General features: G+C 38.6%; 1 protein-coding gene and 1 pseudogene across 2 annotated transcripts; one reads left to right on the top strand and one right to left on the bottom strand.

The window, feature by feature from the left end:
- Nucleotides 1-42540: 42540 nt before the first annotated feature.
- Nucleotides 42541-43251, bottom strand: LOC100758907 (annotated as a pseudogene).
- Nucleotides 43252-57901: 14650 nt separating this feature from the next.
- On the top strand, nt 57902-108569 carry Smc2 (structural maintenance of chromosomes 2). 2 transcript variants are annotated; one of them, XM_027403087.1, is made up of 25 exons: nt 57902-58054; nt 58950-59175; nt 59896-60045; nt 63055-63177; nt 64959-64997; nt 66047-66157; nt 66358-66402; nt 68119-68352; nt 68544-68693; nt 75536-75769; nt 76823-76982; nt 77381-77498; nt 78537-78675; nt 79502-79621; nt 81103-81307; nt 83558-83693; nt 87111-87235; nt 89087-89280; nt 90083-90226; nt 93745-93939; nt 95648-95848; nt 97294-97410; nt 101996-102156; nt 104415-104562; nt 106812-108569. In XM_027403087.1, exons 2-25 carry the CDS (start codon nt 59008-59010, stop codon nt 106968-106970), a joined length of 3576 nt encoding a protein of 1191 aa, XP_027258888.1. In that variant the 5' UTR covers nt 57902-58054; nt 58950-59007; the 3' UTR covers nt 106971-108569. The 2 variants fall into 2 exon arrangements, with proteins under 2 accessions (XP_027258888.1, XP_027258889.1); XM_027403088.2 differs by having other exon boundaries at nt 57992-58132.
- Nucleotides 108570-144179: the final 35610 nt, after the last annotated feature.

Here is a 144179-nt window from a genome sequence, read left to right as displayed (position 1 = left end):
ATAAACCTGTCACAATTACTTTTTTTCCTATTTTGATCTAGAAGGGAAGAAGTAAACAAAAAAAAGAGTTATGTAATTTCTGGCTGGATTGTAGTAGTAAGTGAATTTCTTCGTGGCTTCAAATATCATTTTTTTCCAGAGAAAATTTCATGTATTGGTTTTTCCATCTAAAATCTATAAATCCTGAGGTTCTTGTTTGAGCCAAAGAAATTGTGCTATAGATGATGTCTTTTCATGATAGCATACCTTTACCCTGCCTCCACATGCTTAGAAATTGGTGCAGGCAGCATTTGAAAGAGATACATTTCCCAAGGAAAGGCACAGAAATGGAGGCAATCATCTCCAACTGACAGAAAAGAGCAGTGAGCTAGTCAGTGCAAGAGGGTTGAGAATGTAATCAATACCGAATCAGCCTAGTACAATGAAGTAACAGATTATTAGACCGCAGCCTCCAAAAGTATGATACTTACAACCCGGGAAGGGCATAGGCATGCCGAAAGCTTATCTCAGCATTTGTTAGCCCTCCCATTGCACACATCACAAACTGATGGAAACTTATCAAAAGTTTTCTACCACAAGACACAGTAATTGAGTATGTCTTACTGTGTGACCTGGAAAAAGGAATCACTCCCACCAGCACCTATATTTTAAAGTTACTACCATAGCTGTCCACAGAAACAACGCTGCTACATTGGTTTTATTGCTGTTGTTTTTTTTATAATTATAGATTTTGTTGCTGGTTCTTTTAAGTCACTCAGCATTAAGTTCGTAGTAAGAACATAATTTAAAAAGCTTAATGATTCTCTAGAATCTTAAGAGTTTTTATTTTGATTTGTTTTATTTTATTTGTTTTGTTTTTTCTCTCTGATCACAGGAAACATGTAACATATCCAGTTTCTGTTTCAATCTCTTTTTTGCCAGAACTTTTTAAGTCACTTTGGAATATAACTATAGAAAATATGTGAGTGAGTATGTGGGAGGGGTCTTTTTTTTTAAGTCAGAGTCTCACTATGTAACTCTAGCAGTCCTGGATCTCACTATGTGGAGATTGGCTGGCCTTGAACTCAGAGATGCACCCTGTTCTGCCTCCCAAGTGTTGGGATTAAAGGTATTTGTGCATAATCATGTCCAGCTATGCACTCTTTTTTTTTTTCTGAGACAGGTTTCTCTGTATTGCTTTGGAGGTTGTCCTTACTTACTCTGTACTTACTACAGAGTAAGTACACACTTACTCTGTAGACCAGGCTGACCTAGAACTCACAGAGATCCACCTGCCTCTGCCTCCCAAGTGCTGGGATTAAAGGCATAAGCCACCAACACCCGACACCAGCTATGCACTCTTGATATAAGCTTATTTCCTTTTTCTCTTCTATGTATGATCACTAGTCTCTATTATCATTTTGAGGAATCAGAATCATGTAAGAAATTGAGGTTGTTTTTGTTGTCTGTAAAAGTTTTCCAGGGAGGATTGACTAAGAGGAAATGACCCACCCTGAATTTGGGGAGCTCTATACAAGGATCTGGGTGCTTTGATGAAATAAATGAGAAAGAAAAGAAAACAAATTAGCACCAGCATTCTCTCTCTCTCTCTCTCTCTCTCTCTCTCTCTCTCTCTCTCTCTCTCTCTCTCTCTCTCTCTCTGTCTGTCTGTCCCCTTTCTGATGTGTTCATATATGCTATATCAACATCTTTCTTACTATGATGGAGTTTATTCTTTCAAAACAGGAGCCAATGGAAATTCTCACCTAAATTGTATCTTTTCAAATATTGCATCCAAATGATGAGAAATGTAACAAATACACAATTCTATAATTACCTTTTTTCACATTTTTCTGTAATTTTTGAAGTAAGGCTTCATGTGAACAATGTAAACGGTGGAAAATACATTTGTATAAGTTGGACTATGATGATAGAGCCTCACAGTCATGTGAGGATGTGGTTGATTTTTAAAGTTGTTCGGTTGCCCTAACCAAAAAATGTAAGTCTGGAGAAGAGCAAATACTCTGAGCTACATATGCTGTTAAGGGATGCATAAAAAGATCCATTAACACAAATGATTATTACATATAATGAAAGAACATTTCAGAATGGAATTACAATCAATTCATCAGACAAATTCAACACTTAGGTTCTTAGGTTACCACAGGAAAAGGGAAACGTTAGATAACCTAGTTGAGGTTCCTACCTATATCCAAGAAGAAATGATAAGTAAAGGAATAAGGATATGGTGGAATTGATAAATTCAGAAGTAAACGTATAAGGACTCTTAGAATCCATGATGGAGACTCAAATTTTTTGAACCTTTTCAAGGAAATTAAAGTCTGTCAAACAAAACGCTAACAGAATAATTGACAGAAGTATCTCTGAAGACATATGCTAACTGAAATTTTCAGAGTGAAGGGAGCTCCTTAATCCCAGTACTCAGGAGACAGAGGGAGACAGAACTCTGAGTTTGAGGCAAGCCTGGTCTACAGAATTAAGTTCCCAGACCCAGGGCTACAGAGATAAACCTGCCTCAAAATTAAAAAGAGAGACAGAGACACACAGAGAGAAACAGAGAGAGGAGGAAAAGAAGGGAAGGGAAAGGAAGGGAAGGGAAGGGAAGGGAAGGGAAGGGAAGGGAAGGGAAGGGAAGGGAAGGGAAGGGAAGGGAAGGGAAGAGAAGGAGGAAGGAAAATGGGAGGTGGAGGTGAACACCTTTTTAATCCCAGCATTTGAGAGACAGAGGCAGGTGGATCTCTATGATTTCAAGGCCAGCCTGATCCACAGAGCAACAAAGTTGCTCCAGAACAACAAAGACTACACAGAGAAACACTTTATTGAAAAAATATTATTATTATTATTATTATTATTATTATTACAATAAATATAAAGTAAAAGGAGACTATCTGTTGAGGAGAGAGGTTAGGAAGAGAAAAGCCACAGTCATAGATGTATCAAGGGAGGAAAGAACATCAGTAATTTGAATGTCAGAACATACAGAGAGGGCAGAAGTGTAATGAGCAAGACTAAAAAAAAATGTTCATTGATTTTGTTCATCTGTGATGAAATAACTGACAAAAATAAGGGAGTAAAGATTTGTTTTTGCTCAGTTTGGAGCTTTTAAACTATACTTAGTTGACGTTGTTGTTTGTGGGTTGTTCTAAAGGACAGTAAGCGTGTGTGGAGACACAAAGCTGTTCACAACATGGCAGCTAGGAAGCAGAGAAGAAGAAAGAGAAGAATGATGAAGAGGATAATCCAGATATGCACTATACACTCCCAGAGCATGCCCTACCTTTTAATAGTGCATTTAGCAGGATTTCAACAGTGGGAAGCTCACTAATAAAGTTGGAGCCTCATACTCTAGTCATATATCAATACTCCATCTCTGAACACTGCTGCATTGACAATTATGTCTTTAATATAAGAGTCTTTGGAAGGACATTCCATATCAAAACCAGAAGAGGTGAAAACTCAGGCAAATATAAGGTCTAAAAATATGGCCTAATCGGAGCTTGCATTTTAAAGTAAAACTGACTTCCATGCATAGAATAAATTTTGTATGTGCTAAAAAATTTTTCATAAATATATTGAGATAGAGTCTCACTGTGTAACTCTGACTGGCATGAAACTCACTGTGTAGGTCAGGATGGCCTCATAATTAAAGAGATCTGCCTGCCTTTTCCCCCTGGGTGCTGGGATTAAGGATGTGTTCCACCATACCTAGCATGGATTGTGTTACTTAATTTGCTAGGAAGACTGAGAATGATAACCATAAAATAGAAAGAATGATAGGTATTATACTGCTACTTTCAACAAAAGGAATCTAAAATGTATTAGGCAGTTAACAGGATGCATATCTGAAGCAAAAATATACATTGCAGAGCTAATGGCAGACACATATGTTTTAAAGTCACAGGAAAAAGGAAATCAAGAGCACAGGCCATACATCTTTGGCTCTTGTCATCTTTCTACATCTTCACTCCTAGGAATAGACCATTTAAAGAAATGTGAGTCCCACCAGGATCTGAAATTTTTATTGAGTAGATAACAATTCCTCACCACACAGCTTTCAGTTATGCTAATTATGTTTGTTTAATGAAGAATCTGATTGACAGCTAGAATCTACTCTAACAGTTTTATCTCTCATAGGAGAGTGATATTTTTATGTTGTGTTATGGCTTTGTTTTTGAGTTCTATTTTCTATTTATTTGAGCATGGGAAATACCAAATTCTTTCTGAATTTCCCATTGTTGTCACCATTGTAACTGATATAAATGAATGAAAACCATGGAGTCAATTGTTATATTGAATGAGTCCTAATTATACAAAGGAAGCAGAACAGAAGTAAATTTATGTAGGATCTAAATATTTACTGAGTATATTCTCATTTTTCTACAGCAAGTATTTGGGGGGGAAGTACCTAATTCAGCTCTGCATACCAGGTAACAAACAATAGCCTTGGTATCATACAGACTGGAAATGGGAGAAGTCCACAAAGAGCCTACCCTGTACTTTATAGTGCATTGTACTTCCTGACCTTTTAAAATAGCAAATGATAGTGATTTGTCAGCTTTGTGTTTTCTTCATATGCCCCATTTTAGAACAATAGGGAAAATAGTTAGGTTTAATTATTGGATGATTAGTGGTGCATCCACATGTGCAAAGGCACACATGGCAAAATCTGAAGCTATTTTATAGAATGAAGTCTTATTTTTTGTACAACTAAACAGATTTCTCAGTTATAACCAGAGTCGTTACAAACTAATATCCATAACCATTTTAAAATGAGCCCAGAAGGTTGAATCACAAAATGTTTTTAATCTTTCCTAAAGATATCAAGAGTTTCATTTGCATCTTCAAGAGATTTAAATGAGAATTCATATCAAATTTATAATTGAAAAAATTCTTCTATTTAGACAGGATATAAAACCTGTTTATGGAAAGAGAGTCCTGAACAATTAAGTTCAGTACATCACCTGACTGCATAGTTGAAGTCATCTTTTAATAAAAATGCAAAAGTAGAAATATAGGCTGGTTTTAAAATAATGGCTAAGTGTTCAGTGGGGATGGATGTTAAGTACTCTGGATTATTACATTTTGAATATCTTAAAATGACAACCTAATATAGTTGAAATTATAAGAAGCATATTTTGTGCCTGATACTCTTTAATGAAAGTTGGTGAGATATCACCAGAGATCAGAGGCTAAGTCTTTTTATTGCACTTATAAAAACAAGAAGGAATTTCTAAAAATGAAACTCCAAGCTATGAAAACTTTATATTTGTTTTTAACAGATTTCCCTCATGCTATGACACACACTTCAAGTCATTCCCCCCACCCCTGCCAAAGCAGACCTTTAAGGCAGAAGATGTTAAATCACAAACTTAAGAGACAATTGATGTGTTGAAACTTCTACAGGCATAAATATACCCTGTAGGTGACCTTAACCAGCATGGAGACATTGATCAATCATGGAACACAGATTCATTAGAGGGCAAAAACCATCATTAGAATATCAGAGCCAAGAAAAACATTCATAGGATAAGATTTTTTTGTGTTTTCTATTAAGAAGAATAAGTGCAGATGGTCATTTTCTCCTGGCTTTGTAAATAAGAGCAGAAACATAAACCAGTATTTTTAAGCTCCCATTGTAATAGAACAATTCAATGTAAATAAGTATGTATTGTTATTATTTCATTTTAAGGCAAAGAGGGAGAGAGGGAAAGAGAGAGAGAGAATAAATTAAAGTTGAGTGGTGGATAAAGACAAATAACAAAGATCAATCAAGAAGCTGAGAAGGGAAAAGGAGTACATGCTTCCCAATAAAAGATCATCTTCCTTATGTAGAAAAAAGTCTTCCCAAAGGGAACAGACCAAACCCAGAAGCATAACATTAATTTGAACAACATAGATGTTGATTTCCGAAGCAAAAGCTCAAACAATCAGAACACTTCCAGCATGAGAGCCCATAACTTTGGTGACCATGGCTCATTTATTATGTTGCCCTGCACACAAACCTGTGAAGCACTGAGCCCCATGACAGCTGTTCGTGTGCTCTCTTAAACCAAAAGCATAGTCAAAGGAAAGGCCTGCCTACTTTTATTGGTTAAACTTGCCCCAAATTGCTGTAGTATAGTTATTTATTCCACACTGAGATATTCTCTTCTGGAGAGGGAGGGATACGCAATTTCTAAGAAAGTTCAAGAAACATATGGGACCCAGGAAGCTCATGACAGTTACAAAACTCACAAGCTCCATCTCAGCATTATACAAGCAGGAAACAATTGTTGAAGAGACTCTCCCACAGATGCTGCCTGCAAGCTGGAACTGTAATGGCACATTTTTCATGATACTGATATCCATGCAGAACTGGGCTGAGCGGAGCTTCTTGTTGATGCAGTTGCCTTTCAGATACCCACACTCCTGTGAATAATTCCAATGAACTCACTGGTTCACCAAGATAGACTTAGGTAGAACAAATTCATGTGTCTATCATCAGTGCTATCATGCCTGAACAGAAGTTCATTCCTGTCTCCTAAGGAAAATCCACACAATAGGTTCCTTCTCCCTGTAGTTATCACATACAAAAACACAGATGTAAGGAGTCCAATGAATATAAATTTTATTACAAGTTAAGTTAGAATTTCTGTTAGGATTCCAGAAGAAAATGTGCATATCATTATATGTGAGCAGTATTCATTTCTAAATTGACTATGCCTCTTCAAATCCTTAGCAGTTTATTCTTTTCACAACTCCAATCTAGAGTGGAAATCTATTAATGTGATGAGCTTTGGCATCTGAATTTTATATGCTATTTTAGTAAATACAAAGTGCTACATGTAATATTTAAAAACACAACATAAAATTATTTTAAAATATTGTCTTAATCCATGTGCTTCTATCTATTAGAAAATGAGGCTGTTGTAATTTGATCTGTGTTGCTGTGATCAAACCTTTTGACCGAAGGCAACTTTGAGAAGAAAGACTTTGGTTTGTTTCCAGGCCATGGTCCTTAATGAGAGATGTTGGGATGCACACTCAAGGCAAGAACCTTAAACAGAAACCATGGAGAATCACTGCTTGCTGGCTCCCTTTATAGCTTACTCAACAACTCTTTCCTGACCCTTGCTTGCCTTTGCAGCAGGAAAATCAGTACACTTCACACAAGAGAGCTGGCCCCAATGACCCAGACCCTGGGTCTTTCTCAGCTTTCTTCCACAACTCTGGACAACCTGTCTAGGGATGATGCTGGCCACAGTGGGCTGGCCCCTCCTGTGTCAATTTGACAATAAAACTAACAAGAACAAAGGGTACTGTATCTATTTTGGAAAACTGTAAAATTATTTGATTTGCTTGTATATAATATGAAATACATCATTAACTTCTGAAAAATGGCATGCTTTTTGATAACAAACCTAGTGTTCTGGCTTGTTTTATGTCAACTTGACACAAGCTAGAGTCATCAGAGAGGAGGAAGCCTCAATTTAAAAAAAAAATGCCTCCAGGGTGCCTTGCTGAAGACACCCACAGGCCCACCCAGTGATGCTCAACCCAGGCAGGTGGAAGACACCCACAGGCCTGCCCTGGCACCTTGAGGCACCAGTCAGGCAAGTAGACACCATTAAGATGAGCAAATATATGGTGGAGAAACGGGAATGAGACATGGAGTGGTTCATGTGCTTTGGAGAGAGGCATAACTTAAGGAGCAAAGGCAATGAGGGACAGGTTGATGGGGGTGGACTGCACTGCTACCTGGGGCCAAGGTAATGTTTGGACCCAGGCTGCTGCTGCTGCGGGCCATGTCTGGGTCCTTGGCTGTGCTGTATATCAATACAGCACTGTGGCTCCTGTTACCACCAAAGGACATACAGATGCCCAGAGTCTAGGCCACCACCCGAGGCCATATTGGTGTTTAAGGGCCATGCTGCAGCCCTGGGTCATGCAAGGCCATGGTGATATCCAGGCCTGGGCTTCTGCTAAGGAACATGTCTGGGTCAGTGGTCCTGTTTAAATCTCAGGATTCTGTTGAGCTGGCCCCACACTTCACTGGCCCTGGGAGATCTGGTCCTGACCCTTGCTTGCCTTTGCAGGAGGAAAGTTGGTACATTCGACACAAGAGATCTGGCCCCATGACCCAGACCCTGGGAGACCTGATCTCACCCCTCAGTGGAGAGCTGGCTCTGAACTGGGGAAATCTGGTCCCAGCCCTCATCTCAGATGTGGGAGAGCTGACCCTGATGGCATGGGCATGGGAGAACTGGCTCTGACCCCCACCTGAGGGCAGGGACATGGAGGTAGATGCCAGGACTGACCAACTCAGCTAACACCCAGGCCCACATCCAGTGATTTGAGTTGGACCACCTCAACATCTACCCTATATATGACCTGCTGGAGCGTATGTACTATGTGACAAATGGCAGCTCCCAATATCACTGAGACAAAGGAAGAGGTGATGGAGAGTGAAGTGGGTTTTTGTTGTTGTTTTTGTTTTTGTTTAATATTTTTATATTTTTTGTTGGGGGGGATGCTGCAATGGTGAAGGGAAGACAGAGACTGAGAAATGAGTGGGATTATGGTGCACGATATGAAATTCCCAAAGAATCGATTAAAAACAAAACAAAACACTTCATTTAAGAGAAAAAATGCCTTCATAAGATGGGCTTCGGGCAAGACTGTGGGATATTTTCTTAATTAGTAATTGACGGAGGAGGGCTCAGCCCACTGTGGGTGGGGCCACTACTAGGCTGCATTCTATAAAAAAGCAGGCTTAGATAGCCATGTGAGCAAGCCAGCAAACAGAATCCTTCCATGGCCTCTGTATCATCTCCTGCCTCCAGGTTCCTGCCCTGTTAGAGTTACTGTTCTGGATTCTTTCTATGATGGACTACAGTGTGGAAGTTTAAGCCAAACAAACCCTTTCTTTCCCAAGTTGCTTTGGTTATTGTGTCTCATCATAGCAATAGTAACCCTAACTAAGACTGCTAGGCTGTAAGGGGGGTGCCAGTATTTCTATCTTGTTTTCCCTTAGTGCTGTGGTGTGACTCTTTGTAGCCCTGAGTTGCAATTTAAGAAGTCCAGAAAAAAAAAAAAATAAATCCAGCTAGCTAGCTACACCATCATTCTCCTGTGGCCAGAAAAGAAAACTAGAGACAAAATCAGATGTGCAATAATCTGTAATGGTGGCATATGACAAAATGAGGTAGGTTGACATACCTGCGCCTTTTCCAGAAACACGTGTCATTTAAGAAGAGAGAGCACTGCAGTTTGATCATGAGTGTTCCCCAGGCATGTGTGTTACAGGATTGGTCTAGAAGGCATATTGTTGGGATATAAACTATAAGCAGTTAGTGCCAGTGGAAGGCCTCTGGGAAGGTGTGCCTTTAAAGATTTTTGGGAGACCCTGGATCCTTTCTCTTTCCTTATTTCCTAGACATAGGGTGAGTGGTTCTGTCCCACTGTACATTGACAACTTAGTAATCTGCCTCTCCCAGGTCATATGGCCAACCAGTCCTGGACTAGAACTCTTAATATAGTGAGCCATCCCACACACACAAAATAAAATTATGTTAATTATTCCAGGTGTTATTTATTTATTTATTTATTTATTTATTTATGCCTGTTTCTGGGAGTTGGCTCTCTCCTTCCACCGTATGTGTCCAGGAGACCCAACTCAGTTCACCAGGCCTGGTGGCAAACACCCTTACCCACAGAGCTATCTCACAGGCCCCAGGTTCAATTACCGGAGGTGTCCATAACTGTCTTCATTTTTCTATTCTCAAGATATGTACTGACCCTAGATGACATAATCTAAATTGTGGATACTAAATACTTTCCCTGTGCTAACTTTCAAATCTGTATTTCTTCTCTTGTTCCTCTTGATAATAAACCTTTTTCTTGTGCTCCTATTTATGTGTCTTTGTGGGTTTTTTATTAGAACTGTATCATATATACCTACTATTGGTTTTTCCACTGACACTTTAATTTAGTATGTATGAGCAGAATGACTGATCTTTTGCTATAAATTTCCATCCTTGATAGATGTTTCTTCTTGTTTCTTCTTCTCAGTAAATGATACCATCTTTTTTCAAACCTATGAAACAGGAATCTCAAAAGCTGTGCTATATTCCAGTAGCATATTCACTCCATTCCATCTGACTGTATTCAATAAATCTCATAGTAATGTTATACGAATACTCATACCTCATCTATTTGCCATCTGTCAGACATTTTCCCCATGACTTTTCTTCTCTATAGTTGGTACAGTTTCCAGGGTGACTTGCTGACAAGAAAAATCATTCTCTGAGTTCCAGTATATTCTAGGATTAGGAAACTGAAGAGACGTGCATGACTTGGCTTACCTTCACCCTGTTCTTTCACCCAGCATGATTGTCACACACACATTAGTTACCAGAGGTATAAGATTTATCACGCTGGCCCTTTTCAGGAAATGGTATGCAACCACTGGCGTTTCCAATGAATGCAAAATAAGGCTAATTCATTAATTAGTATTTTCACAACTTAATTATCTGCTGTCATCTTTCATTTCAAAATAACATGATTCTCTAGCCTCTTCAAACAAATAACAAAGATCCTAAGAGCATGAATTGCATATTATACTTAATTGTCTTTTCTCTGCATCACTTTGTCTGGTTTTAAGAAACACACACACACACACACACACACACACACACACAAATGTTGAATAAGTAAAATGCTATCTTTGAAACAAGCCTCCCATTTTAACAATTTATTAGTGATTATCAGTTTCTGATGAGTTCAGTTTAAACATCTGAATTCTTGCATCAAAAAAGAAAAAAAGAAAAAACTTGTGAGGAAATGGAGAGATAGCTCAGTGGTTACACATGCTTATTGCTTTTCCATAGGAATGCAGTTTGCTTCCCAGCTGGCTTGCAACTCCAGATCCAGCTCACCCAACTTCCTCTTTGGGCACCTGCATTCAAACACACATACCTGCATGTGTGAGCACACACACACACACACACACACACACACACACACACACACACACACGTTTACTTTTAAAAGGAAATTTAAATAAATAAATTAAAAAGTCTTGTAAGATTCTTTGATTTGGATCACAAATAGCCTTGGCAAAAAAAAAAAAAAAAAATCTCCTTTCTAAACACTTGTAAAGAGAGACGCAATAAAGTGCAGATTGCTAAGGAGTCAGAGCAAATTTGACAAACAGATGTTTTAATAGGAAAGTACTCACACAACAAGTGAGTCCTCTAAACCAAGCGAACCATGGAACAGAGAGAGCTGCCTGCATGCAACCCTCATATTTAAGGTCTTGCTATGCCACTCTGACCACACCCTAGAGTCCGTGCTCTGGGTCACCTGAGCCAGCCCCCAAGAGGGTGTGGCTAAGACTTCCCCTACACTCGTGAAAAACTAGGAATTTGAAGTTTATATTCACTTCTATGATCTGGTACTGTTTACATATTACCACATCACTATTGCTGAGTATGGCAATTAATTTATTCACAAACTTTACTAAATACAGAAAATCAACAAGACTTGTGGGGTGTGCAAGGGGTTATAAGAGTTAAGAAAAGCCAGGCAATGGTGGCACACACCTTTAATACTAGCACTCAGGAAGCAGAAGCATGCAGATCTCTGAGTTCTGAGTTTAAGGTCAGCCTGGTCTATAGAGTGAGTTCCAGGACAGGCAGGGCTACACAGAGAAACCCTGTCTTGAAAACAAAAAAAAAGAGAAGTTAACAAAAGCAGACACAGCCCATGCTGTATGCAAATCTCATGAAGAAGTCAAATTTGATATTCAAATATAGCATATAACCAAGTTTAAATGTTTTAAGCATCATGATGGAACTGAACTAGGTTTAACAGAAACATAAACATGAGGCAAAATGAGACACCAATTGAAAATCATGCAGTAAAAAGTGGATTTCCTCATTTTAATACACAGAACTAAAATGTGTCACATTCTGCATGGTACAAAGTAGTAGAAAGCCATTTCTGAAACAAGAGTCCTAGGACTAGAATTGGGACTAGAGAAGGTCTAAATTTCAGGTAGAGATGCGGTTTCAAATAAGACTGTAAAACAGGAAAGGGGGTTACACATGTGTACACAGAGGGCATTCCTGCCCCATGCTCTCAGTTTCCTCAGAAAAGCTGAAGGCACCACAGAAAGGATTTGGCAGTAGCTAAAACAACAATGGGAGAAATAGGTTTGTAGGGAAGAAATACAAAACTGTGTGTGGAAGGGGTTGTAGGGTAAACAGGCTGTGGATCTTCTACTTGGGGTATTGGCAGATTTGACCCTGTCAATCATGGTAGACAGAACACACAAGCAAAAGTGCTGGGCTTGAGTCTAGGAAGCTCTCTTGAGTCTGTACTTCAAAGCCTTGTTTATTCCTTTGGAAGACCAGAGTGGGCTTCTGGTCTGAAGATGTTCAGCTAAGTTAGTGAGTACAAAAAAGCCTCAGGATGATGGTTATTTAACAAATTGCATGAACTTGTTTCATTGCTATAACAATTGGTGCAGCCCTGTTGGTTCATATTGACTGAATGTCAGTCAGTCTTTAGTGTTGGTCAAGTATAACAAAGTGAATTGGGCCTGCAGCTGGGGGTTATGAGCTGTTTTCTCTGCCTATGAGCAGAGACACTTGTACAGTGGTAGGTAAGTTGGTATTTGTGTACTTTTTTTATTATCCAATGCCAGTAACTACTTCACACATCCCACACACTATGCATTCTTTCAAAGCCCCTCCCTTCCTACTTTAAGCTGATGAATTTATTTTTCACTTCCTTGGTAAGTCAACAAGTATGGAGGAAATTTCCTATAGGCGAACAATACCCAAAGTTTTCTTGTAAATTTCCACACTGGGATGGCTACACACTCTACTTAATAAATCTAATATGAGCAGTTTTTCTGTAACATTAAAATTCTTCCTTTTGGTTAGTAACAACTATAGTCTGCATTCACAATCTATATAATACCCCAAATGTCTATATTTATCTTTTCCAATGCTTGATCATCATGCCTTGAGAGACATATTGGAACTGATATTGAGTGATCTCACATTCACTCAGAGACATCAACTCATTGGAGGGAATAATAGGATAAATACTTGTAATATATAAATTCATATTTATACCTTTAGTTTCTCATTTTTGGATGATGAGAGCCGGTAGATATGAAGTGCTAATATGCATTATAGTAAGACGCATTATGTGAGCCTACTGGAAAATATGATGCAATTTTCTACTTATTAAATTTGATAGTCCATTTAACATGCTTAGCATAGTGCAGGGCATAGTGTAAACAATAAGCATTTGGCTATTACTAGCAATACTTTTAGTATTAGTGCTAATATTGAAGAGTTTCCACTACAGCCAAGTGGAAAAGACAAATGTGTATAAAGATAAATAGTGGTGTGGTAAGTGCTAAATAACATCTTAGGTGCTCAGAGCAGAAGAGGGCACCATCAGCCACAGCCTCCAAGATTAGCCTTGAAATGTTTTACATAAAAATGCCTGAGCTTACAAGAAGAAAGCCAGAAGCTGTGAAGCAACAGTTCAGATAAAATATAAGACAAAACTGGAGGTAATTTTCAGGCCATTTCCAAAACAAACCACAAAATTGAAGTTTACATGCAGGTGATTTACGGCTTATAAAACATTCTCACTTTTGTTATTTCATTGAGTAGTATGGAATTTAGCTAATAGAAGATAGGTAATCCCAGTCTCAATTCCATAGTGAATTTGTCCCTTTGGCATGTAGTGAAGTTGCTCAAGCTCCTTCTGCACAGGTAGGGCCTGAAGAAAAGCTCTGAGCCCAGGACCCTATTGTACTCTTCCTGTTTTGCCTGAAACAGTAATTCACAGAAAATGAAATACACTATGATAGTAAGTGCCAGAGTTAATATATTGTTTAAAGTATTTTGTTGTGTTGACAGAGTCCATTTAAAAAAGAATGAGAAAACCTTCAAAAGTGGTGAAAGCATCAATACTGTTTTTCTATTAACCAGACACACTGGTATCATCTTAATTCAAATATTTGTAAGCAGAAAAGAGAGGCTCATTTTTATTCACAATGCCTTTCCTATCCCATCTGGCACAGCAATTTCCTTTTGTTTGCCTTTAAACTGTGTTATAAAGAAATTAATTTTACCCTACGGGCTTTCACTACAAATTTCACAACTTCCACTCTGCTTATTTCTCAATTTCATCATCAGTAACAAATTGTTCTTGCGGGTGGAATTGTACTTGTCAATTTTTCTACTTTAACCCATCAGATTTTTCACTAGGTCTTACCACTAACAAAATTCTTTGTTTTCTTCTGAAAGTTGTCAACAGCTATTATAATTATTTTATCATAGGCACACATATTACATTGGCATATACATGCTAATTGGAAAATTACCTTTCTAAATTGGTTTCTAATGAGAATGATTATGAGCCCTGTCACTGAGACAAGTGGTCCAGTGAAAACAGAATCAATTTAGCCAAATATAAAGGATTAATAAGTGAAAAAACATAAACATGTACTTTGTAATTATTTAACCATCCTTCTTGCAGTGTTCTTCATGGTTTCAATAAGTGTCTAGAAAAACCTGCCTGTGTATAACTTCTGCTCACTGAAGCCACTGGCATTTTGAAAATAAAAGACAACAAAACTATATAGAAAAATTATTTTACTTTATTTTCTTGATATCTGCTCTCAGTTGAGCTTGAATTCAGCCAAGGATAGAAAGACTGACAAGAAGAATCTCCCAGCCTCAAAGAGGTCCAAGTATAAAAACACCACACTCAGAACTGCTAGTGGGTCAGCATTATCTTTATAATGGGCAGACTATCTGGCAAGTTGACAAGCCACATTGATATTTTCTCTTAGTAGAGATAAAAGTATAAATTATACTGGGTTTCAGGCACATGTACACATGCACATGCCATGGTAGAGATCAGAGGTATACATTGGGTGCCATGCCCTATTTACCTTAAATTTTTGAGACAGGGTCTCCCATTAAATATGGAGCTCACTAATTGATTACAATGGCTGACCAGCCAGCCCATAGTGTCTCTCCATCTCTGCCTTCCCACTTCTGTCACTGTCAAACCCTGGTTTGACATGGGACTGAGGATTCAAGCTCAAATCTTCACGCTGTGCACTGAGCACTTTACTCACTGACTCATCCTCTCTACACATCCTTAAGAATTTTAAGGAAGCACATACCTGACTCTGGTGAGGATGAACAGCAATGTAGAAATTTATTTGGAAGAAGAGTCTTTTGTTTTTTCCCTTAATATAAATGTTCAAAGAGTCAACATTTTTAGATAACCTAGAATGTTTAGCTACGGTGCCACTGAGTGATGGTATTGATAGGATATTAGCACAGATGATACCATTTGAATATTTCAAACAATCCATAGTATTTATCAAAAACAGTACTAGAGAGGTATGATGGGGAATGTACTGTGTATGTTTATCTGATTGATTGTTAAATAAAATACTGTTTGGCCAATGAGACAGGAAGTTAGACAGACTAGGAGTCAAAGAGGATTCTGGGAAATGTAGTAGAGAAATGTGATCCAGGCAGGAAATGACATAGCAAGGAGACTCATATTTAAGCGAAGGAGAACCAGGAAGTGCCCCTTTTTCCCGTATGCCTCCTCCAGTGGCAGGATGTTAACCACCGGCAAGGAGGGACGCCAATAAGGCGTCCGATAAGTCTTATAAATATATAGATTTATGATAATTAAGACTGAGCTAACAGATGAGAAATCCTAATCATTGGCCAAGCAGCTTTGAACCTAATACAAGTTTCTGTGTATTCATTTGGGCCTAACTCTGCCGGTTGGCTGGTGTAAAGCTCACATGTGGCGTGGGGCTCAGGCGGCTTTTGGCAGAAAGATTTATCGTAACAGAGGTATCCCCTAAAAGTACACACAAAACTTTTATTGCATCAGTGCAAAACATTTACAATTTTATTTTAGACTAAACTTCCTCATCTGGAAAACATAGTACTAATTACACCTACTTTTCATGTACATGATGCTTGGATGAGATAGTGTGGGTTAGGTGCTTAAGACAGTACTTTTCATGTATTACTTAGAATTTAAATTTGCTGGACAAATGCAATTCACCTTTGGACATTCTGAATGAATGTGAAATGTGAGCTATCAAGCTGTGGAGCATCACTTGGGATGGGCAGAGCCAGTACTTTTGTGTAGGGAATGGAGCATAACACCAGAATAGACATACACTATCCCATGGTTGATCACATGTCAGAAGATGCTGCTTTGGGTAGTGATCCAAGTAAATATTATGGAGTTGTAGCCTGGGAGAAGATGTTGAATCTTAATTTTATTTCTTCATTAGCATTTCTATTACTGTGTTGAAACACCATAACCTGTAGTTGTCCTGACCCACAGGACAGCAACCTAGAGCAAGAAGTCCAGGGAGGAGAATGGGGACAAGAGACACGAGAGAATGACCACAAGACAGGATTCTGATCAAGTGGCAAATGTTATTTTTTTCAGGCTAGCTTATATAGTCAGTAGTATGGGGTAAAGGGGAGGGGGAGAAGAGGCCAAGAGCCAGTTGTTAATTTAAGCAGGATGTTAGAAAACTATAGAAAGAGGATGTTGGCAGGGTAAAAAGTTCATGGGTGGTGGAGAGAGGAAGGGTTGCCTAGGTAAATGATGGGATGCCAGAGGGTTGCTTAGGTAAGTGGGCCTGTGGTTGGAACAAAGGATTGACGTCTAGGTCATGTTGTTCCTTCTGGGTGCTCATGCTTCTAGAAGCCATTTATAATCAAAAGACAGGTCTATAACTATGTGGCTTGCCAAGTTTGGCCTAAAGGTTCATGCCAAGCTGTATGGCTCCCAACAATAACCAAAGCAACTTGGAGAAGAAAAGAGTTTATTTGGTTTACACTTCCATATTACTGTTCATCATTGAAGGAATTCAGGACAGAAACTCCGACATAGCAGGAACTTGGAGGCAGGAGCTCTTGCAGAGGCCATGGAGAAGAGCTGCTTACTGGCTTGCTCCCCATGACTTACTCAGTCTGCTTTCCTATAAAACCCAGGTCTACTACACTAGCCCAGGAGTGGTGCCACCCACAGTGGACTGGGCCTTCCCCCATCAATCACTGATTAAGAAAATGTACAGACTTGCCTAAAGCCCAGTCTTATGGAGGCATTTTCTCAATGGAGGCTCCCTCCTCACCAGTGACTCCAGCTTGTGTCAAGTTTCCATAAAATTAACCAGAACCAAGAATGATGCAGCATGTGAATAGGAAGTACAGAGGGTGATGATGTCAACAGCAGGATCGCTGATGCCTGTTTTTCTTGGGGATCTGGCCACCAGCCACTGGTCTTCATGGAACACTGACAGAGGTCAAAGTTTCCTGGTCCAGTCCTAGGCTTCCATGCAGGAGTCACAGGAAGCAAATAGTATGAAACACTATCTTGCTAGGTGCTCTGGAACAGGCAAGTAGGAGAGAAGGGAGGGGTCTTGAGGAGTCATTGGTGGCCATTCATATCATATTACTTTGCTTTGGCTATGCTTACAAGGCATGTGCTGCTTTCCATATGGTTAATATTTAAGCTCAGTCCACCCAAGCTCAAGTACTGAAATCTAAACATCCACCACCACCCCCCCCATGATAAAGAGGGCAGGAGCCTAAACCAGCTGAGTGTTTTGGGAGAGGTGATTTGGACTGGATACAGTTGTTAGGGTCTGAGCATTATGGCTTCACAACAGGTTGCACACACATGCTCTCCATCTCTTGTCCGGGGCTGCACTGTAAAATCTTGAGACTCAGGAAGAAGCCTAACACCAGCCCTGGTCCCTCAACTTCGCTGTTTCAGAATCAGAACCCCAAACAAACTTCTTTACAGATTTTTCTGTTTTGCCAAGAGAAAGCAAATTGTTAGAAGGCAGGATCAGGACACACAGGGATGATAAGTCTGTCATATGTGTGAGTGTTAATTCAATTGACCTAGTTCTGGGTCCAAGAAACTTCTGTTTCATGGTGTGTATTCTCACAGAAAAGAAAAAAAAAAGTGGACAAGTGACTGTACAAGGAGCTCAAAGCACCACACAATGGAAGCCATCTCTTCCTATGGTCTTTTTAACCACCCTAGACTCTTCCTCACCTTCCTCATTCCCAAGGAGAGAACAGGTCTCCTCCACCTCTCCAGCTTGTGAATACAAGCCATTCACATGCATATATGGGTGGCTTATCTTCAAGGGGGTTTCTGTTGGCAGGTTGAGGGAAGCTCCTGCCTGTGGAGGGTAGGCTGAGTGGGGTTTTCTTGCCCTACCATCCACTCCTCTGCTCTCCCTGAATCAGCAGAGGCCCTTCAGCCTCGTGAATATGATTGTTTTCCCAGCCAGTAGCTTTACTATATCCAGCCTTCTGGAACTCTTGGGTTTTTTGCTTGTTTGTTTGTTTTTTAACTCATTCATTCATTAATAATTTATTCATTAATAAATTCCAAAGGAATACTTATCCCATGCCTGCCAGGTGCTAGAAACTAGGATGCAGACACAAACACTGCCTCTGTCTAGCTCTTCGGTTATTCGTCATCTTGAAATGTGCAAATACGCACATGTATTGAGCATTCCCACATGCTGTTCCAAATATTTCATGTTATAATTCAATGACTTGACACAGAAATCCTTTTAACAAATAATATTATCATCTCTGTTTGACACAAGAGGAAGTACAGTACAGAGGAGAGAAGTGCCTTGCCCTACATCACACAGCTCCTAGAGGAACCAGGAACCAGACCAGCTATTTTGGCCTTTGACTCTGAGATCTTAGCCCCATTGACCAGTGTCTGTAGGGGTTCTAGGACAAGTTAGGAACATGAGTAACATGTCCCAAACACAGCAAAACTTGGGAAATTACTTCTTCCTGAAGTTCTCAAAAATAGAACATAGGGTAGCACTAGGCAGAGGAAGCTTCAGTCCCAATGGAAACTACAGCAGACACTTCAAGAAACATACATACACACACACACACACACACACACACACACACACACACACACACACACTCAATTTCATAAGATTGCTTTGCTTTCTTCATTTGCCCAGGATGGTGTTATGTGAAACCACATTTCACTTAAAAGTGAACTTACAGATGTAATAACTTTAAATATATAAATGGAGAAACAGACCTGTGGATGCCTGTTGGCTTCCAGGTCACCTGGTTAGAGGGAGCCAGATTTATATAAATAAATAAATGTTCAGAATGGATGATTTGCCTTCCCCCCACATTTGTTTCCCACCCCCTGCCATTAGGTACAGTTTTGTGATTTGCACTCCATTTACCTGGGGTTTAGGGTGTGTTTATCTTTGTACATGTGTGCTCATGAATGCTTACATGTGAATAAGTGTGTGTGTGTGTGTGTGTGTGTGTGTAGGTCCATACTGGTCCAACCAGATTCAAGTACATCTACACTAAAACATGTGAACATGGACATGGTGGTGGGATAATATCAGATAGAGAAAAATGAAAAATCAAGTCTAAGAGTTTGCAGAGGGGAGAGATAGCATGCTGGAAAGGTTTGAAGAATGACTATATGAGATACTACAGAAGTTCCTAAGGAATTCAATCCATAGGATAAGTGAAAATAAGGTAATGGTTTAAAAAGACATATGAGGAGTCAGTGTTCCTCCCCACACATCCTGCATGTGACAATACATCTTGTTCCTAGAGAACTTGAACCGGCCTGTGGGCGACTCAGAGATCTTGTGGGGGAGGAAACAATGCAAAGGCAAGGTTAAGCCAAACATATGTGCTTGAATTGCATCGCTCAGCTGTTTGAATTTAGATTTGAAGTATAATCAATTCCTAGCCTAGAGTCCCATCCCAGGCTCCCAGGCCATTATTATTCCCACAACAGCTTTCAATTTCCCACCTGTCTTGAATTTGTGACAATTTTCTCTGTAGGATAAAAATATTGTGACAATAGAAAATTTGTGCAGACAACTATTGTTAAATAGAGGATACATTCCCTGAATCCATATACCAAAGCACTGTGCTACATAGATACATGATAGAGTTAACAAAAATCCAGGAGACTACATGGACTGACTCATAAGAGAAACAGTACAGACACTTTCAAGTTGTTTCTTCAAACAATGTCTCATGTGAGATAGATTAATATGGATGATTTCTGCTTGAACTGGGGGCAGAAACATGATGGAAGGTAGAAACAGCTCACCAAAAAAAGAAGTCATTGGCTATTGTCTAGAACTTCTTATGAAGACGATGAGACACTAGCATTTGCAGTGTGAAGAAGCAATGAAAATACTGTCAGATGGTAAGCCACCAGTGAAAGTCATCCAAAGACATGCTCTTGGTTTTCTACCATCTGAAGGCACGGGGTACCTATAAAGCTTTGTTTTCCCTGAACTCAGAAATCCAGCCACTGTGACATAACCCATGAGTGGCCTCTGCAATTACCAGCTTATACAGTGCTGTTTCTATTCAAGCAACTTTATAAATAAACCTGGCATTTCTTAAGATTGTAGCATTTTAATCTGACACTGCTGCTCCATGGCTGATGAGGACATAACTGGTAAACCTTATTCTTCTGGTAGAAGGCTAGTCAGAGAGGAATCTAAAGTATTGAAAAGAGTGTTTGTGAAAACCGTACTGTTTTACTCCTAAGGAAACTTGAAGATAGAATATGAAAACTCTGGTTGAAAGGAATGCTTTGGGGGAAATGGTCTCAATGAATAAATAAAAACAATTGTAATTAGCCTATCATCTAAGGTATTTATATGCAAATGATGCCTCTAGAGTACTTGAGGTTGCCTGCAAGTAATTTCTTCTCTTAGTCATAAACTTTAAGCATTGTGCTCACTGTGGCTTTGCTCTATTAATTCACCTAATAAACCTTTTCTTTATCATTAGCACAAAGGTAAACTTCAACACAATTAAAAAAATTTAACAATGTGTTGTAATCTATAAAAAGATCCAATAAGTACAAATTGTAATGTCAGAAGCAGACCTTGAAAGTTAGCACAGAAACTTTTGTTCTCATATGTCTGTCTGATCACAAAAGATCTTCAATTAATTGACAGTAGTAATAAAAAAAAACAAATCTCACTTTGAAGACTATATGATACAGAACAGTTCTTAGGACTGTTGATGTCAAAAGCCTGAGTCTGCCTATATAAGTTGCATATTTTATACTTCCTATGTGCATTCTCATAAAGGGATCCTGTGACATGCTAAAACACAAGGCAGACCCCAGGAGAGCCCTCTCTGAATCGAGTTTTGGTGTTGGGGGACTGAGGAGGAGGTAGGAGACACAAAGCAGAATGAGTTCCTGTGGCAGAGACTCCCAGTTCAAAGAGGTAAATGCAAAAATGTTAAGAGAAATCCACATCTCAGCACAAAAGCTAGGAGGCCCTTGAGGATAGATGATGCCAGAAAAATGTGAGATTATTATGGCTGCCAGAGTATATTAATACTATAAATATAGATGATTTCCTGAGGAAAAAGGCCCTTGAAAATGTACCAAATGTATGATGCTGAATATCAAGTTAAACAGCCAAGACACAGAGCATCAACAGAATACCAGTTCCCTGCCCTTCCTTTCCCAGGGTCCTGAATTATGCCTGCATGACTAACATGCAACCAGGAAGCAACAGGGAGCCAAGCTGAAAGCCTTAATTCTTTTCATATTCTCTCCTCTTTCTAGGTTCTCCTGCTTCATTAAACATACAGCTGGATACCAAGCGCCTCATGGGCTCAGTGACCAAGTGTGTTTGAACATTACAAAAAGCATTTATCTCATCTGTTAACTTGGGATTTTCTTAATTAATATCCTAAAAATTCTGAATTGCTATAAGTAAAATTTAACTCTTAATTCAAAATAAGATACCTATGCAACTGGTAAAGGCAGTCTGGTTTGAGTGAAAATGTCCCCTACAGACTCATAGGGAGGGACATTATTGGAGGTGTGGCTTTGTTGGTCTAGGTGTGGTCTTGTTGGAGGAAGTGTGTCACTGTGAGGTGGGCTTTGAGGTTTCAAGTTCTCCAGCCAGGCCCAATGTCACTCTTTCTTCCTGCTGTCTGAGGATCTGGATGCAGAACTCTCAGGTCTTTCTCCAGCACCATGTCTGACTACCTGCTGTTGTGCTTCCTTCCATGATGATAATGGACTAAACCTCTTAACTATAAGCCAACCCCAATTAAATGTTTTCCTTTATAAGAATTGCTGTGGTCATGGTGTCTCTTCACAGTGATATAAACCCTAACTAAGACAGAAGTTGGTATCGAGGACTGAGGTACTGCTGTGATAGGCCAACCATGCTTTTGTTTGATGGATGTGGACTTTAGGACTTTGGGTTAGAAAAGCAGTTTCTAGAAAAGCAGAGCTTAATGGGTTGTACTTGTCAGAGCATAGAAGACAGTGGTACTGAGGGTTTTTGTTTTGTTTTGTTTTGCTTTTGAACTGTAGGGACCCTGCTCAAGAGGATTTAAAGTAGAAGTTTTTTAGTATGTGGTCTAGAAACTGTTTTTATTATATTTTGGTGAAGAATGTGGTTGCTTTCTGCCCTTGTCCAAAAAATACTCCTGAGGCTTAATTGAAGAGTCATGGATTGACAACTTTATGAAAAGATTTCAAAACAGTCTAGCATTGACTGTTTTGTGTTGCTTAGTGGACAGTCGTTAATTTTAGTTTTTTTGAGACAGGGTTCTGTGTAACAGCCCAGGCTGTCCTGGAACTGGCTCTATAGACCAGGTTGGCCTTGAACATACAGAGATCCTCCTGTAGTAGCCAGTCTTACTCAGATATATAATGAAAAGGAGCGAGCTGAGAAAGGAAAAATAAAAAGGCACAGTTTTAGGAGAAAGGGGGCAGCAGGAGATGCCCAGTTTCAAGGAGATAAAAAGATTAAAAGAAAGTCTGATGCTAAATGGAATAAAGGGAGTGGTGACCTCAAGGGAAAAACCCCACCCAGCTAAGCTTCCAGCTTACGAAAAGAATTTAAAGAAAAGTTCCCAGCACTGGGGAGGCAGAGGCAGGCAGATTTCAGAATTCAAGGCTTGTTTGCATTACAAGGAGAGTTCCAGGACAGCCAAGTTTAGGGAGTGAAGGCAACTATCAAAAACAAAAACTGATGAACATGTATTTGAATAAGGAAGCCATTTTCCAGGCCCAGTAAGCAGCAGATGATGGTCACAGAGGTCTGAGTATGATGCCTGACCAGTCTGAGCCACTGGCTATGTAAGAGAAGGGGTTTTATCGAGGAAAATATATCTAGTACAAACATGTTTCCCTTTTCTTCTTATTTCCTTTAATTCAACAAACAATGAGATTTTGAATTTTAAAGAATTATGAAAATATTTTTACATTTATTTGGTGTGTGTGTGTGTGTGTGTGTGTTTGTGTGTAGCTCAGAGGACACTTTGCAGGAGTGCCTCTCTCCTTCCATTATGCTGGTCCCAGGGGTTGCGCTGAGGTCATCAACTTTGGTGACAAGTGCCTTTATGCTCCTTCCTAAATCAGCTACTAACCACAGGAATGGGATGTCCACATTGGCTAAAGAATTGATGCGTATAGTGACTGCTAAACCACACTGAGAGGGAATGTAAGACAGAAAAAGGCTTTTCTTTTATAAATTGGGGAAATGATTGTTAAGTAGGCTATTTTACAGTTAATAGATTCTGCCACAGTTAACATCCCGTGTACCCTGGTTTGTCTGGACATTTCTTCTTTGTTCATACTTGTGCCAGGGTAACAATAGTGTTTCTACCACTCCTAAAAGCCTACCTATTGACAATTAATTTCATGACTACTACAACTAAAATCGTGATTTTCACTAATAATTAGAGTATAAAATATATGATTTAGCAATTAACTAGTTAGTAGTGTTGTCAAGAACATCCATAGATGGACTCAGGAAGATAGCTGTCATCAAAGTGCTTGACATGACAGCTTGAGCATCTAAATTCAATCCCTAGTACCCTTGTGGGAAAAAAAAAGAGGCTTGAGCATGGTGACACATATTTGTAGTCCCAGTGATAGGTAAGTGGGGACAATTGGGTCCCTTGGGATTGTTATTTAGGTTTGTCAGGCTAGACAGCCTAGCATAAACCACAAGCTCAAGGCCAGTGAGATAATATGCACCCCTATTAAAACATAAGGTGGATAGCACCTGAGGAATGACACTGTTAACCTTTTGCTTCTATATGCATGCACTCATATAAATGTACATGCACACACATGTTCACCCCCCAACACACACACACACAATAATAAATATAAGGCCAGTGAGAAGATGATTAGAAGTGACTTTACCAATGATGACTGAAGAACTGTCATTATAGGGAGGGAAAGAAAGACAATATTCTAACAGAAGTAGAAATTCAAAATTGAGCATCTGTTGGTATAAGATATGACAATAATATAGAGTAAAAAATGAAAAGAAGCTTAAAATTTTAAAATTTCATGACTGGGGATTATTCACTAATAGAAACTATAAAGTTAAAATGTTCAGTGAATGTAGGCTTGACATATTAAATTCATTTCTTCTGTGAAAGCTGGGTGAAAAGTATCAGGCAGGTGTATTGGGGCTTCTATCAGAGGCCTCTGTGGTGATTTAATTAGCTATATAATCTTAGTAGTAGATTTTCGTAAAGCTTTGAAGTGAAAAAAGAAGTAAACAATTTTTAGATTTACTATCTACTCAGCAAATAATTACTGTCTCAAAATGTTCTAAGAGCTGTAGAATCAGAGTGAACAAAGTGGGTCAAGTCCTCACTGTTTTGAACTAGTGTTGGAAATCACATAAGAAAAAATATATATTGTTGTAGCATATTTTACTGAAGGCTGTGGCAAAAAGATAAAAAAATATTCAGTTGTTCAGGGTAGTCCCTTTTGACAAGGAGATGTTTAAGCAAAGAGCTGAGGAAAATAAACTCTCCAGGGTTAGAATACTTAGTCTACAGGATAAGCAGGACATAGTCTTACTGGAAATTTCTCATTATCTATAGAAACAACAGTGAAATGGGTAGGTCTAGGGCCTAGGGAAAGAGAAGGCTAGAAGAATGTTACAAGAGCAGACAGGGATTTATATATATATATATATATATATATATATATATATATATATATATATATAGAGAGAGAGAGAGAGAGAGAGAGAGAGAGAGAGAGCTCTCCTGTAAGAACATTATTATGGGAGGGGGAATAATGAAAATCTTTAGTTTCAAAATAATATGTTTCTATTGTGATGGTGCCTGCCTTTAATCCCAGCACTCAGCATGCAAAGGTAGGCAGATATCTGAGTTCGAGGCCAGCCTGGTGTACAGTGAGTTCCACGACAGCCAGGGCTATACAGAGAAGCTCTTTTTCAAAAGAACAAACAAAAAATGGAATAGTATGTTTAAATGCTTATATTAATACTGGATTGAAAACATTCACATAATAGTTGAACCGATAGAATTTGAAGTTTGAGGAAAGTTTGGGAATAGAGCAACAAATTCCAAGCTTATGAGAAAAACATATTTAAAATATTTGGGTCTTCCCTAGAGAATGAGCACAGATGAAAGAAGAAAACTGTGTAGAGACTGATAGCCCTGAGATATTTCAGTGTTGGAAGATCAAGGAGATGTTTTTGAAAGGTAGGGGATCTCTAAAATACAATTGTACTGACTTAGCAGTGTTCTTATAAATGTTTAACAAATGGTTCTCAAAACTTAAAATCCTTAATTCTCAGTGCTTGTCAAGTTTAGTTGACCATAATCATTTTCCAATAAACTGTGCCACATGCTCCTTAAAGAGCAAGCCAGAACAGGATTACTAAATGATCAATAGGGGATAGGGAGATGACTCAGAAGTTAAAAATCTCTTATTGCTCAGTCATGAGGACCAGATTCAAATCCTGAATCGATGCAACAAGCCAACAGGGCTAGCAGTGGGGATATGGGTGAGAGGGGACATGAATGACTATCAAGTCTGGTCCAGTCAAAACTGGTCTGGTTTTGTTCAAACCAGCAATAGATTTTACAATCTGAGCTGAGAGCTTTACTTAACTCTTTTCTGGACTACACTGCCCTGGTGTTTAAAGACATGTTTAACCTTCTCTTTTATCAGTCTCAGTTAACAGCCCTTCCTCTGCATTGTTTCTGTCAGAAACTTCAACGTGATCTTCAACAACTGATGCTCTTTCCTCACTGTGTCAAACTCATTAATCTCATCGATTTCACCCAAAGCTGTCTCCAAAAGCTATTCCATCTACCCTCCCTCTACTGCATTTCTTTGGTTTGGACCTGCACAGAAATCTTTTACTCATCAATGGCACTTCTTGCCTTCAATCTGCTACTCTAGCACCAAAGAGACAGGACACAAGATTTTTATCATCTGTTCTTCGGAGAACAGTTTTGAGTCAAGAAAGTACCCGTGATGGTTCACCTTAGTTGTCAAAGTGACTACAACCCAAGCTTCTGAGCATTCTTGTGAGTTATTTTTTGAATCAGAATTATTGAAGCAGGAAGACTGACCCTAAATGTGAGCCACACCTTCTGGTGTCAGCCCACATAACAGGACATGGAAGAAAAAAAAACTGCATTTTTCCTTCTTGTGCTCAGGATAACAAGTTCATCTTTCCTGTTGCTGCCACCAGTACTATATCCAGATTCTTCAGGATTCTGATAAAGTCTGAAGACCAGTAACACTCTGGGACTCCAGCACCAGACTGGCATTAAGAAGACATCCATCTCCATGGACTGAAAGACTACTGGATTCTGAGCCTTTCTGTCATGCTGTTGTTGGACTATGTGGACAAGAGCCTGTATTTGAATAGTCATTCTATCAGTTCTATTCCTTTAGAGGACCCTGACTAATTCATTACCACCTTGTTTTCTGCTCTCCAGTCACAACTACATTCAAAGACCTCTCTGTCCAGGTAACTCATTCCTTCACCAATCACAAATATAGAAAAGAGAGTTTTAGGTCTGGAGAGATGGCTCAGAGGTTAAGGGCACTGACTGCTCTTCCAGCGGTCCTGAGTTCAACTCCAAGGAACCACATGGCGGCTCAAAACCATTTATAGTGAGATCTGGTGCCTTCTTCTGGCATGCAAGCACACAGACAGGCAGAACACTGTATAAATAAGTTATTAAGTGTTAAAAACTAGAAGAGAGAGTTTTAACTTTAATTAATGTCATTAACTCAGCCCTCAAGCTTCTACTTCAAATGAAACCCTTGTCTTCTGTAATGGAATTAAAAATGAGAGTGGATAAGGACATTGTTGTTTTGCAGCTAACAAATATCCACAAATCATGAGATGACAAAATGATAGCTTTTGTCCGGGTATTACTTCTTTTTTTTAATATAGAAAGAAACTCTTAAATGTAATAGTCAACTGTGATATGCATCATTTTATTTTGAGGAATGTTTTCTCAACACTCTGGAAAATGTGCTAAAATCCATACACTGAAATTCTAATAATCATACTTGTATAAAAATATGGCACAATGGATTCAGATAGTGACACATTTTATCTGAATAAATATAATTATGACATCTGCATATGACAAGTCATGTACTTCATTTTAAAATCCTGACCAAGCTCATTCTAATTTATGTTCTGTTACCATCTGCCAATTTAATGGCAACACAGAAATGACAAAACAGCAGTCAAAGGTACAATGTTAAAGATAGGTGAAGACAAATCAAAACAGGAAGAACTTATTAGGGATATAAAGCCTCAAATTTTGTCAGGCAAAATGGACCAGTGTATAAGGGTGCCTGCTGCCAAGCCTGAAAACACAAGTTTGATTCTGAGAACCCACATAATGGAAAGAGAAAACCAATTGCCTCGCATTGTCCTCTGTGTCCTCTGACCTCCACACATGCAAAATCACACACACACACACACACACACACACACACACACACACACACACACATGCAGAGAGAGAGAGAGAGAGAGAGAGAGAGAGAGAGAGGAAAGTAAAAAAAAATCATTTCAAAATACATCACCTTTGTCATACATTTTGAATACCATATGTTTTAACTTGGTCCTGTGCTGTAACTCAGTTCATGTTTCTGATCAATACACTACCTCATTAATTGTTTTACTTTCATGTGAAGCTTTGAACATATTCCACATCTTTGCATGCAGATTGTAAATAACAACCGACAACTATTACACCAAAAGGCTTACATTTCTTGTAGCAAGTTAACAGTGCAATCCACTAAATGCTCATTATTCACAATCATTTCTCTTTATGCACATTCCTCTTGGGTTTGTCTATCCTAGAGTTTGTGCTGATAATGAGCTTTTGAATACTGATTTGCTATGACACTGGGTCATATTTGAAAGCTTTTGATCAAAATAACTGGAAATGTAATTTTAAATTCACCTCACTAATACAGCTGTCTTTAATCTCTGGAGATAAATAGTGACAAATGAGGCTTGGTTTTTGACCAGTTTAGCTTCATTTAAAAGAGAGTGGGTGTTTTAATGGAGACTTTAAGTGGATAATAGGCATGCAGTGAGCATTCTGAGGTATGATAATGAGCTCTATGTATGGATACAGAACTATTTTTCACTATGCCACTGCACAAGAAAGTATTTGCAATTTATAAAAGAATCAGAAGTCTATTTACATGGCCACTGGGATGTGTGCTAAATTTCCTTATGCATTTAAATATCCCTATTTTCACACCCACTACAACCATTATTTAGTTTGCAGATTCATTAAACTGCACAATGTGTACTTATTAGCTGCCAAAGAAATCATGTCAAATTAGGTGTGCAATTTTATTACCAAAAAAAGAAAGAAAAGAAAAATGTATGATAATGCAACATGCTCAAAGATGTTTCAATCACAAAACAGTAATAAGGACAAAAATGTTTGGATAAAAATCTTTCAACCAAGTCTTAAAAGTAATGTGTTTAGTGTGAATGCACTCCAATTAAAGAAATAATAGCTATGATTTCAGCATTGACTTGATGAAAACAAATGTAATTCTCTACTTGCTATAATGTGACAGACCACATAAATGGTCTGTGATGATAGCCAGAATATAGGAACCATGGAATCATGGCACCCAGAAGAAACTCCTAGTCTTGAAAATCTATGTGTGGTTAACTCAAATGTACATAAAGGGTAAATTAAAAGGCTATATGCCCTTACAATAGAGAGCCCTGATTCCTAATGTAACCAAGAGTGGTTTTCTCAAATACGCTAATATAAGCACCTACAGGAATGAGAATGCTATTCATTATACCTTAGATTTATGCTTATCTGTACCCTATAGAAAATAGAAATGTGGTTTTAAGGAAACAGCTTGGACTGTGGTACAGACAACTCCGATTCATACCCTATCTCTGGCACTTCTTGGACATACAGTTGTAGGCAGACTACATATCCCCTTGATTTGTTTTTCCTCACTAGGAAAACATATCAAGGAGGAGCTGGGATGCAGTTCAACTGGTGCATTGCTTGCCTACCATGCACAGAGCCTGGGTTCTACACCTAGCACCTCATAAGGCAAGATTGGTAGGTGGCACATATATGAAACCCCATTGATTTGGAGGTAGAGACAAAAGATCAGACATTCAAAGTTGCTCTCCACTTTTTAAAATGAGTTCAAAGCTAACCTGGGATACATGAGACCAAGGCTCAAAATAAAATTTCAAGGAGTAAAACTTCCAATTCAAATGATGAACTGACTTTATAGCCCCATGGAGTCAAAATATTCTGGAGTCCTTTCAGTACTAATTAAATAGAGCTTATATATGTGTATATGCTTTTAAGGTATTTCTGGAATAACAGCAATAAAGTTTAATAATCATACTTAAAAACTGCAATATGCCACAAAAATGAATTGTTTCCTCATAATAATAGGAAGGCATGGACAGGTCCTGTATTTAGCATCTCATCTGAAGAATTTACCTTAGACCAGCTGTATAGTACAAGCATTAAAATTAAGAATTGCATTAGGCTAAGAACTTGAAAAGGAAGCAAAATTGGCTACACCTAGATTGGAGGCATCAAGTTTCACACAAACGACCATGTCAAGTGTTTCTTATGTATGCTTATCATACATAAGCCCTTGGGATTTCCATGAGCTAACGTCAAACAAAAACTAACTCACACTCAAAGATAGCAAAACAAAGGCCTATATGAATGTGTGTAGGGAAAAACAACACACTCGCAAATTCATTTGGAGGCCAGCATTATGTTTGTAACAAAACTTTAAAAAGACCTTAAAAGAGAACAAAACTATAAATTAATATTCCTTAACATATAAATAAAAGTTATTAACAAAACATTTGTAAACAGAATACAACAATGCCCACATATAAATGTAGATGCATTCATATACATAGGTACGTAAGTATATAAATACATAATATATACATATCTAGGTGTGCAATGGATAGTAAGTCATGTACCAATGGCTGGCTATATTACACTGATAAAAGCTATATGACCTTTAAGATGATCTCATAGATGTAGAGGAAGCCTTTTCCAAAATTCAGCAATTAAAAAGAAAAGAAAAAATTTAATAAGTTAAAAATCATTTGAAGGTGAAAAAAAAAAGCTGTTGAGTTGGTTCAGCAGACAAAGGCAAGGCCTGAGTGAAATCCTTCAACCCATAGTGGAAGGAGAGAGCAGATTCTCAGAAGCTGACTTCTGGCCTCCACATGCACACTGGTGTGGGTGTAACAGCAACAACAATAATAGGATTTTTAATAAGTAAAACCTGCTAGTAATATGCTTAGTATGCTTAGTTATAGATAGCTAAATATTTTCCCCCTAAGAATGTACTTCTTGGATTATTTTAATGAACATGGTACCTGTTAAAATTGACTAATTCAGTAAGGCAAGAACTATAAATAAGAGCATTTTGTTGATAAAGATTATTCTTTCAAATGTTCAGTCCATAGCATTGCATTAGCTTTTTGTCTCTGATCAAAACCACTGAAGAAAAGAAAGATTTATTTAGGTTCATGGCTGCAGAGGTTTCAGTCATTCCTGGTGGGGAAGGCAAGGCACGTCCAGGCAAGGCTGGGCAAGGTCGGGCACTCATCTCACAGTGGCCAGGGAGCAGAGAAAGACAAAGCCTATGCTAACTGGGTTCTTCCTTTTTTCCCTGTTACTCTACCAAGGTCCTCAACAAACTGGGTGGTCCTGCTTACAATGAGGGGCAGATCTTCCCTTCCAATAGAATAATCCTCCTAAAAAAACACCCCCACATCATGACTAGAAGTGTGCTTTACAAATTTAGGTGCGTCTCAATTAAGTTGCCAATCAGCATTAGCCACCAAAAGTCCTTACATAATAAATTGAAAGAAATATGAGAATATATATTTTTTCCATTAGGCTTCATATATATATAAATTATATAACTAGATGAAATCCATATAACTAATATTATTAAAAGAAAGTATCATTTAGTTTTCAAAAAATAACTGTTGCTGGGTGTCAGTGGCGCTCGCCTTTCATCCCAGCACTCTGAGTTCGAGGCCAGCCTGGTCTACAGAGCAAGTGCCAGGATAGGCTCCAAAGCTACACAGAGAAACCCTGTCTCAAAAAAAACAAAAACAAAAACAAAACCCTGATGCTGAAATCATCATTTTTATGAAATTTGTCTTTTGCCTGTCTGAAATGAAGTACTGAGAAAGAAACTGGTTAGGAATTATTCTATCATTCATTATAATTTTACCTAATTCAGACTATAGTGTACAGTCAAGATAATTATTCTTGTAGAATTAATTTCAGGTTGATATTAGTTTACTATTTCTAGAACATTTAATTGAATGTTCAATAAGGAAGATAAAGCATTTATGTAGCTGGGTAGTTATACTGATATTGAGAAACTAAATAAAACATGGAGGTAATAATTTTGTATATTAATTTATCATTCTGTTCACAAGAAGCCTTATATCAACAAGGAATAAAATGAACTGTGAAGAACAGGCTGGGCCTAGAATTCTGCTTAGTGGTAGTGTCTGTACTTAGCATGCTGAGGCACTAGGTTCAGTTCCCAGTATTGCAAAGAACAAAAGATAGAAAGAGGGAGAGGGAAAGAGGGAGAGGCAGAAATAGACAGACAGAGAGACAGAGAGAAAAGGAGGGAATAGGGTTCTCATAACAAGTCCTTTGTTTACATTTTTTTTATAAACAGGTCTGTTTTATCATTTGCTGGTGCACCATACACTTTAATGTGTCTTCTCTTGGCCTATATTATAGGCTTTCTTCATTTCCTATGCTGCCTTTTCCATAGCAAAAACTTTAATAATCAATTTCAGTCTACAAATTGATAAGTTTTTAGTCACTGAATTATTTTCCCGTTTCTAAATGTTAATTTCAATTTATCAGCATTATATGTAAGTTACTGAGAATTTTGAATGTGTTTTTCTTTATCCTGTTCCTTAAAACTAATGAAGAATTTTGGTAATCGTCATAAGTCAGAACACTTGAACAATTTCAGTTTTGCTACTGGTTTGAAAAGTTTACCATAATTTATATTCATACTCATTTACATGAAGATATCACTTTCAAGATAACTTCATTTATGATATGTAACAGTTGTGATGGCAAGTTGTTGACTTGGGGGTAGGGAGGCATGCTGAGGAGAAAAGTCAGGTTATTGTACCTGCTAGGTAAGCATTCTGCCACCAAAGTACATCCTAGCCTACATCATCTGGTTCTACTTCTTTAATTAGCACATTAAATTTGTATTTCATATTTGTAATCTCTGTAGTATATGAGAGGAATTAAATCTTTGGAGTCAAATAAATATGACTCAATACTCAGCTCTAGTTACATCCAGTTTTCTGAAGATTAGAATGTGTTCTAAAAACAGATTATAAAGATTCTTTGATATAAATACATAGCTAATTAAATGCAATATTGTCACATAGTATATGTAATTTATGTACTGTAAAATATTCAGCCAAATAAATTCTGATGCTATAATTTATGGTAACTTAGCTATTTTTCTTCAACTCCTAAGTTTCCTAATTTATATTCAGACACAGAAGAAGTGGAAATTTTAAGAGGAGATATTTGATCATACTCAATATGTAATTTGTGCAGGACCATTATTGTGGGCAATAGATTTTCTTTATAGTAAGAAAATCGAGTATATAAATTCTGCATCGTGTGCTGGGAGTGAGTCAGTATGGCTACACACTTTTCATGCTTCAAGGATTTTTGCTATAATAGAAATCTATAGGAACATGACACATTCGAACTTCACTACCTCAGTAGGTCAGAGGCAGGCACGGTAAGAATTCATTCCCATAAGTTCTACATGCTGAAACAAAGCACATAAACTGTGTCATAGTCAAGCAGGTATTAGTACTTTGTTTACAATTTTAGAAGCCATTTTTTTCCTTGTCAAAGAACTTTGAAACCATATGTGCATTTTTAAAATGAGTAGATTAAAGTAGGTTGAAGATACTTGTGTTTCTATATGCAACAACACTCAGAGCTGAAGTTTGAGATGAGAGAATATAATCATCAATAATAACAAAACATCCTGCCTCCCTAATTAATTTACTACAGGTTAAGATGTTCCTATAGAATGCTGAAATGCCCCTTCAGCCAGGTGTAGTCATGCACACCTACAATCCCAGCACTCTGAAAGCTGAGGCAGGTAGACTGCCATGAGTGCAATGCCAGCTAAGTCTAAAGAGTGAGTCCAGGCTAGCCTGGATTAAAGTGTGTTCCTTAAAAAAGGATACAGTGTAAGAGTCTTTAAACATGTAAAACTATACCCAAGTTTGAATGTATATGAATAAGAGCAAAGCTTGAGCATTTGAGCCTTTCGAGTCACTCCTTCAAAATCATTCAATATTTCAAAAGCTGAGACAATACTTTAGAGTTGTATAATAAAAATCATGAGCTCAGTTGTTTTTCTTATTTTTACATTTTCCTTGTTCTTTTGTTATTCTTATATTTATATATACATTATTTTGTATTTTATAGTCATTTAAAATATAGTTGTTCTTTCTAAAAGCTTTCATGTTTCCACAACCTTTGCTTCTTCTCAAAGATAATCTACTTTCATTAGTCACATGCTTATCATTTATATTTGTTTCTAATATTTAACATATATAAATATATGAATTGTATATTGATCTTTAAGAATTAATAATGTACAAATGATGTCATACTGGATGTGTAACTTATTTATCCCTATATTGATGGACATTTTAAATATTTCCAGTGCTTCCTTTTTCAGTAATGATGCTGTAAAGTTTTGAGTGTATCTTCTTTTGTGTGTATGGAAAAGTTTCTCTACAAAAACATGTTGTGAGAAATACACATCTCCAACTTTACTATGTATTACTATAATTCATCAGTTGTAAGTAAAAATATCTGTGTTTTTGACCATTTTTCTTCCTAACAGAAGTTAGGTCGTACCTTTCTGTCATGGTAGAATGATGCCTCAAGCCTACTAATAGTCTTTCATCCTCTGTACTAAGAACTCAGTGAAGGACTCCACTATGACACTTGTCCAGCTATCTCATCAGCATTGTGAGCCACTGTGGTACATCAACAGTAAGGAACAATATCAGCAAGTGGCCCCTTACTTCACAGCAAAGGAGTTTATTTTATGATAGGTTGATATAAGTAATGTGAGAATGGGCACTCGTCTGTGTCCCCATATGGAGGAAATGTCTGATTAAAGGCTGACTATAACCAGGTAAGACTCAAATGGGCTTACACAGGCCCAGAGATCACAGAAAAAACCTTCATCATCTTTTGTAGCCTAGAGTTATTGTTGAGAACCTCTTCCTTCACCCCTGTGTGTCTGAGTGATGGGGGATGTCCTTCTGTATATATGTTTCTCTTATTGGTTGATGAATCAAACACTGATTGTCCAGTAGCCAGGCAAGAAACACAGGCGGGGCTACCAGACCAGGAGAAGGCTGGGAAGAGGAGGCAGAAGGAGGCTGCCAAGAGGCGCCATGCTGCCAAAGGAGTAACATGCCAGATTACAAATAAACCACAGCCTCATGGAAATACATAGATTAATAGAAATAGGTTAATAATCAGCTAGCCAATAAGAAGCCTAAGTCACTGACCAGATATTTCATAACTTAATATAAATCTTTGTGTGTTTATTTGGGGCAAAGCGGCTGTGGGACCAGGCAGGAAAGAAAACTCTATCTTCATCTGTGTATTGTGGGAACTTAAGTTACCCGTGTTTGTCATACTTATAGTTATGTTAGGTTCTCTAGATGCACAGAGATGTACTTCACATAGATGGGTAATCTTCAAACAGTTCAAAGACCTACAGAACATGGCATTTAAATGTTTTAATAATTTAGAATTTGTTGATGTGAGACATGATTGCTCCTGACAACACCGAGCTATTCCAGAAATAATGATGGGTTCTCTCTCTCTCTCTCTCTCTCTCTCTCTCTTCTCTCTCTCTCTCTGTGTGTGTGTGTGTGTGTGTGTGTGTGTGTGTGTGTACATGTATGTATGTATGTGACAGAGAGAGAGAATGCACTTGGGTGTCCTCCATCTTGGTTTTGTTCAGATGGAGTCTGCATTGGATTAAGTTAGGCTGCCTGGCCATCAACCCCAGAGATCTACTTGTCTCTCTCTCCCCAGGACTTTGACTACAAGCACATGCTAACATGCTAACATTTTTGTTTGTTTTGCATGTGCATACTGTGCATGTGTGTATGCATGTTCACATGTGTAGGGGTGTAAATGTGTGTGCAAGTGCACCCATGTGGAAGTCAGACATTGATATTGGGTATCCTCCTTGGGCACTTCTCTCAATTGAATCCAGAACTCACCAATTTGGCTAGTTTAAGCAGGCAGCTTGCTACAAGGATTCCTTGGCTTTGTCTTCTGTGTCCTAGGGTTACAGGCAGATCTCTAAAAAGCATTGATGTGCATCCTGGGATATAAACTATGGCCCTCAGATGTACATGGAAAGCACTTTACCTATTGATCCATCCTCAGCCCACATGTGCCTTTTTGTGTCAGGCTCAAACTCCGGTCTTCATGCTTGTGCAGCAAACACTTTCCAACTGAGTCATCTCCTAACCCCTTGTTAAGCATAATTAATTTTCTGCCCTGAATTCTCCTAAGAAACCTATTTACTGGGAAGCTTTTCTATCTTGTGGAAGAGATACCTTTAATTTTGGCTGTATTATAGTTCAATATCTAGCTTTCCCCTACCCTCTGTTCTCCTTCATTCCCCACAAAGTGATAGGGTTATTTGTGTCTATGGCTCTGGTGCTGATCTTCCAAATAGTATCATCTCTGTCTCATAAGTAGCATGATCATAACCTCATCACCCCCAAATGATCCATTTATTATAGGTGAGGCAACTGAGAATAAGGGAATAAAAGCAATCACTCAAAACAGCTGTAAAGCAATGATGGTTGGGACACAGCTCACTCTTTCTGCTTCTTAGCAAAATGAGGTTCCTACTACACTTATCCAAAGTTACTCCCTTTAGTTCTTAAACGTCTCTCCTGAAATTCTATTGATATTGCTAAATAAATCAGGTTTTGAAATATATTCTTAGTAATGTTTTGTAAGTATGAACTTTAACCTCAACATTGTATAAAAGTGCAGGCACTATCCTAGTCAGAAACATTCTTTGAACCTATTGACTCTTACAGCAACAGAATTTTAGAGAAGAAACAGACCCCCCTACAAAGTTGGTACAACATTCTTAACTTTCAGATGAGATAATGTGGATAAACAAGGTCTAAAGAGGCCATGTCACTTGCTTAGTGTCATGAGGTTTGTAGTTAAGTAGAATAAATAACAAATAGTAAAGAAAAATGTAAACTGTAGTATTCACACTGAAGATGTGAAAGACAGGAATCAAAGACATAACATGTAATGTAGAGACATGAGAAATTCACAATTAGTCCAAATCAGGCATTTGGTTTTAAGCAAAGTAACTTTGGAGATACTGACAAGATAGTAGAAATAATGATCAGGCAGTTGGACACAGTATCCTGAATTTTGATGGATAGGTTGGAGTATAACAGGGTCGCCACTATAACCAGCATGCATTGACAGGGTGGGTAAATTGATAGATCATCTTGCAACAAACAGGCTATTGGATAGGGACTGCTTGGCTTGACCTATAGTCTGTACATGCCAACTCTTATTACTATAGTTGTGTGAAGACAGGCTAAATTTATATTTGGTGAGAATCTATAGACAAATGATGTTAGTAGAAACATTGTGATATACTGGGACAATCCTGTATTTTAAACTAGAACATGACGGTCTTTCATGGAAGAGAATATTACTTTAATTATGCAAATATCTACTACATTTGTTTATGCTGCACTTGTTTAATTATGTAAAGATGTGTTGCTGTTTTACCTTGCCTGCCAAAGGCAACTGACTGGTCTAATAAAAAGCAAAATAGCCAATAGCTAAGCAGTAGAAGGATAGGTGGTGCAGGTGGGCAGAAAGAATACATAGGAGGAGGGATCTAAGCTCAGGAGAGAGAATGACGGGGGAGAGAACTAGGGAGAAAGGCTTTCTTTATTTTGTTTTATTGTAGGGTTTTGGGGTTGATTTTTGTTTGGTTGGTTGTTATTTTCTTTCTTATCTTTTTGGGCTTTTTTGTTAAGAGAGAGGAAAATATTAAGTAGAAGCAGGAGGACCAGGATGGAGTTGGGGAGAAAAAAATATAATCAAAATATAGTGTTTTAAAAAAAATTGATTGAACCAATGCAAATCTCCAGTGAGCAAAATGAATTATTGTGTTAAGCAATTGCTTTAGGGTAGACTGCTTACAGTTACAAAATAACTACAATGATAATTTAATGACATTAATCTCTCATTCTCAATTTATTGATCTATTACATGAGAATATTTTCTAAGCCCCCTTAACTAGTCTTATATTCAACCATATTGAAGAAATAACATTAATAGTATGTGTAAACTTGTTTTACAAGCTGTAAAGAGGCATTAAAAGAACAATTTATTATAATTATCACCATAAACCCTCATTAGCTAAGAGCTGATTGTACAGAATACCAAAAAAGCAAGTTGCTTACCTCAAGGAGAATGATATTAGCTCTCAGTTTACAATTATTTTCCTAACCACAAAAAATTTAAATAGAAATTTCTTGAATGGCAAGTAAAAAACAAGTGAATTTAAAAACAATGATGCAGTATTTGTCTTTTTTAAATCTACTCCTTTTATAGCTTAGCTTAAAGGGTACTTGCAAGTATAACTTTATGCTCAATATTGAACACTCCCCACCACCATCCACTTTTTATTCCCTGCCCTATATATTTGGAATACCCATATCTCCAACTAGAAGTAAATGTCTTTAAACAGCCAGAGTATGGATTCTTCAAAGTCATGTCCTGAAAGTACGGTATTTTGTAAATAAAAGTTATTTAATAATATTTATAAAACAAATTCAAAAAACACAAACATGATTCAATTGATATGGATCAATAGCTATTTATTACTAATCTCCTGTTTTTTTACCTGATAATTCAACTACCTGCTTACCCTAATCTGTCCTCAGTTTCTCAGCTCTTAAAACTTTCTGTTTTCCAACACTCTGCCAAATACTCCATCCCTAGGCCCCTCCCTACCATCCAGACGCATACACGACTTGGATTTCTGAGCTCTATGTGATGAACAGTTACAGTGAATTAGAAGTTGAGTCATGTGTATCACATTGGTTGGAGCATTTAATTTCCAGTTCAAAAGCCTCCTAGAATTCTTGTCCTCTGTGGCAGACTCGCAGGATCCTTGGTGGCTAACCCATTAGCCTTGCTTCTTTCGTGTTTAACCGGAAAGGCCTTCTCCCTCTTATGACCTGACACAGAAATCTAGCATCAACAAAAAACAAATTATCGCTCCCTTTGAAGCCCCTGATATTTAGTCATCTGCCATCCCCTGCAGCACTTCCTGAAATAGCCTTGCTGATACACTTAGTGACCACAATTGATTGATGAGTTTGGCAAAGCTTGATAGCAGACAAATCACAGCTCAGGTACAATTTCTCTCCATTACAATTCTTTATCAGCAGAATCTAAATTGCCTTAGCAATTCAGCACAGAAGTTGGGATGCCAAATTGTTACCATAGAGACCATATAATGCTTCTAATGGCTGAATCATATGCACTCTTTAGGCTTTCCAAATTCTATATTAAATTATGTTAAAATTGTGTCCCAAATTACATATGGAGTTGTCTTTGATAATTTCCTCAGGGTAAACACTTGATGAGAAAATTTCATTCAGAAAGTTTGTTAGGGAGAGCCATCCAAAACATTTGTACCCAAGTGAAGAAGATATAATTGGTCAGCAGGAGAATTTGAACTACGGTGCAGTCAGAGCAAAGGCCTCACCTGATGGGGATAGACTCTGTTCAGAGGATACTTGAGTATTGCAGTGGGTGAAGCAGGGCTTTTACATGCCTACATCAGTCTCAGGTGTGGATCACCACCGAGGAGGAGGTGAAACTCCCAGCTGGACATTATCTCTCAGTGAAGGCAGGGTCTTGGGAGGGACTCAGTAGCCAGGTGTCAGTTAATACATGTCCAACTTGAAGGAACATGTCCCAACAGGGTTTCTACATGCTATAGCACAGTTTCAATTATATGAGTAATATAAATTTCTTTTTCCATTTTATCATTTTTAGATGCATGTGCACATGTATGTGTGGATGCATGTGCACATGTGTACACATGGGGGTGACAAAGGTTAACACTGGGTAGTATTCTCTATTGCTCTATATTTTATATTCTGAGAAATGGTCTCTCATTCAACTTAGGCCTTGCTGTTTCTACTAGATTGGCTGGCCACCAAGCCCCTGGGATTCACTTGACTCCATCCCTGGCACCAAAGTTACAGGCACATGCCACTGAACCCAACTTTTTACATGGGTGCTGGACACCCTACCTCAGATGTTCATGCTTGCACAGCAGACATTTGTCATCTCCCCAGCCCCATAAATTTCTAATAATATGATGGGCAACTCAATACCACATCATTTCCTATTAAAATTATTACTTCAGTTTTTGTCTGCCATGTTATATAAGTTTGGCTGCTATTTCCGTCTCCAACTAGAAAAAGTATATCTCTCATACACATATAGCTGGACTATCACCTGGGAAGATCCTCCTTGTGGACATGCTTGTGCTCTATACTAATCCCATTTTAGATGTTTGTTTTGTGTGGGGAAAAGGCTCTGTAAGTGGATGGTAGTAGAGCTGACTGCTCCACGGCTATGAGAAAAAAAACAAAATGGGAGACAGACTGGAGCAGGGTAATAACTTGAGGGATGAACAAGAACATTGTAGGTCTTAGGTGTTTTCTGGGCTCTTCCACGGTAACACTAATCCTGAGCATCGCAGGTAATTTTGTCACCAGATGCAAACTGTGTTTTGTACACTAGATTCGCCTCTCTTTTCATCCTTTTCTACACACTTCCCCCACTGTTACTCACCAAGCTTTAGCAAGCGCTTGTTTAGTCTTATTCTTTACTTCAGTGTTTTAAACAGTACGGAACATTTCAATTCCTTCTCAGACTTTTGGTCTGCCATCCTTGACTTAATCTCTAGCCATGGCTGCAGTGTGGTCATGGTATCAATTGTTAAGAACCTTTACCAAGGAAAAGGGCAACAATGGGCAGTAAGTCTGGCCTGCTATGTCTCTCTTTCCTATTCCACACCCTTCCTATAGAATCAATGTTGGGTTATTTAAGTTTTATTTTCTAGGAAAGCAATTTCTTTACACTTACAATTAAAATTATTTGTATACAAGTTTTACTGCCTCATTAGACCTGAAGTAACTTGAGATAAAAAGCAAATTTAGGGACATCACCAGAAGTCTTAATTTCCCCATTTGTGGAAATGAGTGCCTATAATTCTTCAAAGGCCCTTCTATCTGCAGAACTTGCTCATTTTGTGTGCGTCAGCCTGAAATGATAGGATGTCAGGGTTCTAGAAGGGCTAAGAATACCTTATCTGTGGTTTCCACATTAGTTTGCAGGCGGAGAGACTGCCTACATCATTTTTGCTGCTGTCAGGAGAAATAACTGCTCTGAAAAAAACAAAGTAAAACAAGGCAACTTCACAAGAGCTGTCATTAGAAACTCAGGGGCAATTTGACTTAAAGCAGCTTGAAATTTCAAAGGAAAAGCAGCAACTGCAATCTGTTTTCTCATTTGCTTCCTGCTTCCTCTTTAAACACGCAGGCTGTCTCCCCAAAGATCTTCCTCTAAACAGCAAACACATTGCACAGCTTGACCTGTAATTTAAATCACAATTAAGCTTCCAGTTAGAATGTATCTTCATCATAAATCTGCTATGGATCCCCCAGTGTTCTGTTTAATTCCCTTATCCTCTTAAACAGCATGACCCTGGTTTTATTTTCCTTGACATAAAATGCTGAATGATAGCTTATTTATGAGTTTCATGAATAAGACTAATTTCATTGCCATTTGTTGAGAAATTCTCACCAGGTTATTATACTCCTAGATCCCATTAACACATAAAATACACAAAATAAAAATTACTCCAAATTAGTCTTCCAAGCAGAATTGCAAACAACATTTCTTTATATAAAAAGATGCCACCAACCAGCAATAATAGGAACATCTCTGCATTTCTCCCTTGCTCAGCACTGATACCTATACTACATTCAGTGGGGTTTTTATAAAGATTTGTAAAGCTGCCTATTAATTTGTTATGGTTTTTATTCTTAACGAACACTGCTTTTACAATAAGAATTCTACAGTGTATACAATAATTCCAATTTTATGCTCTTGTCTGAAGCCTGGGCACCAACTATAAACACATACTAGATTGGAAATGTCTGACCAGCTGGTGAACTATAACAGTTGGGGCTTCAATAACTTGAGGGCTTTGGTAGTCACATGGGAAGAACAGTGGCTTCAAGTATCAAAGCTAATAACCACTGCAAGGGTAGCCTAAGATTACTGTAAACATCTGTGTTTTAAATCAATAAGAACTGATATCCACTAGGCTGTAAGATGTATGTGGCAGAAATTGTTAAGGTTCACTAACTTTGTAAGGTTTCAGATACTTTGTGAGTGAATGGATGGACTTTTAGTCTTGGCAGTGCTTTATGTTCAAAGTTTAGATCAGGGATGTTACTGCCACATCTATAAAACAGATAACAACAACATAGTGCTTCATGAAGTGGTTTAGGGAAAGTGATTGGGACTTAGTGAAGCACAAATCATGATTTTAAGCAATAAGATTACTATTAATAATAATCTTAAATAAGATAATTCTAACAAGAACATTATTTAAGTTTCCCAAATTGGGACAACAGGGGAAAACATTTAAAAAATGCAAACATCATTCTTTATCCTAAAGTGTGGAAATTTTAACTTTTAGCCTCAAAAAGATTTTGCTTTTGTAAAAAATTAACTGAAGAGATATTTAAGTTTACACCATTTATAACAACATTCTGGTTGCAAAACAAATGATTTACACATGTAGGCAAATAAGTGAATTACCTTCTTTTTTTATGTTGAAAAGGTGTATATTTGGAATTAGCCAGCTGGACTCAGTTTAAATGATCCCAATTTTGTTGGCAACATCCAGAGCATCATAATCAGGAGCCAACCGAACATATGCCTTCTCTCTGTCAGGCCTTATGAAGGTGTTGACTTTGGCCACATCAATGTCATAGAGCTTCTTCACAGCCTGTTTAATCTGGTGCTTGTTGGCCTTGACGTCCACACTGAACACAAGGGTGTTGTTGTCTTCTATCATGGCTGACTCAGTGGTCAGGGGGAATTTGACGATGGCATAGTGGTCAAGTTTGTTTCTCCCGGCACTCTTTCACAGGTATTTGGGCTACCTCCGGAGCCGCAGGGTCTTGGCCTGCCAGAAGGTGGGTGACGTGTGGATCTTCTTTTTGTGGTTTCGTGGACGCCTTTCAGCACTGCCTTCTTTGCTTTCAATGCCTTCGCTTTGGGGCAGGAGCTTCCTTCTTTGCTTTTGGCGCCATTTTGGCGAAAAGGTGAATTACCTTCTTAATATCATAATTCATTGTCTTTTATATGTACCTAGGTCATACTAAGTCTGTACATTATTAGTTATTTTCATAAAAAATAAAACAAAACTTGTGTTTCCCCCCCAAGCAATTTCCAAGGAAGATTAGCAGAAAGAACACAAACACATGATTTTCATTAACTATTCAAAAGTGATATAAGAACTAGGCATTGGTACTCACACCTCACCTGAACCATACTATGTCATACAAATGGCAGGCAACACTTTTTAAGAAAAAAGAAAACTCTCAGACTCAAAAAAAAAAAAATGTATTGATGGCATCCAATAATGTTCTGAAGACATTAAACTCCTAAAGATTTAAAGGTTTAAAGGCAAAAAACAAGTGTAGGGATTACCAATCTGTCATCCACCCACAGCTGCGTAGAGTTGAAGCAGAAATCTGTGTAGGACATATACCGGGCTGACCCCGGCCCCTGATGACGGGTAGGGGGAGGAGGAGGGGCTCGCACAGGGACTCTAAGCCATCACTACATCACTCGTCACACTTTATAGGCCTGTGTGAGGACTCTGCACATGCATGGAACCTCAGGGCACATGTGCTGTCTTCCCCTTAAAAGTTCCAACTTCCTCCCTGCCTCTCTCTTTCTTTCTGCCTCTTCTGTCTTCCTCCTTCTCTTCTCTTACGCTGTCTCTTACTCCTCTCTTCTCTCTTACTCTGTTCTTCGATTTCTCTCCCTCTTGCTTTCCCGCCCTATAAAAAACTATGGTTAATGTATCTCTTGTTATCATGTCTCATCTTGCACCTTCTTTCTAATTTAAGCAAAAGAATAACAGTAGTGACCAACAGGACTTCTAACTTTCCATGCCCTTTGTTTTTTGAAGAAGCTTGGAGATACTCATTAAGAAATGTAAATGTGGGAAGAAAGGAAACCAACCACCATGTGAATAATGTGGACAGGGAATGTGCTATGGAACAATCTTTGTACGGTGTTAATAAAAAGCTCATTGGTTGATAGCTGGGCAGAAAGAGATTGTGCAAAACAGCCTGACACAGAGAGAATGCTGGGAAGAAGAAGGGCAGAGTCAGAGGAGTCACAAGCTAGACAGAGTAAGCAAGACTTGGGACAGCACATAAATTAATAGAAATGGGTTAATTTAAGTTGTAAGAGTCAGTAACAAGCCTGAGCTATCAGCAGAGCATTTACAGTTAATATTAAGACTCTAGGCTGTTATTTGAGAGCAGCTATAAGCACAGGAATACTCCACCTACAGGAATGGGTGCTCCGTGACTTGGAAGGAATGGCCATCATTATGTATATGTTTATATAGTTGTTTGCCCACTCAACAAACATTCATCAGCCATAATTCTAAAAGGAACTGGCTTTATTCTAGATTTCCAAATACTAACAAGGCAAGACCACTGAAGACAATCAATGTACTCACAGGTAGACTTCTAGGATGACAATGGGGAGTTATCTTGATTACTTTAAAAGGAAATGGGATTATTGGCCCACTGTGGGCAACACTCCCAAGTTGTTATCATTGACTGTGCCATTGTTCTAGAAAAGGAGCTGAGCAGCATATGTACCATTTCTGTATTTCCTGTCATGTATGCCATGTGACCACCTTCTTTAAGCTCCTGTTGCCTGAACTTCCCTACCATAATTGACTTTATACTTGTACTCTGAAAGTTGAAACAAGCCTCTATATCCTTTGAGTTGCTTTTGTCCATGTAACTTATAGAAAAAACATCATGAAAGGAACCTAGGACTGTGGGGGAAATAACCTAGAGGGAACATTCAGCAGGAGTCTGCATACATAATAAAGGGGCACAAAGGAGGGCCGGGGTGACCCAGTGACAGCTGCTAATGAAGTAAGCCTTGGGTTCCAGTCCTACTTTATTTTTAAGACAAGGTCATGTGTATCCCAGGCTGGCCTCAAACTCACTCAAATGTCACAGAGAGTGACCTTGAATTTCTGAACCTTTGCCTCTACCTAAGTGCTGGGATTACAGGTTTGTGCAACATGCCCGATTAAGAATTTTAGTCTTTTGTTCTGAATCCACAGCTGTCCTATAGAAGAGGATTGTTTTTACTTTATAGCTCGCTGCCCCCCAAAATGACACATGGAGAGGGTTTGGGGCTGGGGCTCTCTGAAGCACACCCATGGTAGATGCATCTACGGTAGATGCAATGTTATGAATGTTGCAGTAGCCACTGATGGAATTACAGAATCAGTTCATTTAGACAGTGAAGAGCTTTCAAGGTCTTCAATATGAGATTCAAGGTCGGGGCGCCTCAGAAATATTGAGGACAAGGCCACCAAAGTTAGATGAGCAGGAGCAACTTTATTCATCCGCTCGGTGTCAGAACTTCTAAGTAGTTAGGGTCACAGGCAGAGTTCAGGATCTGGCATTGTGACCTGGAACAGAGGGAGTAAGTCCTTTTTAAAGCAAATGCCATAAGCAGGGGTTCAGGGTGATATAAGAAAAAGAATTTTTACAATTTGAAGTTAAGTCCTGGGTGACAGTAAGTTCCAGGAATTTACAACTTGTGATAACATTTTACAATTAGTAGTACAATTTTTGATAACAAGGTGTTTGTACAAGCTGAAGAGGGGATTTGTAGGAGCTTATTTACACAAGTCTATGAATATTTTGACTTAGCTTTTGACACAGCTTGGGTCTTATCTTAATTTTTAACCAAATGTTCTCCTTGGGACTGAGAATATAGTGCAAGGGTTAAGCAATAGAAGAAGCTAGGTAGGTGGGCTAAAGTTCAGACTTACTCTGGGACGTCATTTAAAAAAGGGACACTATTACTAAGTTGCTGAACATTCAAATATTGCATATTTTGTGGACCATATTGTATATTTCAGTATTCAGTGTATTTTAAATCTTTACTTTTTGCACAAAGTTGACCCCCAGAATAGCAGTGCCACAGACAGTGCCCTAAATGGCAGTATGGGCTCAGCCCAGGCTGCACTCTGACTGGGTAAACATGATCACCAGCAACTAAACAAAACCTAAATCTCAGCATTCCTCAAAAGTCTTCTCAAGTGAGAGTTTCTGTTTGTCAGGAAAAGCCAATACTCTGATTATATTAAGTCAATACTCTTATTATCCCCCACCCCCCAGCCAACTACTGGCAATGGGCATCCAGTTTCCCATCAACTCAAACAGGGCTGAATAGAAAGCCCCAACCACTAGCCCTCAGTCTGCTCTGGTCCACACCCTACCACCCACTGCTTTAATTCCCAAGCTATTCTGGTGCCCATGCCCCACCCTTGTCTTAAAATAGACAAGGCTTGCCCTGCTTTTTGCTTTTCTCCCTACCCACCCTCCCAAGAGACATCCTTGTGGTTTGATTTCCCAAGAAAACTATCTCTCTACCCACAGAGTGGTCTAATTCAATCATTTCACTGAACCCTGGCTTACACACACAAATACTATGAACTTGTTCATATTAACCAATGTTTGGTACATTTCTACTAGGTGTTTATCATTGGGGTGTGTCAAAAAACAAAGTCTACTACAAAAGGAATATATGTCAGGAGAAGATGTATGCAAAGAGTTAAATGACTACACAAGTGGCTATGAGAAGATAGATGGAAAACAGGCAGTCATGGTACATGCCTTTAATATCCCAGTACTTGGGAGGGAGAGACAGGCAGATCTTCATGAGTTTGAGGCCAGCCTGTTTGATAGAGTGAGTTCCAGGACAGCCAAGGCTACACAGGGAGATTCTGTTTCAAAAAAATAAAAACAACAAAAAGAAAGATGGATATGTAAATATCAATACATCAGAATATCAAATTTAAAATTAAATGGCACATTAACTACTTCAATATAGCACATTAACTACTTCGAAACTGGCTTCTGGACATTCTATAAATGTCTTCTAAATTTGTTCATTAATTCATCTATTCATTAAAAAAAAAATTGAAGCACTTCTGTCATCAGCTGGTGCTTGGTTACAATCATGAATAGGAAATGATAACCTGGAGAAAAAAGACAACAGAAACATAGTTTGAGAAGAGACAATAATAAGCATTTAAGCACACAGAGGTCTAAATGTTCACCAAAGGTGTTTTCAGAAGAGAGCAAACCAGCCTCTCCCCACCTTAGGCTTAAAAGCCATTTTATTTGAAGTAAAAACAAACTAGTTTCATTCCTGTTTATGATTAAACCTCTGTTTTCCAAAGATTGGTCTATGGCCAATATATAATCTAAAAAAAAAAACCAAAAAAACACTTCTCTATTGAATCTTTGGGGATATCACATCATGCACCCTAATTCTGTTCTCCTCCCAGAACCATCATATCCCCCTTATCCCTGTTGCATGCCCCCACAAAACAAAAAGTAAGCAAGCAAGCAAACAAAAGCAAGAACAAAAAAGAAAAAGAAAAAGAAAAGTAAAAGAAAAAAAGGAAAACGCCATAAACCAAAACAAAAAACCAAAACAGCAAAATCTCTGCTTCTCCTTCTCTCCTGCCTATCCATCACCTCTTTATCCATCCTGATGGTATTGGAGGCTTCAGTGTCATAGAGTATACTCCTTTGTTCCATCAGCTTGAGTCATTGGTTGGGTTCAAGACCTCTGGTTTTTGACACACAGTCCTCACTGGGAGTTCTTAATTGGTATAGATAATAACCTGGAGTCAGAAATAACCTGGAAAATGCTGAGAGATAAGAGAAAAGGAGCAAGCCATGGCACACCTTACCTCCTTAGTGTCTCAGCAGACAAGAAAGTAAGTTCCTATTTCTCCCTGCTTATATCCTGTTTCCACCTAGGTATCTCACTTTCTGTCTGTCTCCAGACCTCTATGGTCAGCTAGTGGCAAGCTCCATTCTCTGACCTTCAAACAGGCTTTATTTCTACAAGCAAGATATCACCACAATCAGAGCTCTTCTGGGGTATCCTGTGTCATAGAGATCTTGCAGATATCATTATGCAGGACTAGTTCCTTCAAGAGCTTCAGAAGGACCCAGAAAGGGTAAATGCTAGGGTGGGTCAACCCAAGGCCCAGTTGTGGGCCTGGGTATTAGCCAGGCAGATCAGATGGAGCCACTGGGGCCACCCTCCTTGGATGCAGTGTCAAAGTCAGCTGCCCTACATGCATGACCTCAAGGTAGGTTCATCCTCGAAGGTGTTGAGGAGTAGGGACCCTCTCTCTTGAGTGCAGGGGCCAGTTCTCTTGCTGTAGTGGGCAATGAAGGGCAAGGAAGGACTGGCTCAGTATAGCCCTCTGATTTCATCTTACATGATTCCTAAGCCTCCTGAAGTACCACTGGCTACAGACATCAACACAGTCCCCAGCTATGGCTGGATCATGGATCCTTTCATGCCGTTGGGCATAGCTTAGGGCCAGACAATACCCTAGCTCTGGGTGGAGGGAATGGCTACTCAGGTCACCAGATACCAAGGCCTCAGGTTGAGGCCCCAACCCTGGGCCTCTATGTGTGGCAGTGTAGGACCTGGACTTCAGGCCAAACCTCCAGGCCCACTAGGATCAGGGAACCCCAACATAGTCCTTAGCAGCAGCTGGGTCTGGATGTCACCACTGCTGCAGTGGCAGTATGGCCTGGAGACACTAACTTGTCCCTTGATCTTGGGTATCTGCAAGGCCTTCAATGGTAGCAGCACAGGGCTTCTCTGTGTAGCTTTGGAGCCTGTCCTGGAACTAGCTTTTGTAGACCAGGCTGGTCTGGAACTCACAGAGATCCCCCTTCTTCTGCCTCCCAGATGAGGGATTAAAGGCATGTGCCACCACTGCCTGGCTTCAGGAAGTCTTTAAGAACGACATCTTATGCTTATGTCTTGCTCCTGTTACCATACCTATTTTGTCCACCAAATCCTCTATTTGGAAATCTCCTACTCCTGAGCTATAAAGCCCTTGCTGTTCTCATATCTAATGTTGATTTCTTGAACCCCAACCTAGTGGGAGGCAGCCTATGCAAACAAATAAAAAAGATTGCTTTAATTAATTTGGCCATGATGATTTGGGTCTGTGGTCTTTCTCCTCCCATCATTGGGATGGAAAAAAAAAAACAAAACAAATACTAGGACCACAGAAAGGACAGAGACTGGCAGCTACCAAGTCTTGGATTTTAAAAACAAAAATGAAACTAGAATGTGAAGCAGAGCTATTTTGACTATGGAGGCCTATGAAATTGTGTAACAAATGGAAGAAGAATAATTGCATATCTTGTGGGAAAAATTGAGTGTGCAGTCTATTTGGGATCTGATGAGACCTGAGCTAGGTAACAGAAGGAAACCAATCAGTGGAAGGACAGGTAGGTATGACACTGATTTAAAAGAAAAATAAACCAAAGAAACACAGCAAGGCAACACCATGACAGGGGGAACAATTAAAAGAAAATAACATGAGCAAGAGGCAATAAACAGTCCAATACAAGGAACGGTATGACAAACAGGGATGATACAGTAGCTCTGCCTATAAGCCATCAAAAAGTGGAAATATGGAAATGATAAATATGAAATGGGTAAGATCAGTCTAGATTTTGTTAGTACTGCTTAAGAACATTTTCTTAAGAGATGGTACCAGACTTCCATGTTGAACACAGAATGTGAGAATCTGTAAGTTGGGGTCAGCCAAGCAAAACAAATACCACCAATGTTCTTTATAAACACAATCCCACCCATCATGGTCCCTGGTTTGGCCCCTTTGTGACAGACCTAATGAAAGAGCCAAAATAAAAAATTGTAACAAAAGAATAGGCAATTAAATAGCAAAAATAAATAAATAAAATGACAGTTTTTAATACAATATCATCATTGAAATTATAATACATATGTCTAACCATAAATAAAAGAATGCACTGTTAGGGGGAACAGGGAAGGTAGTAGAGCTTCACTCTGTTACCCTCAGCCTGAGGAATCCCATTATGTTTTAGGGACTGAAACTCAGGCCAAATTGGTATCTGAATGAAATGGAAACACGGCCGCTCAAAGGTATGTCTGAGGAAGTTTTTATTGTAGATAAAAGGGAGAATATAACCAAAGGTTGTAGGGGACAGTAAGCCACGCCTGTTAGAGGCTGGCTACAGGTGTGCCTGACCACGCCTGTCAAGGCTTGATCAAGGTGAGGTCAGAATGACAAGGCATAGGTTCTTAAGGTACACCTGGTGCTCCACGTTGGGCGCCAGGTGATTGGGAGAGCTTGTAGGTTCAAGATAACTTTATTCACATAAATACCAGCCAAACGCAAGCTAGAGTGTGCCAGGGGCAGCCGAGCAGCGAGCCAGGGAGAAGGGGAAGTAGAAGGGGCTTCCATGTGCTCGCTGTACCTTAAGAACCTATGCCTCATCATTCTGACCTCACCTTGACCACACACACCTGTAGGCAGCCTCTAACAGGCCTGGCTTATTGTCCTCTACAAAAGGCATCTGGAAGAGTGCATAGTAAGGAGAGAAAACAGCAGACAGAACATTGTAGACTGAACCAGCCCACGAAAGGACAGAGACGAGACCAATAGAAAGCTAAGGGAACCAAGAGAGCCAAGAGGCCCAAAAGGACAAAAGAGAACATGTAGCTAAAATGGTGGGTTTTTATAGGAAAGAGGAGCTTGGGAAAGGGAAGCCAAGCCACTAGAATGGAGAGGTTTAGGGTAGGGATGTGGTAAGAAGAACTGAAAGGTGCCAGGATACCGAGTGGCTATGGGGGCCAGCATGTACTTTCGTGTGGTAATAGGCATCTCAGTCAGCCATTTGTCCTGGGTTTCCTTATATTCAATGTTGTTGCTTCCCACACAAGAACTAGAAGCCTACCAGTACTTTAGGATTCTGCACTTTGAAGCATTCATAAGTTTTTAGCTCATGGTGAGGAAACAAGAACAATGACATTTACATTGTATCCACTCAATAGTCTGTTTCCAGCTGTCTCCTCCACAAATTAAGGAGTATCATGGCTTTGTGCCTTTTTATCCTCTGCTTGCGATCTCAGAAGGCAGAACCACATATTTTCTCCCCTTCAATGTTTTTGTCAAGTCCCTCTGAACCACATTTAGTAGTATTCTTGTTTCTGGAATGTACCAAGACTAAAACTGACAGAGATCACAACTTTTGTGAGCAATTTTAATAAGTAGTTATGATGGGAGTGAACACCTCAATGTTCAGAAAAAGTGCATTCATAGCACCACAATAAACAGATGTCAAACTTTCTTTTGTATGTTGACTTAGACTTCTTCATGTATAAGAAAAATGAATCATGTCATTTGCAAGAAAATAGATGAAACATTAGATCATCTGAATATTTAATTTTCTTGTATGCTTATATGTGGAATCTAGATCTAAAAAAAAAGTTCTTTAAAAGACTATTTGAAAAGAAGGGAATTAACACCAGAGCAGAGGAATAGACAAGAGACATTAAGGGAAGGGCAACACGTGTAAATACATACTATAATGTATAAACATATCACAATGAAACCTATCGATTTATGTAATAAGTATAACCTAATAAAAAAGTACACTTACTTTTAAGTTTTTATTCATTTGACTTGAGTATATCACTTAGTTACTAATCTATTAAAATAAAAACACTGATATCTGTTTGCCTTAATACTTAAATAAATCTACATTAGATCTGTTCAAAATTAAAATTTCTGCCAGATGGTGGTGGTGCATGCCTTTAATCCCAGCATTTGGGAGGAAGAGGCAGGAGGATCTCTGTGAGTTTGAGGCCAGCCTGGTTTACAGAGCAAGTCCCAGGACAGGTTCCATAGCTACAGAGAAACCCTGTCTCAGAAAAAAAAAATCCTTATTCATAAGATAGTTATCAAAGGAAAACAGCAGAGCTGAAGGTAAAAATTTATAATCTAACAGAGCCAATATAAGTAAGGGAATTCACTGGAGTTCAGGAGCTATAGGAATTACAGTGGCAAAATATCTTCATTAAAGTGATGTCAGCTAATTTCACAGGACAAATTGGCTGATACCATGGAAAGGTAGGTGGCATACTAGTATAGATAAATGTACTGTTTCTTAAACAAAAATCCATAAAACTTAACTAAAGTTGAAAATAAATTTCAAAACAAAAGACCTACTCTTGGTCATTTAAAACTGGTTCAAAATTGCTATAAGGCCAAAAAGGCAATGTTAAATACATACCCATAATGCTATGATTTAAACCTCTTGCCTCAGTGTTCACATTTTGACATCCTAAATCCAAAGCAATAGTATCACCAGGTGTAGCCTTTGGGGCAGTCGATTAGAGATTCACTGGCCTTTATAAAGCAGGCCTGGTAAAGCCTGTATCCTTACCAGTGGTTCTCAACCTTTGTAATGCTTTGACCTTTAATACACCTCATGTTGTGGTGATCCCCCCAACTATAAAAATTATTTTTGTTGCTACTCTATAACTCAAATTTTGCTACTGCTGTGAATTGTAATGTAAATGTCTGATATGCGACTCCTATTAAAGGGCCATCGACCCCCCAAATGGGGTTGCTACCCACAGGTTGGGAACCACTGCTCTAGACAGTAAGGATACAGTTAAGTATGGACTACTACCCAGAAACTTGCCTTCACCATACACTGACTCTGCTAGGACTCTGTCACTGGAATTACTAGATTCCACAAACCAGGCACAGTAAATTTCTATTGTTCATGAGATGTCTGTACGCTGTATTAAAATAGCACACAGGCCTCTTAAGTTCTTATACCTTACTATGTTGGCAAGTTTTTATGTCAACTGGACACAAGTTAGTTACCTGAAAAGAGGAAACCTCAATTGAGAAAATGCCTTCATAGGACCTGGCTGTAGGCAAGCCTGTAGGAAATTTTCTTAATTAGCAATTGCTATGGGAGGGCCAAGCCCATTGTTGGTGATACCACCCTTGGGCTGGTGGTCCTGAGTTCTATAAGAAAGCAGACTGGGCAAGCCACAGCAAGTCCGTAAGCAGAACTCCTAAGTTGCCTTTGCATTTGCTTCTACTTCTAGGTTCCTGCACTATTTGAGTTCCTGCCCTGACTTCCTTTGATGATGAACCATGATATGGCAATATAAGCGAAATAAACTCTTTCCTACCCAAGATCATTTTGGTCATGGTGTTTCAAAACAGCAAACAAAAACAAAACCTCCCCCAAACCTCCAAAGATAGTCACCTACAACAGAAGCCCCATTATAAAGCTAGACCCTAGCAGATCACCTGCAGAGACCTGTATTCCCTAGCTGCCTCCATTCCCTGGGGTCCACAGACCCTAACCAAACTCAGCCTTACCACTTCACCCAATCCTTTCGTAAGACTCCAATATGGAGGGACATTCTTAACCCAAGAACCTGCTGAACAAGGCTGGCCTGGGAATCAAGTAGGTGATGGTCACTTTCCTCCCTGTGCACTCCAGGAAAGACCCCAGTTTCACCCTATTCTAGCACTTCCCTCCTTATCCTCCCTGTCAGCCCCTAATACCTAGAAATCCAATCCATCCAGGACCCCCAGTGGCCACACCTGGCAGGGACTCAGGCAACCCACACCAACCACACTGTTTTAAGATCCAGAAAGGGTAACACAAACCAAGGAATAGAAAATCTACACAACAAAGACAAGACCAGGTATCAAACCCTAACTCAGATATCTAGACACGAGCATAAAAGCACAGTCAATAACCGCTAGAACAATATGTCTTCACCAGATTCCAGAAACCCTATGACAGTAGACCCTAAGAAATGTAACATAGCTAAAGCACAAGACAAGGACTTCAAGTAGGTATTATGAAAATGGTCAAAGATCTGAAGGAGAAAATCTAATAAATCCACTATGAATTCTATGAAAACACAAGAAAACAGCTCAAGACATGAAAGGAGAAATAGAATCATTGAGAAAACCCACACTGAGGGAAATAAAAAAAATTCAGAAGCTCAGACAGGAATGTCAGAGGCAAGAGATGGGTGAGAGAATCTAAGGTATTGAATATACAATAGAAAAAAATGAATCCCTCAGTCAAAGGAAACATTAAATCTAAAAAAAAAATTCTTGGCACAAAACATCCAGGAAATCTTCAACACTATGAACTATGAAAAGACCAAATCTAAGAATAATAAAGGTAGAGAAGGAAAAGAAACACAAGTCAAAGGCACAGAAAATATTTTCAACAAAATCATAGAAGAAAATTTCCCTATTCTACAGAAGGAGAAATCTGTCATGGTAAAAGAAGCATACAAAACACCAAATAAACTAGACCAGAAAAGAAAGTCCCCTAGGCAGATAATAATCAAAACACCAAATACAAAACAAAGAATATTAAAAGCGGCAAAGGAAAATGACCAAGAAACCTATGAAGGCAGACCTTTTAGAATTATACTGGACTTCTCAGTGAAGACTTTAAAAGCTGGAAAGGCCTGGACAGATGTGCTGCAGACTCTAGGAGACCACATATGCTAGCCCGGACTACTATACGCAACAAAACTTTCATTTACTATAATTGAAGAAAACAAGACAGTATCATGTTAAAGCCAAATTTAAGCACTATCTACAGTCTACCTCAACTATGTTCACTGCTGTTCTAGTCATAGTAGCCAGAAATTGGAAACACCCCAGATGTTAATCAACTGATTAACAGATAAAGAAAATGTAATATCTTTACATAATGGAACATCAACAAGCTATTTTTAAAAAAAAGTGAAATCATGAATTTGATAGGTAAATGGATGGAGCTACACAAAAATCATCATGAGTTACGAGACACAAGAAGACTAATATGGTATGTATTATCTTCTATGTGGATGTTAGCTGTTACATCCTCGATAAAGAAGCTACAATCCCTATAACCACAGAGGTTAAGAGTAAGGGGCTATATGGGAAGGAAGGTTTTCTCTTGGAAAGAAAAACAGAACAGATAGTTATGGATGGACAGGGGGTGGAGGAGCACTGAAACAGGAGGACTAAACAGGGATGAAGAAGAAGGGAGTAAGGGAGGGATACAGAGTGGGACAGCTAAAACACAGGGCTATTTGATGGGTCTTATGGAAACCCAAATACATTAGAAACTTATTAAAATAAATACATATATTTAAGATATCTAAAGTGGAATCACCTAATAACCAGGGAGACAAAGCACCAATTAGACATCTCTCACCAACAAAAGAAACCTCTAGTGCTGGGAATAGGTTACATTGAATGAAGAAGTTGGCTAAAGGTCCCCTATAGAAACCCCCAAGCAACACAGGATATTGGTTGCACTCTACAAACTGATGGTGAGGCCCAAATGCTGAAGACCCATACCTACACAACTCAGCAAGTGCAGAGAAGTCAAGCTGGTGCCCACCTAGAGCATTCACCACTACTGAATAGAATTCATGGCATGGGAAGGTACTCTGCATACAAGATAAGAAACATAAACACCAGCCTGTAGCACAATAAATAAAAGACCCAGAGACAGATATTGGAGGTCAAATTTCAAGTTGAAGATGAGAAAAGCAAAGCAGCCAGCCACTAGCTCTTACCTCTACCTCAGCCCAGACCAAAGGGGTGATCCTCAAACTGCTCCTGACTTCACTGCTCCTCAGATTCACTCAGACTACTATGTTCTCTTCAACGTGTCTAGACTCCTGAGACTGAATGCCTTCCTATCCTCAATGTGGCTGGAGAATAAATGCCAGCTGTGAGACTTGTCCTGTCTTAAATACCTCTCATGAGTTCTCGTATTAAAGGCATGTGATCCCAAGTGCTGAGACCATCTTTGTCTGAGCTGTTTCTCTTTAGGACTGGATCAATTCTGTGTAGTTCAGTGTGGCCTTGAACTAACAGAGATCAGTCTACCTTTTAATCCTGAGTCCTGGGGTTAAAGGTGTGTGCCTGGCTTCTATGGCTTGTGGCTGATTTTGTTTTCTGAACCCTCAGGCAAGCTTTAATAAATCATAAATAATATATAACCACACCAACCCAGCTATAAAACTTTGGTCTAAAGGTGACCTGCCTCCAAAATAAGCTGGTACAGTAGTGGCACAAAAGTTGTGGGAGTAACCAACCACTGAAGCCCATTCCATAAGATAGAATTCATGCCCAACATTGCCTGGGTGGCCAAGAACCTTAGACAGGATAGGAAATCAGTCTTGGGGAAAACCAAGTATTAACATTCTGCTAAAAGAATGCAGCAAGAACAAAACTCCTAACAACATTCAGTTATACTCATAGATACATATATTGCTCAGCCATCATCAGAGAAGCATCCTCCCACGAGATGGGAACAAATACAGACTCACAACTGGACAATGTGAATTGAGACCCTGGAATACTCAGTCCTAAAAAGAATATCTCCATTAAATCCCTCTTCTCAGAGCTCTGGGAACTCTGCAGAAGAGAAAGAAGAGAGATCCTATGAAACAGTAAGGATTGAAAACACACATATGAACTCCTATGACTGTGGTGGCATGTACAGGGCCTGCACAGATCTAAGCCAGATGGGGTCCCAGTGCTGAGGTAAAATAGAAACAATCCCTCATCCTACCCCAGAAGCTATATTCAATTGATAAATGCCTGCAAAGGACATATTTTCTTCAGTGAAGTCTCACTGGGTATACAAGCCACACATACGGGCAGTCCCCATGCCCAGAAATAAATGCCCAACACGAAAAAAAATCAGTGGTATTCTTAAAGGGGTTTTGTCTCACAATGTTTGTCTGGAATTTTTTTTTAACCTTACAGAGCTTTTGCTCATATATTATGTTTTCTGCTTCTCTCTCTCTGTTACTGTGTCTCAACTTGTGTATGATTCAGGTGCTTTTTCTTTTGCTCTCCCCCCCGTTTATTTTGTTCTTTTCCAGTTTATTTTCATCATTTTATCATCATCATCATCATCATCATCATCATCATCATCATTTTAGAACCCTGTTTGTATTCTAATGAGAGAGAAAAGAAAGGGCGTGGCGTTAGGTGAGTGAGGCTCTGGGAGGAGTTGGGGAAAGAAAACTGATCAGAATACACGGTATGAAAAAATTATATTTTCAATAAAAATAAAGCCAAGCCCTTCCCAACTTAGTAGCGATACTCAAATATAATTAACCCCAATACCCTGTTGTTAAAAACTATACACACTGTTGACAGGATTAGCTATAACTAGCACTGTAAAAATAGCAGTTGTAGATACTGCTTTAAGAGTACATGCTCCTCGAAAAACAAAACAAAAAAACCAACCAAACAACAACAACAAAAAGAGTACATGCCCTGTAGTTACGCTGCCTGGGAACAAAATCCGTCTCTTCACTTATAAGTCATCTAACCCAGAGACTCGAAGTACTCATCCGAAACAAAAACACTAGGATTCCCTGCTTGTGGAGTTTTGTCAGCCTTTGAAACACAGCTATCCAATACATAGAAGTCTATAAATACCAACTTTCATAAGAAGCTCAGCAAAACTTCCTGAACCGTCAGGTCAGCAGTTGCTTAACATTAATCAGCTTTTCGGCATAAGGAATCGTACAGCCACTTGCCCAGCACCTGCTACCCAACTTAATGTTATTGCAAGCAAAGGGTCCCGTCTGAAAACTTGACTTTTTTTTTCCCCATAGCCGGCGCCTTCCTGATTCAACTAAGTAAAGCCTCCATTTTCCAGGAATTTCAGCAGTCCGAGAAAGCCTGACAAGATACTTCTGGCCAGCCTCGGATTTTATAGAGTAATCGCCTGGAAAGTCGACCTGGAGGAGGCGGGGCCTGAGGAAGACGCCAGTGGCCGGAAAGAGACAGAAAGTGGGCGGGACCGGGGACGCGCGAGGCCCGGACCAGGAAAAGGTGCTGCCCGGAGCATGCCTGCCGCGGCTGTGAGAGCGACCCATTTTCATTTGCACTTTCCATGCCCACAACATTATAGTTACTCCCCGCCACTGTCGAGAACATTATTTACTGTCGCCACGTTGTTTCCTATTTTTGCTGGGGACAAAAGATGAAGCGCTTCAGTAAGGCATATACTGGGCACCAACAGAGGACAGACTCCTCGGAGGCGGGGTCCTTTGCTCGCGCCGAAATTCAAAGGAACAGTTCCGGCACGGTTGTTGGGCTTCGGCGGATGGTCTACCCGGGATGCTGGCGTTCGCCCGGTAGCACCCCGACACAGGTCAGGTGGCCACGCTCTCCGCCTTCGCGTTGCATAGGAACCCAGCAGGTTTCCCAGGCCGGGATGGCTTTGTGGCGGGTGCGCAGTGCGGCTCTTAGCCCGGCCTGGTGTCTGGGCGGGAGATGGGGCGCCCGGGAGGGTCAGGTTCCAGGAGGGACCTTACGCGGCAATTACAGATGTTGACTGTTGTTCATCCGTAAGATGGATCTAGAAATACCTGGGGAGGCGAGAGAACGCTGGAATCAGAATTTCAAAAAAGAAGCCGTAGAATGGATTCACTTCGTCCTTAAGATCCACTAACTGCCCGGGTCCTGAGAGTCTTGCGTTCAGAGATTCATGGCAAAGAGCATAGCGGAACTTAGGATGAGTTGGATAGACAGATCAATGCTGCTTATTTTTTACTGCCATGGAGGGAAAAAAGGAAGGAGAGGATGTGTGTGTGTGTGTGTGTGTGTGTGTGTGTGTGTGTGTGTGTGTGTGTGTTTTCACTTAGGGAGAGCCAGAGAGAGTCGTCTCAGGTGACATTTAAGTAAAGACGTCTGCAGTAAAGGGGTACTCACTCTAGTACCATAAAAGCGCTGTGTGGCTCGGAGAATGAAAAAAAAATAGCCTTTATTAACTGCAGTATTATTAGAGTGCAACATAAGCCTAGAAAAGTGGGCAGTAGTGATAAAGTTAGTGACTTCCAGGTTGATTGGTTTAACTTCCAGGCAGTGGGTAACTGTTGGATATGTAAAATCCCAGGAAGCTGTTCTTAAAAATAAAAGTAGTTTAGCAAGTGTATTTTTCCTGGTGATCTACATTCTTATGTACTCTTGTCATATTTACTGTGATTTGGGGTTTTTTGTTTTTGTTTTTACATCTACTTATGTGATGTTATTTCTGTTTTATACAGACCTGGCTTGTAATTTGTTGCCCAACAGAGGCTTATTAGCCCAAGACAGGATAGAAAAATGTATGTTAAATCAATCATTCTCGAAGGATTCAAGTCCTATGCACAAAGGACTGAAGTCAATGGTTTTGACCCCCTCTTCAATGCTATCACTGGTTTAAACGGTAGTGGCAAATCCAATATATTGGACTCCATCTGCTTTCTCCTAGGCATCTCCAACCTGTCTCAGGTAAAGTGTAAAATTTCTGATTTGTGTAAAGTTTGACTAGGGAGTCTTTGTTAATCTTTGGAGCCTAATTGAATTTCCTTCATTTGCATGTTTGTTACTTGGTGTAAAATTTGTTATATTACAGTGTAATCATTTAAGCAAATACTATTATTATTCCATTCTGTAGATGAAAAGATAGAAACTCTGAGGCCTTGCCTCAGCTTCCTTTTCTTTTAAGCTGTTGGGAGTAATGCCCACACCAGCACTGTTGTTTCAGTTTGGTCTCAGTTCTGAGTCTGTACCTCATCTTCTGCCTTACAGTGCCCTGTTAGGGTGTACTGAGAGATGGGGTGGCTAATAAAGTTCATGGCTTCCTTGAGTTTTGCTAAGTCATTAAAATTTAGAATAGAATTGGCTGTGGTAGGGCATTCCTTTAATCCCAGCACTCCGGAGGCAGAGCAGATAGATCTCTGTGAGTTCCAGGACAGCTAGAGCAGTCACACAGAGAAACCCTGTCTTGAAAAAAACAACAACAAAAAAATTCAGAATAGAATGAAAATTCTGTTGAAAAAGGTACTTATAGGTTAATGTCTGTAGTCCTTGTTTTTCTTCCTGAGGGTGTGACTGCCTGTTTTTTGACTTAATACTACATAGGGGGGTTTTCCAAAGCAAGGCATGTAATTTTAATGCTGCTTTTGTACAATAAAGTTTTGTCAATGAACTTTCCTTCTTTAATTATAGGTGCGGGCTTCTAATTTACAAGATCTAGTCTATAAAAATGGGCAGGCTGGTATTACTAAAGCCTCCGTTTCAATCACTTTTGATAATTCTGACAAAAAACAAAGTCCTTTGGGATTTGAAGCTCATGATGAAATCACAGTAACAAGACAGGTGAGTAGCTGTCAAATATTTGGGTACCTTATATTGTGTGGCAGACGCTCTTTCTGGGGAGGTCTGCACACCCCAGGTAGGGAACCAACAGCCGACCAAAATATGTGTACCACCAAAGTTCAACTTGATGGGCCAGTGAATTGTACTAGAGTTACTCACAGGATTTTGGGTAAGGAATTACTACTTACAGGAGTGGAAGTGACTCAAAGACAGCTGTGTCATCCACCATGGGTGACAGACAAAGCTAGGAGCCTGGAGCTCACTGCACAGCCTGCAGGCAGCTCAGTCTGTGGAGAGTAGCTTTTCTAGGTACCTTACTGGTCTAATGGCTTTTGAGGCAGCTGTGTGGTCTCAGTCTCGTTTGCAACTTTGCCCCTCTCAGAGTCTGCAGCTCAGCTTCCTTCCCTCTGAGGGAGGCTTATTGTTTACTCTCACAGGGAGAGGCCTAGTGAATCTGGTCAGTTTGAAGGAGCTCCTGAAGCTGTCATGAATTGTTTATGTTCCTGTTTGAAAAGCCTCCCTGCAGGATGGAACATTCCATTCAGCCTTGGAGGAAACTGTTACATAACACTGCCCCAGACCATGGTAGATTAGAGCAGTAGGGGTCAAAGGACCATAAAAACATTGGAAGACACAGCTATCTACATTACGATTCATAACAATGGCAAATTTACAGTTATGTAGTAGCCATGGAAATAATTTCATGGTTGGGGTCACCACCTCCCATGAGGAACTGTGTTAAAGGGTCACAGCGAACCACTGCATTAGAGAGTTTCTCCTCAAGGCAGCTCAGCTGATTGGAACATCTTTCAGACAGTTGCTGGTTTGCACTTCTTCAGGTGGCTTGTCTTAGGCAAGAGTGTCTCTCAGGAGTAAGATGGATGGGACATAGGGGCGTGCAGTGACCTGGTCAGTTCCAGAGATTTCCTGAAGGTTTGAATTTGTTTGTCTCCTGAGTTTGAAGGAACTACCCTGAAGGATGGAAGGTTGTATTTAGAAAGAACACCTCTTATTTCAAAGAACTCACCAACATAGATTGTTTTCTCTGGGAAGAAATTTTGTAACACCTTGTAAATGTTTCAAGTCTAATGCCTTCCTTCACAGGATGGCTCAGTAAAAGCTGCCTGGGACAGTGTTGATGAGCAAATCTTAGGAATACTGACTAGAATCCTTTAGGGTACCTTTCTTACAGAGTCCTGAGCTGCATAATGGTGCTTCTGTCAATACTGAACTGTGTGCTTGATAATGCCCCTCTAAGATGTGTCCTCTGAAAGAGAACTTGAGATTCTTCATCTCATGTAAGCACTCACCTGTGATTAGAACTTGAGCTATGCCATGCTGGGATCTTTCTTACCTGTGAGCACTTCAGTTACTTTAGATCTTGCTTCTGATCTCCTTTTATAAAGAGATTATTAAAAACTAATCTTAAATTCAGCAGAAGTCTGCTAACTTAGTTTTATGCATTAATTTTGATTCTGTTGACAAAGTTCAAACATAAAATCGGACTTTTTTGTATATTTCAATATTTAAGTTGTCTGCAGGTCTAAATGTTTTCTAAGTGGAACCACCAGCCTCTCCCCTCCCCTTCCCATAGTTTTTTTTTTTTTTTTTAATCTAGGTGGTCTCAGATTAGTGTGACAAAAAGGGTTAGTAAAAACAGGTATGAACAGAATTAGCATTTCTTCGTTTTAGATACTATACTGGTTTTCTCAGGTTTTCATTTCAATGTCTACAATGTAACTTAAAGCTGCTGTGAATTTGTTATATGTATTATTACTTAGCTTCATTACTGCTATTTCTTTTAAAATCATTAAGGGACTTTCACTAGTCCTTAATATTTTTTCTGTGTTTTGGTTTTTTTCCAGATAGGGTTTCTCTGTGGCTTTGGAAACTGTCCTGGAACTAGCTCTTGTAGACTAGGCTGGTCTCGAACTCACAGAGATCCTCCTGAGTGCCGGGACTAAAGGCGTGCGCCACTTCAGCCCAGCTAGTCCTTAATATTTTTTCTTATAATCAATGCTTTCAGCTTCTCAGTTTTGTTTTAGAATTCTATTAATCATCTCTATTTTAGCATTTGTGTTAAAACAGGATTTTTTGTTCTTATCAAGCTTTTGATGTTATTTATTTGGCTAGGGCAGGACAGAAATAAGTTCTTGTTAGATTTTTAGTAGCCGTAAACAGCTACTTTTTGGGAATTGTCTCTACATACCTATTTAATAATACATAATTTTTCTATCTTTATTTGTGTAATGAGACTGTATTCTTATCAATTTCTTTTTTGTATAAAATCTTTGCTTTATTTATGGACACACCTCCCAACCTAATAATCCTCTAAAGAAAGTAAACTAGCTTTTCGGTATTTATTCAGTATGTATTAATTACTGGTGTGTATTGGAGATTCTTGAATGTAGTGCGGTATACATTACGAGAAGCAAATCTCTCTTAATTCTTTCAATCTTTGCTAAATGCGACAGTCATACCCTAAATGGCAATTTTGAAATTACAGTAAAATCTGAACAAGACCGGATCTAGAATGCTGTGATGACCCAAGCTGAAGTACCGTTGTTCTCTTTCTTTGAAGTTTTCAAATGCCATTTTAGTGAATGCCTTTTAGAGTTCTGTCAAGAATTCATACCAAAATCCATGTCTTTAGCTTTTATCTTCTGTTCCCATTAAAAAATGGAAGACAGTTATTAACCTCTAAATGTGGTCAATTTCAAAACATGATCATTTTTATACATATTGGAAAAATAAAGGTAGATGTGACCTGAGATACGTAGTTAATGCAGGTTAGGAGGCTTGTGCATAGTTAACATTAATTAGTTATTGAAAGTGCTTGAGTTGTCCTCTCTCAAATCAGTATTCTTTGGGACTGTGCCACACATTTTCCACTATTTACTCAGGATTGGGTGTGCTAACACACAATAGTGGAAGGTAATAGATTTGTCATTTTATTTTGATACAAAATGTTCCTTTATCTTTAAAGGTTGTTAAATGCTTCCCTTTTAGGTGGTTATTGGTGGCAGAAATAAATATTTAATCAATGGAGTGAATGCCAATAACACTAGAGTCCAGGATCTGTTTTGTTCTGTGGGCCTGAATGTTAACAACCCTCACTTCCTCATCATGCAGGTATGTTGGGATCCTTTCATATCTTTCGTAATAGTTGTATTTTTCATTTGTTGCATAAGAGAAGCATGGGATTTTTTATATCTGTTTTTTGTGTCTTTGCATTTTCTGAATTTTTGCTGTTATGTGGTGCTTTTTTGTAGTTAATTTTGTAAGTGAAGCCAATATGAGATAAGTTAAATCACGTGTCAGGTTTTTATAGCTGAGAGACTGGGGGCACACCCCCCACCCCCCACCTCCCCACCCCACCCCCGCCCCGCATACCCCCACACACCACTGGAAAAAAGAAGAAAGTCAGAGGAAGAGAGATTTTTTCATCCAGAGTTTTAAGGTTTCTTGCTCATTGTTGACCAGCTCCACTGCTGTGTGCCTGAGGTGAGGCTGAAGTATCACAGCTGAACTGCATGGCAGAGGCAAGCCGCTTACCTCATGGGCTCCAAGGAGCGAAGAGAGATGTGCTTTAGAAACCCAGTTTCTCAAGTGAGGCCTCCACTTCCCATAGTTTCTTTTTTTCTCCCGAGACAGAGTTTCTCTGTGTAGCCCTGGCTGTCCTCAAACTCACTCTGTAGACCTGGCTGGCCTCAAACTCACAGAGATCCACCCACCTTTGCCTCCTGAGTGCTGGGATTAAAGGTGCACATCACCACCTGACTTCCCATAGTTTCTAACCTCCCAGTCCAGCAGTAACTGCATCAGTGGTTTAGACCATAGATCAGTGTTTTCATGATTCGGTCTCTGAGTATTCATTGGGGATGATGCCTTCAACTCTTGAACCTCTGGGGAAATACTTGCTATCAGCACCATAGAATCATTATCTTTTATAAATGATTAATATTAAAGCTTCTAATTTTTCAGGGATAAACTGAATGATTAAGTCCTTCAGAGACTTAAGCAAATGAAAAGGGAAGTAATATACTAGCATTATTTTATTTGATTCATCTAAACTTTCCATTAAGGGAGTCAAAACAAGTGTCAAAGTCACGATCCTGATAGAACCATGTGTTTGTCCATTTTGTGTTGCTATAAAGGGAATAGCACAGACTGGATGATTTCTAAACAATAGAATTTTTTTTTTTAATTGGTTCATGACTATCATTGCAGGACAATGAACATGGTGCAGTTGTATCAAGGGCAAGAGACTAACCGAGCAAGCATGGCTGAACTCACTTATTATGTACTCAGTAAACAGCAGGCCACTATAAATATCGTTAGTCTCTTTACTAGCCACCTATCAGTGCATCCCAACTCCCCAAATCATGGAATTGGTGATTATAACCCTAATGCATAAATTATGAGAAACATATCCAAACTAACTAAAATAAAAATGTTTTCACTACAATCTGGCTTCTAAATTGACAGCTTACCTTCAATTGACTCAAATTATGACTTGTAATTTGAGGCCTGGGTAGGTAAGTTTTGATTTTAGAAGTGAATATTTCCTGCCACTGGGAAAAATACAGTTCCACTCTAAGACTGTGATCAGGTAATCTGCTTTCTGAAGATATATTTCAGGGTTTAAAAAATAATCAAGAAATGATTAATAAGCTCACATCTCTAGTGCAGAATCTTATACTTCTATATTTTTATTACTGCCTTCTCAAAAATGTCCTGATTTAACCTTGGGCAATTTGTATCATTATCCTTTGTATCATTTAGTAACTTAATTTGTGTCACTCAGATGAGTGAGTTATAGCAGCCTTCCACTTAAATATTGAATGACCTACTTAGGTAACTTTTTTTATAAGCTCATTGTAGTTAAACTAAATTTGCTGTTTTCTTTTCAGGGCAGAATTACAAAAGTATTAAATATGAAACCACCAGAGGTAAGAGTACTATGTATAAAAAGCAAAAATGGTGATTATATAATACTCTTAATTTGCTAGGCAATCATATTTTAAAAGTAGTTTCTTCTATTTAAAATTTTGGAAGCCTTGTGTGAGAATGATTAGCAAAATAACATATAGCACTGTGTCATAGTTAAAAGGTTTTGGCTGTGTGAAGCAGTATAGCTAACTAGTGTTCTATGTTGGGATGAATTACCAAGGAAAAACCTCATAGAAAAAAATCCATGTGAAATTAACTTCTTTTGTAGAATGCATTAGGTGGGGCAAAGGACTTGTAACTGCCTTGAAAGTAGTTGGTGTCATGAATTTTTTACTATTACTATTGAAAAGAGCTAAAGAGACTCTAATTGACATTACTACTCTACTTAAATAAGTTTACTTTCTGTAATGTCTTAGTGAGAATTACTAATTTAAAACCTGCCTAACAAGTACATATCATAATGAATTCTAGGAAATAAACAATCTTCTAGAGATGGGGATGGAAGATGACTAGGAACTTTCTAAAAAGTGCTGGCATATATTTGTATTGCTTTGTTTAGTTACTATTGGTGGCATCAGACACTGCCCTCACTCTGAATAGAGAAACGGAAGCTTAAAGTTACTTGTCATAACTTGTCACTAATGCTTGTGCCATAGTCATTAAGCATATTCAGCCTTGGAATTTAAATAGTTGAAGTCCAACTTAAAACAGTTTTAAGAGCACACTTACAAAATAGAAAAGAGCTACTTTTTTTTTTGTCTGTTTTAGACTTGTATCAGGAAAATAGGAAAAATCAGTAGTTTCAATTTCAGAAGAGATGAACATTGGGAAATTAGTGTAGCAGAAGACTTGATTTGGGAATAAGAGTGAAGCCATAAATATTTCATCAGTTAAGTGTTATGGTCATATATATGTTTTAATCTGGAACTTTTATAGGCTGGTATATATTACTTACTAAAATTCTGTTGAGGTCAATATAGTGGTATAGTTAATGTTAAATTCCACTGAGACACGTTGCTTTGAAATCTTAATACAATTGTCATTCCAGATATTATCCATGATTGAAGAAGCTGCTGGAACCAGAATGTATGAGTATAAAAAAATAGCTGCCCAGAAAACTATAGAAAAAAAGGAGGCTAAGCTGAAAGAAATAAAAACGGTAATTAAATAGATGCCAAACAGTTTTGGAGAGGAATCTTACATTTTGGAGTTTATGCTATAAATCAAGAAAATGTTGCTTTTCTAAGTTCTGTTTTCCATAGGCTTTCATGTACTGTGTCTTAAAGAAACAGATTGCTTAGATGTGTTTTGTATTGGTACTTGACCTACTGAAAATACTGCCTGTCTTTTGTTTTCCAGATATTGGAAGAAGAGATTACTCCAACTATTCAAAAATTAAAAGAGGTATATGCTATGTGCTTGATATATAGTTAGGATGGTTCTCAAATTTGGTGACAGATCCTAAGTTATACAAATACTGATGAAGTGTCTACCATTTCTTGGGAATTTTTCTATGGGATAAAATACATTCAAATTTGTATTCCATAATCCAGCCTTCTGCTTGCAGTAGATATGTATACCTTATGTATTAAGTCAAAATAATATTAGAAAATAATCTTCATAGTCTTAGATACAATATTTGCAGCCCTAGACATCATGAAATTTGGTAATGTTTAAGTGAAAAAAGTTTGTGAAGCACATTTTTTTCCTCCATTTTTTAATTTGAATTAGAATATTAGAATTCCCTCTCCCTTCCCTCCTCCCCTGCCCCTGCGCCCCAACAAACACCCTCCCTATCACATAGACTTTCTACTCCCCAGGGAGGGTGAGGCCTTCCATAGGGGTCTTCAGAATTTGTCATAACTTTTGGGTTAGGGCCTAGGCCCACCCCTGTGTGTCTAGGCTCAGGGAGTATCCGTCTATGTGGGATGGACTCCCAAAGTCCATTACTATGCTAGGGATAAGTACTGATCTACTACAAGGGGCCCCATAGATTTCCGAGGTCTCCTCATTGAAACCCACGTTCATGGGGTCTGGATCAGTCCCATGCTGGTTTCCCAGCTATCAGTCTGGGGACTAAGAGCTCTCCCTTGTTCAGGTCAGCTGTTTCTGTGGGTTTCTCCAGCCTGGTCTGGACCCCTTTGCTCATCACTCCTCCTTCTCTGCAACTGGATTCCAGTTCAGTTCAATGTTTAGCTGTGAGTGTCTGCTTCTACTTTCATCAGCTGCTGGATGAAGGCTCTGGGATGCCATATGAATTAGTCATCAATCTCATATCAGGGGAGGACATTTAAGGTAGCTTCTCCTCTGTTGCTTAGATTGGTAGTTGATGTCATCTTTGTAGATCTCCAGACATTTCCCTAGACCTATAATGTCTCCCTCTATTATGGTATCTCTTATTTGAAGCACATTATTTGTAACGATGGTCCCACTTAAGACTTACTAAGTTTGGTGTTTACTTAACTCCTTACAGGGCAGAGCTAAAAAGCTGTGGTCCTAAGGCACAGCAGCCCCCCACCCCCACTCCCATTCATTAGTAGCAAAAATAGATTAGAAATTTAAACCTAGCCTTCAGACTCCTCTTTTGACATATTTTTTCTAAATTTGGTAGCAGGGGGAGGCAATGAAGCTACTGTATGAATTGTTCTTTATCTGCAGCTTATGCAGTTTAGTTGCTATGTTGTTTCAGTGGATCCTTGTGTGATTCAGCTTGTTGTAGTAGTACCTGAAAGTTCCATAGGAATCATAGTGGCATTGCTGCCAAAATACATTTACCAGTGTGTCCTGTAGATAGGTAGGGGTGTGTGTGTGTGTGTGTGTTATAGACTTATAACACCAGTTTATAAACCATAGAGACGTTTCCTTGTTAATCCCAACTTCTTGACTGTTAATTTACAAAAAAACAAAAATAGCATTCTTTCAAGATGAGATAATGCTGTCTTAGAAGCCAAAGTTCTGAGGTTAAAGTTTCTGAAAATTTATAAAATGATGTCATTAAAGACAAACCTATCAGATCATACAAAGAAAAATTTGATCCAAGTTTGCTGTAGTGAGGTTCTCCATTAATTTGTTTTAAAAGTATGAAATTTGAGTTATTATTTACTATGACTTTGCTTTCAGGAAAGATCTTCATACTTGGAGTACCAAAAAGTAATGCGAGAAATAGAGCACCTGAGTCGCTTATATATTGCTTATCAGTTTTTGCTGGCTGAAGATACCAAGGAGCGTTCAGCGGGGGAGCTAAAGGAAATGCAGGATAAAATATTAAAGCTTCAAGAAGTGCTGTCAGAGAATGAAAAAAAAATAAAGGCTCTCACTTGTGAGATAGAAGAGCTTGAGAAAAGAAGAGATAAGGTCAGAGCAAACAAATTAGATAAACACTCTGGAAAAACTCTACCATTCCTAGGATTCACTGGGCAGGGTTTTCCACATTGCTTTGTTAACATAAAAACAGTGCTGTAGCTTGAAAAGGGTTGGTATATCATCATAGAAATCACAGAAGAAAGCTAGCAGGAGCAAACTAAGTGGTGTACCTTTAATTGTAGGAAACTGGAGGTGTTCTCCGATCTTTAGAGGACGCTTTTGCAGAGGCTCAGCGAGTTAATACTAAGTCTCAAAGTGCATTTGACCTCAAGAAGAAAAACCTGGCCAGTGAAGAAAACAAACGCAAAGAACTAGAAAAAAACATGGTTGAGGTAAGCAAATAAAATATATTTCCAGTGATGTTCATTTGGATATTCTGATCATATTTAGTGTCTGCTACACTAAATATAAGTCAGAAATACAAAAATGGGGGGAAATGATTAAAAAAAGACCTGCCTTTTGGGTCCAGTTGGGGAAATGGTAAGTAAAATATAAAGCTTATATCGTTATAACTAATGTGGTAAAAACAGACTAAATAAATAAAGAGTTGTAAGGAAAGTTGTGCTAGTAAATGTTCTAACGGCCAAGTGAGATTCTGGGTATAGTGTGGTCACGTGGTATAGATTGACAGCAGAAAACTATGTGAGTGAATCTAAATTATTTCTTTTGCTCTTTTTTGAGGCAAGGATCTTAACTTTAACTTTCTAGGACAGACTGCTCAAACACCCTGTGTAGCTGAGGACCTTGAACTTCTGGTCTCCAAACTCTGACTGTAATGATAGGATTACACTGTTATGCCCCCTGTTGGGCCTCATTCTATACTAAGGCAGAAGCCTACCAACTGAGCTGCATTCCTGGTAACCTTCATCTCTTTCCTCATTTATTTGTTTTTAAAGTCTCTTTGTACTCCAGGCTATTTTGAAATTCCCTGTGTACTGAAGACTGATCTTAAGCCTGTTTTGTTTCTCCTGCATTAGCCGAGTGATTACTGAGATGTGATGCATCATGCCCAGTGAATAAAATTATTCTTAGATACATTTCCTTGAAAAGAAAAGGATGGAGGTACAAACTGTCCAGCAATATAGGAGAAATTGGAAGAAGGGCTTGAATTATTAATAAAATATACAAAATAATTAATAAAAATGTACACTGGTGGTAAAAAATCCAGTGGATGGATATAGTAGCTCAGACTTCTAATCTCAGCACAGGAGGCTGAGATACAAATTTGAGATCAGTTTTGGCTTTACTATGAGACCCTGTCTAAAAAAACAAAATAAAACAAGAAAAAAATTTATGATTCAGAAATAGATGGAAGAAGGTGAGAATTGGATAGAAATGAGTGTAACATTCTAGGAGTCAGCCTTTACGAGGACTGGTAAAGAATAGGCTGTTCATGTAAGAGGTTGAGTATCTAGTTTCAGTAGGCGATGTGTATGATGAGGACATGAATGTTTCAGGTTGATTTCATTTTTAAAGTCATGAAAACAAAATATTCCATACTGTCCTATCAGATACTGTTATATATAAATCTACTTATAAATATCAGCAATAAGAAATTTTTAAATAAATTATCAAAGCAGTGTTAGCGTGTTTGTTACAGTTTGTTGTAACAGTTCGTTTGTGGCACCCAACTGCAGAAGTCCACTTTGAGTTTATTTATTTTTTTATCATATTTATTAAGACTTAAATGTGTGGTCCTCTGTCTTGGTTTTTGGCTCATTTTCCCCTGATTTTTGCATGGTTCTTTGGCTTCAACACAGAGTTACTGATTGTTACTTTTTTTTGTCTCCTTTTCTGTATCCTTTATTCTTAATTTATAAATGTTAGCATGGTCCAAGCTAGTGCATAGACATCTTCTATTTACACTTGCTTCTTAGGAGAGTTCTTTTATTCCTGTAGCTTTGAATACAGTCAATAATTTCATGCTTCCAAATCCAAGCTGGGATTCACTCCTTCCACGAACTCTGTGAAACAGTGTGACTGTATTGGTTACCTGGTTATCAGCTTGTTTGAAAGGTCTAGTAAGACACAAAGTACACAGACACAAGATAATTTGTGAAGTAGGCTCAGGTTTTGGATAAAGAAGGTTCGGCAACAGTCTAGCATTTGTGAGCTGATTTCTCAAGCTCAGATAAGTTTCCTCAGGGGAGGTAGAGTCTCATCTGCATCACAGCCAAAGTCACTGAACCTCAGAAGCCACCTGCCCTGGATTTTATATCCCAAGATTTATTTGAGGTGCTACACTAGATAAAGGATGACCAGTTGCTGGAGGAGGACTAGAATGCCAGTCCCTTTATAAGTCAGTATGTTACATTACCAACAAATTCTACAGCCATTCACTGTGTCCGTAAGCCAGAAAGAAGACATTTCAGTTAGTTCAGGGTAGGCTCGAAAGCTGTTCTGTGTTCTCCTCTGAGGCCCAGATAACTACCCTTAGCAAAGCTAGTACATTTCCTATGCCTAAGGCCAGCCTGAAGTCTGGAGGAAGAGGTTTGTCTCCCATTAGGTATAACACCTCACTAGATACACAGTGTAGCATTATTGAGCCTCAGTCAGAATACATGTAAAGAGGCCCAGGGGAACCACTGCCACATGCAAGATAGGAAAGGTCATGCCTACCTGGAGCAATGACTTGGCCCACATGCTGGTGGTCCAAGTACTGTTAGAAAAGAGGTCAAGAGCTCTTCTGCTTGCATTTCAACCAGAAGTGTTGGCAGTTGTTGATGTAAAAACCATAGCTCTCATTTCTTTGGGTGTTTGTGGGGGTTCCCTATATGTATCCCTGGCTGTCCTAGAACTGACTGTATAACAGACTGACCTGGAACTCAGGGAGGGATCTGCCTTTCTACCTTCCAAGTGCTGGGATCAAAGGTGTGTGCTGCTATACCCGGCCACAGCTCTCATCTTAAAAGGAATACAAAATAATTTATTCTGGAGGTATTTTGAGTGACCATGTCCTGGGAACTCAGATTTAGGTTACTTCAGATTCCCTGTTCCAACATGGAAGCAGTTTCACAAGGTTTTTATTTTTCGGTTTTCTAAGACAGGGTTTCTATGTAGCTTTGACTGTCCTGGAACTCACTCTGTAGACCAGGCTGACCTTGAACTCACAGAGATTGGGCCCCAAATCAAAGGCATGGGCCACCATTGCCTGGAGGGTTTTTTTTATAGTTTTACAGAACAAAGAAAGTCATAAATCAAGACAAATTTAAAATACATTGGGAGGTACACTGTGGAGGCAGTTATAATGAGATCAGGGGAGCTATCTGTAATCCTAACATGCTATCTGAAGACACTGCTAGCTCTTGGATTGGCGGAATCTAGTGTTCTGCTAAATTAATAGCTTCAAATAGTTTTTAATTATTTTCATGGGTGTTATTAGTTCAGGTACAGAGTGGGGCAAGGCATGGCTGTTCAGAAGGCTAAAACTAGGGCAAGATAAAGCAATTAGTCTCTGAACCTATCAAATTCCAATCCCTGCTTTATACTGGAATTCTAATCAATCCATTCATTAGTCTCTGAAGCCACGAACTCCTTCCAGGGCTTTTGTTGTTGTTGTTGTTCATAGCCAGACACAGCTTTTCAGGAATTTCCATTCACACAGTCATACATTGCTCCTTTCAGTTGGACTAGCAGGAAGTTTACAGCAGAGCTGTTGTCTTAAATGTAGGTTTTGAGGAAATTGAAGGATTGTAATGGCCTACCAAGACCATGATAATGGTGAAAAATCAGCTGTGATGCTCTGCCACAAGTGTTTTACCATTTATCCAACAACATTGACTTCTTCGAATGATAACAAACTGCTAATATCTCTGGGTAGGTCCCTAGTACCCCTGGTATCCAGCTGTAGGCTCCCAGTCTAGTGGTGCCTCATGGTCTTAGGAGTCAGACCTTGCATACCCTTAGTATACCCAGTGTACTTGATTCCATTATTTGCCAGCTCTCCAAGCATGACATAGGCCATCCAGGTTCCGGTCAGCATGCATGGAGGGTGAAGAAACATCTAATTCCATTGGGTTTATAAGACCTGCAAGGTTTTAATAGCAGTGCCCATAACTTAATTGTTCAGTGGTTCAAAGGGCCCTGTTCAAAATTGGCAGATGTACTAAGAGAACCAAAACACCAGTTTTATGAGTAGGTTCCATCATTGCAAACACTTTTATTTAGAATGTAGGATATTTCTTGGACATTTTGCATGAGTAGTGTTGGCAGTCAGCTTGTTGTAATACTGTAGTTCCCCATGCCTGGAAGGGCTTTCTAGCCAGAGGGATTATCCTGGTATATTGTAACAGTGTGATTTGTAACCATGTAGCTAAGTATGGCCTTGGGCTTTTCATCTTGCCTTCACTTTCCCAGATTCTGAGATTATCGGTGGCTTCTGTGGTCTGTTGTCTCTGTGATCATTTTTGTTGAATAACCTATAGGGCCATGGGAAATTTATGTATCACGAAGTGAGTATATGCCACTGTTGTGGCATGAATCCTTAGCTGTGAGGTGACATATCCTCTCAGACTGTGATGGTGTTCTGTTTCATAAGCAGGCAAAATGTTGATGCAAATAATACAATCTGCAATGGGAATCTGGGTCACTGGCACCCAGAATGGCCCAAAGGGCCCCACTCATAACAAAATGCACCATAGATCGCAGCATTCATCTCATGATCTGATGTCCTCATAACTTCCTCCCTAAGAAAGTCCTGAAAGTGAATTCCTTTCTGTCTCTCGAGACAGTAGTAACAGTGTCACTGTTCACTGTCTTAGTTTCTTCTCTTATTATTCTTTAGACTATCCTGAGAAAGTAACCAAAAGGAAAAGTTTTTGTTGTGGCTCACAGTTGAAGGGAAGTTCCAACAGCAGGAGGTTGAATTGCTGTTCTTATTGCTTTCAGTAGTGTTGAAAGCTTGTGCTTGTCTCACTCTTCCCTCTTTTAGAGTTCAGAATACCAGTTCGGGGAATGCTGCCACCCTAAGTTGTGGGTCTTCCCACCTCAGTTAACCTACTCAGGACAGTCCCCCACAGGCACATCCAGAGTCCCATCCCCCAGGTGATTCTAGGTCTCATCAGGTGGATCGTTGAGATGAACCATCAGAACAGCCCTTTGGGTCTACAGTATCCCTTTACCAAACAGATGCCTCAGCTGGGCTGTATAAATCTTCCCTCACCTTTCCCTGTCTCTTTTCTAGGTAGTCTTGTTTCTCTGAAGGCCTGCACTGTGTATTACTTCCCTCTCAGTGGCTCAGGGCCTGACAAGCTAGTTTCTGAGAATTCTAATAATTGGGATAAGAAGTTTCCCCAAAAGTGGATCTTATGCTGAACTCCCACATTTGTACATTTCCCCTGCTCACTACATCAAATGTATGTAGCCAACTCGTTAGCAATTAGAGAGAGTAGCCTAGGTCCAGTTTACTGTCTTTCTCCCTAAAATGTCAGGCCATGTGTCTGTGTCCACAAACCGTGAGACGTGTCTGTTCTGCTTATCAGGGGCTAAAGCCACTTTTGCTTTTTCAGTAAACCAAACTGGATCAGTTTTGTGAATCATATTCATTCACTGTGAACTAGTTATCAGATTGGCAGTTACACAGCAAGTTATGGGAATGAGATTTATTTCTTACCTATAGGTGGTAATTATATAGAAGCCTGGATTATATTGTGTACCTTTCCCTCATGACCCTGGAAAGTTGTCATGGGTGGATGGAGTCTCATTTGTGTAAGTCCATTTAACCTGCAATTGAGGGACCTCAGGAAGCACCATCATCAGGGATTTATACACTGGAGTGAAATGGGATTTACCTAGAGTGAAGTGAGGGGCTGTGTTAAAGCAATAAGGATATCATATTCCTAAGGGGGGGAGAGATTAGAACTCAGCCTTAGGAAGTTGCATTACCAGCAGCACATTCTGCAGTTATTTTTAAGAACTTCATCTAAATGGGGAATGAATTGGGTCAGTTCAAAGCCATCAGGAGACTTGTCCTTTAATTATATTTTCAGTTTTGCATCTACTTAATACTTTCACCTGAGTGGCTAACAAAGTGTATAAACTTAACACATCCACAGTGGAAGTCATAAATTTTTCCCCCAATGCTGAATTTTCCACATCAGTAAATGCCATGGTCATACTCCTCATTATTTAGGCCAGAAAGCCTAGATATGATCATGCCCTCACATCCATCACTGCAAGTTCATTTGAGCTATTTCCTCTTGTTAGGGCTATTGCAACACTGGCTTATTAGTTGGTCTGCTTTTGCTATAGCTACTATATAGCTTGTTCTTTACAGAAACTAAAATGGAAGTTGGCTAATATCAAATATTTCAAAGTCATATCTGATGAAATCAAATATTTATCATAAACTCTTGTGTGCTTTGTACCATGACGTCCCATTCCTTTCATATTTTCTCTCTCTCTACTCCAACCAGTTACTCAAAGTCCCGTCACCAAGTACGGTGCTGTCTATTTGCTCAGTCTTCATTCAGACTTCTGCTCAAATGTCATATCATGCAAGTTTTCCTTTATTCCTAAAATAGCTTCTAGTACTTGGTGTCGCCTGACCTTGCCTTATTTTACCATATTTTCTGCCTTAGAATATAGACTTCCTAGACACAGGGTATAATCTGTAAAGTCTTGAAACAGTATCCAGTATATAGTAAGGACCTAGTAAATAGTAGATGAATTACAAGTAGTCAAGTGGCCCAAAATATCTGCCCATGTTTATGTAAATAAGGTCTTTTTTTCCTTAGTTGGTATCTTGTCTTGTGTGAGATATCTAATTAATATTACATAAAAGGAGTTAAGTATAGCAATATTTATTCTGCAATGCTTGAATCTTATGCCACTTTATAAAATATTTTTGTATATGTATTCTTAATCCTAAAACTTTTAAGCTTGATGTGGGGTGGTTATTGTTTTATAGATTTCAGAACTGATTTTTAGCTTTCCTAAGTGATTTCTTTAAATTTATTCCATTTTGCCTGGATTTTATTGTCCCATATGGAAAGAAAATGTCATATTATATAGGTGTCACATACCCAAAACAGCAAGTTACAACATGAGAATTTAAAGTAATAACAGTTAAATTACTTCTTTTATTATGCCCTCTCAAAATGCTATGAACTTTAATAACAATGTAAGTTGAAATTTTCTTCTAAAATCTCTTTTCACTTTGATATTCTTCCCCAAGGACTCTAAAACATTAGCAGCAAAGGAAAAGGAAGTTAAAAAGATAACAGACGGGCTGCACAGCCTTCAAGAAGCAAGTCATAAAGATGCTGAAGCTTTGGCCGCTGCACAACAGCACTTCAATGCTGTTTCTGCTGGCTTGTCCAGCAATGAAGATGGAGCAGAAGCAACTCTGGCTGGGCAAATGATAACCTGTAAAAATGATATAAGTAAAGCTCAGACCGAGGCCAAGCAGGTATGCACAGACAGTAAGCATGGGGTGGGAACTACTGCAGTTCGTGAGAAGCAACTTTTCACATTATGCTTTGCGTTGCTACAAAATCTTGAAAATAATTAGTTGAATGTCAAGGATTTTTAAAAATATCGCTAATCTCTAATGTGGAAAAATCTCAGTGCATTCATTGTTAAATATTGGTAACCTTCGATTGTCAAGAGCTGTATGCTATTTGTAGCACTGCTTGGAAGTATGCATGCATGCTTTTTCGTTAAGTGAAAGAGCCACCTTTAACATATTTACATGAAAACATTTATATGCTTTATTAATTAATCCTGATCAATTTAAGACATTTGAATTTACAAATATTTGTATTTTTTCATTCAGAAGTGACAGGCATAGAGTTTGTAAGAACTCAGTACTATTAAAGCTTTGAATTAATTTTTAATAAACATACCCTGAAGGACTTAGTAAAAGCTGATCTGTCATCATTGAGTTATAGACTGAGAATATTATAATTCTAAGGCCTGAGAATATATTCAGTTATACACCCTGAGAATAAAAGTATGCCATTAAAAAGCAGTGTTCACTTGTAGAAATTCATAGGGGTCAAAAGTAGTCACCATTGAATATCAGACTTTTGGCACTAAATTTCTGTCAGTGTACCTTCCCTTTTATGTATTGTTTTACACAGCTGTTTGCTGTTGACAGATACAATTCATAGAGATATGCAAATAAGGTTAGAAACACTCAAGTTGAAGACAACAAAATAGTGATATGTAACTGTCGGGTGTATTTTTAAATAGCTACTGAGAGTTATTCTCATGAAATTTCCCAACTTTGTTAATATGTCATACTGTATTAATACTAAGAATAGACATGTTCTAAATTAGTCATTTATGTTAATATTTTTAAGACATGAATACAGAGAAATTAACTTTTTTGAGTATTAATCCAGGAGACTACACAGTTCTATTTTCAGTTCTGATGTTTCCTTGTTAAATTGATTTGAATCTGTAGCTGTTTCATCACTAACATTGCCCACCTCATAGTCTGTTACACTTTCTGTCACAGGCACAGATGAAGCTGAAACATGCCCAACAAGAGCTAAAGAGTAAGCAAGCAGAAGTTAGGAAGATGGATAGTGGCTACAAGAAGGATCAAGAAGCTTTTGAAACTGTGAAAAAAGCTAAGGAAAAACTTGAAACCGAAATGAAGAAACTAAATTATGAAGGTTTGTCTTAAGTGTCTTTAAAGTCAAATCATGAGGAGGTTTTATGCATAGAAACTTTTTTTTTAACCTATTTGTAAACATTAGAGAAGTGTTTGGTCATAAATACAGTCAAAATTGTCTAAATTAGTCTAGTAAATTTTTGATACTTTCTTACTTTATCACTTGAAAGCTTAAAACTAGTGTTTATCTATGTTCACGTTAGTAGGTATTCAGTTCATATGTTGTTTCTTGCATTGAAAATTGTATGATTTTGATGTTAGAAACATGACCATTTGATACTTGGGAGATTTACATTTTGCTCCTTGTAATACTTGAGAAAGAGAGGCAGAGGCTCTGCTTCCCTTAAGTGGTCACATGTTTAAGACCTGCTTTCGAGCTCCTTCTGATTTACTTCTCAGAAAACAAAGAGGAGAAACTTCTGGATAAGCACAGGCAGCTCTCACGTGACATTGGTAATCTGAAAGGAACTTACGAAGCTCTCTTGGCCAGATTTCCCAATCTTCGGTTTGCATACAAGTAAGAGATTTAAGCAGTAAATAACCAACACACATTTTTGCTTGCACTGGAAGGCAATCTGGAAATTTTTCACAAGATTTTTAAGTTACATTTCTTTATTTTGTATTTTTTTCCTCAAATATTAATTAAAGTATATCAAATGTTGGATGTGTGTGTGGGGATTCTTTTGAAAATAACAGTGACTGGTATCACTCATCTTAAACCAAATAGGGTGATTTAGTCTCCCTCTGTTCAAACTGCCTTCACAGTTATTCTGTCATTACTGTTGCATTCTTTGATTTGATTTACTGCATGGGATTTTTATGACATCCGCTTTTCATCTTTTTTCAATGGCAGCATTGAACATTGAATTCTGGATGTCAGGCGTAAGAGGGAACCACCCCTGAGCTCTAACCTTTGTTACAGCATTATTTATTTATTTATTTATTCGTTTATTTATTTATTTATTGGTTTTTTGAGACAGGGTTTCTCTGTATAGCTTTGGAGCCTATCCTGGCACTCGCTCTGGAGACCAGGCTGGCCTCGGACTCACAGAGATCCGCCTGCCTCTGCTTCCCTAGTGCCGGGATTAAAGGCGTGCGCCACCAACACCCGGCTGTTACAGCATTCTTAACCATAATCATGTAGTAGAGAAATTGGAACACCAACGTTGTTTGCTGAACATTGGCTAAAAGGGACTGGAGAGATGGCTTGCTTTTAAGGGAGCAACACACTGCTTGTTCAGAGGACCCGATTTCAGTTTTCATTCCCCACATCATGGGCCTTATCTCCTACCTTTAGGGACCCAACACCCTCTTCTGGCCACCACAGAAATTGCATTCATATGCATCTACCCCCACAAAGATATGTGTATGCACATAATTGTAGATTAAACAATAAATCTGTTTTAACTTAGTGAAATATTTTACTTTTCAAAAAGTAGATGACCTTTTTTATTTTTGGTTTTGTAAAACTATACTAATTTGTTTGTTTAGAGGTCTTAACTATATACTACTATATTTACCTGAGATTAATTTTTGGTAATTTCTCTATTTTTAGGGATCCAGAGAAGAACTGGAATAGGAATTGTGTGAAAGGACTTGTAGCTTCTCTGATAAGTGTGAAAGATAATTCTGCAGCTACAGCTTTGGAATTGGTGGCTGGTGAACGACTCTACAATGTTGTAGTAGACACAGAGGTAAAGTAATTTTAATTAAAGAAAATTTAAAATTAATACTTAGCCTGAAAATTCATATATTACTAAAAAAATTTGGTGCTTTTTAAATCTTTTTCTTTAGCTCTCCAAGCTGCTTAATCTTTATATAATGGAATTAATCAGTTAACTATTTTTTGATAACTTTAATTGCAGTTTATTTCTGTTTTGTTTTGCTGTACAAATTTATATTTAAAATTTGTAAAGGGAACTGAATGCCAATTTTTCTATTACTCTCATTGGATTTATCTATATTTCTCGGTTCCCACTATTTTTGTTCCTATAAATTAACCAGAGTCCATCATCTTACATTTTATTTTTAGATTTATATTTTACCTTTAATTTGTGTGTGTTATTGTGTCTGTACAAGCATGCCATATGTGTGGTACCTGCAGAAGCCTGAAGAAGGCATCCTGTACATTTTATCTCTAGAGTCATTTAACTTTTCATACTACAAATATATACCCATTTAGCTGCTTCTGTGCATTTGCTCCCTCTCCTTGCCACTTCTCTTCTGCTCTGTAACAATTTTTCCTTTTAGGATTCTGTATATACATGACATCGTATTTTTTTTTGACTTATATCATTTAACAAAAACACCTCCCAAGTTCATTCAAAGTGGTCAAAAAGGTCAGCATTTCCTTAGTAAGGCTGAATTATAATCTATTTTATATACTTTTAAAATTTACTTCTTTGAGACAACACACCTCAGATATATTTGATGATGTATTCATAAACTTTCATACATTCTATTGTAATGTTTTTAGTCATCATTAGTAATTTTTCTTAACATTTCAAATGCACGTTTTAGGTAACTGGTAAGAAGCTACTAGAAAAGGGGGAATTGAAGCGTCGATACACAATAATTCCTCTCAATAAAATTTCAGCCAGATGTATTGCTCCTGAAACTCTGAAGGTTGCTCAGAATCTTGTAAGTCTCATTTTGTCTTAATTAAGTGTTTAATCTCTTTTAATTTTAGAAAACACCAATCGTTAGGGACATGCTCATGTAGAATTGCAGTCAACTGATGAAGTAGCCCTATTATAGTGTACCTGCTCGTAAGAAAATAGATAAGTACAAGGAAATACAATTTAAACTTACCACACATTTTTATTTTTTGATGTTCTGCCTGGCAGTGGTGACTCACACCTTTAATCCCAGTACTTGAGAGACAGATGCCGGTGGATCTCTATGAGTTCAAAGTCAGCCTGCTCTACAGAGCCAGTTCCAAGACAGCCAGGGCTACACAAAGGAACACTGTCTCCAAAAACTAAAACAAAAGGTTTTTTTTATTATTATTATTTGTTTTACTTATTATGTATGTGCATGACTGTATGTCATATGCTCATGCTCTTGAAGGCCAGAAGAGGATGCTGGATCCCCTGGACCTGGGGTTACAAGCTTCCTGATGTGGGTACTGAGAACCCATCTGTCCTCTGGAAGAACAGCCAGTCTTCTTAACAACTGTCTTTCCAGTCCCTTACATGGGTCTTGAATGCTGGTTAAAATCATGAAGCTAATGACATTTTTTAACAAAATTAGCTTGTTACTGAGTAGTTACTATAACTTGAAAAAGTTATGTGAAACCCATAAATAGCTCTTATAGTTAAGATACTTAGCAGATAGCCAGTGCATTTAGGATTACTTGGAAAAATTTCAAGATGTTCTTGTAGTTGGAACATCTTGTAGTTGGAAGTGCTTGTTTTAGTTTGTGTCATTGATGTTCACAAACTTATTTTGCCTGTAGTTAAGCCTGGTTTAGTGAGCTGGAATTTTTCTTACTGGCAGAAGAGGTACTTTCTCTTAGGGTTTGTAGCCAGTCCTGTTTAATGGAATCTGCTGCCTCAGAAGACAAATGTGAACAACAGCCTTTGCTGTGCTTTGCTGTTGGCATAACAATGCTTGGTTCTTCTAAAAAGATGAAAAAGTTGGACGTGGCAAACAAAGTTCACAAAGAGACCAGGGTTCGGCATAGAAGACACAGCTTTGCCCAGCCTTTTTATTCTTAGTTACTCATTTTGTTTATTTCTGTAATTCCAAAGTGACTGCTGTAGTACAACTTGAATAAAAAAGCATTTACCAATTACTAATAATTGAAACAAAACACTTTCTGTAACTGTGCTGATAAACAGATTATTTTACTTTAATTAATAGTTGTATTTGTATAGCCCATTTAGATGTACAAACTTGGTATTGCCTTCTTAATAGAACTTGATAGTGCTGAGCACTTAAACTATTTAAATTAGTAATAGATCTTTCAGTGTTTAAAGTTGTATATTTTAATGGAAAATTAATAATACTGGGTATATATAATTTAAATCTTTATTGTATGTAGCTAATCTTACTACTTTGTATAGTAACACTTCAAAGAAAATAGTGTGTCCTATGGTACATGTTTTGTTTTCCTGCAGGTTGGTCCTAACAATGTTCATGTAGCTCTTTCCTTGGTTGAATACAAACCAGAACTTCAGAAAGCAATGGAATTTGTCTTTGGAACAACATTTGTTTGTAACAATATGGATAATGCCAAAAAAGTGGCCTTTGATAAAAGGATAATGACTAGAACTGTAACTCTTGGGGGTGACGTATTTGATCCTCATGGGACATTGAGTGGAGGTATGTTCTATATCCACTGTGTTAACAGTTCTGTGGTAAATAGTTTGTACCTCAGTCTCAGTTTCTCTCTGTCTCTATCTCCCAATTTCTTTTTAAAGTACAGAAAAACCTTCCAGTGGATTATGGCATGCTATCATGGATCAACCTAGTGGTAGCTTACCATCTAAAGCATGTCCCTGTTTGTGCTTAGGTTATTCCAGTCACTGAGATGGTGTGATAGTATAGTCTTGCTGGTGCATACTTCTGCATACTTTTTGCTTAGTTGCAGTCACACACACAGAAAAAGGCAGGTTTTCTTTTTGTTTTTTTTTTTTTTGTTTTTTTTTTGTTGTTGTTGTTGTTGTTTGTAATTTCTTAGCCTAACTACCCATTTTCTCTGGAAATTTAATAACTCACAAAATGATCATGTTCTAATGCTGTGTCCCAATAATATAATAACAATGAATAATATTTATTCTGCACCAGGCAATGAAACACAAGTCTAATTGCTCGTAATAATAAAAGCCTGGAGTCAGATATTAGGGTGTGAAAGCTGAAAGATCAGAGAAGCAGAACAGCCATTAGCTCTTACCTCTACAAAATCTCCAGCTGAAGGGAGGCTGGCTCCTGTCTCTGTCAGCCTTATATTCCTCTCTTGGCCCAGCCTGTTACCTCCTCCCTAGTGCTGGGATTAAAGGTGTGTGCCACCACTGCCCAGACTCTATGGTTAACTAGTGGCTAACTCCAGACACTGATCTCCAGGCAAACTTTACTTGTTAGAGTACAAACAAGATATCACCACAAGGAAATATTGAAGACAGCATTGTCTAATACTGTAGCCACAAGCCATCAGTAACTCTTCACATTTGATAAAATGAGAGAAATTTCCTTACTTGCACTTGCAGCTTTTCAGGGGCTCAGTAATCACAAATAGTTGGTAATTGGATTACACATGTATAGTACATTCTATAAAGCCTTATTCTATGGACCTTAAATACATAACTAATCCTTATAACAACTTTGAGTTGGAATATATTAAACGTTTCTAATATACACTTGCAGAAATTAAAAAAAAAAAAACACTAGTTAAGTAACTTAGTAATTTGCAAAGTTTGGAGTTGGAATCCTAGTCAGGTTACAGCTTGTATTCTAACCCAATTGATTCTTTTTTAAAATATCTTTTGTAAGATTTATTGATATATATATATATATATATATATTATATATATATATATATTGTGTGTGTGTGTGTGTGTGTGTGTGTGTGTGGTGTGTGTGTGTGTGTGTGTGCGCGTTCAGAGGCCAGAAGCAGGCATGAGATCCCCTGGAGCATGTAGTTAGTTGTAAGTTGCTTGACTTGGGAGCTAGGAACTAAACTCTGGTTCTCCAGAAGAGCAGGAAACACTGTTAACCACTGAGCCAAAGAATTATGTCTTTGTAGGCCAGGTGAGTTAAGTGATCAAATGTCACACTCTTCAGAACATTATCACATAAGTATTGTCTGCAAAGAAAATGAACTAAATATTTTTAAATATCTCAAGCCGAAGAAATTCTTGAGATTTTATTATTTAGATGTGCTTGGAGTTTTACTTGTAAGAAGTGGCATATGTATAATACTATATTTTATTATCTCTAATAGCATTGTTAATTAACCTTAGCATCCTTCCATGAAACCTACAGAGCTTCCTTATTAGCATGCCAAGCTGTCACTGCTGGATGAGTGCAGTTACTTGTGCGGTATGTGAAGGCAGTTAATGCTGATGGTTTTGCTGCATCTTCAGACCCTATGACAAGTTATGAGATGGTAATGCAATAGCTCTACTAGCTTGAAGTAGTTTATTTCAGTTACATTTACTACAGGTCTGTTGCCTCTACTCCCTGTTCTCATACTGTAACTCAGTCTGAAGAAATCTTATCAGTATGCTTTCCTTAGGGCAAATGAATTATATTTGCTGATGTTCAAGGGAGTTTGATTTCCTTTCATTGGTCAGAACAAATCATAATGCCTGGAGTAGAAAATTTGCCTTAGCAGGATAGATTCCAGTGGTTATTTTGAATCAATAAACTATGACATCTACCAAGAATTTCTTATTTTTTTGTCAGTTTCTTCTTCGTTAAGGCTTGGTTAATGGAATAAATTCCTCATCGTCTTAACTTCACTGGAGGATTTGCTCTAACACCGTTTCTACTATAATTCTCTTAGAAAAGAATGTTTGGTAAATGTGTGGTAACTCTAAAACCTCTGTTAATTTGCTTGTTAATTCTATCCAGGTGCCAGGTCCCAGGCAGCTTCCATTTTAACCAAGTTTCAAGAACTCAAAGATGTTCAGAATGAGCTCAGGATCAAGGAGAATGAGCTACATGCTCTAGAAGAGGAACTAGCAGGTCTTAAGAACATTGCTGAAAAGTAAGACTGCTGCTGGGCTAAGCTACACATGTTCTGCATGATAGAAAACTATTGGAAATTGTCTTTGGTTTTATTTTTAATTTTAGAATAAGTTTTGAATAATTTTTTATCCACTTTTTTCTGGTTTAAAAGGATGTCTGTTAAAAGAAGTTAACAGAATCTAATTAAGCAAATAGGAAAAAGATCCTCTTTTCTTGAAAAACTATGTGGCATTGGTGTCCAGCTGTGCTTGGTGGGGAATGTTTTGATAGTCTGGAGTAACTCCAGAGGACGTTTGGGATCTTGATTTGAATTTCCTCAGTGTGGCATAGCATAGCCTTATCAGCACTAAATGAGCTGTGTCTGTCCTTCGGATACTGAGATCATTGTGTTGCCTGAGGAGGAAGGAGGTAGACAAGTTCATATACGAAAATGAGCAGTAGAGCCAGGTGGTGGTGGTGCATACCTTTAATCCCAGCACTTGGGAGGCAGAGGCAGGCGGATCTCTGTGAGTTCGAGACCAGCCTGGTCTACAAGAGCTAGTTCCAGGACAGTTTCCAAAGCCACAGAGAAACCCTGTTTTGAAAAATCAAAAAAATAAAGCAATAAAATTACTTTTTTTTTTTTTTTTTTGCATACCATGTAACAGGTTTTCTTACGGTACTTTCATTCATACCTTGTTTTGGTGATTCTGCGCATCTTTGTCCCCACAAAGTCCTCCTCCCCATCTCTCTAACCTACTCCTTATGTGTACTTTTCTGTCTCTAGTAGTCCTCTTTCACGTGCATGTCACATGTATTTTGTTATTCTTCTGTACACTTTCCTTAAAACTTTTCGTTCCTCGTGGTACCCTTAATAGTCTTGTGGCACATACCCGCATTCTTCATACAAATACATACATACATACATACATACATACAATTTAGAAGCTAGAATCTACATGGGAGACACTGGAATATTTATCTTTGTGATCTTGGGTCAACTCACTCAATATTTTCCAGCTCTAACAATTAGCTTGTAAATTCTGTAGGTATGTACATCACATGAATGGACATCAAGGTTGTTTCTCTTTTCTTGTTGTCATGAGTAAAGCAGCAATAAAACATGGATGTGCAAATATCTGAGTAAGTGCCCAGGAATGCTCTCTTAAATTGAACTTTTGTGTAGGTGTAGGATAGTCATGTATGCTTCACATTTGTTTGTTTTTGAGATAGGGGCACATGGTGTAACCGTAGCTGACCCTCAGAGATCCACTTGGTTCTGCTTCTCAAGTGAGAGAATTAGACGGTGCCACCATGCCTGGCATGCAAGTCTGCTTTTGACATCAGTTGTGTATAATTCAGATATCAGATAGATGAATCTTTTTTTCCCAAAAGTGAGATCAAATTTTCCACCTCCTTATTTCTCTTGACATTGTATACTCAAATACATTTGATTGAGTGCTTTGTGTGTGCCAAATATCCTTCATATGAAAGTGACTAAAATATTTCTGCCTTTCTCTCTCTCTCTCTCTCCCTCCTTCCCTCCCTCCGTCTCTCCCTCCCCCTCTCTCTCTCCCTCCCCCTCTCTCTCTCTTTCTCTCTCTCTCTCTCTCTCTCTCTCTCTCTCTCTCTTTTGGTTTTTCAAGACAGGGTTTCTCCGTGTAGCTTTGGAGCCTTTCCTGGCATTCGCTCTGGAGACCAGGCTGGCCTCAAACTCACAGAGATCACCTGCCTCTGCCTCCCAAGTGCTGGGATTAAAGGTGTGAGCCACCAACACCCCTCATGCCTTTCTGTTTTTTATATCTAAGAAAAATCATAAATTGCTAAAAATATGTTAAATAATTCTATAAAGCAAAAGGTAAATCTGAAAAGGAAGTAGGAACTGCCCAGGAAATAGGAGGGACTGAAATTTTGGGAAGATGACCATGAACAGCCTTGCCAAACACAACTACTGCTCAAACAACTGTAACAGTGTGTGAATGGCCCTGTAGTCACCTGGAAGCCTGTGCTTGCCATAAAGCTTCAGCACTGAGTGCTGCAAACTTATGGAATTGTAATTTCTCCATTCCTTCTGAAGATAATAAACAGGATTGATAAAAACATTTGGTTTAGAATATACAGTACTGGATAAATGTAAAATAAATCTAAGTAGTAAAATGATTGTATAAGTCAGTAGCATTCAATTTTTGAAGTTTAAAATTGCACCAAGACTTGAGATCTCCGTATATGTGGATGAGATCTTCATATGCCATTAGAGTGGACACTCCAATATGAAAATACCTGTTTTCTCCCCACATCTTCATTAGCAGTAATGAGTTGTAGAGTAGCTGAATTTTTTCCTGTGAAAAAGATGCAACAAAGTTTTTCTGTTCTGTGGAAGCTCTAGCAAGGTGCTGATGAGTTTGTTGTACTTTAGGCTTCACAGTCTTCATTTCTTTCAGGTGCAGGAGACTATTCTTCATGCTTGCTTATTAACTAAAATTTAGGAATGTAAGGATCAGCAAAAACCATTCTTGTATTAGTTTTCTTCAGAATTTCTGTGTTCCACCTTTTTTTTTTAATGACTCGAGTGGAAAGTGCTGTTTTATTTACTGTTAAGCGGTTTCAAGTAAGAATGCTCAAGACAGTGTTTATATTTGGGTTAATCCTTTTCTCCTCAAAGCTTATGAATTTCTAGTGACAACGGTATGTTGTGAATTTATATGAACTTGAAATTTCATTGCACTGTTAACCAAATACTTTGCAAAGAGATAAGGAGTCAGAACATGGGTAGAAGGTAACAGGCATATTGCAAATGCTTATTGTGACTACACAACTTTCTTTTTTTATATAATAAATTTTATTTAAATTAAAAACAATCTTATTTTACATATCAATACCAGTTCCTTCTCCCTACCATCCTCCCATGCCCCCCCCATCCCACTCCCCGTCCACTCCCCAGGGAGGGTGAGACCTTCCATGAGGGATCATCAAAGTCTGTCAAGGCATTTAGGGCAGGGCCTAGGCCCTCCCCTGAATACATGTCTTCTTAAACTGTCAGTTTCACCTTGTAAAAAGTAGGTAACAGTATTATTATTGACATCTGAAAATGGGAACTCATAATTAGGTGCCAGATTTGGAACATTGTATGTGATTGTTATTAATTTTATTTTTGTAGTAATTAGTGGTCATGTATAAGTATAGGTATATTTATACATTTAAATAAACTTAATTTATTCAACGATTACTTTTAGTATTTTCTGAAGTTAAGGATTTTTTGAAAATAGTAATTTGGGGTTTTGATCATTTACAGTATACTTCAGTGATAGCTTTCCATGCTAACTATTGGCATATCATTCTATTTATATGGCATGAGTTTATTTTATTTGTATTACATATGAATTTATTTCAGATAAGAGCCTCAAGTTTGAATGCATGTCCCAAATGCCAGGGGTATTTATAAACTTTTCTTTTTAAGGTATCGCCAACTGAAACAGCAGTGGGAGATGAAGACAGAGGAGGGAGATTTGCTGCAAACCAAACTTCAGCAAAGCTCTTATCATAAACAACAAGAAGAATTAGATGCCCTTAAAAAAACCATTGGTAAGATGAAGACCTGTTGTGCCTAATCTCTTTGTGCTTTTCTTTCCCTCACACTCAGAAGATTTAAAGATTTTTCTGCAGGACAGGTTCAAGTGTGGAACTTTGAGTATTAGGGTATGATCATCCTCATCTTTCTTTATTATGCAACACCAAAATGTGTCTTGGTTTTGCCAGTATTCACTTACATCAGTATGGGAAAGTCTTTATTTCTTTAAGTCCTCAAGTCTTTAAATTCTTTTTCAGACATTTTAGGATTCTCCTTACAGTTGTGAGGAGGTGGCATGAACATTTAAGCTAGGATTTAATTTGCATTTCGCTCATCATTAAGATTTGGGATACTTTTTGGTTTTTTGTTTTGTTTTGTTTTTCGAGACAGGGTTTCTCTGTGACTTTGGAGGCCGTCCTGGAACTAGCTCTTGTAGACCACGATGGTCTGGAACTCACAGAGATCCTCCTGCCTCTGCCTCCCGATTGCTGGGATTAAAGGTGTGTGCCACCAACACCACCTGTCGGGATACTTTTTGTATGTTTATTGGATCTTTGTGTTTCTATTCCTATAAGTTTTCTATTTGCCCATTTTTCCTGTAGGTAACTTGTTTTTTCCCATTGTTTACATACAAATATTTTAATGTTCAATACAGTGCAATTTAAAGCTACTTTCTTGTTAGTGTTCTGTTTGGCGGTGTAAACCTAAAAGAGTGATCCTAAAAATGAGGTGAACTAAAGTCTCACATAGTTGCCAACTTTATTCAGAGCATCAGACAATTTATATTCTGATGATATTCTTGAGTGTTGCAGGTCATGGGAGCAAAAAGTCACAAGTTTGGGCTGTATACAGTCAGGAGGGCAAGACCACATTAGTTCAAGCTGTGCACAGTCAGGGGACAACTCATGCTTAGAAATATTCTGAATAATGAGTAAGATGATAGGTAATCTAAAATAGAACTCACTCCTATTCTTACACCTGGGAGGGGTATGAAAGTACATTCCAGGAATAACCCATGCTATGGAGGAACAGGGATTACTAGACTCTTGTCTTGTTTACTTAGAGCTTTCTCTTAAAGTCTCAGAAATCTCATATGGACATGTTCAGACCCTTTCCTCAGCAAATTCCTGACATGTTCCAAATTTATTTTTTAAAACTTTCTTCCCTCTTTTCATTATAATTTGGTTGTATATAGCAGTTTGTTTTGTTTTTTCATCATTATGACAAAAATCTGCATGTGCCTTTCTCTACTAATATTTTATTCTTCACTAAAAAGTAATGGAAAATTTCCGGTGTTAGCTTTTGGAATTATATTTGCCTGATTGGTCCTACCTCTGATAAATGTCACACATTACAGGAGCATATCCGGTCTTTCTTGTTTGCTTATGTTTAATACTTCAGCTTCAATCTAAACATTTTCGCATGGCCCTTTTCTGTCATCATGGATTGCTGCTTGGTGGCCATAAATAGGCAGAGTCAGTGACTGTAAGCTTGTGCTAACTATAAAATCATGGGAAATAGTGTGGCATCAGTGTTGATTTGAGCTGTAAGGTAGGAGGTGAAATTCAGTGGTTCATCATGTGCTTTATATGTGCAAGATTCAGATTCTTTCTTAGCATTTTAAAAACAAAAGTACTCTCCCACACAAATACAAACGCATCTTTCAGTAGAAATAATTTCACAGATTCCAAATACAGCTTTTAGTGGGCTTTATGTTTCATTATTCCATTTCCAGAACAGCCATAATGTTTTAGAAAATTCAAACTCTGGCTCCTCGTTTTCCAAAAACATTGCTTAAATTAATTCATTTGTAAGGTTTTATCTGTGCTATTAAATTAGCCATGTTTAATTACCTTGTGATTCAGAGGAAAGTGAGGAGACATTAAAAAACACCAAAGAAATCCAAAAGAAGGCCGAAGAAAAGTATGAAGCATTGGAGAATAAAATGAAAAATGCAGAAGCTGAAAGAGAGAAAGAACTGAAGGATGCCCAGAAAAAACTGGATTCTGCCAAAACAAAGGCAGATGCATCTAGCAAGAAAATGAAAGAAAAGCAACAGGTAAGAACCTCCCTTCAAATGGTGGCAATCCTTTTAAATTGGCATAGAGCAGAAGGTGAGGAAATGTCATTGGCTGGCCTTACTCACAAGTGGTGATTCCAAATTGTAAGCACTTTGTGTAAATTGTAAATTACACATATTACAAGCCAAACAGTGTTCTCTGTAAACTCTGTAATCGAGAGTCACAAAAATTGTGATGTGGTTTGTGTTATAACAGGTTATGTTCCTGTTTATCATTACCTTTGTGGATATGCACTGTCAGAAACTGAAGAAAAAGCATATTATATTTACAAGGTGTTTTAGGATTGTAGACTTATCCGCAATGTACTTTGAATAGTGCCAGAGCTGGTATTTGAACTTTTTTATGTCTCCAAAGTATTCCTTGCACTCTAAACTTTACTTCTTTACCCAGCTTAAAATTCTTTCATTAAATAGTTTTGCAATAATTCTTTAGTAAACTAACAGTCTGTATTGGAAAACAAAATTAAGAAACAAAAGGTTTTGCACAATGAAATATTTTGTCAATAAAACCCACTAGTGGGTATGTTATGTAGAATTTTATTACTTTGCTTTAGTATACCTAAAGGTAAAGGAAATTATGCAATCTTCTAACCTTATAAAATGTACACCTTTTTAAAGGGAAATAAACTTCTGTTTTCTTTTTCTTCTGCGGAAACAACTTGGTTGGTTGGTAAGTTTAATGCTAAGTGGTTAGTCTTACATGAGAACACTGTTAACTTTTGTGTCTGTATGGAGCTGAATTATTTGCCAGCAGTTAACCTTAAATGCTGTGTTTCTGTAGGAAGTTGAGGCTATCAGTCTGGAGTTGGAAGAGCTCAAAAGAGAGCATGTGTCTAACAAACAGCAGCTTGATGCTGTGAATGAAGCCATCAAAGCCTATGAAGGTCAGATTGAAATGATGGCAGCAGAGGTAGCTAAAAACAAGGTAAGGACTATTTATCAGATTAGAGAAATTAAATAACACTTAGAGAAAGGTCTTGGATTTGCGTTCAAGGAGCACACTGAAGCAGGTTGTCCTTTGGGGTTAGAGATGACTGCATGATGGGGGATCTGAGAGGCCAGGCCCCAAGGCTGGAGATGTACTTCATGGTAGAGGGCTTCCAGCAGAGCTGTGGTCCCTTCCCGATGTCAGAAAGGGGGAGTTCCTTTGCCAAGTGGATGCTGAGTAATTCGCAGCACTGGCTTTCAGTGAGGCAAGCTGTGGTTCTCAGGCCTAGTGTGGGGGGCGGGGCTTGCAGTGTAAGGAAGAAAGGAAGGCATCTTGTTAATGTGGGACTTAACAAAATGTGGAGAATATAGAGAGAAGGGACATACCTAGTTAAGGTGTACCCATTATTAGGATGAAGGATATGTCAAGGTCACCCTCTATCTCTTAGAATCTCATAACCTGAGCCTGTAAGTTTCTTAACAAAGTGAAAATTATGTCCCCTGCTATTTTCTTGTAATTGATCACTTGGAAAATCTTAAAAGAGTTTCAGAATCATAGAGTTTTGGGGAATGGGGTTTCCATTTGCTGCATAGCAGCTTTGAGAAGGGGCCCATAAGGTAGACGTGGCCTAATTAGCTCCTAGCCTGAAACTTAGCACTCATCTACTTAGGAAATGTTGAACTAAGCTGATTGACTTAGTGTTTTAGGTCTTTTTACTTATGATCAGAGTGGGGAGTGAAATGAGGATTCCAGAAAGTTGGCTTCAGGGGTTCAGCCTGAGTCTGTTCAAATAAATCCATACAGGAAAGTGAACTGAGTTTAAAGAAAAAAAAAATAAACTTTTTCAGAAAGGATTGATCACTAGGAGGTTAAGAGAATTCTAAGGCATATAAGAACAACAGAAAAAAAATAGGTGTTGTCCTCAGGAGTGAGGTGATGATCCTCAGATAATAGCAAATTTGCCTTGGGGCCCCACTCTACCCACAGGCCTGAGTACCAGGAAGGTCTAACTGTAGAAGTGTGAATTAACTTAGTAAAGATTTAGGTTTGCCAGAAAAAGCTATCCACAGAAAGGTCGAGTATGTGTGGTGCCTGCTGGGAAATAAATTTCTGTGAACACTGGCCATTGGGTAGTATTCATCCTGGAACTAAGTAAAACCTCATGCTCAGATGCCAGGTAGAGCCATGCATGGTACTGTCCGCTATACATAGTAAGCCTACCTTTGAGACAAGCACACTGAGCAGCAAGTACAACCCCTTCTGTCTATAGCATCTCTGTAGTGATATACCGTTCTAATGCAACAGTATTGTTGGAATTGGTAAGGGAGGGAGAAAGTACCAGTTCTCAGAAGCAGGATTGTGAAAGTTAAGATTCAGAAAGGAATATTCCATACTCTTGCCTATTTTTAATCATCTTAAATTCTCTAGTAGTATTTCTACTCCTACTTCTATAATATAATCTTCATTTTTCAATTATTTGAGTTTTTAGGTGATATGCTATTATTAATGGCATGAGTTTCATGTTTTTTAATACACATTTTATTAACATGTTATTACATACTACATTAGTAGCAGAATATTTTCTAACTACTTCTTTTCTGACTAAGAATTTATAATTTGTCTCAGCTTTATGGTTCATGTTGATTGGATGTCTTACATAGTTTCTGTTCAATTTCCTTTCTTGCTTCCAAGAAAGATTTTCCTTTTTGTTGTTCTCATAGCCCTGATTTTGATCGTGTATTTTTTTTTTTTTATCTTAATTCCTTCCTCTGCCTTCTCCTATGTCCTGTAAGCATCATGTTGTTTTTCTTTTAATAGGAAACTGTAAGATAGATGAATTGCTCTTTAAAGGTTGTTCAGTCAGGCTTTACCTTAAAAATGACTTCCTTTTGCTGATAGAGCAAATAAACAAGCTCCCTGGGAGCTAAGGGAAGAAACAAACTTCCTATTGACTAATGGGCTCCAGACAAACAAGATTAGAATTCCATTTCTGCTCAGTCTGAAGTGACAGAGTTCACGTGTGTCTCCTACCAGTGCAGAAAAGACTGACCGTCACACCTGCAGTGAACTTGCATCTTAGCAAGAGAATCCTCATATGCATGCTCCGTCAGACATACTTAAGGCCCTTAAGACTGAATGGTATTTCCTCTTCAATGTGCCAGATTTTACTCACTTTCAGAATTTTAAGAGCTAAAAATGTCTCTAGATATTTCCATGAGTCTTGGATGTTCTTCCTCCTACAGAAGACGGTTAACGAACACAGCTAGGCACTGTAAGGAGATTAGGTAGCTCTGAGCACATCTAACAATCTGAGGTAGAACACTGTCCAGGTCCAGATAATTTCTTGGAGTCTGTCGTAGTTAGGGATTCTATTGCTGTAAAGAGACACAAAGCTCTCAGCAGCTCATATGATGGAAAACATTTAACTGAGTGGCTTCCATTTTCAGAGGTTTAGTCTATTATCATCATGGGGTGACAAATGGTGTGCAGGCAGACATGGTGCTGGAGAAGTAGCTGAATGTCCTACATCTGGGCTTTCAGGTAACAGGAAATGCTCTGTTTCACTGGGTGTGACTTGAGCGTATATGAGACCTCAAAACCCTCCTCCATGGTGACACACTTTGTACAAGACCACACCTACTCCAACAGGGCCACACCTCCTAATAGTTCCACCACAGTCTTTTGGTAGATTACTGTACTTAACTTGGTTTTGTCTTGATTGGTGGTTTTTTTTTTTTTTTTTTTTCCTAAAATAAATAAAAGTCTAGCTAGGTTTGGTTTGGTTTGGTTTTGTTTCATGTAAACATTCTTAATGAATTTGTGATCTGGTATTTACCAAAAGGACATTTAAAATCTTGGGTGAAACAAAGGGGCTTGAGGGAGTTAGCAGACTAAACCATGCTGTAATGAGTACTCGGGAAGTTAGGTGGCCTCCCTCCCTAGGGAGAAAGTGTAGTGAAATAAAGGGTAAGAAAACTTTCTTTTCAACTGGACTTTCAGCAAAAAGGTTCTCTTCATTTCTCAGTTGACTGCTGTGTTAAAATCAAGAGATGTGACTTGCCACTGGTCATCTCCATCATCTTACATCTGTGGAAGGGGAAAGTCATAAATCAGGCTCCCTTGTCTTGAGCACTTACCTTTGTCCTTCCTAGATATATGTTCTTTGGGGGATCTGTCAGCTTGTCTTCTTGTTAGCTACTCAGACTGCACTTTTTAAACTAGAGCCATAGCAGGTCAGCTTTAAGTAGTCCCTCCTCTCAGGCATTTCATTTTACCTATACTGCACGATGTAAAAGCTCTCATTTCCAGCATGAATTACATACCAGCCTGGTTCGTTTACAGGTAAGATGAGTTTTACCTTGTGTTTGGATTCATTTTATGTGGGTTTAACATGTGAAGTGTTAGATAGCCATTTACCTGTAGTCACATTGACATGGTTTCTAGAAGTCTGTCAGACAAACTGGGAAAAGAATTAAAATGGTTATGACTGTGTTCTTTAATTCTTGTTGTTTTAGGAATCAGTAAATAAAGCTCAAGAAGAGCTGACAAAGCAAAAAGAAATAATAACAGCCCAAGACAATATAATTAAAGAAAAACGTGCAGAAGCGGCAAAACACAATTTGCAAAACAATGATTCTCAACTTAAAATTAAGGAGTTAGACCATAGCATTAGCAAACATAAGCGGGAAGCTGACGATGCTGCTGCGAAGGTATGGCTATGTTCAGTTTTACAACCTGGATGATCAAGGTTTTATTTCTGAGCTCTTGAAAAATTCTAGTAACTGTTCAGTGGGAAACTTGGTACAAATGGCAGAACCATAGCCTAAAGTCTATTTGAGTTTATAGCTGTGTTAACTGTTTCTCACTAACAATCAAATTTTCAGTAAATGGCCCAAATGATTTGTTTTTAAATTTAGTTGTAGACATTTATTCCTCTTTATGATATATATTTCTATATTATTGATATATAATAGGATTGGTATTTTTATTCATACTCATTGGTAGAAGTTATTAGTAATGATAATATATATTCTTATTTTATTATAAGTTAAATTTGAAGAACTCACAAAAATATGTATATAGATCTCATTTTAAAAGACATTGGTTTCTGGGTGTCCTTATATTCAGTTGTCAGTGCTATTTATAAAGCTTTATTGAAAATATAATGTTGTGTAATACAGTTAAAGTTATTCCAGATTTTAAATGCATTTGAAGTCTTCCTTTGTTATGGGTATTTTAAGAGTGTAGGTTGCCTTTGTAAAAATTGTATCAGACATTATGGTAAAGATGCAGGGATAAGTAACATGTCCACACGGTACCTTCAAAGATCTTACAGATCATCTCAGAAGCTAGACTATAGTTGAAAGTTTACTTTGTGATTTAGAGGTACCATTGCAGTGGAAGTGGTGCAGGTAAATAGATCGACAAGTCATATTCTACTGATCAGAATGAATCTCACCCAGTTGTAGAGGAAACCATTAAGGATTATAATTTCAAGTTTGAATTGGTTGTAGCATATGAAAAGGTAACATTTTACCTTGTCAGAAGGGGCAGAAGTAGGGATAGCCAACATTTGGGACATTATTTTTTTCTTAGATTATAATTCTGAGACAGTTACTAAGTAGTCACAATTAAGGCTTTCATGGTTTCATCAAATATATATGACTATTCCTAAGGAAGTTTCACTACATACAAATTATTTTTTTCCATAGTATATAATATTTAGTAAAACCTGAATGAGCCTCATCTGGCTTACATTTTAATGCAGATGCTTTGATTATACAAATGAAGCATCTTCAATCTGGAAATCCTAAGTGCTTCATAATTTAAAACTTTCTGTGTGCCAACATGCCATAAAGAAAAACTGCAACATTTGGCCTCTCATGTACCAGGTCAGAATGAAAGTAAAGAAGCAGTAAAAATGTCATGTAAAATTGTCTTCAGATATTGTGTGAATTTTCTGTTTTGACTAAGATCCTATCTCCAAGATATCTCATTCTATATGTGTAAATATTCCAAAATTGAAATAACAAAAGCCAAAGCACTTCTGAACCAAAGTATTTTGGAGCAAAGGACACTCAACTTTGTAAAACTTTCTCTTTAATTCATCCCTGCTGCTGTGTGGTGGGAAGATCCTTCTCTGCATAGTCTGTGCTTGGGTCTGTGATCCCCAGCAAAACATCCTTCCTTAGCCCTATAGATAAGCTTCCCTGTGCAGTCTGTGCTTGGATCTGTGATCCCTGGCAAAGCATCTGTCCTTATCACTGTAGATGAGCTGCCTCGAGCTTTCTTTGTCTGTGTCATTGTGATTTCTTTTTTCTTTTTTTCCCCTCCCAAATATTTGATTTGAAACTGCTAAGCTTTTAGGAAACCGATTTGTATACAATTTTAGTTCTTTCCTTTTTCATATGTGGCCAGGTATCCAAAATGTTGAATGATTATGACTGGATTAATGCTGAGAAACACCTCTTTGGCCAACCTAATAGTGCCTATGATTTCAAAACAAATAGCCCCAAAGAAGCTGGTCAGAGACTTCAGAAGTTACAAGAAGTAAAAGAGAAACTAGGGAGAAATGTCAACATGAGAGCTATGAATGTTCTGACAGAAGCTGAAGAGCGGGTAAGTCTGCTTCCTGTCACTGCTTGGCCGTAATAGAACACTGTAGTATTTGTGAAGATGTATAACCTGGAAGCTGTTATTAGATTCAACCCTTTGCCTAATGTAGTAGGTTCTTGTATTTAAGCTGTACAGCATGGTGGAACTTGTTTATTTTTATTAGATCATAATAACTGAGCTCTAATGCCTTTTTAAAAAGAAGAATGTTGAAAGAATTAGAAGAAGGTTGTCCTGGTTAAGGTTACTCTTGCTTTAATAAACTATGACAAGAAGCAACTTAGGGAGGATAGGGCTTATTTGCCTTACAGGTCATGGTTACAACCCATCATGGAGTGAAGCCAGTGCAGCCGCTCAGGTAGGGCAGGAACCTGGAGACAGGAGCTCCAGGAAGCAGAGAGCACAGAGGAGTGCTGTTTATTGGCTTGCTCAGGCTACTTTCTTCTATAACCCAGGACAATATGCCAAACGTGGTGCTGCTTATATTGGGGTGAGTTGTCTTGCTTAATCATAAAGAAAATGCCCCACAGACTTCTCTACAGATCAGTGTGATCAAGACATTTTCTCAATTGAAGTTCCTTCTTCTCAGATGATTCTAGCTTGGGCAAGTTGACATAAAATCCTAAAAAGCACTAGTGTTCTCTGTTCTCTATTGATGAACAATTAATTTCTTCCCCTTGTTTTGTGTCTGTTTATATAAGAACTGAACTTACGGAATACATAGATAGAAATGACGGGACTGGCTTCCAGTTAATATGGAAAGTACAAAATCTGCTTGACCTGTGCTACTATAAGGGGAAATAGGTTAGGGGGAGTATTAGAAAGTTCTGTACTGTCAGTCATACAACGTTCCCACTACAGCCCTCTTAGCAGAAAGGTAGTGTGAAGTAGTTGATTAGAGCAGTAACTGAGGGACTAGTTACTCAGATCTGGAGAGCACATTCCAGGAAGACAGTGCAGGGAACATAGAACATGAATGTATTGGTTATGTTCAAGGAACTGAAAGAGATCAAAATTGCAGAACCCGAGGAAGACCCTGGTTCTGTACTCAGAAAGATGCAGGTCAATGACTATATTACACAGGACATATACACATCACTGTGAAGAATTAAAAGTTCATTCATGGGACTACTAAACTGGTCTACTTGTACTGTAGTTTTCATATGACATTTTCCAGTTTGCCTGGACTGCTAGGAAAAAAAGAGCTATTAATATAGTCTAAATATTTTTAGGACTTATAAATTCTTGGTTCTGGTAGTTGAATTTTCCTATATATTGGTAATATGTTTATATTTCTCATAATCTGGTTTGTACTACAGTTCTGGTACATTGTATGTTTCTAGTAAATATATCTGTAGTAAAAATACTGAAAACATCTTTATTGCTGACTAAATCCCAGAATGTAGAAGAAAATTTGTATTTTACAAATAAATTATCCATTTTCCCTACAGTACAATGATTTGATGAAGAAGAAAAGAATTGTAGAAAATGACAAATCCAAAATCCTTGCAACTATAGAAGATCTTGATCAGAAGAAAAACCAGGCCCTAAATATTGCTTGGCAAAAGGTAATTGTATCCCAAAATGTAATCCCAAGTCAAGGATGAAGGATCACATCAGTAGGTTTACACTGTAAGAACAGTTCAATATGGCTTGAATGAGGCATGTGCTCACACCTGAGTTAAAGCCTCCTAGACTTTTTAAATGTGTTTTTGTCTTGCCTTCATTACAAGACTTAAAGAAACAAGTTTATGTCACATCATTTATCATGATTTACTTTCAAAGGATACACCATTTTTTCTCTTTCCTTTGTGAAACTACAGTTTCTTATCCTGGAAGATAACCTCAATACTCTCCAGTATCTGCTATACCCCACACAACTGCTTAGCCCTAAAAGCAGCACATCTTATGTTGACAGTTAGCTAGAAATCTGAATCTTCCAAGGACTCAGCTTCACAATCGTTTGTTTCTCATGCTATTTCCAAAACATTTCTATAGTGCAAATAAACTGTGCCAAAATACAGATTTGCAAGTTTGATAAATTGAAGTTTAAGAACAAAGACAATAGTAAAACTTTAAAAAAATACCTTTTCAATTGCTATATAGTAATTACATGTTTACAGGGTATGCCTTGACATTTCAGCATATGCGAAGTGTAATAAAGACACACAGGCACTCAGCATACTCACTCAAACATTTAATACTTCCTTGTACTAAGAACATCAAAAATCCACTTTTGTTTTGTTTTAGCTATTTTGAATTTTCTATTAATTGCAGTCAGCAATAGTTATCATCCTGAAATACAAAACAGGGGGATTCATTCCTCTCATCCCAAGGCATGCCTGCACTTGTTAACAGCTGTCTTCCCTCCATTCCCCTTACCTGGGGTGTCCTTCCTAGCTCGTAATGCCCCTTTCCTTCTAATGCTATACCTTTCACATAGGTGTTAGTTAACTTTTCTCACTGTTGTGACAAAGGGAAGAGTTATTTTGGCTCACATTTTGGAAATATACTTCATCACAGCAGGAACATTCTGAGGCAGGAGTAGCAGACCACAAGTCACATTGTACCCAGTCAGGAAGCAGACAGAGATAGCTGTGGGGTGGTCTGCCCACTCTTTAATTCAGTCTAGTACTCTAACCCCTGAGACGGTAAACACCCACTTAGGATAGGCCTTCTTGTTTCAGTTAACTCTGGCTGGAAATTCCCTTAGATAGAACCAGAGAATTGTCTCTGGGGTGATTGTAAATCCTGTCAGGTTTCAGTCAAGATTAAGTGTTCTGTATATTTATCAGCAATATCCCATTTTCATTGTGTACTTATTTATTACTAGGCCCTAAGTTGGTTTCATATTGTGACTGTCTGCATCTTTGCTGGCAGAAACTTGTCCTTCTCATGTCTGTCATTTTAACTTGAGTGAGATGGTAGGTTGTTGTGGGTTTGATATGCGTTAGTGATGTTGAACATTTTTTGTTTTCCTTGTTGGCCCTTTGAGTAGCTGTTTTGAAGAAATTTCTGCTCCGGTCATTTACCCATTTTTAAATCATGGTTTGTTCTTAAGTTTAGGTTACATGTATATTTAATTTGTAATGCTTTGTAAGCTTACAGATGTTTTCCCATTCTTCAGGCTCTTAAATTTAGTTTTTAAAGTCATATTCTAAATATCTTTGTCTCTTCGTAGTTTTTGATTTAAAGTCTGTTATATCTGATTTAAGTGTGGCTGCTGCTGCTCACTTTGGTTTCTGCTCTCATGCAAAAATCATTTTCAGTCTTCATGTGTATTAACTGGTAAACTTAGGTTCCTCTAGGCATTGTGTCATTATATCTAGCTTTTGTCTTTATCTATCACCCAGTCTGTATCTTAAAGAAATTTTACCCCTTTGCCTTCAAAGGCATTAGTAGTAAAGATGTACTACCTCATTCTGTTGTTTTTTCTGTTTCCTATCTTCTTCCTCTCTGGACATCTTTGTGGTTTGGTGATTTTCTGTGTTGGTAGAATTTTATTATCTTATTTGTGTATTATTTGTATCTGTTCTACTGTGTTTTAAACATTTGTGCAATTTCTTTGTACAATTATATTCAGCATCCCTTTACTTCTAGTGTAGAACTCTAAAGCAGGACCAGTTCATTGGGTGATGATAAATTCTCTTAGTTTGTTTCTGATGGAAGCTTTGCAGACTAGCTTTGTCTTGATTGACACTTTTCTTAAATTTGAATATCATTCCATATTTAGCAAAATTGAAATAATTTCTTTTATCTCACTGAATATACATTAGAAGTACTGAAGTAGCAAGAGAAACTACAGAATATACGCAAATTTGTAGAGACTAAATATCCAACTACCGAATCATGAATGAGTCTTTGGAAAACGTAAAGAAACTTTCTTTTTCTTTTTGGTGTTTTTGAGACAGGGTTTCTTTGTATAGCCCTGGTTGTCCTGGAACTAGCTCTGTAGATCAGACTGGCCTCAAACTCACAGAGATCTGCCTGCCTCTGCCTACCAAGTGCATGCACCATCACTGCCCAGCTAACGAAACTTTTAAAACCTAGAATTGAATGAGATAAAACCTACAAAAATGTAAGGAACATAATAAAAATAGTGCTATGATGGAAATTTTGACCTAAAGAAAAAAGCCTACATTTAAAAACATCAGAGAGATATTATATAACCTACTGATACAGTTTGGAGGCCTTAGAAAAACAAAGCCAAAGGTCAAATCAGTAAATGCAATATCAGTGCTAAGGGAGAAATTAATGAATTAGTTAGAAATGAAAAAGAAAATATAAAAATCAGGGAGGAACAGTCATTACAACAGATACCAGTGTAACTCAGAAAATCATCGGGACCTATTTTAATAAAATACATTCTACTGAATTAGAAAATGTAAGAAGAAATGAACTTCCATCTTCATGGCTTACTGGCCTAGTTACTGTTCTGTTGTTACAAAGAAACACTGTGACCAAGGCAATTTATAAAAGGAAATATTTAATTGAGGGTTCACAGTTTCAGAGGGTCCATGGTCATGATAGGAAGCATGATAGTGGCGCACAGGCAGGCATGCAGTAGAAAAGTAGCTGAAAGCTTATATCCTGCTCTGTAGGCAGGAGGCAGAGACACCCTGTCTGGTATGGGCTTTTGAAACCTAAAAGCCTACCCCCAGTGACATACCTCCTCTAAAAGACCACACCTCCTAATTCCTCCCAAATAGTTCTGACTAGGGACCAAATATATGAGCCTATAGGGGCTGTTCTCATTCAAACCACCACACCAACTAAAATTAGACCAAGGTGACATAAGCAATCAGACATACAGCAAGCAATAGAATTGAAGTAATGCTCACTAGTTGTTGATTACCTTTTGCTCTTTCCTGATTCCCAAGGTGCACTAGTGCAACTTTGAATATTCAGCATCCAAATCATTATTCTCTTTCTCAGTATTCAATGATAAGCTACTGTGGTAGAAGCTATTAGTATTGGCATATGTATGTAGCTTTTTGTCTGAGATAATGTAAGTTCCTTAGTTAGGTCCATATTCAGGAATACTGCTGGTCTTAAGCTGCACCCTTAAGCTATTTATATAATATCCAAATAATTACTTGTTTAATATCTAGAACAATTCCATACCCAGGTAGAATCACTGCTGAATCTCACCAGACCTTTAAAGAACTACTACCGGTGCTTCTGAAAATGGATGGGCTGCTATCAAACCATTGGTGTCAAGTCACTATTGCTCGTTTCAAATCCAGTGAAAGACACACACACACACACACACACACACACACACACACACACGAGGGGAGGGACATAAAATTATAGGTCAATCTCCTTACATTCAGAATCTTGATTCAAGTATTTTTATAATAAATATAGAGGTAATAATGTGTCCTAAAAGACCCCTCCCATGGTTCCTAAATTTAGTGCAAATGAGAATATTTTGTAAAATGATTTTGCTCCTTCCAGTGCAACTGATGTTTATTGAATATTCAGTGTGTGTGTCATCATTCCTCATTTTCTCAATTTTCAATTGAGAAATAACCTAATGTAGTAGAAGCTATTAATGCTGACATATATACTTCTTTTGGCTGAGGTAAGGTTCTCCTTGGTTAGGCCCATATTCAGTAATACTGCTTGCCTCTAGGATATTTCCTAATAATATTTACTTATATTTTGGGTGGTGCCCACCACTGAATCTGAAGGTTTCCCTAGAAAACATAGCTATTAAATCCAGGAGGACATGCATTTGACAAGGGCCAATGCTGATTTCTCTGTGGTATACTCACATTTGTCTTCTCAACTCTGAAGTTATTGGTCATATTTATAAGATAGATGGCTACATGCTAATCAGGTGTGTGTGTGTGTATAAATATACATACATATACATATACATGCATGCATGCATACGTACATACATACATACACACACACACACACACACACACACACACACACACACACACACACACAATTCTGTATGACATTAATTGGGGCCTAAATCTCTGTGTAGTCACCTGCTATGGCAATTCAGATAGGCCAGTTTCCCTAGACCTTTTCTTTCCAACAGCACAGTGGTCCTACTGAGTTGCATGTATATGGACTAACACTTGGAAAGCATTCTGATGCTTTAACATGGTTTTCTTAATCTATTTAATCCAGGTAAACAAAGACTTTGGCTCCATTTTTTCTACCCTTTTGCCTGGTGCCAATGCTATGCTTGCACCACCAGAAGGGCAGACAGTTTTAGATGGTCTGGAGTTCAAGGTTGCCTTAGGAAATACATGGAAAGAAAACCTAACTGAGCTTAGTGGTGGTCAGAGGTAAGTAATCCCTTTATAATTTATAAATTCCTGTGGTTGTTTTTATTATAATTCATTTCATTACTCTGTAATTCTGTTTCAATTTTGATTTGGTTGGCTGCCTTTGTATAATTGGAGAAGCCTAATATATGGAACTGCAAATTTGATTGAAATATTTGTTTAAATTACTAAACAGTAACAAGTATAGCTAGAGAGAGAGTTCAGTATTGAATGTAACTCAGTATTGGAGTGCCTGCCTAGCATATGTAGGGCCCTGAGTTTGATTCCCTCGCACTGTAAAAAAAAGAATAGTCAACTAGATAACTAAACAAAATATAGGAGAAACAACTTATTAAACATTTAAAATGAGCAAGTCATGTAGGACTCTGAATACCTGAAAGAAAAAACTGGAAAAGCCAGACCTGTGTTTACTCAGCTTTCAACTATGCTCATCCGACCCACGAAGGGGAAGCCAGCTAGCATTTACTAGTGTCACTGCATGTAGAACAGTTGGACTCCAGTTTGTGCAAAACAGCAGAGTACTAAGCAGTAAGTCTACATGTTCCTCAAGTGAACCCTGCTTTAGACAGACCCTAGAAAACTGAACAGGAGACCCTGACATCAATTTTATCAGACACATATACACACAGTAGTGCTCTTTAAAGATTGCAAAGCAGACACCAAACACAGTGTTCAGCATTTAAGAATTCCAAGACACCAGGTGTGATGCCAAACTCCTGTAATCCCAGAATGCCAAAAGCAAAAGAAAAGAAGATTGCTACAAATTTGAGACCATCTTGGTATACAACAGTGAGCTACCTCAGCCAGGGATACACAGCAAAACTCCTCTTTTAAAGTAATAATAATATCAGCCAAGTTGCAAGAGAAGAGTCAAGTGTGCTGACCTAGAGAAGAGTAATTCTTTAAAAGAAACAGACCTAGAAGTGGTGAGATTAATGGGTGTGAAATAAAGTAACTGTTTTCAAGAATTACACAGGAAATACTGACAGATAATTAGAGAGATAAAACCTTTTAAAAATAATCAAGTTTAAGTGTAAAGATAAAAAATAACTGAAATGTAAAGGTCACAAGATAAATAAATTAGACACATAAAATGAAGAATAGTAGTAGTAGAAGAAGTCAAATCTACTGAGCCTAAACTGAGCAGGAAAAAAACAAAACAAATCAATTAGTTAGGTGTCCTGTGGAAGCTGCCTGACACACATGAAATTTGTGTTCCACAATTAGAAGAAAGCAGGAAACAGAAATACTTGAAGACCAGATCTCCCAGGTATGCTGAATTCTGTAAAGATGGCCCTTTGATACAGCAAGACATATACAAAATTGCTGGAAATGTATATAGTCAGGCAGCCAGTAAAAAACCACATAGCATAGAAGTAAGGCAGATTTGAGACTTTAGATTTATCCTAAACTTTGAGCTGGAAGTGTTAGAGCATTTAGAGGTGCCAAAAGAAAATGGTCAACCTAGAATTATGTATCGAAGAGAAACATTCATATTGAAGCCAATAAACTTTTTCAGATGAAAGCCAGAAGACTTTGGTAACTCAGAAAATTATAAAACAAAATTGAGACCTGTTGCTTTTTCTTATGAAGCCCTTTGTCATTTTTGAAAAGAGCTATATAGGATATATATACATTGTGTATGTGTGTGTGTATTTTTATCTGGTGAATATAGTATATATGTGTTTGTGTGGGTATATGTATAATAAAAATTTTAAAGGGGTAACTAATTGTTATTGCCTCCTTAATAAATATATAGCCAGTCTCTTGTTATCTGGACTCCAATTAAGCAATTGAGGTTGGGATAAATGTCACTATAAAAGAAACAAGATCTAGAACTGGAAAGATATCTCATAGGTAGGAGCACTGGCTGCTCTTCCAGAGGACCTGGGTTTAATTGCCAGCACCCATAACTATTTGTGACTCCAGTTGTAGCTATTAAGATACTTCTGGCATGTGAGGGCACTAGACATGCATGTCATGCACAAACATACATGCAGTCAAAACACCAATACATGTAATTTTTTTTTTTTTTTTGAGAAAGTAACATGATCTTCGGTATAAATGCCAAATGTAGTGAGAGTATCCAGATTGTCTCATGAAAATCATGTGCTTGAAGAGAGCTTTGGGAGCTAGAATCTTTGACTTTGAAATGAGTCTACACTATTTTCATGTTAGGAACGTTGCAAATTTGCTTCAGTGTTTTGGTAGATTGTCTGTAAATGTTTATAGCTTTATTTCCCCCAACCTTTTTTCAGGTCTCTAGTGGCTCTGTCACTAATATTGTCCATGCTCCTCTTCAAACCTGCTCCAATTTATATTTTGGATGAAGTGGATGCAGCCTTGGATCTTTCTCATACCCAGAATATTGGACAGATGCTGCGTACTCACTTCACACATTCTCAGGTGAGGACAGCTTCAAAAATTGTCTCAGTAGAAGTTAAATGGTCTTTTTTTTTTTTTATTTTACAGAATCAAGTCTTTTTATTATAGCCATTGTTACATGTAGCTCAGTGGTGGAGTTTTTGCCCGCTATGCAAATTACCAAAAAGAGGGGTCAGTCTCTCTTGAAGGAAAGCACAAGGCATTAACACTATTGGTTTAAGTATGATGAAGAACACACCTTAGAATTGATTTAGTTTTCTGGAGCTATTTGCCTCACGGATGCCAATCAACTAAAACTGCTCGAAGAATATATTCAAGGTATCAGAAATATGTGGCACATAATGGGAACTTTGGTTTCTCTTGGCTAAAACAGAGAAATCTCTTAAAGCTAAAAAGAGCTCTTTAAAAGGATGTGTTGTTGCTACAGGAGCTGATAGCTGCCAAATGTGGTTGAAAAAAACTACATGTACAGTTCTGGAGTCTACTCATTATAGTCACTCTAGAATAAATATTTATTATAGCAGTTTTTGGGTGCCTACAGTGAAGCAGTACTGTTTCCTAAGTATATGAAGGTGATGTTTGGACTGAGGTAGAACTGTAAGTATTCACAGTCTTCTTTGGTATCATTAAATTCATCACATAGAAAATTATTTCACTAGTTGATTAGAACTGATAATTAGGGAATGCCAGCCACAAATGTCAGCTACTAGGAAATAATAACATTAAGTAATGAAACACTAAAGGTAAAATGAAGAAACTTCTAAGATAAAAGAAGATTACTATTCATTTGGGTACATAGGAGCATGACTGTTTTCAGTTGGCATTTGAAAATGTTCATTTTCTTGGTGTTGTGTGTTTAAGGAAAGAACAGAATGACTTTCAGATAATTCTCTCTTCAAATTCAAATCTGGTTACATAATTTCCTCCATTCCTTTTACTCCCTCCTCCCCTACCATGTAACCCCCCTTCCTCCCGCCTTGCTCTCAGATTGATGGCCTCTTTTTTAATTGTTACACATCACGAACATGTATTCCTAAATATATAAATATAGCCAGTTTCGTCCTTATGCATGTGAGGGTTGACTACTACTTGGTATTGAATAGCCAATTACAAGGGAGGATCTTTCTTAGTTACCTGTAGTTCTTTGTCTGCTGTGGTTCCCCATGACATTTCCCTCTTCTGTATAAGCATGTATGTTGGTGTTGTCCTTATTTTTATCTTGTTTAGGCAACCATTTTATTGAGACTCTCTGGGTATAGCTTCTTGGGCATTTCTAGGAGACACATCTCATAGCAGACTTTTTGTTCCTCTAGCCCTAACACTTCCTTCCCTTTCCTCAATATTGCCTAACCTTAGATGCAGGAGTTGTGTTACACATGCATCGTTACTGTGCACCATAAGATGACTTGTTCTCAGCATTGTGATCAGTTGTGGTTTTCTAAGAAATTTCTTTGATGAGGGCTGGGATAAACATTTAGAGGCAGGTAGGAATTATGCCACTTTAACAAATGGCAGTTGTGGGTTCTCTCCGACAAGATCTGTGACCTCATTAGCCCTGTGTAGTCAGCCAGGTTTCCACTACCAGGCATGATTTCCCTTTTGTGGCTCTTAAGTATAATTGGAGTGGTGTTGATTACTGCCAAGCTATGCATGCCACTATTGCACCCTTAGGGTTATCATTGCCATGCTGGGTAGGACTGTTGGTTGCTTCTCTTCCTTGGAAACTTGCATGGCACATTCTAATACCATGAAAGCTAAGCCTCATTGAAGAGGCTTTCAGGCCAGAACCAGGGAGTATCCTCCAGATCCTGTGTCCAAAGTGCTTGGTGTCCGAAGCAATAGGGTACCTTTCACCAGGGACGACAGTAATAGCCTATATAATGTTTTGGGAGTTTCTTAGACAATCCTGACCAACAACTTGAAATGAAGTGCCTCATGTTCATATGCCTGATATTAGGGTGTTAGTGGTTAGCTTTTAAGAGAGGGGAGCATTGTCAGCCCAGATGGAATAATTTTATTTAATGTATGTATGTAGGTTTGTGTGTATGTGTGTGTACAATATTGAACTTGTATTAAACTCCCTCCGTAATTAAATCCTACCAACACCCACAGTTTACCATTTACCCTGCTGTTCTCTCTATACCCCACCACCCTACCCCCATCTTCTCTTTTGACTTTGTTGTTTCTGTGCTCCATTCAGTTCTTTAAGAGAGTGGACTTCTTTAAAAATATGTTCTTTAATGTGTTTGCTTTCTTTCTCTTCCCTTAAGTTCATTGTGGTGTCCCTCAAAGAAGGTATGTTCAACAATGCAAACGTTCTCTTCAAAACCAAGTTTGTGGATGGTGTTTCTACAGTAGCCAGATTTACTCAGAGTCAAAATGGGAAGATTCCAAAGGAAGGAAAGTCTAAGGGAAAAGGACCCAAATGAAACACATGCTAGACTTCTCATCTTGACCTGCTTTTTATACATGAACTTTCAAGAATTTGGGATCTAAGTTGTTTATATAATAATATTATCATTATTTTCTAAATTCTTTTTATCACTTGTAAAAGAACAGATTCCTGTTTTCTTACCTAATATGATTATGGTCCAATTATTATAGTTATGATTACATGAATATCAATTTTTTTCTAACAAATCTTTTTACATATTAAGGAACCTGTGATATGCCTAGTTGGTAAACTCAGTATTCAAAAGCTGAAATACAAAGAAACAGATTATGTTATAGGAATAATACAGCTGACAGTCATCTTTTAACTAGTTTTATTGCTAAGGCAGTATTAATGAATTTTCTTTTGCTTATAAAATCATCTGAGTACAGAATATTTATAAAGCATGTCACTGGACCAACAAAGGGAACCTAGCAATTATGCATGTGCTGAGTTATTTGAGACCATTCCTAGGCCAGTCCTATGGGGATACCATGCCAGATTTTCAGATGGGAAATGAAGCTTGAGAAAAATTTTCACTTTAATGATGTTGGACTATCATGTTTCTGTATGTGGGATAATTGCTTTTGAGTATCTTAATAGAAGAAATGTGTTGTACTGTATTATACTTGTATTGCCCTATCTAAAGTCCTAATATTTTTTTTAAGGTTTTTGTCAGACTTCTCATTATCTAATCAGTAACCTCTAATCAGTATTTTGGTGAATGTAGGATGTAGCAGATTAAGTGAAAAATATATTTTATAAGAGGCTGATAAACCTAAATAAATCTGTCTTTTCTACCAAAATAGCTCAAAGGATTAATGATTGATGTGATTCATAGTGCCATCTTCTTGTCCAGGTCAAAGGGTTAAAGTCCTTTAGAAAGCAGGAGGCAGGGTTAATACTCCCCTGAGATCATCTCCTGCACTTTTCAGTCTGTCTAAATACATTACCACATCAGCACCTCTACACTTGGAGCCCTTAGCTCTGATTGGATCTAATATGATTTTACATAATACCCCATCGTCCTTCCTGGTACTTAAGCCTTAGTTCCTTGATGTTCTACTTTTTCTGATACATTATTCAGGCACTGAGTTGGACATTTCTCAGACTTCATTTCCTGTACTTATCTGTGATGTCCTTAGGTAATTTATACCCTGAGACATACTGGAAATGATTTCATCTGGAGTAGTTCTGTGCACTGTGGGAGGGAAGAGACACTGAACTACTGTAAATACTGACCTACAGACAGTATCAGTCACAGATAATGGACCTACAGAGCTTTGTTTCCCAAGGTGTTATAAACTTTTGGTCAAAACAGTTGTGTCTATTCATGCTGCCAATGATACAGTATTCTTACTTGATCATAATCTAATCAGTGTCATCTGTTAATATTTTGGAATAAGCAGTTAAAAATAGCATTGATTGCTGTTTTAGCATTTTTAAAATGACTTAGAAGGTTGAGCATTTTGTGTGATTTCCATTCTTTGGCTATAAATTATTGCCTTGTATGGTTTCCTGCTTTTTTAATTATGTATAATTTTGCTCTTTGAAAATTATTGTGCATATATTAAATTTCTATAAGGCATATATTAAATTTTGTAGTGTTTTTTTTTTAACTTACGGAAGTTGTGGCATTTTATATATCTCTAAAATAGTGAGTTAACATTAATAACTTAAGCCAGACGGTTTTCATTTGTATATATTTTCTTACTTATTTAGTCCTCACATAACTCAGTGAAGTAATCTTTAACAGCATTATAGCACTGAAGAAACTGAACAGAGGTTAAATTATTTGCACACAGTAATAACACTTTCTCTCACTAAGGAAGAAACAGTACCACCTAGACCTGATCTGATTGTGAAGGCAGCAGATTGAACAATTGAGAATACTATTTGACCCATGTACCATATGACAAAAGAAAGGGCTCAGTAAAAAGGTAAAGCAGCTTCATCCCTTAAGAACATATGACAAGGCAGAGATGCCGTAGTGTAAGTACCATTGTGAAGGGCACCATGTAGAATTTAAAGTAAACTCCAGTGTTGTATTCACACCACAAATGCCTAAAGAAAGACCATGCTATCTACAACAGCAACTTCACAATCTTCTGAAGCATCCAGTGCGTTACCATTCCATTGTAGAGGAGGAGTACCTAACCGTGGGGTAGAAAATGATCATAGATAGATACTGAGGAGAATGTAACATAGAATTAATAGATGGTTATATAAAAAGACACAGATCACCATGATAGGGGTCTGCCTTGAAACAGTACAATGGAGTGTCAGTGTGTCTGTGACTCTTTGAGACTTTTCTTGTGTTGGTTTGGTCTGCTGCCACCTGTCCTCTGGGCCAACAGTGCTGTTGACACAGCTCTCATCCTGCTGAGCACTGGTGCAGACAGAACTCAGGTGCAGCAACATTTTTCCTAATTGCTGTGTGTTTTATGACTGTGTGTTATTTCCAAAGCTGTTCCTACCTCACCATGAGGCTTTATAGATTGTTATGTATTATAAATGTTCTATGTGAAACAAGAAAAAAAAAAAAAGAAAGAAAATGATCATATAACCCCAAAGCCCATCTTTAGCTCTATTTTGCCAGATTCACCAACTCATAATATTTTAAGATGAAGTTGGTGCTACATTAGCAGGTCAACAGGAAAGACTCCTGCAAGCAGACTACACTAACAGCCCCGCAGGGGACCTTGTAACCTACAACTTCCACTCTGCCCCCATCCCACACATCCCCTGCAATCTCAGCATCTCCCTGGGGGAGATGTATTGCACAGAGAAGACTGAGAGCAGACCCCTGGTACACAGATAACTTCTGCACAGAGAGGCCTAAGAGAAAGGACTAAAGGTTGCATCAAGAAGCAAAGACACTGCCTGCACCGAGTGGCATAAGAGAATGGTAGACATCAATACAAGAATACATTCAACAACCTAAAGAGCAATATGGCAACACCAGAACCTAGTGGTACTAGATCAGGTAGACCTGAAGATCCCAACGCAAAAGAAGCAGAAGAAAATGGCCTTAAAAATAACTTGATCAAGATGATGGAGGCCCTTAAAGAAGAAATGAAGAATTCCCTTAAGGAAATGGATGAAAAGACAAACAAAAAAACTGGAAGAAATCAACAAATCTCTTAAAGCCAAGGAAAACAAGAAAAAACAAGTCCATGGCTTGAAAATTGAAGTAGAGTCAATAAGGAAAACACAAATGGAGGGAATTCTGGAAATGGAAAACCTGGGTAAATGCATGGGAACTACAGATGCAAGCATAACCAGCAGAATGAAAGAGTTGGAAGAGCATCTCGGGCATTGAAGATATGATAGAGAAAATAGATTTATTGGTCAAAGGAAACATTAAAGCCAACAAAGTCATAACATAAAATGTCCAGGACATCTGGGACACCATGAAAAGACCAAACCTAAGAATAATAGGGATAGAAGGAGAATACCAGCTCAAAGGCATAGATAATATATTCAACAAAATCATAGAAGAAAACTTTCCCAACCTAAAGAAGGAAATGCCTATGAATATACAAGAAGCTCAGAACACAAAACAGACTGGACAAAAAAAAAAAAAATTCTCCTGCCACATAGTAGTCAAAACACAAAATATACAGAATAAAGAAAGACTATTAAGAGCTGCAAAGGAAAAAGGCCAAGTAGCATATAACTTGAGAATAACCCCTGACTTCTCAGTGGAGACTCTCAAAGCCAGAAGGTCATGGACAGGCATTATACAGACTCTAAGAGATCATGGATTCAACCCACACTATTATATCCAGCAAAACTTTCAATTACCATAAATGGAGAAAACAAGATATTCCATGATAAAACCAGATTTAAACAATACCTAGCCACAAATCCAGCTCTACAAAATGCAGTAGCAGGAAAACTCCAACCCAAGGAAGTTAGTTGTACCCAGGAAAACACAGGCAATATATAACACCAGACCACAAAATCTTAAAGGAAACACATACCACCACCACCAAAAAATAACAGAACAATCACTGATCGTGGATATCCCTTAATATCAATTGATCAACTTGCCTATAAAAAGACACAGGCTAACAGAATGGATATGAAAACAGGACCTATCCTGCTGCTGCATACAAGAAACCTACCTCAATTTCAAAGACATTTCCACAGAGTAAAGGGATGGGAAAAGTCTTTCCAATCAAATGAACCTAAGAAGCAAGCTGCTGTACCTATCCTATCTAACAAAATACACTTCAAACTAAAGGTAATCAAAAGAGATGATGAAGAACATTTCATATTCATCACAGGAAAAATCCATCAAGAAGAAGTCTCAATCCTGGATATATATGCCCCAAATACAAGGGCACCCCCATTCATAAAAGAAACATTACTAAAGTTTAAATTGCACATCAAAGCCCACACACTAATACGTGGAAGACTTTCAACATCCATCTCTCACAAGAGGACAGGTCTGCCGGACAGAGAATTAACAGAAATACGGGATTTAACAGATATTATGACTCTAATGGGCTTAACGGACATCTATAGAACATTCTACTCAAACAAAAAATATATCTTCTCAGCACTCCCAGGGAACCTTTTCTAAAATTCACCACATACTAGGTTACAAAACAAATCTCAACAGATAAAAATTGGAATAACTCCCTGTATCTTACTGGATCACCATGGCTTAAAGTTACAACAACACAAATTCTAGAAAACCAACAAACTCATGGAAACTGAATAATTCCAACTTAATCACCCCTGGGTCAAGGAAGATATAAAAATTTCCTATAATTCAATGAAAATGATTATACAACATTAATAGTACTAAATGACTGTATAAAGAAGGTAGAGAAATTCACACTATCAAATGAACAAAATGCCTGATAGTTCTACAACAAAAAGAAGCAAACTCACCCAGGAGGAGTAGACGCCAGGAAATAATCAAATTGAGGGCTGAAATCAATAAAATAGAAACAAAGAGAACAATAGAAAGAATCAGTCATCCAAATAAACAAAATCAGAAATAAAAAGACATAACAGAAAATCCAGAGAATCACCAGGTCCTACTTTGAAACTTTTAGTCCACAAAATTGGAAACGGACAATTTTCTGGATAGTTACCACATACCAAAATTAAATCAGGAACAGATAAGGAATTTAAATAGACATAAAACTCCCAATGAAATAGAAGCAGTCATCAAAAGTCTTCAAACCAAAATAAGCTCATGGCCAAATGGTTTCAGTGCAGAATTCTACCAGAATTTCAAAGAAGAGTTAATACCCATACTCCTCAAATTGTTGCACACAATAGAAACAGAAGGAACCTTGGCAAACTCCTTTTATGAGGCTACAGTAACCCTGATACCCAAACTACACAAAGATGCAACAAAGAAAGAACTACAAACTAATCTCCCTCATGAACATGTATGCAAAAATACTCAATAAAATACTGACAAACCGAATCCAAGAACACATCAAAAAAATCATCCACCATGACCAAGTTCATCCCAGAGAAGCAGGGATGGTTCAACATATGGAAATCTCAATGTAATCTACCTTATAAACTGAAAGAAAAAAAACACATAATCATCTCACTAGATGCTGAAAAAGCCTTTGACAAAATTCAACAGCCCTTCACAATAAAGGTCCTGGAGAGATCAGGCATACAAGGAACATACCTAAGCATAATAAAAGCAATATACAGTAACCCAACAACCAACATCACACTAAATGGAGACAAACCCAAAGCAATTCCACAAAAGTCAGGAACAAGACAAGTCTAGCCACTCTCTCCTTATCTATTCAATATGGTACTAGAAGTTCTAGCTAGAGCTATAAAAACAAAGGGAGATCAAGGGGATACAATTTGGAAAGGTAGAAGTCAAACTATCACTATTGCAGACAATATGATAGTATACATAAGTGACCCTGGGAACTACAGCTGATAAACACCTTCAGTAATGTTCAGTAATGTTTCTATTAACTCAGTAGCCCTCCTATATACAAATGATAAAGGGGCTGAGAGAGAAATCAAAGAAATATTACCCTTACAATAGCCACAAATATAAAATATCTTGGGTTAACAGTAACCAAAAATTGAAAGACCTCTACGACAAAAAACTTTAAGTCCCTATAGAAAGAATTGAAGAGGATATCAAGAAATGGAAAGATCTCCCATGCTTTTTGATAGGATCAACAGTAAAAATGGCAATCTTGCCAAAAGCAATCTACAGATTCAATGCAATCCCCATCAAAATCTCAACACAATTCTTCACAGACTTTGAAAAAACAATTCTCAAGTTCATAAGGAAAAACAAATAACCCAGAATAGCAAAGTAATCCTGTACAATAAAGTAACTTCAGAGGCATCACCATCCCTGACTTCAAACTCTCCTATAGAGCTATAGTAATAAAACCAACTTGGTATAGGCATACAAACAGAAAGTTGGATCAGTGGAATCAAATCGAAGACCCTGATACCAATCCACACACCTATGAACACCTGATTTTTGACAAAGAAGCCAAAATGGTACAATGGAAAAAAGAAAATCTCTTTAACAAATGGTGCTGGCATAACTGGATGTTAACTTGCAGAAGATTGCAAATAGATCCATATCTGTTGCCATGTATAAAACTCAAATCCAAATGGATCAAGGATCTAGACATAAGTCCAGCTACATTGTACCTGGTAAAAGAGAAAATGGGAAGTAGCCTTGAATGCATTGACACAGGAGACAACTTGCTAAATATAACACCAGTGGCACAGACAGTGAAAGTAACAATCAATAATCATCAGGGAAATGCAAATTAAAACAACTCTGATACACTATCTTGCACATGTCAGAATGGCTAACATCAAAAATACTGAAGATAATGTTGGAGAGGATGAGAACAGTCCTTCACTGCAGGTGGGAGTGCAAATTTGTACAACTAGTTTGGAAATCAGTATGGCAATTTTTAAGAAAATTTGGAGTCACTCTACCTCAAGAACCCATAGTGAGAGATCCAACCAGCCTCACCTGTGGCACTGACCACGCCTTTCTGGGCGTGGTCACAGGATTGTACATTAGCATGTGCTGTTTGGTCTGGGGTCCAGGACACAGGCCTGCTCTCTCTTGATTCTGGTCAGGTCACGTAGAGCAACATGGGTGTGTATCCTTGGAGCTGGAACTCGTGGGCCATCAGTTTCTATGTAAGTGACTTCTCGAATAAAATTAACCTATATTTAACATAGTCCTGTATATCTTAATCTGTACATCTACATCTGGTATCAGAAGACCCAGTGATACCACTCTTTGGCATTTACCCAAAGAATGCTCAATCATACCACAAAGATATTTGCTCAAAAATGTTCATAGCAGCATTATTTGTAATAGCCAGAACCTGGAAACAACTTAGATGCCCCTCACATGAAGAATAGATAAGGAAAATGTACATTTACACCATGGAGTACTTAAAAAAAATGATGGCCTCATGAAATAATCAGGCAAATGGAACTAGAAAAAGCCATGCTGAGTGAGGTAACCCAGACTCAGAAATACAAACACGGTATGTATGCACTCACAAGTGGATATTGGATGTAATGCAAAGGATACCCTAAAGTTCACAGCTCCAGTGAAGCTAGGTATCAAGGAGGACCCTAAGAGGGACACATGGATCACCCTAGGAAGATAAATTAGATATCTACAAGGCAAACTGGGGGCAGGGGGTGGTAAAAGGGAGGGGAGGGAGTAGAAGAACAGGAGGGAAAGAGATGGCCTGAGTGTCAGGGGCCAGGAAAATTCCATTAGGGAATTTCCAGCAGTTCCAGTAACCAGGATCTCCAGTCTGCATTGAATGCAGATGCTAACTGATTTGCTATTGAATAGCATGGCCTCAGAGGGGAATGTCCCCTAGTTTGCATCTCTATAGGACTAAGTATTTGAATAGGCCTTCACCAGGGTTGAGGGCTAGGTGTGTAAGTAACAAGAGAGGACAGATAGAGTTAGGAGCAACCAGGCAGAGGGGTCTACTGAAGGAGAGAAAAATGGCTTCATGGCCATGGAAGCATGGTTAGGAAACAGCCAGGAAAATGCTGAATAAAGAAGTGACTCCAGTTTTGCAGAATGGAACTGAGAGCTCTCTAGAGATGACAAGATGCCTGTGCTTGGTCTTTATCGCCATTGGGTTGCTAGGAGTTTTCCAGTCCACGCTCCCCACTCAAGCAGAACCTCATGGCTACCGTGGCTTGGGGCTGAGACATGCCGGGCCATGACACCTGAGCAGGAAGGTAAGCAATAAAGAGCAATGAAAAATATACCTTAATAGAGAGCGCCACTATAGGCTTAGGGAGTAACCTGGTACTAGGGTAACTACCAAGAATCCACAAAGAAGACTCCAGCTAAGACTCCTTGAAAGGTTCAGGCATTATGCTGGCCTGCCCCTGTCACCTGGTGGAACAGGCAGTGCCCTGGTCAGCCCAAGGTTCCATGGGAACTAAGTCTGCACGCAGGTGCAGAGGACCCCTTTAAAAGATAAGTCCCTGCCCCTTTACACACTCTGTTTCTCTGTCCCGCTCTTTGTTCCCCTCTCTCTGTTTCCCCGCTCTGTCTCTCTATGGCGACCGGCCATGGTGGTCAGCCATTTACCCCTGTTCCTCTTCTTAGTCTCCCCATTCTGCCGGGCCTTATAATAAACTTATAGTCTTATCAGTATTCCTCTTTTCTTCTTTTTAAACAAAAAATAACACTCCTAGCAATAGTAGAGAAGATGCCTGAACTGGTCTACCCTTGTAATCAAATTGATGAATACCCCAACCAAGATCATAGAGCCCTCATTCAGTAATTGATGGAACTAGACTCAGAGATCCACAACCAATAACCAGTCTGAGCTCTGGGAATCCAGACAAAGAGAAGGAGGAGGTCAAGAACATGCAGAGATTCAATCCTGTTGTGAATGCCACTTTAGCTGTCATCGTGCAGATTTTGGTTTCGCTCCCAAGAATTACTTTGCCTAAGATTGCATCTCTGCATGGGGAGATCTACATCTAACAAATGGTAAATAAAAATGTACCCTAGAAACAAGCGTAGATACTTTAATATCTGACAAAATAGACTTCAAACCAAAACTAATCAGAAAAGAAAGGGAAGAATACTACATACTCATCAAAGGAAAAATCCACCAACATGGTATTGAAATTCTTAACATCTGTGCACCAAACACAGGGCAACAAAGTTCATAAAAGAAACACTACTACATCTTAAATAACATAGCAACCCTCATACAGTGATAGTGGGAGACTTTAGTAACCCACTTGACAAACAGATGGATCATCAAAACAAAGAGAAATGCTGGAGCTAAATCATGTCACAAATCCAATGAATCTAACAGATATTTACAGAACATTTCACCCAAACACAAAAGAATACATCTCTTGGCACCTTGTGGAACTTTTTTCTGAAATTGACCACATACTCAGACACAAAGCAGTTCTCGACAGATATAAGAAAATTGAAATAACACCCTGCATCCTGCCTGACCATCACAGATTAAAGCTGGATATCAACAACAGAAAGCTTACAAGCTCATGGAAACTGAACAACTCTCTAGAAAAAAAAAAAATGGGTCAAGACAGATATTAAGAAAAAAAAAACACATTAGAATTGAATGAAAACGAAAACACAACATAGTCAAATATGGGACCCAAGGCAGTTCTAAGAGGCAAGTTTGTAATACTAAGTTTCTACATTTAAAAATTGGGGATACATTAGTACATGTAAAGACTGTAGAACAAAAAGATAAATAACACCAAAAATGAGTAAATGTCAAGAAATAATTAAACTCAGGGCTGCAATCAGTAAACTAGAAACAACAAAAAGCCCAATACAAACCTTCAATGCAAAACTAAGTTGATTCTTTAAGAAAATTAATAGGATTTACAAACCCTTAGCAAAATTAAAAGGCAGAAAGAAGATACCCAGATGAACAAAATTAGAGATGAAAAGAGGACATAACAGATACTGAGGAAATCCAGAAAATCATAAGGACATACTTTAAAAACCTGTACTTCACAAACTTGGAAAATCTTGAAGAAATAATTTTCTCAATACATACTACTTACAAAAGTCAAATCAAGATCAGATAAACAATTTAAGCAGACCCACAATCCTCAATAAAATAAAAGCAGCAGTTAAAAGTCTCCCAACCAGAAAAATCCCAGGGCCAGATGGTTTTACCATAGCATTCTACCAGGTTTTCAAATAAGAATAAATGTCAATACCCTTCAAATCACTCTACAAAAAAGAAACAGAAAGAGCATTGAAGATGGGGTTTCAATGAGACTGTCAGACCTAAGATAAATGATAACTAGGTATTTAGTAGGGAAGCACTTACACAAATAATAACAAACAACCTCCTTGGTCTTCCTGCTCCAGAAGATGCAGTCTCTGTCCTTCAGATGCTTTCACTGCAACCCTAGAGTGAGAGCCAGTCTGTCCTCTACCTCATAAGGGGTCTGAACACCTGAAGCCACCCCCATAGGGTGTGACCACCACAGAAAATTCACTAGCAAAGCAAGATGCCACTATATTTCCCCTTTTTGTCTAAATAAGAGGGCTTTAAGCTTGATACAAAAACTATATACAATGATAACAAATATCAAGTATGGTCCAGGAGAAGGAAAGGTAAAAACATACACAAATTTAGACCTACAGCCAGCAAGAACAACATTAAGCAAGAAACACATACTAAATGTCCAGTCCCAGGGTAATCACATATAACAGAAATTACTCCAATTGTTCTATTCTGGGGAGTCTAAGTCTTGTACCTAATAAGTTCTAACTAAGGTATGAGAGGATATTAGTTATGACTATCTAGTCTTCAACCTCACCAAAGACCTGAGAAGGAAGATAACATTATTAGGGTAAGCAGGAATTACAAGTGGGCAACTTACTAAAGATGAAAGAAATGACAGAAACAGCAGGCTACCTGGACATTCACCCAAGGTCTCACAGTAATGTCGGAACAACCAACTTTGTCTAAAGCCTAGAGTATCTGACAGACCATCTCAGAAGCAGAAAACTTTGAAAGACTGTCCTACCCTGACTTGGCTAGGTTCAGGAGTCTCCCTGCTAGCCCAGAGAGGAAAGTGTGTCCAAAGTCAGTGGTTGAGGCAGGGGCAGTTCTTTGCCCCAAAGGCCAGTATAGCCAAGAAGAAAATAAACTCCAAATGGAGTGTCATCTGGTGCCTATCATACTCTCAGGAGTAACTCAGTGCTGTTAGGACCAATTGTTTCTCGTGTCAACGGAGTTCTAAATTATTAAAACATTCATTGCCCAATTCTGTAGGTCTTTGGAGTATATGAAGATCAAATATCTATGTTGGGTATATCTCTGAGCACATATAGAACCTGACCTAACTTAACTGGCAAAGCAAGATACCACTACAGAGTGTTGCCTAATTCTTTTTATGAAACCATGGTTACCCTGACACCCAAACCACATAACGACCCAACAAAGGAAGAGAATTACAGACCAATTGCCCTTATGAACATAAATGCAAAAATTATCGATATTTGCAAACTTAAAGAATGCACCAAAAAGATCATCCAACATGATCAAGTAGGCTTCATTCCAGAGATGAAGTGATTCAGGAGTAGTTCAACATATGCAAATTGATTAACATAATCTACCATATAAAGAAATTGAAAGACAAAAGCCACATTAGCACCTCATTAGATGCAGAAAAGGCCTTTTGACAAAAGCCAACCAACACCCCTTCAAGATAAGAGTCCTGGAGAAATGCAGTGATAAACCATAGCCAACATTAGCTACAAAATCAGGAACAAGACAAGGTTGTCTACGTTCTCCATACCTATTCAGTAGAGTACATGAAGTCTTAACTAGAGCAATAAGAACTGAAGGAAATGACTCTAAAATTCCAAGAAACTCAGGATACAAAATAAATACACAAAAATCAGTAGTCTTCTGTGGTAGTTTAAATGTAGTTAGCCCCCGTAATCTCATAGGAAGTGGCACTATTAGATGATGTGGCTTTGTTGGAGGAATTGTGTCACTGTGGGATGGGCTTTGAGGTTTCCTGTGTTCAGGATACTGCCCAGTGCTTCAGTCAACTTCTTGTTGCCTGCAAGGTGTAGGACTCTCAAATAATTCTCCCACATGCCAACATGCTTCCCACCATGATGATAATGGACTGGACCTCTGAACTGGAAGCAAGCCACCCCAATGAAATGTTTTCATTTGTAAGAGTTGCTATGATAATGGTGTCTCTTCACAGCATGAAGAATAGAAACATAAACTAAGACCTCTTCCTATATGCAGGAACAAACAGACTGAGAAGTAAGGAAAACAAAACCTTTTACAACAGCTTCAAAAATCATTAAATATCTTGGGGTAACTCTAACCAAGCAAGTGAAAATCTCATATAATAAAAAATTCAGATGTTGGAGGGAAAAAAAATTGAAAAAGATACCAGAAGATGGAAAGATCTCCCTTGTTCATTGATCTATATAGTTAATAGAGTAAAGCTGGCCTCCATACCAAAGTAATCTACAGATTCAATGCAATCCCCATCAAAATCCCAACACAATTCTTCACAAATCTTGGTATGAAAATTCTTAACTTCATATGGAAACATAAAAAACAAGGATAGGTACAACATTTCTGAACAATAAAAACTGGTGGAGATAGCACTAACCCCGATTTCAAATTGTACTATAAGGCTATCATAATAAAAACAGCATAGTATTGCCACAAAAGCAGACACATTGATCAATGTAATCAAATTGAATATCTAGATGTAAATCTGCATACCTATGGACCCCTATTTTTTGATAAAGAAGCCAGAAATGCATGATGGACAAAAAGAAAGCATCTTCAACAAATGGCACTGGTCAACTGGATGGCTGCATGTACAAAAATCCAAATTTATAGATTCTGTTAAAAATAGATCTACATTTATTAGGTTATCCAAAACTCAAGCCCAAATGCACCAAAGACCTCAACATAAGGTCAGCTACACTGAATCTCATAGAAGAGAAAGTAGTGTCTAGCATGGAACTCATTGGTACAAGAAAGTACTTTCTGAACTTTACACTGTTAGCACAGCCACTAAGAAAAATAATATATGGGACTTCATGAAACTGAGAAGTCAGACAAAGTGACAGGTCACATGCAGAATGGGAAAAGTCTGTTCTTAACACAACTTTCCAGCACTGGATTTTTCCAGCTCAGAAGGAACTCTAAAAGTCAGCTGGAGGCTCTCAGTCCTGAATCACAGCTTGACTTGTCCCTCTATTCAATCCTATTTCCTTTTAACCCTTTTCTAGAGATTGTTCCTAAGGGAATTCTTCAATTGACATCCAGCAATTCAGACTCAGTGCTTGAGTTGGCTCAACCATTCCTCTCATGCTGTAACATTTTTTACATTTTATTCCACTTCTCCTATGAACTTTCTAGAATACTTTATCCTATGGACACCTTATAATTGTTTAGCCCTTCTAGTATTGGCTTTCCAGAAAGGGTATATGTTATTGTTTTGTTTAAAAAGAAGAAAAGAGAAATTGCTGAGACAGACATAAGATTATAAGTTTATTATAAGGGCCGGTAGAATGGGTAGACTAAGAGGAGGAACAGGGGTAATGGCTGACCGCCATGGCGGGTCGCCATAGAGAGACAGAGCGGGGAACAGAGAGACGGGGGAGCACACACACACACAGAGAGAGAGAGAGACAGGGGGAGAGAGAGAGAGAGAGAGAGAGAGAGAGAGAAGGAGAGAGAGACAGGGAGAGAGAGAGACAGAGAGAGAGCGTAAAGGGGCAGGGGCTTATCTTTTAAAGGGGTCCTCTGCACCTGCGTGCAGACTTAGTTCCCATGGAACCTTGGGCTGACCAGGGTATTGCCTGAGTGGATTCCACCAGGTAACAGGGGCAGGCCAGCATAATGCCTGAACCTTTCATTCCCACCTCTACTTATTATTAAAAAAAGGTGGGGTGTTTAGACATGGCAGGTTAAGGAATAAGGGCGTCGAATTCTTAAGACTGCTTCCTGCTGACGTAGGGGGCGTTGACCATCTTTGGGGGACCCGAAAAGGTTGGGGTGCTGCCACCTCCTGGGGAAGCTGGTTGTTTCATTGTAGTCCATGCTGTATGGAACTCCCTGGCACCTCTTAGACCTGGCAAGATGTTGACAGAGCAGAAGACAAGGTTGAGTTTAGAAAAAATTTTTTTCTTAGGTCCTGTCACTTGAGGGGAAGATTGTAAGATGAGGGAGGGGTTCCCGAGGTGTCCCAAGATGAGTGAAGGGAATTTGGGACCAGGGAAAGATTGAATATTACCTGGAGTGAACCTGACCTGTTTGGATCTGATTCGGCTCCCTGGAACTTACAAGAATCCTTAGAGTTTGTGGAAACATGAGTATTAGACATGTTAGAGGCATATTTATGTTAGAAGCAACTTGGCTGAAAGTATTACCATTTTAAAATAGACAGATTTTTTTTTTTTAGGACAATGACAAGCATCTTAATCTTGACCTTGTAGTTATGATCCTATAGTGGTATTGGTGAACTTTATTATGAACAGTAGCATGAGAAATAGAGAAATCAGGAACATTTTTTATTCTTTTTAATGTCTCAACTCATTATCATCATTTAAGCCTTTTTATCCTCAGGCCTTTGTAACTACATTCTCAGACTTTTATACATCTTAGACTTTCCTATCTTTACATAGATAAACCCTAAAATACCTGTTACTGGAATCTGTTTTGCTTTAAGCTGGCAAGACTATCAGTCGTCAAAAGCATCAGAGTTCTTGAGAAGGATAAGATTTTACCTGAATCAATGATTAAAGAATAACAGAGACTTGCCAGCAGGCTGCATGGACAGCCATCCCCAAGGTCCTCCATCCATAGTAGCGGGCTGCAGGACATCTGCCTTTTTGCTGATAACTTGTGACCTGTGGATTAGAGACTTTGGGAAGACTCGCCTACCGTTGGCCCAAGCAACGCCGGGAAAGTCGATTCCGTTGTCCTCTTGTCCAAGGTCTGGAATACTTTGTAGTAGTTGAGGTGAAGGGCAGGGTTGCTCAGTGACCAGCATTGTCACTGACTCGAGATGAAGCTTCTTCAGTGCCCATCAGTCTTCTCGGAGGAAATGGGATGGGGCCAGCAGCTGGCCTATCTCTCTGTTATAAAAAGCTTTTTAACAAAACATTTTAAATGCCATATTCTCTAGATCTCTGAGCATTTGAGGGCTGTCTGTTTAGTATCTTAGCAGTTAAGTTTGCCTTTAGTTAGAGAAAAATTCCTTTTTGTAATAAAAGCTGTACCTTTGTAAAAGGCTTATAGGATAAACTGAGTGGTATAAATATTTTGTTAATTTGAATAGACCTTTATGACTTTAAATGTTTATCATCATTTAAAGATATATAGCAATTTAGAAATAGACATTTAGTATAGTTTAATTTAAGTTGTATATAGAGCTAGATAAGTATAAAATTACAAGTACAGAGACAAGCAGTATTGGATAACAGTAAAGGGGAACTAGAATGCAATCTCTGATCCATACATTGTAGCAAACAGACAGGAGATTTAAAGAGAGAGAGTAGATTTAAACAGAGGGCCCTGGAAAGGCACAGTATTTAGTAAACAAGCCATGAACAACAGAGTCGGTGAAAGAAGAAATCACAGACAAAAAATAAAATAAAAAGCAAAAGGATCTGGCAGAAATCAAAAATCTGGTAGACAGGTAAGCTGTGTGTGCCTACAGGTAGGTCACATGACCAAAACAGCGGCAACCGTAAGCCGCTTTTGTCTGTTTACCTGCTTGTTGGATGAAACCAGAAAGGTTCCTCTATGCATTTCCCATGGGTGAGGCAGGTGGAGAACCGGCAAAAAGCTCCTCTACGGATGCACGTCTGCCCGTGGGAGTTGCCAGGGGCCTGGCCCCGAAGGGGACACAGCTGTCCCGAAACCGAAAAAGGACCCAGCAGTCCAAACTGAAAAAAGCACCGCTCCTGGAGCGGGATCCCATGCCTGACCTTTAGGAAATGCACCCAACAAGTGAAAGAAATAAAAAGCAAGATGTCAGGTAGCAGTGCTTGCCTGTGGAAGTCACTGAACTGAGTGGGTAGGCCTAAGCCAGGTCACCTGGTTATGACCAAGATGGCGACCCCCGTAAGCACATTCTCAATTGCCAGAAAAGTTTCAAACCTCATTCATGTGGAAAAATGAAAACCAGCAGACAAACAAAACTCTCAGAGCATCTCAAGCAGACATTGCCAACCAAGAAGAAACAGTCAGAGAAAGAACAAACAGAACAATGAGGGACACTCCCAGGTGAAAGAAAGTTCCCACTGGGAGGCAGAACTCCGCTCATTTACCTATTCGCTGCCAGTAATCGAAAGATCCCCTAAAAATGTATTTCCCGTGGGCAAGGCCAAAAAATGTACAGATTGCCCTGTCTGAGAGCACCTGGCCCGAAACCGAAAAATGGACCCAGAGTGAACAGCGCTGGGTCTGCCCCATAGGAACGGTTTGGGTTTCTTACCAGATTGTAGCGAATGGGCAGATCAGTGAGTTCCAGAAATACTTAGTTGGAAAAGCGGCAAGTTGAGTTCCGGCATCTCAGGCTGCTGTAGGCAGGAGGGAGTACCAGGAAAAGCGGAGATGAAAGTGAGTTGTAAGGTTACCCTTGCCTAACATGCGCCCGCCAGCAGGTCGCAGAAGGTATAAGGGCAGAGCCTGTCCCTGTTCGGGCGCCAAAATGTTATTGTTTTGTTTAAAAAGAAGAAAAGAGAAATATTGCTGAGACATGAGACTTAAGACTATAAGTTTATTATAATGCAGAATGGGGAGACTAAGAGGAGGAACAGGGGTAATGGCTGACTGCCATGGCAGGTCGCCATAGAGAGACAGAGCGGGGAACAGAGAGACGGGGGAGCACACACACACAGAGAGAGAGAGAGAGAGAGAGAGAGAGAGAGAGAGAGAGAGAGAGAGAGAGAGGGGAGAGAGAGAGAGAGACAGGGAGAGAGAGAGAGAGAGGGAGAGAGAGAGACAGGGAGAGAGAGAGAGACACACAGAGAGAGAGCGTAAAGGGGAAGGGGCTTATCTTTTAAAGGGGTCCTCTGCATGGAACCTTGGGCTGACCAGGGTATTGCCTGAGTGGATTCCACCAGGTAACAGGGGCAGGCCAGCATAATGCCTGAACCTTTCAGTATAATTTAAAATGAAAAATACATAAAGTAACTAGAAAGATAATACCAAAATTTATCTAATACTCTCAAGGCCTGCTTAAAGTATCTAAGTCTTTTGATTTAATCTTCTTCCTCCAATATAATGACTTGCCCATAAATGTGATGCTGGGAATGCTGGTCTTTTTCTAGGACTTGTATGATTTATTAACGGTATTGGTACTTTGTGGAATGATTTGACAAATCTGGGGTGATTACACTTTCATTTCTCTTGTTAAATGTAAGTGGTTCCTCTTCTGATTGGCATCACTAATGATAGTGCGTGGTTTGGCATTCTGTGCTCAGCCTCAAGGACAGCAAAAGGGTGAGTAACCTGCCAGTCTGACTGGCATGTCAGGCAAATGACATGACTCAATGCATCTCTTGTACATGGCTCACTGAAAATTATAATTGTGTATTTAAAAATGTATATAAGCCATATTTTATATTGAAAGTATGTGTTTTGTGGATCACGTGGCATATGACAAGAAACAAACATCTTTCCACTGCCCAGGAAATGAGGCCTCTACAATGAAGCACATGATTTTTCTTGAGAATGAAAAGTGTCCACTTTAGTGAGAAATTTTAATTATTAAAATCTGTATTTAACTAAGGCCCATAGAGGACTGGGATCCATGTATTCTTTGATAACCGGTAATTTGGTTTAGAAACTGGAATGATATGAGGCTTATGTCATTAAGAAGAAAAACTCATTAATTCCCAGTTTCTAATTTACTTTAGGAAATCATTAATGTTGAAAAGATTAGTTGGGAGGAAGATTGATGAGTTTAGTTTTCTCAGGGAACACCGAGGTTGTAAAAAGTCAACTGTGATTTATCATTTTTATATTGTTTGTACTTTGTGTTTTAATGAACAAGTTGACATTTGAAGCACTCAATTTTTATTATTTTATAGCTCACTAAGAGAGTAAACTTTGGTAGAGTTTCCATCTTCACTGAGATTTAATGGCGTAATGGGTGCAAGCAAAGATGCAAGACTCAGAAAACCAAATCCCAACTCTGGCCTATTACCTACATGTCTAGATTGATCTTACTGTTACTATTAGCCAAATTGCACTTATCTATAAAATGAGGATGGTGATAGTAATCACTTAATGGAATTGCAAGGATTAAATGAGATAGTACACCCACTCATGGTAAGTGTTCTCATGTGGTAGCTACTCATTATAATTTCAGTGGAGTCAAGATTGAGAAATGGTGCAATTAATGCTCTTTGAATATCAGAGAAAAGTAACTTCAACACAGATGTTCATGAATTCCCAGAGAATAGTGACAAATGAACAATCCAGCCATTCTAAATTCCAATTTAATTTCTCCCTACAATGTACCCCCAAATACATTGTGAAGAGAAGAATTTGAAGAGAAGATTTTGATAACTGTAAGTGAAATGTGCAATATGTTTTCTTTTTGGGCTTTAGAGTGGAAGCCTCTAAGCAGAGCATACTGTAACATGTGATTAATTACATGAGATATTTAATCACAAGGATGAATGAACATTGAGCTCTTACATTATACCAAACTGTGCTAAGTAGTTTTTCAAAATTCAGTTATTATCTCCGTCTTTTTCTTTATGACAACTGAGTTGTCATAAAAAGCAATGCTTGTTTTATGTATATATTACATAAGCTCTACAATTTAATCCTCACATTGATTTTCATTGTTATTTTCTCTAATCTATTATTATCTGGTCTAATCTCTTCTGCCTAATCTAAATCAAAAGGTAGAAAATTGAAGGAAGTTGTCCTGTACCACTCTGCTGGTGAATATTTGCACTAAACACAGAACCCATTTCTCTTCAGTTAAGACCTAGAGAAGGAAGGGTTATTTTGTTCCAGGTTGCTTTGTTTAGGTTTAGGTCAGACAGAGCTGAAAGATGTGATCTATGGGTTAGCATTGCAGAGGTCACCATGAGGGGTGGTATGAGCTGTTAGCTGCATCCACAGAGATAGCACATTTCCTCCAGGATTTCACAGATTCCTTAATTGGTTGCGTCCTCTAGCCATCACTCACCAACACAGATACTGTCACGGCATAATGCACTCACACTCTATTGCATTTGGTCCCTTTTGTCTAATCGATACAAAGCTCTCACCTTCTCGGAGGGACCTCTTCTGCTGCACTGCATGGTAGAGGCAGGCTGTTTCCACACAGTGGCTGAAGAGACTGGCTTGTGTATTATAAGCCTTGCCTTAGGATGTGTGTAGATGCCAGTTCTTTCATAGTAATCCTATACCTTGGACTTTATCCTGTAGACAAATGCATGTTGTAAGCCTTGCTGACAGTGGTGCCTTCAGCTGTTACAGAGTTCACCTGGGTTTTCTCCACTGAGAACTATCTAGAACCCAAAGCCCCAGCATCCAACTCACAACTCAAAATAATAGCCTATTCTCTCCTTACCATGTGGTCTCATAAATAAATTATAGAATTTCTGTTAGAAAATAAACCAAGTTAAAGTAGTGGCCTCATAGCCAAGAAAAAACATTTAATCAATTTTAGAGGTGCCAGGTAAATTTATAAACATAATCTGCAAAGCAACTTAGACTTCCGGTATTTGGCTGTCAGTGTGGATCTTTTGCATTAAATTTAGAATGCTCCTGTTCAAAGGCATCAAGAGACACATAGATGTCTCACAGGGAAAATTCTGATGGAAGAAAATAATATATTATGGGAATAATATCTTCTTGAAAGAAAAAAAATGGCCTAAAGTACCTTAGATGGTTTCTTATCTGTGGCACTGAGATCTCAATTGTGAGAGAGTTTTCATTTGGGAACATGAAAAGCAAATATCCAAGAAGCTCTAGCGAGTTCAAAAGAAAGGTCACTGACTGAGACAATCAAGGTGAATGATGCTTGTATGATGCCCGAGGCCCACATTGAGAACCAGAGGGACCCACGGTTTACTTATTTCAAGGATAATGTAAAAGCTTAGCCAGTGAGCTGGAAGGTCAGGGAGACATCTAGTAAATCAGACGTAATTAGTTCAGTACCCAGTGCACAATATGGAAATTGAGGAGAGGAAGGTCTGTTTGCCAGTGGCTTCATGGACAGCAGTTTATGACGAAATTTACATTGCAGCATTCCAGAGTTCTCTTCTGGAGGCTTCATTACATCCTTGCTGCTGACCGTGGCTGGGATATTTAAACACAGCAAAGGTAGTATTGGAGAGGGATGTGGTTCTTTATTCATGCTGGATTCATCATGAAGTTTGTGTATAAAATATAGAAAATACAAGGTTATAATTGTCCTGCTGTGCAGTTAAGGTCATTATAAACCAGACAGGGTTATCCCATATCACAGCTGGCCTGGAAACATGTGTCTTTTGATTTCCACCACAGTATTATTTTCCAGTGCATGTCCCTCTCAATAAAATAATGTCACAAGAAACAGGAAAAATGTATATTATAAAAGAAGGCATCCAAGAACTTACTGGACATGCTAGAAGATTTTTCATGGCTGGCTACTGTTTCTGGTAGTGTACTTTTTGTTTGCTTTAACAAGTATCTATTATGTTCCAGGATGTTCTTATTTAAACCTCACAAATTTGGAGGACAGTAGTAATTATTGCACTTAGGAATGATGAAGCTGAGGTTTTATGAAGTTAAAAAATTTTGTTCAAAAGATGAAGGTAATTACCAAATCAGATTCCACTCTTCATGTCTTTTGATTACGAAGTCCACTGTGCTTTTCCTAGGGACTTAAATATGAGTTTTGCAAGTAGGTCTGACCTGGCCTTCAGCCTACTGTTTCACTAGGCAGTTTCCTAAAGAACTCTGAAGTTGAAATATGACTTCAGAAATACTTATTGATTGAGGAAATGGTTTTCAGGCATTTATGACTTATCCCGGGCCAGTCTTTTCATTGAGTGTCAGCTACCACCACCTCTGGCCAGTAGTTATTCCCAAGAACATTAGTCCACAGGACAATAATTCTATATTTGTGCTGCTACTGATGTATTTTTCAGCAATTAAACTAAGCCAGGAGGCTGGTGATTTATAAGTGTACAAAAGAGCAAGTATAGATCACCAAACTGAATAGCTAAATGCAAACTCCCGCAGAGACTGGTTGTTCAGATGGCAGCAGACTGTTTGTTTGTTTCACTGACATGTTTTTTGTTTTGTTTTGTTTTGTTTTGTTTTGTTTAGAGGCTGGCAGCTTCCGAGACCCCTCTGGCTTACAGATGGCTCTCTTCTTGCTATCACATGTGTACTTGGAAATCTAAATGTTTAATGCCCAAATTTCCTTTTGTAAAATGATTGCTTGACAATTTGACACATATATATGGTATATTTTGGTATTTTTTTTCCCATTGGAACCTTATTCCCTTCCACTCCTACTGAATTCCCTTTCCCAACAAGTCCCCCTTCTGTTTTCTAGTCCTTTTATTAATTTTCCATATTCTTAATGTTATCCATTGAGTTTAATTAGGGTTGTCTAGCCAGGCGTGGTGGCACATGCCTTTAATCCAAGGAAGCAGAGGCCGGTGGATCTTGGTGAGCTGGAGGCCAGGCTGGTCTACATAGTGAATTCCAGGACAGCTAGGGCTACACAGTGAGACCTTGTGTCGAAAACAAAAACGACAATTAATGTTGCTTGCATAGGTGGGTGGGTGTTCTTTCCTAGAGCATGGACAACTTCCCAGTGCTATACAACTAAAGATAATGCCCCCTCCTTCAGCAACCCACGTACCACCAATAACTCCTTCAGGAAGGGTGAGGAGGTCTCATGTGCCACTCCCTCATCCATCATGGAACACTGACAGGCTCAGATTTTGCAGGTTTATCTGTACATCACTACACTTGCTGTGAATTCATGAGTGCAATGGTCACATCATGTCTAGTAGACAGTGTTTCACACCTTCTAGCTTTTATATTCTGTCCACCTCTCTTCCTTAATGTTCCTTGATTCTTAGAGGGTGCAATAAAGTCACATAGCTTGGGCTCAAATACTTGAGAAGGACTTAGTCTCAGCACATTGGACAGCTACCAGTACATGACCACCACTCATTATTACATGTAGAAGCTTCTCTAACCAAGATACACACTATAAATTATTTAAAATTATATACATACCGTGTGTGTGTGTGTATGTGTGTGTGTGTGTGTATGTGTGTGTGTGTGTGTGTGTATGAGAGAGAGAGACACACACACACACACAGAGAGAGAGAGAGAGAGAGAGAGAGAGAGAGAGAGAGAGAGAGAGAGAGAGAGAGAGAGAGAGAAGTTGCCTGTGGATACCAGAAAAGGGCAATGGATCCTCTGGAGCTGGGGCTGGAGTTAGAGGCAGTTGTAAGCCACTTGAAGTAGGTGGTAGGTGCTTGGAACTGAACTTAGGTCTTCTAAAACAACAACAACAAATAGTAAATGAGTGCTGACTTTGATGACACTGTTCTATCCAGTCTGGAAAATAGTAAATAGTGAGATTATTCCACTCTGTTATTTGAATCAGGCTATTTGTAAAATATTAGTTGATGAACGAATAAAAATGTTAATACTCTGTTTGATATAATTTGGTATCTATAGTTATTCTGTGTGTGGTGAAGATGCACAAAATCTAGTCTCCTGTTAAATTTTAAGTAAACAATTCAGTATCAGTATTAAATGTGACCCCATGGACATTATCCTTCCAGAACTCACCATAGAACTGAAAATTTGTAGCTTTTTATCATCATCTCCTCATTTTCCCTACTTCCTCACCCTTAGCACCCACAGTTCTCCCTATACTTGCATGAGATCTTTGATTTAGATTTCATATCAATTAATCACACATATTATTTGTCTACTTGTTTATTTAGTATAACATCCCTGAGGATCAACTATGCTCTTACAAGTGGCAGAATCATGTTTTGTTTTGTTTTGGTTTTTGGTTTTTTGAGACAGGGTTTCTCTGTGTAGCTTTGGAGCCTATCCTGGCACTCACTTTGGAGAGCAGGCTGGCCTCGAACTCACAGAGATCCACCTGCCTCTGCCTCCCAAGTGCTGGGATTAAAGGAGTATGCCACCAACACCCGGCCAGAATCATGTTTTTAGGACTGGATAATATTTATCATCTCTCTTCCCCTAAGTACCTGCCCCTGCCAGTGTGCACACCTGATCTTTATCCATTCATCTGTCATTGAACACTTAGATTCAAATATCTTGCCCTTTGTAGATCCCTCTGCAATCTTACAGCAAAGTGCAAGTACTTCCTTGAAATATTGATTTCATTTCTTTTGAATATAAACCCCAAAGTGAGATTGCTGGATTGTATGCTGATACTGTTTTTAGTTTTCAAGGAACCTATGTACTATTTTCCATCCTGCTTATTACCATAAATCTTCTACCAACAATGTTAAAGGAAACCCTCATCAACATTTACTATCTCTTGTCTTTTGTTTTAAATTGGCTTATAGAGTAACATGCTTCTGTGTGGCCCTTTTACACATTTTTCATTTGGGTAAATGTCCCCACACTGCCTTCCCATCTCTGTGACCCCGCCCCCATCCCCACCCCATTTTGCTCCCAACATTTCCCATCTTCTATTTTGCTCTACTACTGTCTTCCTCAGTCCCTCTCTTAAGGTTTCCTCTTTTCAGTCTCATGGCCTACTTTGTATTTTTCTGGATTTTACCCACATTTCATCCTGCATGGATATGTATTTTAAGCAGTCCAGGGGCTAAGGTAACACATATGAGAGGGTATGAGATTTGTCTTTCTGAGCTTGCTTAATATATTGTTTTCAGTTCCATCTATTTTCCTAAAAAAATCATTTTTCTTCACTGCAGACTAAAATTCCATTATGTATTCCATCTCTTGTGTGCTTGATAGTGGCCATCTTTACAGGGAAGGTTCTAAGGACATTGTGGCTTTGATTTCCACTTCATTGATGGTTAATGGTTGTAAGGATCTTTTCACATGTGTGTTCGTATGACTTTAGAAAAATACTTTAAAATGCAGTAAATCTTTGAGGAGAGTGTCCAAAATTATTATGTACTCACACATGTGCTCCCCCCACACTTGTGAGGAGTCCAAGTCATTTTGAGAAAGAACAAAGCTGAAAGAATAAGACCACCTGATTTCAAACTATATGACAAAGCTATATTAATTAAAACTTATGATATTATCATAAGCACAGATACACAGAGTAAAAAGTATAGATTATGAATATACATCCATACATTTAAATCCATCTTTCACAGAAGTTTCAACATTGCCTGGATTCAGTTTTACCTAACCACAGCCATCTTGCCATCTTGAGTGGTAACCAAGGTTACCCTGGGTTAACACTGTCTGATTTTCCCACACAATCTTACCAGACAAAGACAAGCAAAGGTGTCAGAGCAGTATTTTGAGCATTCCAATCAGAACCTGGTATCAGTTGACTGATATTAGTGCTAGCTACACCAGGTACATTCCAGTTTGGATAAAGTCACTTTTGTACCAACTGCTTATAAATTGTTGTCTTCTGACGTAAATTGTGACACCTCAATTATTCTTACTGTCTGTCATCCAGAACTACACTTGTGTAATTAAGTCCCAGTGCATTTCACTATGAAGGTCTGGATTTGTTCATTCTCTTCAGATTTACTGTCCTTCATAGATAATATTTTATTGGGAGAGGTAAGTTTCCCTTTGGGATGAGTCAAACAAGCACAATGGGAACATGCCTTAGATAAATGATGTTGAGGAAACATGATACCTACTTTTGCAAGGATGCAACAAAACTATGTTTTATACCATCTATGTCTTAGTTAAGGTTACTATTATTGTGATGAAACACCATGATCAAAAACATCTCAGAGAGAAAAGGGTTGAATTTTACTTACATATCCTGAACCACACTCCGTTAAGAGGAACCAAGGTAGGAACTCAAGCAGATAAGAAAGCTAGGTGCAGGAGAAGATGCAGAGCCCATGGAAGGATGCTGACACCTGGCTTGCTACTCAGGGCTCTCTCAGCCTGCTTTCCTATGAAATCCAATACCACCAGCCCAAGGGTGGCATAATTCCCAATGGGCTGGGGCCTCCCCCATCAATCACTAATTAATGCCCTAAAGCCTGATCTTTGAAGGCATTTTCTCAACCGAGTTTCACCCTTTCAAATGACTCTTGCTGGTGTCAAGTTGACATAAAAACTAGCCAGCATGATCCACAAAAAAAAAAAAAAAAAAAATGGATTAGAGATTAAAACTGAATGAAGCCTGGGGTTGGGAGGAGGAGAGGGAGAGGGAGAAGGGATTGACATGTTTCCAAATTTGAAATAATAAAAAATAAAATAAAACTGAATAAAAAAACAGAAAAATGAAAAGACATGACTGGTACCTGGTTTCATCACAAGATAAATGAAAAAACAAACAAGCAAACAAATAAGATGCCTGCTCCTAGGTCAGGTGGTGGAGGTTTATTGTAGATAAAAGAGAGCATAGACAGAGGCAGGGACATCTGCAAGAGTACAGGGTGAACATGACTCTGAGCCAGGCCATGTGAGGAAAGGAGAAAGGGGAGAGGAACTGCTGATATTGAGGTGCAGCCTAGGCCAAGAGACTGGCCAACATAGTAAAAGGTAGACCAAAAAGCCAAGTAACAAAATGGCAGGATTATATAAGGAAGGGCAGTTGGGAGAAGAGCAGCCCAGCCCCTGGACTGGAGAAGTTTAGGATAGTGGGCTGGGTGTGCCAGCCAGGAGGGCTCTCTAAGAGGTAGGGATTGAAGGTTGCAGGGAGAACCTGGCAACCAGTTTTAGTTTTGATATGTTAATGAGCACCCTACTTAGCCATTTGTGCTGGGCTTGAGACTTAACAAAGACTGAACACTGAAAACCATGCATTGCCTTGAAGAAAACATGTGGGGAGTTCCTTGATATTGACCTTGCCAATGATTTTTCATTATGACTCTAAAAGTACAAGTAATGCAATAAAAATAAATGAGTAAGAACTACCCAAAACCACAAAGCTTTCTTTCACAAAGCAAAGAAAGCAATGCAAGGTAAAGTATTCCATAAAAGGGAAGTATTGTTTACAAGCCAAATGGAATATGCAATTAGTATCCAAAACACACAAGGAAGCCATGTATTTCAACAAGAAGCAAAGAAAACCAAATAAAAAACAACCAAAAAAAAAAAAAACTGTAAAGAACAGACAACCAGTTCTGTCTTTTGCCCTTAGACAAGATCTGCTCTCAAATCAGAAACTGGAATTCTTATGTCTAAACACAGAAAAAAGGTTATAAATTATTTTAAATATGCAGAAAATCTATCAAGGAGAAAGCTTGAAATAAAACTTAACAGTTTAGAATATAGATAATCCTATGTAAACGTTGGTACAATTTATTATTGCCTCACTGTAGTAAATTATCAGAAACAAATCATTCCAAACTTTATTACAGCAAGTCAATGCTTGAGATACATGTGCAAAATATCTCTAGAGAAATTGTACCAAATATTTCTACCTGTGTTGTGTAACAAAGTATTACCCTTGTAGCCTTCTGTATTTCTTCAGGGACAAAAAACCAAAAGAATCCCCCAAAACAGATTAGGGGATGGCTAAGACTGACAACCTGTGTTCAATCACTAGGACCTTGTAGTAGTTTGGAAGAAAATGGACCCAAAGGGATTGGGGTTAATGGGAGGTGTTGCCTTGTTGGAGTATCTGTGGCCTTGTTGGGGGAAGTGTGTCACTGTGGGGGTGGGCTTTGAGGTTTCTTGTGCTCAAGCTACACCCAGTGAGACAGACCACTTCCTATTGCCTGCCAATTAAGATGTAGGACTCTCAGCTATATCACCATGTCTGCTTTCATACTGCCATGTCCCACCATAATGAACTAAATCTCTGAACTGTAAGCAAGCCCTATTAAGTATTTTTGTTTATGAGAATTGCTGATAAAATGGTGTCTCTTTATAGTAATAGAAGTCCTAACAAAGACAGACCTGAATGGTGGGAAGAGAATTGACTACTTCAGTTTGTCCTCTGAACTCTACAACAAGCTGTGTCATGCCCACAGACACACAAAGACACAAAACAGTAAATGGATGTAAAACATATGTTAGTTTTTAATTGAATGTATTGAATACTACATGGTATAAAGAAGATATTTATAATGGCCTCTAAGATTAGAAAGCTTTCTATCCATGTGATTCCATACAGAAGCATTATAGATCCACACAGCTTACCATTGTATCTTAATATGAAAATATGTAACTCAAGTGGAAACAGCTCAGATACTATTCTTTGTTTCAATAAAAGTCTGGAGAGTAAAGTTATTAATATCTTGTCAGTCTCTGTGACCTATGACTCTCACAAAATTATGGAAGTCTTACTGTCACCTCCCAACTAATAATTTTTTAATGTAAAATCTGCTGTCATTGATTTGTTAAAATTTGATTCAACATTACCTAAAATAATACCTTTTTAAACAGCCTATTAGAGATAAATGTCCAGGGAAAGTGGTTTACCTTGTCATCCTTCTGTTGTTTTGAATCTCCTATAAAATGAACCTTCTGGAGATAGAAAAGCATTTGGTCTGGAGTCAGCTTTTCTCACGCAGATGCTTTGACCCTTCTGGAGTTAATGTAGCTATCCCCTACTTTCCAGTATAACTTTCACATGAATAGTGATTAAAATAGTACACTCATTTGTTGTATATTGACCATTGGAAGCATTGTGTTAAGTTACTTCCATTTGATAGGTTTCTAGAACATTGCAAAGGGGATAGAATTCTTGTCAACCACATGGAAACTTGGAAAGAAGTAAGTAGCATAGTTTTAGAGCATAGAGGACACATGACTTTTGCCTTTGATGTAATCTGATTGTGTCTATTTTTTTCTTTGCTTCCCTTATTTTGGTTCCTCCATGGTCTTATTTTATCTGACTGTAAGTAAAGCATAAATATCCCTGGCTCAGCACAGTAGCAGCTCAGTTCTTGCTTGTGGACATGACATATCAGTGTAGGAATATGTTCACTGATCCAGTCAGAAGACCTGACTGAGGTTCTACCATCCATGTCAGTACCATCAAGAATCATGTCTCTCTCATGATAGTATCAAGCTGGGAGCTTGGAAAGATGCACATGTTATGATCAGTCTTTCCTTCCAAAAACAGCATGGCTCTATTTACCTTTTTGTTGTTTTACTGACCAGACTGCAGACAAGTGGCAACTGAGTCAGGAAATATAAAGGTTCAGGAAAAAAAATTGGTGAGTATACTGTCTCTGTCTTAGTGAAGTATGTGTGTGTGTGTGTGTGTGTGTGTGTGTGTGTGTGTGTGTGTGTGTGTGTGTAAAAGAGAGAGAGAGACAGAGACAGAGACAGAGACACACACACACAGAGACACACAGAGAGAGACAGAGAGAGAGACAGAGAGACAGAGAGTTGTGCATGTGTTTCTGGGTGTGCTTGCCAGTACATAGTAGTGTAGAAGCTAGAGGTTGACATTTGGTGTACTTCTCTGTCACTATTGACCTTATTGTTTGAAACAGGGTTCCTTACTAAACTTGGAGCTCACTGTTTTAGAAAGATTGGACAGTCAGAAATTTCCCAGGATCCACTTGTGTGCACACCCACCCAATCCTGGAGTGATAGACTCCAACACTACAGCCAGCTTTTACATGGGTGCCATGAGACGTAAACTTTAAGTGCTTGTACTTCTAGGCAAGCACTTTGTCCAGAGACCCATGTCCTCATTCCCCTTGTCCCCACAGGTTCAGTTTTGACAGAACTTTGAGAAGCTATTTTAGAGTAAAATAAAATATAAACAAGAGTAACCATATCTGCAGGTTGAAAATGGCAAAATATCAGCAGTCTCATAGCTCAAATTAATCTCTAAATGCATAATGTAACAATAGTTTTGCTGTTTTAACACTGCTCTGAGAAAGCAAAGACCACGTATGAGGAGGAACAAACCTGTCTATCAACAAGGGCAACTCAATGGAGCATTTAGATGAATATGCTCTGGTATGACATAAATCACACTGTCATTGCTACGACAAGTGCTTGACAGGAGGTTAATTTAAAAAGAGGAAGGTTGTTTTGGTTTGTATTTTAGAGGCTTCAACCCATGTTTGCTTGGTCTCATGTTTCTGCATCTGTGGTGAGGCATGGTGGCAGATAGCATATCACTGCATGACAGTCACACCAATTAAATGTTTTCTTTGTAAGGGTTGCCATGCTCATGGTGTCTCTTCACAGCAAGAGAAACCCTCACTAAGAGCCATCATGAAGAGAAAGTAAATAACACCCAGACAGAGAGAATGGCTACCAAGGGGCATGAATGAAAGAAAACTGCCAAGTTTAGATAACCCAGGAGGGTAGTATACCTCAAAGAAAGATGACTTGAAATGTGCTCAACATATAGAAAGCATGGAACTAGGAATGACTTTCATTATCTTTTACCTTTCTACAGAAGATAACTTGAAGCTATGCCAGGGAAGGCCTGGTGTGATGGGGAAAGAAGAAATTAACCAGCAGGTGATATTTGGCTTCTTTTTTTTTTAAAGAATCTTTTTCAAGACAAGGTTTCTCTGTGTAACATCTCTAGCTCTTCTGGAACTCACTCTGTAAACCAGGCTGACTTAGAACTCACAGAGATCCACCTGCCTCTGCCTCCTGAGTGCTGGGATTACAGGCGTCCACCACCACTACCCAGCTGATACTTTGTAGTTTAGAGAAGGTAATTCCTTTTGCAGTGTGAAGAGTTTCTTTACATTTGTATAAGGTTTTCAAATCTCCAATTACAGAAGAGCTGTGAGTGTATAAGCCAGTTCTCCAGCAAGTGCTGAGGTGAATGGCTACAGTACAAAATATTTACCACAGCTCTGCCATGTCCTCTGAACTGCACACTATGATAGTCTTTAAGGTTCTGGTTATACACAAGATAAAATATTATTTTGAAATCATAATAGGGACAAGGGATCTCAAAGGTGCTGAGGTCTAGACTTTCTTATTCGAGAATTTCGTAACATTTATTGAACTTAAAAGTGGTCCTTGTAAGTGAGGGTGCAGTGAAACCACAAAACTAGACTATTCTATAAGTAGAAAGAAAGATATATTAGGGATCAAACTGCCAAAGCTATCTTTGGGAACATAGAGAAATAAAATGGCAAAAAGCAACAGGATTTTTATCGGACAGCGGAGATGGTCTCTGAGCTGATAACCTAGCTGTTCAGATAAATTGGGAACCATTCTGAGAGAGGTAACCTGTAGGGGAAGCTGTAGCCACGCCTTCTTAGGGGCTGGCTACAGGAGTACCTGAGGGCTTGTGAGGGCGTGGTCAGAGTGAGTAGGGGGACTGCGTTTCGGTTTTGGTTTCTCTTTGCTTCTTGCTGTACAGACTACCACCGGCTGGCTGGTTCACTCTGTAAGTAAGGCTTTTCCCTATTAAATACCCTTATATTTCTACCTGACTCCGTATTGGTAATTTCCTACTATAGTAACCCAGTAACAAAAATATAAACATGGTATGTACTCACTCATATATGGATTTTTACACATAGAGCAAAAGATTACCAGCCTACAGTCACACAACTAGAGAAATTAGGTAACAAGGAGTACTCTAAGAGAGACATACATGGTCTCCCAGAGAAGGGGAAAGGGACAAGAGCTCCTGAGCAAATTTGGAGCATGGGGGGAGGGGAGAGAGAGCTAGGAGAATGAGAAGGGGAGAAGAGGAGTGAGGAGGATATAAAGGAACAGGAAGGTTGTGTAGGGGGAAGAACAGAGGAGAGTAAAATAAGAGATACTATCAGAGAGGAAGCCAGTATAGGTTTAAAGAGAAATCAGGCACTAGGGAAATGTCCAGAGATCTACAAGGATGACACCAACTAACCATCTAAGAAATGTTGGAGAGGTTACCTTAAATGCGCTCCTCTGATAATGAGATTGATGACTAACTTACATGCCATCCTAGAACCTTCATCCATCAGCTGATGGAAGTAGAAGCAGACACCCACAACCAAACACTGAACTGAACTGGAATCCCATTACAGAGAAGGAGGAGTGATGAGCAAAGTGGACAAGACTAGGCTGGTGAAACCCACAAAAACAGCTGACCTGAATAAGGGGGAGCTCTTGACCCCCAGACTGATGACTGGGAAGCCAGCATGGAACTGATCCAGACCTCATGAATATGGGTGTCAGTGAGGAGGCCTCGGAAATATATGGGGCCTCTCGTAGTAGATCAGTACTTATCCCTAGTATAGGAATGGACTTTGGGAGCCCATTTAACATAGAGGGATACTCCCTCAGCCTAGACATATGGGGGAGGGCCTAGGCCCTATCCCAAAGGACATGACAGACTCTGAAGATCCCCCCATGGAAGACATCACTTTCCCTGAGGAGCAGAAATGTTATGGGATAGGTAAGGTGTTATTGGGGGCAAGGGAGGAGGGGAGGGAGAAGGAACTGGGATTGACATGTAAAACAATCTTGTTTCTAATTTAGATTAAAAACTGGAGAAAAAAAGAGATTCCAGAGGAAGGATAACTTTGGGCTTCTATTCTATAACAACCCTCGATACTTCCAATAATGACCCTTCTATATATCAGTCAGAGTCCTTCCATGTAGGACACTGTCACCAGCACTGGCATTCTGGGGGCCACTTCAGATCCAGCAGCCTGAGCTCAAATGGACCCTTGAACATGGATTTGGTCTCATGAGGCATCATTACATTTTAAAAAGGGAAAGTATTTTGCTGCTGCTGTTCATGTGATTGCCACTACCAAGACAAGAACTTGAAAAAAATGGAAGGAAATAGTGGAGAAGGAAGAAAAGACTGGTAAATATATTTTGAGCAAAATTGTCTATAAAGACATACGGCTGAGCACAGTGGGGTTGTTTAAGTGATAATTACTGTGACTACTTCAACTTTCTATTTCCTTGGCACACTCAGAAGGTATTCACATAGCGTGATCATAAATCTCCCTGCCGACATCTTCCATGAAGGACTGTAGGAGATAGAGAATGACAGAACGGTATTTGTCTTTAAAGTTCTCCAGTTTCAGTTACGTCCGTGGCACAGTGTTGGGATGCTGTACCAGAGTCCATTGTTATGCGCAATAAGTTGGAGTGCAGAGAGGAGATTCTGTGAAGTACAATTATGTGAGGTGGCACAGTCCTGATGTCACTGCTGTCTGTATGCAAATGCCATGTGTGAGGACATTGTAGAGCTTTTCAAACCAGTTCTATCAAGCTTGTATAAAAACGTAAGGACTTTTCTCAGTATTTGGCAACAACGTAGGCTATATACATGATATAATTTAGGGGATCACTAAGTATATTAAAGTGAAGATAAACAGAACGTTTTTTCAAAAGTAAATTAATGTGGAACGATTGCCAAATCATATTCTAATCTCTCTTCAAATTCTACGTGGTGTATGACAACTGGATTTCTTCACGGCAGAAGAAATTGTCATCTCCACTGAAGGGGCCAAGGGATCCAGAGTAGCATAGATGAACACTTAATTTTATTTATGTATTTACTTAGGGGCCAAAGATTCCAGTGTAATCTAGATGAGTGCTTCATATTATTTATTTATTTATTTATTTATTTATTTATTTATTTGTTTGTTTATTTATGTACATTGAGAGAATGGGTCTCCTTTGCCCAGGCTGTCCTTTAACTCACTTGGTAGTCTTTGTAGCCAAGTCTGTCCTTGAACTTACTTAGTAGTTGAGGATGACCTTGAACTTTTGATCCTTCTGTGAGAGTCTCACCAGTGCTGGGATTACAGGCATGTGCCATCATCCCCAGTTTATGTGCTGGTGAGGAGTGACTCCCTGCTAGGTAAGCACCGCAGCTCCTGGGTCCCCGTTTGCACTGTGGCTCCCTACCCAACCATAAGCCCATAAGAAGATAGAGATTTGTCTATGGAAAGAAAAAATTCTCTTTTATTTATAAAGCATAAATATGCACTAAATAAGATGACACGCAGTAGACATGAAAAATTAAAATTTCATGGGAAAACAATAAAAAAGAAATTCCAAAAAGGGTTCCTTACTGGGTTTTAACTCAGATGTGAGAGTTCTCTCATATTTTTACCAGCAAGCAGTTAGGTTTATATTTAGAAACTCTGTTATATTAAAGTATGTTGTGGTTTGAATGAGAATGGCTCTTATTGACTCACGTTTGATACTTAGTCCCAGTTGACAGAACTGTTTGGGAAGGATTAAGAGGTGTGTCCCTGTTGGAGGCGGTGTAGCCTGGGGGAAGGTTTTGAGACTTCAAGATCTTCCTGTCATCCCTAGTGCAACCTCTGCCTCCTGTTTATGGTTCAGGATCTGAACTCTCAGCTGCTGTTCCAGCCACCTTCAGCCTCCTACTTCTGCTCTCAACCTGTGGGTCTTGACCCCTTTGGGGACAATCAATTCTTTCACAGGTTTTGCCTAAGACCATCACAAAACATGGATATTTATATTACAATTCATAACGGTAGTAAAATTACGATTATGAAGTAGCACCAAAAAGAATTTTATGGTTGGGGGTCACCATACCATCAAACATTTTATAGTTGGGGTTTACCACACCATGAAAAACTGTATTAAAAGTGTTGCAGGATTAGTAAGGCTGAGAATCACTATGATTGAAGCACGTTTGCTGTAAATTGATAAAAGGGGGATAACATAAATGTAAGATGGCTCAAGATGAAATTATTCAAAGAAAAACAAATATGAAGGAGACTTTAGATGGCCAGTGCTACATGCTCTTTGCAGAGTTAGGAGCAACTAAAGGAAGGGCTCCTCCATGTCTATGAGGGGCAGGCCATACATTTTGTTCAGCAATATTTGTTCTAAATCTCATTTTGGTCTGATTCCAGTCTTATCAATCTCAAGAACCTACTTACCACTTCCCTTAAATAATGAACTCATCACAGCCTAGCTCAGTTCCCTGTGTAATTCATGGAATGCATTTGACAACCAACATATATGTCCCGGGCCATCTGTTGGACAGACAGCACATGGAAGCAAGACATTTTCCTTGTATTCTGGGGGCTGTCACACAGAAAATGGCTGGGAACTTAGCTTTGAAGCATAAAGAGGGGATTGTTACATCAGGTAAAGAGGGAGGAGAGGCAGTCTGGGTTCAAGGGCAGCATGTGCAAAAGCAGGAATTTAGGGACAGGAGCTGCATCGTCAGGACACTGGGACGACAGTCTTTCTGAACCACAGGATTGAGGCAGAGGAAGACTTGTGGGATCTCAGGAAGCATACTGTCAGCTTACTGGGAAAAGTGAACTTTTATTTTTTCTCTGATCTTGAACTTCAATCCTAACCAGTCCTGTACTTACTTCATAATCCTAATTAGCCCTTGGCATCTCAGGGGAGAAATGTCATTTCTTTTGCACCAGCAAACATTTTCTGTAGTCAATTAACTTACATATGGAAAGACAATGAATACTTAATCACACCAACTATAGACTACATCCTATTAATTAATTACTGAAGCAAATATTTTGGGGAGGTACATAGAATGCCAAGGACATGTAGTCATCAAACCATAGCATCAAGAGTTGAAGGGGTTGTTTGCCATCTTTAAATACCATCTTAGACTTTTAAAATGAGAATAGTTGTTTTTATCTCACAAGAAAGCTTTGAAAGTTTAGATAATTCTTATTCATGTCTGTTGGTTGCTTTCCCAATTCTCTGCCTCCCTATAAGATCTGTTGTGCCCCAAAGCAGATTTCTACTGACATCGCCAAAACTCCCTTGGCAGGCTGATTTCTATGGCTCTGGCAGCCCTAATATCCTAGGCTCAGGCACCTGTCCTCCATAGGACCATTAGTAGTGAAAAGCAGAAAGAAGAGATTTATGCAGTTTGGTCACAATGGGTAAAGAAAAATAAAGAGTTCAGTGAACTCCAAGACAAATCTTCCAAGTTCTGCAGTGAGGTTTAGGTTTAAACAGAAGGCAAGAGGTGTGCACCAACCACATGGCAGTCCTAATCTGTGTGTGGTGTGCCCATCACTGACCCTTCCGTCATCTTCTGGGCTATATTCTCTCCTGGAAAGTATTCTGAAAGTTGTTAGAGGTGTGCATTTCTAAATTCTAAAAGACAACGGTAATAACTGTGTCCCTTCTGTTACCACCTGTTGATTCTCTTGTTGTTGAGATTTCCCTGGTCCTTGGTGCAAAGGGTGATTTTTATTGTAGCCTGAACATCTTGTACACTGTGTTATGAAACACCCTTTGGCAAGGGTGGAGCTACCTTACTGCTGGTGAAGGATGGAGAAATTTGAGGCTCTCTCTTTGTTAGATCTCTCCTGATCCTAGTATGACTGGGAGAAAGGGGATGCAGTATTTCTGTTCCTCCCATGGTCTCCTCTAACAGCAAGGAAGGAATAGGGTGGCTTTATCAACCCTGGGTGGTGGAGAATGTGCCTTCTCTGATACTTGCAGTGAAGGAAACAGCTGCTCTGTCATGAGGCAGGGGGTGAGAGAGCAGGATCCCCACATGGCCTTCAGTGACATGATAAAGGAAGAGGACCTCATGGATACTGTGTGGGGATACCTGGGAATAATTCCCAGGTATCTCCACTTGATACTATTGGAGGGCTGAAAAACTTCATGGCAACCTTGTGGAGCTATAGCATACACTTTCAACTGGCCTCTGAATGGAACAGGGGTAGCTCTAATTCTTTGTCTGGCATAAGGTGGCACGTTCTAAATTTTCTGCCTTTTACATTTGCCTTTTTCCTGGTATTGTGGCTATACAAATGTCTTGAGATGGAGTTTTTCTTATTTGCTTTTGTTAGTGTTTCCGGAGTTCTGAGTCATGTGGTCTCTAGCAGGTCTGCATTTTTCTCTGTTGTTTTCAGTCTAATGTTTATTTTACACACAACACTCCAGGTTTTTTATGCTGTTAGTGAGAAAAATAAGGAGAAGATGTATTCACCATGTTGAGCAATGTTACTTTGGATGGTGGGGAAATGTCTGTTGCTTGGACTGAAGGTCTGAATGAATTTGTGTTTTTTTTTGTGTGTTTTTGTTTCTCTCAAATTGAATTTATCTATTTGCTCAGTTGGAGAGAAACCAGAACCAACTGTATCTTCCAGAGAGAAGAGAACAAGTGTGCATAACCTTAGGGGTAGCAGGTCCTTGGAGAAGGGTGATGATCTTCCTTCCTCTTGGTGATATTCTTGCACTGTTAAGACCCTTTTGTAGGCAGCATGGGCAAGGGGCAGAGGGCAGAGGATTTTCTTCTAATATGTTCAAGAAAGTAGTATCTCCTGTCTTAGAGTCAGCTGGGAGATTCAGGGGGTAAGAGGAGGATTGCTTTTCCTACAGTCAGGAGCTGGAGGGTAAAGATTTCATATTCCTACTGTTGGGACAAGAAAATGCTCTCTAGAAATCCAAGTTCATGAACAGAGCAGTGAGCCGATGGCCAGCCACACGGAGCTGGAAACTGTTCATTCAGCCCTGATGGATTAAAATCGTGTAGCTTGGTTTCATGCACTTCTTCTAGTACACCATTAAAATGTCCTTTCCCACCACTCCCACTTCAGCTGGGACTCCAAGGCACTGTTTGTGAACTACCTTGTGCCACTAGGCACAAGGATGATCCTCTTTTTGGAATATTAAGTGGATAGTAGGGAAACTGCTTTACTCTTTAGGTAGGTTAGTCTAACCCACAAGTGGGTACAATTATTGGTAGCAACACTTAAAAATGAAAAGGACTAAAGAGTGACTGTTTCACAAAAAGAAAGAAAGAAAGAAAGAAAGAAAGAAAGAAAGAAAGAAAGAAAGAAAAGGAAGCCACCTGCAGTTCTGCACGCAGAAGTCCCCAAGGCTGCCGGGCACTCTTCCTTGAGCACTGGTGCCTGTTCTGTGTGAGAACATGCACTTTTCAAATCCCATCAATAAAGATAAACATAACTAAGTAATAAGTTTATTAAATTGAAGGGCTTAAGCTGTCTAATTTTGTTTTTAAGAATATTTTAATTGTTTTTTCTTTTATAGTTTAAATTTTTTATTCATTTTATATACCAACCACAGTTCCTCCTCCCTCCCCTCCT

The sequence above is a fragment of the Cricetulus griseus genome, chromosome 2 (assembly GCF_003668045.3).
Source record: "Cricetulus griseus strain 17A/GY chromosome 2, alternate assembly CriGri-PICRH-1.0, whole genome shotgun sequence".
Taxonomy (NCBI): Eukaryota; Metazoa; Chordata; class Mammalia; order Rodentia; family Cricetidae; genus Cricetulus; species Cricetulus griseus.
Note: the sequence above shows the minus strand (reverse complement) of the source record. Positions and strands in the feature narration are given on the sequence as shown.

Excerpts from the sequence above, each read along its gene's own strand:
- Smc2 (XM_027403087.1), top strand. The coding sequence starts at position 59,008 with ATGTATGTTAAATCAATCATTCTCGAAGGATTCAAGTCCTATGCACAA. Across the intron at positions 64,998-66,046 it reads TAAATATGAAACCACCAGAG|ATATTATCCATGATTGAAGA; the intron begins GTAAGAGTACTA and ends TTGTCATTCCAG. Across the intron at positions 79,622-81,102 it reads TGAAGGTTGCTCAGAATCTT|GTTGGTCCTAACAATGTTCA; the intron begins GTAAGTCTCATT and ends GTTTTCCTGCAG.